The sequence below is a fragment of the Chelonoidis abingdonii genome, chromosome 3 (genome assembly GCF_003597395.2).
Source record: "Chelonoidis abingdonii isolate Lonesome George chromosome 3, CheloAbing_2.0, whole genome shotgun sequence".
NCBI lineage: Eukaryota > Metazoa > Chordata > Testudines > Testudinidae > Chelonoidis > Chelonoidis abingdonii.
Genome location: NC_133771.1, coordinates 101,122,343 through 101,266,521, shown reverse-complemented (window position 1 = coordinate 101,266,521; position 144,179 = coordinate 101,122,343). Strand labels below are relative to the sequence as shown.

Below are 144,179 nucleotides of genomic sequence, written 5' to 3'. Positions count from 1 at the left end.
GCCCCACTCAGCCCGCTGCTGACCTAGGTGAACAGAACCCCAGACCAGCAGTGGGCTGAGTGGGCTGGTGGCATAATATCAACATTTTAATTTAATTTTAAATGAAGCTTCTTAAAGATTTTGAAAATCTTGTTTATTTTACAATACAACACTAGTTTAGTTATATAATATATAGACTTATAGAGAAAGATCTTCTAAAAACCAATCAAATGTATTACCGGCATGCGAAACCTTAAATTAAAGTGAGAAATAAAGACTCTGCACACCACTTTTGAAAGGTTGCTGACCCCTGATCTATTTTGATCTGCTGCATAATACACAACATAGAATTTCACCCAGTAACTTATGCATCAGGCCTACAACTGGATGACACACATTGTAATTTGCTCCTAAAGTGGTGCTTTTTCTGACTCTGAAATAGTTGGATTTGCAACCAGAAGGCATTCTGTAATTTAAAATTCCTGTTTAAATGGATACATTTCATCACAGTTCCACTCTGCTTTTTAAAATATGGGAAACTGCTGCTAGAGTTGGGGGAAAAATGCAGACTGAATTCTTCTATAGTTTGCTGTACTTGTAATGAATGATTCAGCTGAGGATATCATTTCCAAGGGGAAGACAAGAAATAAAACAAGTCAACAAAAAACAAAGGGGTTGGTACCCATTAGATTACCTCTTACTGCTACAGTAAGTGGGCACTGATTTCTAAATTAAGTTGTGCAGTGGCTTTACTTGATTTTTTGGAATGTGGAGAGGTCCCAAGAAATTGTTAGGATATGTTGTTGATTTTAAACAAGCAAACAAAACAAAACGCTTCCTGTAGGTTTCCAATGTTGCCAAAACTTGTGGAGTTGAACTAGTATTCACAATAGTGGGGAAATTTTTTATTAAAAAGCCTTATTATAAACAACAGTTCTGTGTTTTGACATCATGGAATTTTCCATGCTACAATCCTTGTCTTCCTGGTCTTACTTGAGCAATCTCTTACACACTTGCAAGTGCATTGATATAGATTTTCAGGAAGTATGAAAGAATGTTAGCAGTCAAATTTATCCTGCTAGCTGTCTTTTAGGTTAGGATTATAATTTTAGTTCTTTGATTATAATCTTCTCAACATATTATTTCAGATGAATAAACTTAAAATATCTGTAATGACTGATCCAATCATACCCTGCAGCTTTCTGGTTCATCTGTCTAGCTTACCAAGAGAATTTTTGTTTTAGACTTTGAGTCTCTGATGACTGGACATTATAATATTTGCATTTCTGGCTGTTCACAAAAAATCTGAGAGGAAGTCTAACTAAAGGAATCATTATTGAAACTTAGGATGGAGAAGAAACTGTCACCTCTCTTTTAGGGAAAAGGTGCAAAGTGAGAGGGAGAGACTGAGTATGTGTGCAGAAGAATGCCTTTCTGAGTGAAACTGTCAACAACTCTCTTGACACTCAAAGAAGCAAAGGGATCATATAAAAGTAGGATTAGGGCATTTCTGAAGGAGAATATTCTCTGTCACATTTCTGTTCCTTGTATAGCCATAGCACAGCTCCCAAATTACTAGTATAGGTATTAGCATAACAATCTCTTGAGTCAGATTCCGAAACACATAATTATTTTAAGTGAAGAAATAAAGCTACAATCTTTAAAAATTTTGGATATGATACTGCTCTCTAACTAGTTTTACATCACGGTAACTCCATTGACTTCATTTGGCTTTCTCCTAACTGACGCTGGTACTAATGAGATGTGAATCAGGCTCTCTGATTCTTAAACATTAATAATAACTTTAAAAAGCAATATTTTGGTATCATCTGTCACAAACTATGAACAAAAAAAAAAAGATGATCTACCTCAAAATAAGCCTTCCATGCATCCATGACTTTTGGAATGTGGGAATGGCAGTCGGCAGTGCTGTAGCAGAAGTCTGCTCTTTGCTCTTCTGGTGGTAATATTTTTATCTCATGTTGCAACTGTCCAAAGAAACCAGCTTCCATGGCACCCAGAAATGGTATAATACTCAGATAGTAATTTACAGCTATAATAATGCGTTAAAATAAAAAGAGATGACAGTTGCAAGTGAATGAAACATGCCTACCTAGAGAAAACAGTGAGATTCTGCCTCTGCTAATGTTCAAAATCATCAGTCATTTACACATGAGAGTCTGATTGTTGTTAAGTCAATGGCAGTTGAAAGTGATCAGTACTTAGCAACTTGAAAAATTAGGCCCGTAAATATTACCATGTACAGGGCTTAAAAGTTTACCAGACACAAGCATGAGACTAAACTCATGAGTCATAAGTCGGTACGAAAATTAGCTCCATGGGCCTTATCCTGGTGAGAAGCCCAGTACCCACACTTAGCATCTAGGAAAGGAAAAGGTGCTGACATTCTTATCTGAGTGTTGTCTATGGGGCTCTTTGCTTTGTAACAGTATATAGATTGTGGATGCCTCCTGATTTTTAAGTCTCTGATCTCCATCTAGCTGCTGAAAGAAGGAGTTTTCTTTTTTTTCTCCTCACTCCCAGTCTCCTAGCATTCCTTTGCCCCCGCAAACTCATTGAATTTTAGGTGCACAAGAAATTCAGGAATGGCCTCAAAATATGGTTTTATCTATAAGAATATTGGTTGTCTTGGTGGCCCACTCGTGGCAGGCTTTCTGAAATAACAAACCAGTGATTGAAAATAGATAGTGGTTACAGTAATCGTATTTCTGACTGTTTAAGTAGGGGCTCATCAAACAGATCTGGAAGTCTGTGGTGTATTTGTACTGCATGCTTGGGGAAAAAGTGGCTGAAGATCATATAGCCTCTTTCTTTTCCTATGAAGACACATTTCCATGATATGAGAATGATGCTAGTTAAAATACAGTATGTAGTTGACTCTGCTCATGCCCTCAAGCTTTACACTCAATCAGAAGGATACCAAAGGTTTGACATTGTCTCCTATTAGTGTCAGCAGTACTCCTTGTTTGACAATGCTCTATTACTCAGAAAGTGGGACTTACCATGATGATGGGCATGCTATAAAAACCTGCATGGAAGGAAGGTATGCATTACATACCTCTAATTACACATTACAGCTCTTATTTTAAACTCATATTTACCTTCATACATTTATAAGCCTGATACATTTTTTTTCCTTTTACATAGCACTGAAAGTTTGCTTGGTGCTTCAGAAGTGTATTGAGATTGGAGCCCAGCACTGAAAAGTTTACAATCAAAGAAGGAGAAAAGGATGGGGATCGGGACAAATGCAACATATAAACAAAGTGATATAGCTGTTGTGTTTTACATGCATCTTGCTAGTTTACTCTTCAACACATGCCCATACTTGCACTGCTCCACCCCAGGAATGGGTTTATTTGATCATCTTTTCTGAAGATAGCAAAAAAAGTCATATACTGTGAGCTCTATGTAGCAAATGTGCTGTAATGTTGCTGAAGAGTGGTAGTGTAAGCACAGTTAAAAGTAAAGTGAAGTTTCTATTTCGCTAAGGTTACATGATGACATCGTGATACCCATTCAAACTGGTTATCCTAATGCAAGGTTTCTCACACCTTCCTCTGTAATGCTGGCCACTGTCGGAGATAGGCTGCTGGATTAGATGGTTTGATCCCGTCTGGCAATTCCTATGTTTGTTTGTAAGTTTGAGCACCCACTGGTCAAGTGATATATATTTTTAGAGACTGAATTGTTGCCAGACTCTTAATTACAGAAGTCTCCACTTCTGTGGAGTTTGCTAGGATGAAGTAGATTCAGGTAGCCTGCCAGCAGGTGGTGTGGAGCAGGAGGAGGGTCACATGACAGGAAAATATGAGCAGGGGAGATTCGAGAGTGAGGGGCAGAAGTGATGGAGGAGAAAGATTATTTTAAAGGGGAGAGACTATCGGTTGAACATTAAAAAAGGTTATAAAAACTTGAAGATTGAAGTTTTCTTTAGGAAAGCCTGCCCTATCTAAAAGAACGGTTTTTTTTAACAAACATTTATTCCATGTAAGTGTCTTTAAGCTCAAATAGTCATGTTAAGCTGTAAAGCATTATTCTCGTTTTTTTTTCTACCTGCCAGTTTCCTTTTTGAAAAAAGGCATAAGATAAAATTACAAAAGCACCTATGGCCCAGCTTTTTCGAAGGTATTCAGGAACTACTCCACTCAGCATTGCAAGGCTTAAGTGGCCTAAGAGTCTAAGTCTCATATCAAAAGCGCCAAGCCCAGATCCCATTGCCTTTCAATGAGGCCTTAGAATCTAAATCACTTAGATGCTTTTGAAAATCTTACCCAGGACATAAAATAGAAATTTCTTTAAAATCTCTGAACTAGATCATTCATTTTTGGATATGGAAACAGAGAAGAGTATACTTTTTATGGTTCACTTTAGAATAGGTAAAGTTTCTGAACTGGCATGTGGGTAGCTCTCAGTGACAAACAGGCCAGTAGGAAGTTAGTGATTTCTTTTTTTAAAAAAAATAATATTTTTTCTTTCTTTGAGGAATTAGGCTTCAGTAGAAAGACTAGAAATATGCCATGTAAGACCAACTCTGGGGGAAAAAATAGCTATATTGTTTCAATGTGTGTTTTTGGAGCTTATTTCCATATGTCTATGAATTAAAAAGAGAGTAGAATGGCGCTCCAATCCTCAGTTGGTAAAGAATTAAGACACTCCAATCCTCAGCTGGTAAAGAATGCATCTCTGTTGATCTGAAAACTCTGGCACAGTGTTTTTTGGAAAACGGAAGATTCTGCTACATAAGTTCCTGAAACTCATAAGCCTAAAGGAAAGGGCAATAAATCAACTGCCAGTATTGAGACTTAACAAGCCTGGATGTATGTAGAGCAGAGATTTTCAAACTGTGGGGTGCACCTTCCTGGGGGGCATGGAGGAAGGTGGGGGAGAGGTGCAAGTGGCGATGCCGGGCAGCTGGTGCCAACCTTGTACAGCGGAGCTTGAGGAGGGAGTGGAACCTCCTCCCCGACACCTTTTTGGGCCACTCAACGTGTGGGCCAGGGTTAACATCTGCGGTACCCGTGCCCATTTCCACTGCTGGCAGCCTCCATGCCCAGTGCTGGTTCCACCTCAGAGACCATCACATGCACCTTCCTCTGCCCTGAAATCCCAAAGTGGGAGGGGCTGGCGCAACCAATAATTGTAATTGAAAGGTGGGGAGGGTGACTCAGCTCAAAGTTTGAAAACTGCTGATGTAGGAGCAGTGTGTTTTCCCTTCCATACGAAAGTCTGGGCAGTGTTGTTCCTCTTACAGACCTGGTGGGTGAGCTGATGGCTTTACACTTTTATCTCAGAAAAGGATTCATGTACTCTGAGGGGAGGAGATGATGATAAGAGCACAGGCTTGCTTCCTGTGGGATTAGTCTACTCCTGTTCCTCCTGTCCAATTACCCCAGTGCAATAGTATTGACAACAGTGGAGTTGGGAAGGTGCAGCTGAGGATAGAGTTGCTCCACAGGATTTTTATTCTTCATGCTGGTGCATGAACCAGAAAGAACCTGGCTTGACTTTCACATCATTAACTAGCTGCGGTGCTGGCAGTTAAAATGAACAAATTGGATCTGGGGTCATTGATAGATACCAAATATGGAACCCCACACTGCTATTTTTACTCACTTTTCAGAATACAGTCACACTTTAAGGTTGAGAATTTAAGCATTCACAAGTTTCAGGGTTAAGAAGTTTTAATTTACTTGTGTTTAGATAGCATTCTGTGAACTTTCACTACACAGTCGTATAATGCTGAAATTACTTTAGTGGAGTTCAAGTGGATAGGAGACTCTGAATTACCTTCTAGGTCATTACTTGTTTTCCAAATAAGAGCAAACTAATAACATGTACTTACAGGCCCACCAGCTTCGTACAGAGATGCACAGATGCTGTCGAGCACCATGGCTGCAGGTGGTAACATTGGAAGGATCTGCTAGCCTGCCTGAATCAAAACAAAATAGAATGCCAGAAGCTGCTCACTTTATTCACAGGAGCAGTCCCATTGAAGCCTATGGGACTTCTTGCATAAGTAAAGCATGCAGGATTTGGCTCAGTGAAAGAAAATAGTTACTGTTCATATAGTGGTTTAATTTCACAGTTAATGCCTCCTATAGTGCATAAAAGATGCATTAATAAATTGGCTTTTGCTACTACTGGCTGTAAACTTATTTGAAGAACTGTAAATATAGAACTGTCTGAAAGCTGGAAAACATAAAAATCTGACATTTATAATTTATAAATGCACAGTTAATGCTAATTTGACAACAGAAGCAAAACCACTTATGTACTAGACACACCTAATGAACAGCACAGTATAAATATTTCACCCAGCTGCTCTGGGGAGGTTTGTACCCCTAAGTACAGAATGCCAGTGAACTGAGACTCCCAAACCCTGGCCTCAACTCAACAAAGCACAAAAGTGTGTACTCAATATTAAGCATCTGAGTAATCCCACTCCTGTTCAGCCAAACTCTTCAACACGTGCTTAATGTTAAACATGTTTACAGTCTCATGGTGATTCTCTGAAGGCATTTAAGGATGTAATATAAGTATCCTCTTCCTCTTCGGCAACACGTTTAAATCATGTGTTTAACATTAATTATATGAGTAACCTCATTGTAATTAAGCATTTCACTTTTACACCTATTAAAGCATGTGACATGAGTAGTCTCATGCTTATTAAACAAACTATTTACGCATGTGCTTTGGTGAATCAGGTCCTACAATACCTGCTATTTCAGAGGTTCCCAAATGCTGGACAGCAGCGCATTTGGTATGTGGAGAATGAGTTGGATATATTTCTGCCAGATAAATCACATTAAATGAAATCTAAAATACATTTAAATCCTTCTCGATTACTATTTTCTATATAAATAATGGCTGTACTTGCCTAAGGGAAGATGTGTAATCATGAATGGTGAGATGTCCACAAGATAATCCCTCTGGTAGGATGTGATCCATATTACGAAAAAGTTTGGAGATCCTTCTACTATTGTATTTCCATATATTGTGCAATCAGAATGAAACAACTAGGACCTAGGACTAGCAATTAATCGCAGTTAACTCACACGATTGACTCAAAAAAATTAATTGTGATTAAAAAAATTAATCACAATCACAGTTTTAATCTCACTGTTAAACAATAGAATACTCATTGAAATTTATTAAATATTTTTGGATGTTCTTCTACATTTTCAAATATATTGATTTCAATTACAACACAGAATACAAAGTGTACACTGCTCACTTTATATTATTATTTATGATTACAAATATTTGCACTGTAAAAATGATAAACAAAAGAAATAGTATTTTTCATTTCACCTCATACAAGTACTATAGTGCGATCTTTATCATGAAAATGCAATTTACAAATTTAGATTTTTTTTGTTACATAACTGCATTCAAAAACAAAAGAATGTAAAACTTCAGAGCGTACAAGTCCACTCAGTCCTACTTCTTGTTCACTAAGACAAACAAGTTTGTTTACATTTACGGAGATACTGCTGCCCACTTCTTATTTACAATGTCACCAGAAAGTGAGAACAGGCATTTGCATGGCATTTTTGTAGCCAGCATTGCAAGGTATTTATGTACCAGATATGCTAACCATTTGTATGCCCCTTCATGCTTCAGCTGCAATTCCAGCGGGCACACTTCCATGCTGATGACGCTTGTTAAAAAAAAATGCATTAAATAGATTTGTGACTGAACTTCTTGGGGGAGAATTGTATGTCTTCTGTTCTGTTTTACCCACATTCTGCCATATAGTTCATGTTATAGCAATCTCGGACTATGACTCAGCACGTCATTTTAAGAACACTTTTGCTGCAGATTTGACAAAATGCAAATCATAGAATATCAGGGTTGGAAGGGACCTCAGGAGGTCATCTAGTCCAACTCCCTGCTCAAAGCAGGATCAATTCCCAACTAAATCATCCCAGCCAGGGCTTTGTCAAGCCTGACTTTAAAAACCTCTAAGAAAGGAGATTCCAGCACCTTTCTAGGTAACCCATTCCAGTGCTTCACCACCCTCCTAGTGAAAAAGTTTTTCCTAATATCCAACCTAAACCTCCCCCACTGCAACTTGAGACCATTACTTCTTGTTCGGTCATCAGGTACCACTGAGAACATTCTAGATCCATCCTTTTTGGAACCCCCTTTCAGGTAGTTGAAAGCGCTATCAAATTAAATCCCCCCTCATTTGTTCTTCTTCAGACTAAACAATCCCAGTTTCCTCAGCCTCTCCTCATAGGTCATGTGCTCAGCCCCCTAATCATTTTTGTTGCCCTCCACTGGACTCTTTCCAATTTTTCCACATCCTTCTGTAGTGTGGGGCCCAAAACTGGACACACTACTCCAGATGAGGCCTCACCAGTGTTGAATAGAGGAGAATGATCACGTCTCTCGATCTGCTGCCAATACCCCTTACTTATACAGCCTAAAATGCTGTTAGCCTCTTGGCAACAAGGGCACACTGTTGACTCATATCCAGGTTCTTGTCCACTGTACCCTACTCTTTTTCTGCACACTGCTTCCTAGCCTTTGGTCCCTAGTCTGTAATTAGTGAATGGGATTCTTCCGTCCTAGTGCAGGACTCTGCACTTGTCCTTATTGAATCTCATCAGGTTTCTTTTGGCCCAGTCTTCTAATTTGTCTAGGTCCCTCTGTATCCTATCCCTACCCTCCAGTGTGTCTACCACTCCTCCCAGTTTAGTGTCATCTGCAAACTTGCTGAGAGTGCAGTCCATGCCATCCTCCAGATCATTAATGAAGATATTGAACAAAACCAGACATACCAATGTGAGATTTCTAAAGATAGCTACAGCACTTGATCCAAGATTTAAGAATCTGAAGTGCCTTCCAAAATCTGAGAGGGATAAGGTATGGAGCATGCTTTCAGAGGTCTTAAAAGAGCAACACTCTGATGCAGAAATTATAGAACCCGAACCACCAAAAAAGAAAATCAACCTTCTGCTGGTGGCATCTGACTCATGATGAAAAGGAACATGGATCGGTCTGCACTACTTTCGACTGTTATGGAGCAGAACCTGTCATCAGCATGGACGCATGTCCCCTAGAATGGTGGTTGAAGCATGAGGGGACATATGAATCTTTAGCACATCTGGCATGTAAGCATCTTGCAACACCGGCTATAATGGTGCTGTGAGAACACCTGTTCTCACTTTCAGGTGACATTGTGAACAAGAAGCGGGCCGCATTATCTCCTCCAAAGGCAGATAAACTTGTTTGTCTGAGTGAGTGGACTTGCAGGCTCTAAAGTTTTACATTGTTTTATTTTTGAAAGCAGTTATTTTTTGCACATAATTCTACATTTGTAAGTTCAACTTTCATGATAAAGAGATTGCACTACAGGACTTGTATTAGATGAATTGAAAAATACTATTTCTTTTGTTTTTTACAGTGCAAATATTTGTAATAAAAATAAATATAAAGTGAGCACTGCACACTTTGTACTGTGTTGTAATTGAAAGCAATATATTTGAAAACATAGAAAACATCAAAAAATATTTAACTAAATGGTATTCTATTATTGTTTAACAGTGCGATTAATTGTGATTCATTTTTTTAATTGTTTGACAGCCCTACTTGGAGCCTAATTTGAAACTGGTCGATGATATGGGTCAAATCTAAATCAAAATTGATAGTTGTTCAAAGTGAATTAAGTGCTTTAGAAAGATGATATAGTGACAGCCCTGGAGACTATTGCTCAACTACATTTAGCTACAGATTCATAGATTCACTAGTTACCAAAGCCTCCTTAATAGCACTGAAGATATTCATAACACATTACAAAACAAAGCGATTAAAGATAGTGTCCCTGCCCTGATGAAGTCATATTCTAAATTAAGACCAGAATAATGGGAGATTGCAGTGTCGATGTGTGGGAAGTGTGTTGGTAATTAAAATTTTACTCTAACTAGCTATTTCTGAGGAATTGCTGAATAACTTGTCAGAGAAGAAACCAGGAGACTACTAAGAGTGTTGTGTGCTGATACCTAGGGAGTTATACTACTGCCCAATGTGAGGAGTTGAGCTCTGGCACTGTCCCATTCTGGCTGACTGCATGAACCATCCTATAAGGGACGCTCTGGCTCCTATTCTCCATTGTGGTTTAGCAGTGTGGTGCTGATCCAGAGGACACTTGCAGGGAGAGACGTCCCATGAAAATCTGGGAGCAGAGCAGAACAGCTAGGCAGAATTTGTTACAACAGATAACTGATGCTATCCTGTTTAGCTAAAACTTTTTTCCAAATTCCCCAATAGCACTGGGAAGATGCAAAGGCATGGCATTGTTTGAGTTAGGACCTTCTCCCAACACCGTGCAATGGAAGGCAGGGGATTTCAAAACAGGGTGATTTTTAAACGTTTACTTGAAAATTTTACCAACAATTTTTTAGCTAGGAAATTGCCTAGGAAATGTAGCCTCCTGAATGGCAACACTGGTAAATTCAGTTGTTAACACATGAAATAGGGAGAATTAACACCACCTTTAAGTGGGAGGCTTCCCTTTATCCACAGAACAGTTATACTACAGTAAGTAGCAGGGCAAGATTCCTCATAAAATTCTTACTAATGTGCCTCATATCTGACCCAGAGAGACCTTTAGGGTATGTGTACACTGCAAAATGAAGATATGATTTTTAGCGTGGGTAGGCGTATCGATGCTAACTTTAAACTTGCTAGCATCAGTAACAACAGCACTGTAGACCTGGCAGCATGGGTTTCAGCATGAGCTAGCAACCCATGTATGTATCCAGGTTCCCCAGCAGGCGAGCTTTAATCTGGTTAGCATAAGTATGCCTCCCTGTATCACATATATACTTTCACTTTGCTGTCTATTAAGAATGACAACAAGAATGACAAATCACTGAAAATAGTGATGTTGCTTGGCTTTTGTGGACTGGGCCCTCAAGTACCAGGCCTCGCTGACCTACACAAACATATTCCTGAATTTTTTCACAAATCTTTTTGTCAAAACTTTGAAATTTCAAAAAATCTCTCACGCTTTTCAAGCTGGTAAAAAAGGAACAAGATTTGAAAATATTTTCAAAAACAAATTCATAAAAAATTAAAATTTTTCAACCCATTCAAGGAATTATGCTGAAGCTACCAATGAAGATCTCATAAGCTACCAAATTAAAACAACAGTAAAAACAGTCTGTTAATATTTTTAAATGAGAGTTGCAATATCCAGTATAAAATTAGATGACCAGGAAATGCTTTTTAAAGCAGTGAATTAAGACACTAATTTATTAATTTTCTACCTCTATTTTTGGCCTAGCAGGATTTTTAAAATCCATACTTGCTTTTGATTAACATTGTATGTGGCAATATCTTCCTATATCAGCCAGGCAACATCAAATCCCCATATCTGTTGCTCAACAGTGCAAGGACATTGCATTCATTTCAAAAGTTCCCTTCCAACCTAGCAACTTAACTCTCTTCTGGGTAAAGCAAAATTCCGAATGCATGGGACTGTACTGGTTGCAAGTAAGAGGCCATGAAAATAACTAACCTGCATTTATCTATTAAATATTTAGTTATTACAGCCCTTTTAAGGAGAAAGTTTGTACCTGTACGATATTGCCAGCCAAGCTGAAGAGGCAAGCCCCATAGGATATTTGATCCAGACATGGTGAAATATTTAGCTGAATAGTTGAGCAAGATCTTATACACTCCCAGTCTCTCTAGATAGTTCCAGGCACTGATGATGATTTTGTTGCCATGTACTGGGAAATCTTCTATGCTTCCTGGAGCCTGATGCCACAGAGGAGGATAGACACCCTTTTTGCAGACATCCTCTTGGGTTAGTGCTACTACAGTTGCTGAACTGAGAGCAATGGCGGTCAGTAGCACAAGGAGAAGAGAGTGCTGCCCCAGGAACACACGCATGTCAAGTAGGACCATCTTATACACACATCTGGGGCTTTCAGAGTAGGGATGAGCTTTCATCAGGGAAGGCAGGGGCAGGGATGATGGCTCAGGCTACCTATACAGTCAGTCAGCATGGATCACCCTGCCCCTTTTTCCATGAAGCTGACGTGGCTCTGTCAGACTGACACACCAAGAGTGATTCTCATACCTCTCCCATTCCAATGCTGCCTTTGAGGCAGGGATGGGGAGATGAGGGATCTCTGGTGCAGTATCAGCTCTGAGTAACTTGAACATGCTCAATAACAACAGAGGAAAGAAGCAGAAATAAATGAAGCTGCTGCCCTCTTACCATAACAATCTTCTCCTCCAACAAAATGGGGATAAAAATGGGAGGAGAAGGGATTTAAAAAATGGAGGTGAGGCCACAAAAGGGGAAAAACAAGGGGTGGGGATGGGAAGCTGAGAAACAATAACAAGAGCAGAGGGGCAAAAATGAGGGAGCAGTAGGGAGGGGACTTGTGCTCCTCCTTGGACAATGCAGTGCTGGGCTGTGGGTTAATGTGTATATGTAGCCCAATACCTAGACAACCTCTGTCAGGAAAACTGAAAGTAACTTCCTGCTACCAATGTTCCCTCTAAAAATTTGTTGTAGTGAGAGGGCTACAAACTCCACTGAGCAATACATTTTTGTCCTTGGGCAAGCTTATGCCTTTTTTTCAGTGAGGGGTGTTGTGTGGAGGGGAGGGGAGGGGGTAAGTGTGTGGTGGTGGTGATGGTGGGGGGTTGGTCCTGTCAGCAGCAGCTCTGGAGGTGTGGAGCTCTGTGTTGAAACCATAACAGTAGTTAATTGCGACAGGTAACTACTGTTTCTGCTGAGCTGCATGGAGGAGGCATAAGTGGCACGTTTCGGACCTGTGCAGTACATACAAGACTGCTGCCCAGCCAGACACTTTACAGGGAACATTAGTTGAAACTATTCTTTATTCGTGGTTCCAGCTATCTGTACATACAGGATCCCTAAACCTTGATTATTTTTAGAACTTGAGCTTCAATTATTTTTAATAGGGCTGGTATTTTCAAAGGAGGCTAAAGACGCTGGGGCCAAGAGCCTTAAAGGTATTTAAGTCCCTAACTCCTACTGATTTCAATGGGAGTTGGGTACCTAAATACCTTTGGGGATTCTGGCCAAAGTGCCAAAATATCACAAAACTCAATGCAATTTGGGTACCTTGCTCCCTTGGCCTTTTGAAAATCATAGCTTAAGTGTCCATTTTAACAACCACATAACTTCAGGATGAATGCAGCAGGCAATTAATCCTGACCTATTAGAGGGATATGGGGAAATAGGTATGGGGGCAGAGACAGCAGCTAGGCATGAGCTGAATCCCCTCCCAAAGGTCTGTATTTGGAGACTGTTGGTTGTAGTTCAAGATAAGAACGGCCATACTAGGTCAGACCAATTGTCCATCTAGACCAGTATCCTGTCGCTGGCAGTGGCCAATGTTTCAGAGGGAATGAACAGAACAGGGCAATTTTGGATGTTCCATCCCCTGTCATCTAGCGCCAGCTTCTGGCATTTTGACTTACCTTTGATTATAATGTGCCAGAGCCTCAGCTGTGTAATTCAATGTTGCTCAACTGACTTCAGTGGAACTATGCCAATTTGCATTAGCTTAGGATCTAAACAAAGAGCTTGGCTTGTTTAGCCTGGCCAAAAGAAGGCTGCGGGGGGATATGCTTGCTCTATATAAATATATCAGGGGGATTAACGTTAGGGAGGGAGAGGAATTATTTAAGCTTAGTACTAATGTAGGCACGAGGACGAATGGGTACAAACTGGATATTAGGAAGTTTAGACTTGAAATTAGACGAAGGTTTCTAACCATTAGGGGAGTGAAGTTCTGGAACAGCCTTCCGAGGGAAGTAGTGGGGGCAAAAGACTTATCTGGCTTTAAGACTAAGCTTGATAAGTATATGGAGGGGATGTTATGATGGGATAGTTTAATTTGGGCAATTGATCTTGGATTATCGGCAGATAAGTCTGCTCAATGGTCTGTGAGGGGATGTTGGATGGGATGGGAACTGAGTTACTGCAGAGAATTCTTTCTTGGGTGCTAGCTGGTGAGTCTTGCCCACATGCTCAGGGTTTAGCTGATCGCCATATTTGGGGTCGGGAAGGAATTTTCCTCCAGGGCGGATTGGCAGAGGCCCTGGAGGTTTTTCGCCTTCCTCTGCAGCGTGGGGCATGGGTCACTTGCTGGTGGATTCTCTGCAGCTTGAGGTCTTCAAACCACAATTTTGAGGACTTCAATAACTCAGTCATGTGTTAGGGGTTGTTATAAAAGTAGATGGGTAGGGTTCTGTGGCCTGCTTTGTGCAGGAGGTCAGACTAGATGATCATATTGGTCCCTTCTGACCTATGAGTCTATGAATCTATGAGTCTAACAGCTGCTGTGTCAAATCTCAAAGTTTTATCATGCATCTTGTGGTATTTTGTGTTTTTATTACAGCTCCAGCTGGAATGAGGTTATCATCTGAGAATGGCTTGTGGCTATGAAGAAAAGTTTAAACATGTAACTCTTAAAGATTCCAACATCAGAAAGCTAATAATAATAATAATAATAAACAACCCCAAAGTGTTATTTCTGGGATTGAGTCATGAGTTTAGTGCTGTTGGGGTTGGCAATACTGCAAAAATCATTACTCACTTTGAAAGCTCACGTATTTGTTAAGAGATGTAACAATCTGGAAAATCTGAGGAGTGTTATTCCATTATTAAGCTTATTTGAGCCATGAAAAGGTAAGATAATGACTGAATTTAAAAAAAAAATGTTATTGTGAAATCTATTCTGGAAAAGTAAAGTCTTTCATCCAGAAATTCTGCTACAAAACTGAATTGTCCTCTGAAGAGTAATTGTGCCAAATTTGAAAACTAAATTAAATAAACTGTGAAACAGTGGAATTTCAGTCCTGCTTTAAACTCGCCCTTAACTATGGAGTTGCTAAGAGCACCTCTATAATGATTTCTTCAGAGTTGCTAGTGACATTTTTATTTTCCCTTTGTTTCTTTTCTCTAATGATCCATTTTAATGTGACCTAACAAAGAGAGGGGCATAGAAGATGGTCATAATCAAGCAGTTTTTAATCACCATCTGCTCCAGTTGCTACTTTTAATTGATTTTGTTGCCTAGATTCAACCGTGAAGAAGCACTAGAAACATATTAGTTATATATTATTTCTGTTTGCCTAGGGGTCCGCTGAAGACCCTTACTGGGTCCATGCAGTCAAACTGCCAGAAACTTTTGCTCTTCTACCATTTAAAAGACACTAGAAAGTTACTTGATTTTTTTTGTATCTGTTAGTCTCTTGTGAAATGGGGTATGACCCATCTCCTTTACACCACCATCATAAAGGGACCAGGAGCCTGGTGAATCCTGTCTCCTGGGAATTCCCATAGCACAGGAAGTATTCTCTGTCATGCTATTCAGGGTGTCTCTTTAGAGAGCTGTGGGCAGCAGTCATAAATTGGGCAGTCCCTGCAGCTGCTCTCATTTTTAGGCCAGAGGTCATGCTGTCCTTCAGACCAGGCCAGAACTTTGGAAACATCAAAGAGATGCCCAGCCACCATTGCCTTCCCCACCTTCTAATTTATGCCCCTCACAAGGTGCAGCTCAGTACTGCTGGCTCAAAGTCTTGAGGGTCTGCTCCTCTGGATCCCTGCAGCATTAGGAGTGTTGACTGCATATTAGCATTGCTTGTCCTTTCTGTTTGCCCTGCCTTTTACAAACTGTTATCCTTCTCTTCGTCTGTCTTGTTTAATTGATTTCAGATTAAGATTGATGAGGCTGTTAGTGAGAAAGAAGGTCTGTGGAGGAGAGTGTGGTCATTGATAAAGAGTGTGCAGAGGATGGGATAGTGGTGACGATGAGCCAGATAGATGGAGCTGATAACTTTATTATTCTGCCTCAGCAGCAAGCCCAATTTGTGATACAGTGCTCTGGAGTATGTCCATCATTTATCAGTATTGAATTAGAGCCATTAAGGCTGCGTTTAATTTACATAGTTCTAAATAATTTAAAATGCCTTCCTTTCATTAACTTTTTTAAAATAGTTATTATTAATATCACTTGCTGGTAAAAAAATTGTCTCCTAAATTCCTTTGCTGACCTTGTGGAATCCAAATAAGAATAAGAGACACTTCTGTTTAACCTGATCTCTGCATATGTTATTCCTCAACAAAAAGAAAACTGTTACTATGGTACTTTGACCTTCTGATATTTTGGAATTTTGTAATCTTCAACTGCTTTTTCTCAGAAAAACAACCATTTCAAAAGAGCAGTATTTAAACAGGCGAATCCCCTTAAATCTACTTTTTTCACATGAGAAAAACTGCAAATGCTTATTTTCTTTGAAAAAACTCTGAACATAGTTTTGGTTTTGTATACATAAGGTAATATAAATCAGTCTCCTGGATTAGAGAATGACAGTGACATGAGCCTGGTGCTCCCCTATGAAAGAAATGGATGTGTAGCCCAAAATGTATTTATTGCATGCTGTAAGAAAAGTTTCCACCAGATTACACCGTTTGACAGTTATTTGCCACTTAGTATTTGTGGCTTTAGCCTTGCAAGTTATAGAAAAACAGTCCGTGTTCAACAAATAGAACATATCAGGGGCTAGACATAAGCATGTTTTGTCCATTCAAGGTGCACTGTAGTGGCCTCACATCATAGAACATGCCCCTAAATTAGTCTCTTATTTACTCTCCAAGAACAGTTCAGAAAATTTTTGAATAATATTTGTTTTCAGTGAAAGAAAATGACCTACAAAGGATAATCCTAGAAATAAATGTCATATCTATTGGGGTGTAACTGAGGTAATGTGAGGATTACAAGTCACCAAGGTAGAGTTAGAGGACAACTAAGATATTTCAGGAAAATAATGGATACAATGGACATGATCTGCAAAGGGCAGAACCCCAGCACCAGGAATAGAAGTATGTATGTGTGTATATATATGTATAATTTTCATACATAATTACCACATTTGTGCAGGCAGATCAGGTATTTGCACCTTATTCACCTTTTTCAAATTGTTATCTGAAATGGCAACAGCCCTTAAATTCTGCCCTTTAGAAAATAAGGCCCAGTGAATACCACAATGGGCTCTAGAAAGCAAGCATAAAAGTATGAAGGACAAGTCTGGATAGTAGAATAGTAGGCATATAGACTGCACTGCAGGGCATTGTTGCAGGCCTTTCAGTAGTAGTATTAAACTAGGAGGGTCAGCTGATGGAGGTAAACTTTCATTCTGCACTAGGTTCCACTTATGAGCCCTTGCAATCCTTCCTGGGCATCGGAATCTGCTAATTCAGCAATACAATTGCTGACAACCTCTGCAGAAGGCAGAACACTATCATACACTTATCACCATTAGCAAGTTCCTCTGTGTCTGCCCTAACTCCTGTCAGCCTACACACAAACATAAAATGTTAGCTGGTTTCCTGTAGGTCCTATGGCCAAATTGAATCTTGAGAACGTCTTGAGAGTTCTGAGAGGGTACTGAAATATTCTGTGGCAGCCTACTGGTTTAGGTATGAAGATAGCTTCTCATGAGAAAGGTGAAGATATATCTCACCGTGCCAGATAGTCAGCTCTATATTCAGAGTCTATTCCCCTAGGCCAGAACTTCCATTCTCTAGTTGAGACTAAGCCACTTTTACAGATCATCAGTTCCCTTTTTTGGAGCCTAATTCATCATGCCAGAAATTCATAGAATCATAGAATCAAAAGGTTGGAAGGGACCTCACGAGGTCATCTAGTCCAACCCCCTGCTAAAGGCAGGACCATTTTCCCTAAATAATCCCAGCCAGGGTGCGGTCTAGCCGGACTTTAAATAGCTCTAAAGATGGAGATTCTACCACCTCCCTAGGTAACCCATTCCAATACTTCACCACTCTCCTAGTCAGAAAGTTTTTTCTAATATCCAGCCTCGACTTCCGCAACTGCAACTTCAAACCATTGCTCCTTGTTCTGTCCTCCGTCACCACTGAGAACAGCCTAGCTCCCTCCTCCTTGGAGCATCCCTTCAAGTAGTTGAAGGTTGCTATCAAATCCCCCCTTAGTCTTCTCTTCTGCAGGCTAAATAAGCCCAGTTCCTTCAGTCTCTCTTCATAAGTCATGTGCTCCAGTCCTCTAATCATTTTTGTTGCCCTCCGCTGGACTCTCTCCAATTGTTCCACGTCCTTTTTGTAGTGTGGCGCCCAAAACTGGACACAATATTCCAGATGCGGCCTCACCAGTGCCGAATAGAGGGGAATAATCACATCCCTCGATCTGCTGGCAACACTCCTACTAATACAGCCCAGTATGCTATTAGCCTTTTTGGCTACAAGAGCACACTGTAGGCTCATGTTCAACTTTCCATCTACCGTAACCCCAAGATCCTTTTCTTCAGCACTGCTACTTAGCCAAACAGTCCCCAGCCTGTAGCAGTGCATGGGGTTTTTCTGTCCTAAGTGCAGGACTTTGCACTTGTCCTTGTTGAACTTCATGAGGTTTCTTGTGGCCCACTTCTCCAATTTGTCTAAGTCTCCCTGAATCCTATCCCTGCCCTCCAGCGTGTCCACCACTCCCCCCAACTTGGTGTCATCTGCAAATTTACTTAATGTGCAAGCTATCCCATCATCAAGATCATTAATGAAGACATTGAATAGAACGGGCCCTAAGACAGACCCCTGGGGCACACCACTTGTTACTGGTTGCCAACTAGAGAGTGTGCCATTGATACCTACCCGCTGAGCCCGTTGATTCAACCAATTTTCTATCCACTTCACAGTCCATTCCTCCAACCCATACTTCCTTAGTTTGCTGATGAGAATGCTGTGGGAAACCGTGTCAAAAGCCTTACTAAAGTCAAGGTATACAACATCAACAGCTTTGCCCCCATCCACAAGTCCAGTCATCTCATCGTAGAAAGCAATCAGGTTGGTCAGGCATGATTTACCCTTGGTGAATCCATGCTGACTGCTTCTGATCACCTTGTTTTCCTCTAAGTGTTTCAGGATGGATTCCTTCAGCACCTGCTCCATGATTTTTCCAGGGATTGAGGTGAGACTGATTGGTCTGTAGTTCCCTGGATCTTCCTTTTTCCCTTTCTTAAAGATAGGTACTATATTTGCTTTCTTCCAGTCCTCTGGGACCTCTCCTGTTCGCCATGAATTTTCAAAGATAATGGTCAACGGCTCTGCAATCACATCAGCTAACTCCCTCAGCACCCTCGGATGCAGTTCGTCCGGTCCCATAGACTTGTGCACGTCTAACGTCTTTAAGTAGTCCCTAACCTGATCCTCTATCACAGTGGGCTGCTCTCCTCCTCTCCTCTCTGCGTTCCCCAGTGTAGTAGTCTGGGAGTTGATCCTGCCCGTAAAGACTGAAGTGAAGAAGGAATTGAGTACTTCAGCCTTTTCCATATCTTCCACCACTAGGATACCTGCCTCATTGAGTAAGGGACCTACACCATCCCTAGTCCTCTAGTGTCCTTTAGCAATCGAATACTCTTTTCCAGATGTTCAGCCTTCCCAAATTGTGCCTAATCCATATTTCCATCTTTTCAGCTATCCACTGGGACACAAGCTCATCTTGTTAAATTTTCAGCTTCTCATTTGAAGCCAAACTCATATAGGCATGATGTTCAACTACCTACTGTTCAGGTCAGGTAACTTTTTACTGGGCCCATTGGGTAACTCAGCCAACCATCACCATTTTTCTGCAGCTAACTTGCAAGGTAAAAATGTATTGGTTGAAATAAATCAATGGTTGAGAGAGACTGGATTTATATATCAACACGTCCCTTTGGTAGGTTATTTGGTCCTGAAAGATTCTGTGCTTGTGTACTGGTTTGGGCATAAACCTAGACCTTCAGCTTCCAAATCAGAACCTAAGTTGGCATGCCAGCTCTTCAGCTTCACATTCAAAGCCTAATCCAAAAGATCACATCTTTAGCATCTCATTAGAAGCCTAATCCACACTTCTAGATCATCTACTTCACATTAAGAGCCTAGAATCTATCATACCAGATATTTACAGCACCAATAGGAGCCTTATCCATATTTACCAAACTTCAGCTCCTCATATGGATCCTAATCCAGATCTAGATCCTCAGCATTCTTGTTGGTGCCTAATTCACATTATTAGCTGTTCTGCTCCTTATTCAGTCTCATCCATATTTTTAGACTTTCTGTTCCCCATTGATAGCCTACTTCACCATGTCAGATCTTCAGCTCCACATTCTGAGCTGAATCAAAGGCTCCCTTTCAGAGCACAACTAATATCTCCAGCTCTTCAGACCCTTATTCAAAGCCTAATTCACCACCTCAGATCTTCAGCACTAGTAGGGACTAAATTCGTATTTGCAGAACTTCGGATCCCCATTCTGAGCCTAATCCTTATTTCCAAATCTTCAGTTTCCTATTTAGAGCCAGATATCTAGGCAAGATCTTGAAGTGCCCACTGGAAGACTAATCTACATTGCCAGATGTTCAGATCAAGTTACTTTTAACTGGAGCTGTTGTAACATCAATGTACTTCAATGAATAGTCACGATTATTGTCTAGCTAATTTATCATGTGCAGTTGTATTGGTTGTAATAAGTCAGTGGATCAAGTCCTAATTTTAATAGGGCCTGAAAGGTTCCATGACTGCATGTTAGCACTGATCTCAAGCTGCATCTTCAGAACCCTAATGACCCTACATCAACAGCATTGATCTTTGCTCCTTGTTCAGAGTCTAATTGATGTTTTCAGATCTTCACATGCATTATAACAGATCTTCGGCTCCCAATCTTAAGCCTAATCCGCATTTGTAGATCTTTATTTCTTCAGTGGGAACCTGATCAACAAAGCCATATTTTCCAGTCAGGTAACTCTTGACTATGGCCATTGTGATGCCAATCAAGTCCCTGATTCTACAGCTAATTTGCAAACAGCAGTTCAAATGGTTGTATGACTAGACTGACATGTTAAGACTTCTCACTGGTAGTTTACTTGTACCCAGGTCTCACAAGTGCTAAAAGATTCTGTGGTCAGATACTAGTCTGCACATTAAGCCAGATTTTCTGCTTCCTCATAGAGTCTACCTCAGCATGCCAGATCTTCTGCTCTACATTCAGAACCTATTTCCTCAGGTCAAATCTTCAGGTCCCCATTTGAAGACTAATTCATATTTCCAAATCTTCAGCCTCTCACTCTGAGCCTAACCCACTAGCCCAGATCATCAGCTCCCTAATAGGGCCTAAAGCCGTATTTCCAGATCTTCAGCTTCCCATTGGGTGATAAATCCATAGATAAAATCTTTAATTCTCTACTGGGAGCCTAAGCTACATTGCCATATGTTCAGGTTAAGTTACTTATAACTGGGCTCATTGTGACTACATTGTAATTCAATCATCTAGTGTTCTGCTTCTAATTTTCAAACTGACTTATTGCTTATAATTAATCTGTGGTTTGAGAAAGACTGGACTAATGTGTCAAAACTTCTTTTGGTAGGTTACTTCACCCCAATTTTCATAGTTCCTTAAAGCTTCTTTGGTCACATACTTTTTTGGGATCATCAACTGTTCATTTGAAGACTAATCCTCCATGCCAGATATTTAGGTTCCCATTAAGAATCAAAATCTCATCTCCTCACCTTCAACTCCCATTGGGATACCTAATCCAAAATGCCTGATCCTTACCTCTTATTGACAATCTTATCTGTATTTCCATATGTTCCACTGTCAATCTAGAGGTGATACACCAGGCCTGATCTTCAAATCCCCAGTAAAACCCTAATTTACCAGACCAGATCCTCAATTTCCAGCCTAAACAAAGCATAATCCAGTAGTGTATGTCTTTAGCCCTACTTGTTCCTTTCAGCCTGGAGATGCTTATTGCTTTGCCTGGTTATATGCAAATAGAGTATTAGGTATTTATTATGAAATATGTATCTGCATATTTAGACACTAGATTAAGAAATTAACATGAGATCACAAAATCTACAGGAAGGAACTCATAGCAGGAGAGTGTCTGGTTTCTGAATAAAGATCAAAGAACTTTTTTTATATATCTGGGGTTGCTAAGGGACACCCTGGATTCTTTCAACAAGGAAGTAAGCTGACAGTGGGGTTGTTTCATGAACAGCCAAGGCTGGCTATAATACACTGGAAGGATTTGGGGTGATATTTTGCTGTTATGACAATGTCCTATTAGTTAAGCTGAGGCTGTAGTATTTGTGCTATGATTTTATTTTTTGTTACCCTTTGTTTCTGATATTTCTTCTTGCTCTCATTTGAATCTCTGTTCTTTGATAAATAAACTTAGCTTTTTTATAGAGAAAGCAAGTGTAAGTGCTGTGTGCTAAGAGAAGCCGTGTTCTATGATGTAACTAGGAAGCTCTTGTGTACTGTTCCTTTGGGAACAGAGGATTTGGAATTCTGAGAATATCCAGTAGAGCAGGGGCTGGATGCTACAGGAAATACTTGTAGGGCTCAGGGTTGGAATGTGCCTATTGCTTACCTGCAGAGGGATGGCAGAGCCCACATGAGCTGAGAGAGGAGCGCTTGGGCTGCTGGTATTAGGGAGTTAACACACCAGGCACAGACATGGCTTCCTCACGCTAAGGACAGGTGGTAGCGAGCTGCCTCACAACCTTGGGTATACTGGGAAGCATTTCACCTACTTCCCAAAGTTAGATGAGCAGAAGGAGAATAAGAAGGGGCAGAAACTAGTACAGGAATGCAGGCCACGTGAGCCAGGTCAGAGTCCTCAGGTGGCAGTTGACATGGAGAGTGCTCCCTCCCTTCCCCTTCAGTCCCCACATCCTTTACCAAAGGACATAAGGCTTGAGCAACTTTGCCCTTGACCACCGCAGCTACCTCAGATGTTATAACCCTTTTCCTTTTTTTCATCCTTTGTCAACTGTGCCACCCTGACAGCTCTCCATTCCTATGTCAGGGTCAGCCTTCTGCCCTATCTTCCCCTCTTTCTGCTGTTGCGACACTTTCTGCAGCTTCCTGCACCTAATTCCTATCATCTTGGTCCATGCACCACTGATCACCTCTAGAATGGGAGCACCGTAGGCAAGTTCTTCCCCCTCTCCTCCAACAGCAAGAGGGGGTTGTACCATTGCAGAAACACTTATTCCCCTTCCCTTCTCCTCACTCTTGTTCTCAGATGCCATAATCTGGCCTTCTACTGATTTATGGAAGCAAACTGCCACCCATTTCTCTGCTTTCCTCTATCACCATCCTTCCCACCTCCATGTGCTCCCTTGGCATGGATCTCTTGCCCATGTACCTAGTTCCTCCATCATGCACATCTGGTGTAACATGGACACATTGCTGCTAAGTGCCCAGCTGCCTACAGCAGTACTGGATGGCATGACACCACAAAATGATCAGAAGCACCACATTTGTGACAGTTTCGGCGATGCCCCTCATAACTAACATACCAGCATTCTTCCGTTATCATGAAAGAGCTAGGTAAGTGTAAAATTCCCTCGTCTATATCCCCATTTGACTCAGGACTTTCTCTCTGGGAATACAGCAGAAAGGGATGTGGGGGTTATAGTAGACCACAAGCTAAATATGAGTCAACAGTGTGATGCCATTGCAAAAAAAGCAAACATGATTCTGGGATGCATTAACAGGTGTGTTGAAAGCAAGACATGAGAAGTCATTCTTCCGCTCTACTCTGCTCTAGTTAGGCCTCAACTGGAATATTGTGTCCAATTCTAGGCACCGCATTTCAAGGAAGATGTGGAGAAATTGGAGAGGGTCCAGAGAAGAGTAACAAGAATGATTAAAGGTCTTGAGAACATGACCTATGAAGGAAGTCTGAAAGAATTGGGTTTGTTTAGTTTGGAAAGGAGAAGACTGCGAGGGGACATGATAGCAGTTTTCAGGTATCTAAAAGGGTGTCATAAGGAGGAGGGAGAAAACTTGTTCATCTTAGCCTTTAAGGATAGAACAAGAAGCAAGGGGCTTAAACTGCAGCAAGGGAGGTTTAGGTAGGAGATTAGGAAAAAGTTCCTAACTGTCAGGGTGGTTAAACACTGGAATAAATTGCCTAGGGAGGTTGTGGAATCTAAGAGCAGGTTAGATAAATGTCTATCAAGGATGGTCTAGACAGTATTTGGTCCTGCCATGAGGGCAGGGACTGGACTCAATGACCTCTCGAAGTCCCTTCCAGTCCTAGAATCTATGAATCTATGACAGTACAGAGCACCAGGGGCATGAATGTGATGAGGTAGCTGCCAGCTGAGCTCAGCCAGGCTGAAGTTTTGATTTTGTACACATTTCTGTTGGACTTTAGTAAAGGACTCTGGCCACAGAAGGGGCAAGACTTTGCAAAGTGATCTGGCTGGAAGGCCAGGAAACACTTGTGGCTTGAGTTGGCCAAAGAAGAGCTGGGAAAACAATTCAGCATAACTGACACTAATTCATGAGATATTTTGGTGTTGCCAAATCTGTATATTTTACCATTTTTGTGGGGGGAGGAAAAAAGTTGCCTTGCTGTTGTCTGCAGGGCCGGCGCTTCCATTTAGGTGACTAAGGTCCTAGGATTTGGGGGGGGTGTGGCATTTTGCCACTCTCGGCGGTCGTTCCGCGCTCTGGGACCCGCCGCAGAGTTGCAACCGAAGACCCAGAGCACGGAAGGACTCCCCCCGCCGCAGAATTGCCGCCAATGACCGGGAGTGCGGAAGGACCCCCGCCTAGGGCGCCAAAAACCCTGGCGCCGCTCCTGGTTGTCCGGTGACATTAAGCCGAAAGGTGATGCTTGTGAGGCTAAATGTATTATGGATACGGCTGCTGAGCAGGTAATGCTAGTTTAATGTCTAGAGACCTGTGGTATGAATCACCACACCCTCAGTAACATTTACTGTCCAAGCTTTTCTGTCTCATTTTTCATGACATGCAGCATAGTTCATTTACACAGATCAGGCGAATCTGTGTAAAGAATTCCTGCGTGAGCCCTAAGTTTAAAAATAGAGAAACCATAATAGGCGAGGTCCTCATAGCATCTGGGTTGTGAAGAATGGTATCTGCTATAGCAACATGATAATGAAATTTAATATAGTGTCAACCTTAGCTCACAAATTTTGAGTCCAATATGAAACAAAACCAGGTTTTGAATTCAAAGACTATCTGTCCAGCATTCAGTTTGTTTTGTCCTTGATGCTGTATATGTAGTCAGGTTATGGGTTGACTTTATTTCAATTTTTTATTAATTATACGTTCTCTTTCTCTCTCTGACAAATGAAAATTCAGGTTTTAGTGAGGCATTTTAATTAGATGAAAAGATTCTGCTTCTTTTTGCCTACTTAATCAATGGTAATTATTTATTAAGAAGAAGGCACACACATGACTCAGAAAATCCAACAACTCCAGGTTAACTGGCCCAGATCACTAGATAAAGCATGGGTAAAATGATTGTAGCTGATTTAAACTCCTGCTGAAGTTACTTTGTGTCATTAAAGTAGCTGGTGGTCAGAAAAATATTCAAATAGCTGAAGCCAGCCAGTATTTTCACCTGGTCAAACTCGATGTGCAAATATTACTTTCATAGGATTAGGCCTATTGCCCTTCCTGCTTCAGCCATTTTCCATGATCCTCACAAAAATAAACATTTTCTTCTTGAAAGGAGAATAAAGTTGTCATAATGTAATGCAACCAAAGAAAACTGAGCAAAGACAACCCCTGAGATCTTTACTGAATATAGTAATGTATTGCAAATAAAAGAAGATGTGTATAAAGCCAGCTGTTAGCTTACTGGCTAATTCTAACAGCTGAGGAAAAGAGAATAACACTATTGTTATTTCTAGTTGGTATTCTGTGTTAAAACTGAAGCAGAACAGAATACCTTGATTCTGTTTCTTCCACAGTGGCAGAAAAGGGGAGGGTGACTTTTCAGGAAAGCAGATTTCAAGACAAGGGTGGCGGAGTCTTCTTAAAAGTGTGTGGGGGGGTGGCGGGGGCAGGGGCCTCCTGCAGCCCTACTCCCAGCCAAGCTGGAAACCAGAACCCAGGGTGGGGTGCGGCCTGAAAGCAGCCCCCTGCCTATGTTTCCACTCTCCTGGGCCCTCTGCCCAGGGCAGGTGGAGGGACCCAGGCTCCCCACAGTTGCCCGGGCAGCTCTCTCCAATCTGGCTCTGGCTGGGATGTGGGGGAAGGGGCCTCGGAGCTGCAACCTGGCCATAATAAGAGCCATGCAGGCCTGGTTTGACTGTTCTAACACCTTTTGTTGCATGGCTATGCAAGGACAGCTGTCACAATTCGGCATGTCCCGAGGCTTTCTGTTCTACCTCCTGGTTCCCCTTTTCTCAATTTCAGTTTCTCTTTTTGGGGCTCTGATCACATCTTTCTGTCCCTGCATGCCGTTTGTACAGAAAAACAAGCCTAGCTGAAGTTCTAAAATTTTATAGCTTTGCTCCAAGGCCTAAGGCCCAAGTGGGGGGTTAGCACTTTTCCCTGACGCTGTTTACAGCGGGTCTGAACTTAGGAAAGTCCCCTATGCTTCAACACATTCTTTATTTATCTATGTTAAAGGTCGCAGCCATATATGGACCTTATGCTTTAGCTCATCATTATCTATCTAGGTGAAAGGTCCCAGACATATGTATGCTAACTTTGCCTTAGCTCAACATACAGGATATGGCCTGTAAGTCCCTTGTGTTACAGCCAAACTACTTTAATATAAAACTCTTATAATAAAACAAATCAAAACCATAGGAAAAATAGAAACCTATAAGAAAAGATATAGGCAAGCAAGCAGGCTAGCCCTATAGGCTACAGTGGAGGGTCCGTGCTGCGGCTCCCCACAGCTTCCTGTGCAGCTCTTACCATGGCCAGACTGCAGCTCCAAGGCCCTCTCCCAGCTGAAGCTGGGTCAGGGAGAGCCACACTGGGCCAGGCGGAGATCAAGGGAGTGGGTACATGGGCCGGTGGCTGCTCTCAGCCCCCTCTGCACCATGGGCAGGTGGAGGGTTGGCATGGCTCCTACAATTGCCAGGGCTCCATGGCCTGGCCAGGGGATAGGGTTTTGGGGCCAGGGAAGAGGAAAGGAAGTGGGTGGGGTTCAAAAAGTGGGCGGGCCATAGCCCCCTGGTCCTCCAGTATTTTGTTCAGAGTAAATGCTTGAAAAAAATTAATGAACACTAAGAATTAAATCCAGATTCATACATATTGTGTGGTTCTCCTGCCATGTCGACTATGTTTTCTGGCCTCTGCCTGAAATGTCATTGTGCAGTCTTGGCACTGCAGACCAAGAGACTGTGTGTACAATGCAGAGATATATTCAGTGAGTGGGAGATGCCTGCCAAGTATGGCTGTTGAAAGAGACCCAGAGATGTCAAGGAACACAAAGTAGGTATGATCTTGAAGTATCAATTTGAGCAGCTTATGGAGAGACTTCATGTCACAGAGCAGAGAGGCAATAGTGCCTCGGTTTTTTAAACAAACTTGTGACACTTTTTTTGAAAAAGTGAGTCTGACAAATATTTCACACTGAGAAACAAAGTTGTTACCTTGTCCCAGCTTCCATTTTATTTCTTTTTAGAATCTTCCCTATTCCCCAGTATTCTCAGTGGCACTAGGAACTCTGGTCAGGAAGTTTCATATATGCTGTAATTTTACATGCTCCAACTCAAATTTAACAAAATCAATACTACATGCATAATGAGACAAGTGAGATACAGAGCCATATATTGGCATTGATTTGTACATGGCACTTCACCGCTCATATCTGTGGCATGGAGCAATGGCATGAAATCATCTAGAGTTGAAAGCTATTCAACTGCATCTAAGACTCCTTGTATTATTCAGCACATTAGGCCTAAATTGTGCAACAAAGTTCATTTATTTAGGGGCAGATCTGCATTGAATTGTGTAGATTATTTGCCAAGGTTCATTACTTATATAGTTTAACTGCTCTCCCAGCTTTGGGGCTGTGTAGTCTGGGTTGAGGCAGAAGGATGTCAAACTCTTTTTTAGGGGAGACCAGGGGCTCTTAGGAGGATGCAGCTGCTGTCCAAAGCTGGAGTAAAGCATTTTGACATGGGTTAGGAGCAGTGCAGCTAAGGAGGTCCACAGGGCACACATCTTCCTAACATCTACAGCGGCAGTACTCAGCTCCTATGCAGTTAAGGAACTTCAGGATGGTATCCATTTCCTTCCTCAGGTTCTTCTTGTTTCTTCACAAACTATACTTCTTCCCTTCGTGCTGCTGCATGCTTCCTGCTTGCCCACTACCTCAGCAAGCCACACAGACTCCTAAAAGAGAGAATGAACAGGCTCAGTAGCTGGGAGGTGGCAGGAAAATGGCAATTTTTGTGGATTTATGTAACATCCTAGAAAAATGGGAAATATATGGCCCCTTGTGTGCTCACCTAAGCAGAGCAATGAGAATCTTTCTTTACTTCAGTAAAAATCAAAGGGAGGTGGGAAAGTTAACATGACCACTAGACACACAAGGTCTCTGATGACAACTGTGCTTACCCAGAATCATGAAACTGCCAACAACAAGGGTAAATACTGTGGGGAACTAGCTTTATAATCCATTTGCCCATGTCTATGGAGTTCCCTGCCAGAAGAAATTAGGGCTGGGAGTTAGTTGCTCAATTTTCATTGACTTTCAATGGGATTCCCTTTGGATCAGCCTGGAATAACCACAAACCTTATTGATTACACATTAGAACATAAGATCCAGTTTTCTGACTATTTGGTAAGGATCTTCAAAAGGGCCATTTAGCTGAAGTGACTATGCTTCCTTCTAGTTCACATGTTAAGGAGTTAGTTGTTTTACCAAGAAGAGGAGGAGAACCTTTGCAGCCAAGAGGCATTTGTAAAAAGGCAGAGTGGCTGTCACCATATGACCTCCCTTCCACTTGTCTGCCCTGTTGGTCTGAGTTGTTAGCTGAGGTGGTCCCACTGCACATTTAGAGACATAATATGGCATCCATCAAGCCTGTTAAAATTAAATTCACTGTTAGGTGTAGCTGTATTAAATGATGGAGGAATAAGCTGGAGCAGATTGCTAGAAGGGTGATTGTGATATGTGGAGATCTAGGTCTGAGTCCCCCCTCCCCAGCATAAGTGCTGTCAAAGGAAAGAGGTGCATATGTACCTTGAGATTCCTGTCTGCATAATTTCAATACAGAATTGTGCCAGTTGTGACAGTAGCAGGGCACTGGGGTCTTCTTGCCATAGATATTGTCAGTAGTGATGTGGGATATGAGAGCAGTTTGTGGATATAATGATGGGTGAAGGAAAATATAAGTGTAGGTGTTGGTCTATGAGTGAGTGTGAAGGGGTTGTTAAATTTAACAAGTGTGATATTCTGTTGGGGAGTAGTCTCAGTGTTTGAGTGTAGGGCCAGGGTAGGTAGTGCTTGTCCATTACGGTGAAAAAGCACTGAAAGTGTGTGTGTTATGGTCAGGGGCGGCTCTAGGGATTTTGCCACCCCAAGCACTGCAGGCAGGCTGCCTCTGGTGGCTTGCCTGGAGGGTCCTCTGGTCCCGCGGCTTCGGTGGACCTTCCGCAGGGACCAGCAGACCCTCTGCAGGCAAGCCGCCAAGGGCAGCCTGCCTGCTGCCCTCGTGTCGCCTGTAGAGCACTCCCTGTGGCTTGCTGCCCCAAGCACGCGCTTGGCATGCTGGGGCCTGGAGCCGCCCCTGGTTATGGTTATGTTGGGGTAGAGTTAAGGTTGTGTGGGCATTTTATCTTAACTCTGTATTTCCTAGGTTTCACAAATATTGAGTGTCACTGAACTCAGCATTCTGGAAGGGCAGCAGCTGTCACTGGGCAATCTTGACTTCATTAATTAAGAGTTTTTTTGTCATTTAATTTTCTAGTTTTTTTTAAACAAAGAAAAATGTTGTTGTAGAAGTTAGTGATCAGTTAGACAGATGTAGTTCTCACCTAGGTTTGCATTTGATTTTTCTAGTGTGGCTAGGTAATAATCAACAGACCTAGATTTTATATACATGCTTTTCATTGGTAGATCTCAGGAGTATAGTATCCACCTCTCAAGTCAGTGTCAAAATGACCAAACCACATACAATATCAGAACTGGAGATGGCCCTTATCTTAATGCCTTACCCAGATCTGAACCCCTCAGGCTTAGAAGTACTTAAAATCCGGATCCAAATGTTGTGGCTTGAGCTCATCTGCAATCAAACTTTGTAGCAATAAATTTGATATTCTGTGCTGCGTTTTTGCATATAAACAGTGTGTGGGATGACACAGCTGCTAAATGAATAGTATGCGCCTTTCTTAAAGTCCACAAACACACAGCTAGAAATAATGAACTTTGTAACAAAATATATTTGCCTGAAATGCCAGCCTTGAAGTGAAATGTGACAGAACTGTAGGATGCTGTTGTTCTCAACAAGACCACTAGATGATGCCATATAATTATATTACAACCTCTATATTGTATTTATTTCAATAGTAACTAGCAAAAAAGATAGTAGACTAGAACCAAATTTTGTTTTAATATACTGACAAAACTGAAAATAAACGAAGTATTGTTAGTTGCTTGGGTTAAATGTACATTTTTATCACAGACCTCATCTCTATCATAACTGACATTTATTGGCAGACTAGAAGAGAGATCAAGGATTCAAATGAGCATGAAAACTGAATCACCCTCATCCTAAGGGAGCAATTACACTAGGAAATGGTAAGCTTTTAGAGCAGGATTAGATGATATAGTGGTAAAACTATAGTGGTTTACACTAGGGCTTATATTTTTGGAAGCATCAGTGCAACAAAACATATACACTTAAAAAAACAAAACCCACACAAAATGCCCTGGGGGCCTTGACTGCCACTGAACAGGGTTGAGGTATATTGGTGGGGCATTCTTCAGAAACTTGCATTGCCTCTGCCCATGCTGTGCCTGTTCTGTGGCTCAAGAGAAGACTTTGACAGGATTCTGATCTCACGCTGGTGATAGGAATAACTCCACTGATGTTAATGCAGTTACACGGGTATAAAACCAGTGTGAGTCCAGAATCAGGACTGTAAATCATAAGCACTAAGTTTATTTAAAAGTTCAAAGAGAAGGCATGTATGGATTTTAGTACAGCAGTGGCCGGGCTCCCATTACCATGCTGCTACTATTTTACATATCTTAATATATGATACTTCTGTACATTTTATATTTTCAAACCAGTTGCTTATTGGCTCAGCAGAACAGACAGTAGTCCTTATAGCTAAGTGAGACTTTGGGCCAGCTCCTAGATTAATTGGACTAGAATCAGTGTCTTTAACAGATCTCTGCTGATTTACACCAGCTGAGGATGTGGCCCATGGTTCTAAGTCATTTTGGCTGTTGTAGAAACATGATACTACATGATTTGACTTGAATATTGTAATTTTTATTAAGGCTACCCGCATAAGACAGACCTATATTGATTGTCAGGACTAGATACGGGCCAAGGAAGGCCACTGGCATTCTATGTGTTCCAGCTGATATCATCTCATTTACACATTCTTATGTGAGTTACTGCATTTTCATTACTTTAGCTTTTATAAGGACATGCTTAAGTGATTTTGTTATTGTCCTGGATATATTTGATGGCATAGAGAAAGGGGTTATTTGTCTGCAGGAGGCATCCACTAAGAAGAGAGGATTTGTGAGTGTTGCTAATCTATCTTTAAGTGGATTTGATATTGCTTTAAGAAAGCACTTATATGATCATCACAGATCAGTATCAAACCCCACCCCCATGCACAACACTGTTTTATACTTGGAATACAATTTACAAATTTGAAAAATTGTATGTTGTGCTCATCACCTTTCAAACTCTGCTTATTCTTCTCACTTTTGGATTCCCATGTTGTCTTTTCCCCTTCCCCACATTAGGCTAGAGAGAGGCTTCCTTCCTTGCCACACTCCTTCCTGCTATACTGGATCTTCCATGGCCTCCTGCTGCTCTGGAGGCCCCACTCTCTTCTCCTGGGAGTTATTTGCATAGATGAAAACTACAAAACAAAATGAGATAAAAAATTTCAGAGCAGGGAAGGGACAAAATTCTGCTGGGGTTTGTTATGTTTGAGAAAATACTTCTTTAAATATATCCCACACATGTCACAGTCAAAAAGATGATGTTATAGCAGTGCCACATGTGCCCATGTATCTCTCTAGTAAGATATCTGCCTCTATATTGATAGCTGTCACTCATTGCACCTGAAACTTATTTACCATCGGTGTCTAGGGAGAGGGAAAATGCATTTGAAAAGAAAATGTAAAGGGCTGGATTTAGCAGTCTTCCAGTCCCTAGATACTCCGAGCAGACTGTCATTGTGACAAATATGTATGGCAGAGAAGATGAACTATAATTGTGAGGAAATGCTTGTGGAGTAGCTGCTGTTGTTGTGGAAGCATGTGGAAGAGGGGAGGGAAGAGTCCGTGGAAGTAAAGGTCACCCTCGGTATTAGAATACTGGGCTCTGTAACTGCTCGGCAGAGCAGAGACCTGCAGCTAAGAGCTCGGTTTTCTGTGGTATTAAATGTATGTACAGTAAGAATATAAGAATTTTACTGGCGAATACAAAATTTCCATTCTTTAATAAGAACCCCAATGTACCCTCTTATAATGTTTTCATTTTCAGAGGTATTTCTCTATCTGATGTGTATTAAGTTCTTCCACAACATCCTTTTCCCCCCTCCCCAAGTTTTTTAAACTCTAAGCAGATGAACATCTACACATGCTTCATATGAGTGCCTTCAACTCCCATTAATGCAAGGGGAAATGGAGGGTGCTCAGCACCTTGCAGGGAGCACCTAGAAGTTCAGGCCCATGATATTCTATTCTGTCCACTAGCTAAGAGTTGCTGCACTGACTTTATTAGATTTATCCATTATGACCAACAAAATCTCTAACAATGTAATTCCCTATTTTACAAGGCTTTAAAGATGAGGCTGCTTAAATAAATTCTAGAGTTCCCACCTCTGAAAGCCCACAGCATTATTTCTGGTACATGCCTCAGCTGGATTGCATAGACCATACTGAATTAAGTCCCATCTATATCTATTAGCTGTTGCTTTATTACACTTCTAGAGATCTCAAATAAGGCTTAGAAAATACAGCATAAAGGCAATAAAAAAGAAACGTAATCAAAATCAGATTCACACATCAGTGCTCTTATCCCTAATAGCTCACAAAATATCTCTCAGTGAGGGAGACTTATATTAGGATTCATCACTGCAGCAGTGGATGACTAGGAGGGGGCTATTTATTCCTGTTAGAGAGCCTCTGAAGTCAACAGAAGTCTGTAAATATAATTTTGTGCGGGTTTTATTGGTGGTGAATCTTTCAACAGCTTTAGACATTGAAAGAAGCAACAGAACATGTTAAAAGTAGGGTAAATCAGCATAACTGGAAGAATGCATGACTTAATTAAATAATTTATGTAATGCACCATCAATTAGTGAAAGGTTCCGTACAACTACAAAGTATTATTTACTTTCATAGGACAAAATTCAGTCTCATATGTCTGCCCCATGCCAAGTCACTATATGACACCCACCACCTCCCTGCCCCAGATAGCTTCCTGTAAGAAGAAAAATGTCATGGTGTTGCTGACACAAAAACATAAGGCTATTTTGAAATGGAAAACTGCAATTCATACATTCGCATCTATGGCAAGCAAGGGGCTGGGAATCAGGAGACCTGGGGTCTATCACCATTTGCCCATGTGTTGTGGACTTGGGGCACATCATTTAATCTTTTTCTGTTCTTCAGTTAAAAAAAAAAAGAGTAATACGGTTGTTTAAAGTGCTAAGTTCAGTTTCTAGTGGATAGGTGTCCATGTCATCACAGAGACCACAACTGATACCCTTGTTGACTGTCTTCAGAGAGAGGCCAAGACTGAATTAACCTGGAGACTGAACTCACTCCATTTCTACAGGTGTCCATCAGGTCAGATTGGAGGCACATTATCAAGACAGTGGAGGTGAACCTGAACGGCCACCACCTGTCCAGTATCAGTTCTCTGTATAAGCAGGGGTATTCACCATCCAAAACTGTCAAAAAAAAATTTAAAAAATCTATCAGACAATAGACTTTATGCATATCGAGACTATAGACTCACAGATGTTAAGGCCAGAAGGGACCATTATATCATTTAGTTGTGATGGAATGCACCCCTGTATTCACACCCTACATACTAGTGTAATAATCTTTGTACAAGGCATGCCTTGTGGAGGTATCATTTGAAAACTCATAACATGTTGATCAGGAATATCATGGTAAAATGCAAGTAGCAAAATTATATGTAAAGTTATGAACTTAAGCTGAAATCGTGACAGAAGTATGCTTCCCAGATAAGTCTGGGGAGTGGCTAAACTAGTTTGTCAAAGATAAACGGCAAGTTGACACTACAGCTAGGTGTCAACAAAACTGAGGATCCATCACCTAAAAAGTAGCCATTATTTGGCAAAAAAAGGCTATGAGGACAAAGACCAGAGTCTTAGCTAAGAAGTAGCATGAGGTCTCCTTCCTCCACCAGACCCTTGACTCTTAGTTCTCAGCTGGAAATGCTTTTCAAAGAGGGACTTAAATGATAAAATGGAGGGGCAAACACCCCAAGACACTCCTCTCTCTCTCCCCTTACCATTCACTTCACCTGAAAAGGCAAAGGAATAAGGAAATAGCTGTTGGACTGCAGGGTGAGGGGCAGCCTGTCTTGAAGAGTTTGGTCTGAGTGCTGTTAGAAGCATGTATATTTTGTTAAGCTAGGCACTAGAAAGCATTTTATCTTTTATTTTCTTATAACCATTTCTGACTTCTGTGCCTCATTGCTTGTGCTCATTCAAAATCTCTCTTTGTAGTTAATAAACTTATTTTATTATTTTATCTAATCCAGTGTGTTTGTTAAAGTATCTGGATAACTCCATTTAAGATGAGAAGCTTGTGTATATTATTCTCTTAAATGGAATAATGGACTTAATATATTTGTACTGTCCAGGAAGGGGCTGCACAGTACAAGACATACATTTTGGGGGGGGGAAACCGAGACTAGGAGTATGTTGAGGTCACCCTGCAGTATAAGGCTGGTGCGGGCCGGAGTGTAACCCAAGCGTGGCTGGCAGACTGCAGTTACATACAGACATTCAAGGTGTGACATGCATGCTGGAAGGCTGTTTGTGAGCAGCCCAGGTGGGAGCTACTTTAGGAAGGCATTGTAAGGCACCCTATATAATCTATTGTAATTAATTGTTCTCCAGGATCTCTGAGCCTGATAAGCAAAGTCACACTCCGCCAGCGCTGTGCTTAGTAAACTCCTGTGCTTGACTCTACACGATGTGGATTACTGTTCCTTCAATATCCACTTGTTATTGTGCTGACTTTGTGTCATAAACAGATAAGAAAAGTTAATAGCACAGAAATACTTTATATCTCTTTGACTATAAAGGGTTAACAAGTTCAGTAAGCCTGGCTGTCACCTGACCAGAGGACCAATCAGGAGACAGGATACTTTCAAATCTTGAGGGAGGGAAGTTTTTGTGTGTTGCTGTTAGTTTTTGGTTGTTGTTCACTCTGGGGCTCAGAGGGACCAGACGTGCAACCAGTTTCTCTCCAATCTCCCTCATACAGGCTCTTCTAAATTCAAAATAGTGAGTACTTGACAGATAAGCGAGTTAGGCTTATTTGTTTTCTTTATTTGCAAATGTGCAGTGGCGAAGTAGTTTAATGTGCATTGGCTGGAGGAGTTTAAATGTGTATTTGGCTGGAGGATTCAAATTGGCATTTTGCTAGAAGATTTTAATTTGTACTTGTATACTTAAGCTGGGAGGTATCCCAGTGTCTATAGCTGAAAACTATAATTTTACTGTTTTCTCTCTTTAAATTGAAAGTTTTTCTTGTTTAAGAACTTGATTGTTTTGTATTCGGTGGTGACCCCCAAGGGACTGGGTCTGAATCACCAGGGAATTGGTGGGGAGAAAAGGAGGAAGGGGGAGAGAGAGGCTATCTCTCTCTGTGTTAGATTACTTTCTCTCTCAGGAAGAGTCTGGGAGGGGGAAAGAGAAGGAGGGAGGAAGGTGAATTGTCCCTCTGTTTGCGATTCAAGGAGTTTGAATCACAGTGATCTTCCAGGGTACAGGAGGGAAGGCTGGAAGAGCAACGGTGGGGAAAGGGTTTACTTTCCTTGGGTAAAGATCCAGAGGGTCTGGGTCTTGGGGTCCCCAGGCAAGGTTTTGGGGGGACCGGAGTGTACCAGGCACTGGAATTCCTGGTTGGTGGCAGCGCTACAGGTTCTAAGCTGGTAATTGAGCTTAGAGGAATTCATGCTGGTACCCCATCTTTTGAACGCTAAGGTTCAGAGTGGGGAATTGTACCATGACACCTTGTCTCTTAACTCCAATAACTCTTCTTCCTCGCTCTAATGTATTTATAGAGAGCAATCCTATCTCCCCTCAGCATTCATTATCTTAGGCTAAACAAGCCAAACTCCTTCAGTATCCTCTCATAAGTAGGCGCTCCATTCCTCTGATCCTCCTTATAGCCCTTCTCTGTACCTGTTCCAATTTGAATGCACCTTTCTTAAACATGGGAGACCAGAACTGCACACAGTATTCCAGATGAAGTCTTGCCAGTGCCTTGTATAATAGTAATAACACTTCCCTATCTCTACTGGAAATACCTCGCCTGATGCATTCTAGGATGGCATTAGCCTTTTTTCACAGCTGCATCATATTGGTGGCTCATAGTCTCTCTGTGGTTGACTAATACATGCAGGTCTTTCTCCTCCTCTGTCTCTTCCAACTGATATGTCCCCAGCTTATAGCAAAAATTATTGTGTTAGTCCCTAAGTGCATGAACTTGCACTTTGTACTATTAAATTTCATTCATCCATTCTATTCTATTTCTATACTTCCACAGTGTCTAAAGTTGTAGTAAAGGCCCCTTGTATTCTGCAGTGACCTAAATTATGTATTGATTCCTGAATCCTGTGGCTGCTAGTGGAGCAAAAATGGAAATGACATGGCATCTTCATATAGACTTTTAAAATTTATGAAATTTGAATAAGACAATAAATCCAGTCACCTTCATTTATTACGGTTAAATTAAATTTAATATTTTCCACATATTTTCAGTTTCCTTTCCATTTGAATGACCCATTGCTATTAATGAGAAAATTTACCTTTTGGAGCTATTGAAAACTCAGGAAGATAATACTAGTTTTCTTCACAACCAGAAGGGCTAGAAACATATTTTAAAAGGCTAAGATTCTGGGGTACCATTCTGTGCTAAGGGCCATTCTAGTGCCACAGAACCACAAAATGCACAGGATCCCGGTTGTAATATTTATGCTATACGTTTATATACCCTTGATGGTAATAGTAAATATGGACAGGACAAATTTAAGGTTGGTATGGGAACCTGGACTTCAAATGACTTTATTTTTTAATATTAAGTGGAATTTATTTAAAGCTCTGCGCCCAGTTTTTAAAGATATTTAGTATTTCAGTGCTCAGCATTGTAACATCTAACTTATTTAGGAGTCCACATCTCATTTTAAAAAGTGATTTAGGTATTTGAGCCTATTTCTCATAGATTTGCAATGGGATTTTTGGCTCCAAAATTCCTAAATCCCTTTAAAAAATGATATTGATGCACCTAAATCAGTTAGGTATTGTAAAGCTGAATGCAGCAATACCTAAATCCCTTTAAAAATCTTGACTAAATCTATTAAAATTTCTTTATTGGAACAGTATTCTCCCCTTTAACAGAGTCCATTGTTAACAGCTGTTTTTTGCTTGGGGATTATGAATGAACATAGTTTTACAAGCTACACGGTGCATTGATAAATGGAATTTTTTTTATATATCATGCACAAATAGTATTGATTAGAAAAGTGTGTTGAATTTTATATTGTTTCTGAAGATTTATTTAGTAATTATATTAAAATACATCAGTAATAAAATAATTTGTGAATAATCCTGGGCCACATGAAAGCACTGATTCAAGGAAAATAACTAAAGTACCTTAGAAATCAGGGATGAAATATTGCCTCACTGAAGTCAATGGCAAAACTCCTTAAATTTCCAGAAGGTCATGAAAAGGGAGAATCAAGTAATATCAGTCTTCAGTACTTCCCACAAAGTAGGATTTGAACAAGGCGTATGAGGGAGTCTCTGGAAAAAATGGATCATGGTTTAGGGCAAATGGAGTTGGAGGGCCGGGGGCAAGCACATGTGGACCTTTCTGAGATCTTGGACATTTTGTAACAGCTCCCTCTGTCAGTGCTGGGTGGAAACAGTTTGAAGTCCTTTGAGAGATATACATCCTATTAATATATAACCAGTTATCCAGACGGAATTAGAAATATTTTGACTGACTCTTGCCAGGCCAGGTACCAAGTTAACCCAACACTTCAGGTTCCAAAGAGAGAACTGGAGGGTATTTGCTCAGTAGACTCCTCCTTCTCTGTCAGCCAAATGTATTATCTTAAGCCCTGGTCTTTGAGAGTATCCTTGAATCAATACCCTATTCTAATTGAAAAAGGAGCATTTCAAGTCTACCATGTGATGCTTTGGTCCCTCACTAGTAACAGCATCTGCTTTCCATGACTCAAACTCCTGTATCTGCTCAGGATCAGCTAGAGACAGAATCTGTGGGTCAGATTCTGATTTTAGTTAAACTGGTATAAATCCAACATTACTCCTTTGGACCTGGTTCTAATCCCACTCACAACAGCATTACACAAGAGTAAATATATTGTGTTCAATAGAATTACTCCAGATTTACACTGACTAGAATAATATTTGACTTGTGTCTGATCTCTAGTGTAATCCTATTAGATTCTGGGCAGTGCATAGGGGAGTCCTGCTGGGGAGGGGAAGGGGGCACAGTTTCCATGGAGAACCTGCCCTGAAAGAGTTATGCTTGTACTCTTTTTGTTTATTACAGTCTTCAAATGTGAATGAATGCTTTAAAAAAGGTAAAATATTTTGGTCCTCTAATTTCCCACACTCCTCCTTAAAAATGTCACTTCCCTCTTCCTAGCTCTCCCCCTCCCCCATGAGGTAATTAAATTGGAAGCAAGCTAACCACTATGTGGAAGAGAGGTTGGAACGGTTTGATGAGGTGACGTTTGGTTGATGTATCCATAGAAACCAGGACTCCGGCCTCATTCACACAAAAAACCCTTCTGAGACAGTCCAGAGAGAGAACAGAAGCCATCGTAGATGCAATAACAGATTCCATCAAAATTGCCTATAATTCAAAACCTTTTAAAGCAATGTCAATGTAAGAAGGGAGAAATATTTGGGGAAAACCAGTTTCTGAAGGTGCTGATCTCATATACAGCGGCTGAATCAGATAGTAGGCAAGTATTCTTAACCCTGAAAAATACCTACTCAGCTTGAAATGACCTAGTCACAAACCAGCTCTCTTTATTTTATTATTTTGACATGTACCCAAACTTTTTAAACTGCACAACAGCTGCAGGAGCTGTGTATTAGATAACATGCCTAGATACAATGCAACGCCTAGATAGCACAATGAATTATATGCGCATTAGGAATATCAGCCTGATTCACCATTGCATGATTCCAATTTTTATATCAGTGTAAGTCCAGTGATTTCTAAGTACTGTACAAACACTAATAGATAAAACCTCAAGCTCTTGCTGTGGGAATGAAGAAATGCTGGGTATATGTATCTATATAGACACTGGCTACAATTTTCAAAAGCATCTAAATGACTTAAGGCCCTAATTTTTGAAAAAGACATGGCTAGATTTGTAAAGGCATTTAGGAGTCTAAAGATGTAGATAGTCACTAATTCAAAAGTACTTAAAAGCATAAATAATTTTTGCAAATGATAGTTCCCCTCCTAAATCACATAGGTTAAATTCACAAAAGGGGACTTAGGCATTGAAATGCTGACCCTAACTTTAGGCACTCTGCCTCCCCCAACCCCCCCCCGGAAGCCACTTTAAATGCCCTGACTCCTTATACAACACACAAGTAAAACTAGGCCTGGTCTACACTTAAAAATTAGCTCGACCTAGCAGGTCTGAAAAATTTCACCCTCTGGGTTCCATAGTTAGGTTGATCTAACCCTGACTTGTGGCTAGGCCAACAGAAAAATTCTTCTGCTGACCTAGGTACTGCCTTGCGGAAAAGTAGATTAGCTACATTAACAGAAAATAACTCTTCCGTTGATGTGGGAACCATCTACACTGTGACATTGCAGCACCATAGCTGTGCCACTGTAGCAGCTGTAGTGCAGACATAGACTTAGGTACCCTCAGAATAGGATTCACAGAAGCCAGCATGCTAAAGAGATCCACCTAAGCTATCCAGTAGGACACATCAAGAGGGATGTGGCCTAATCCCTGCCCATCAACGGGATTGAGACACCTATTTCTATTTAGGATTCACAACTGTGAAACCTTTCTGGAGTTAAGCACCGAAGCCAAGTCAGCCCTTTATTGCAAAAAATGGTGGTGATGGGGCTGTTGCTGCTATACCCTCTAGCACAGTGGCATTCTGGGACAGACCCTGATTAGGCCATTTACACAAGATAGGCAGAGGGATTTCTAGTTTTATCAGTTTGCTGGGGCCTGGGCACTGAGTAACAGTGACAAGACTTAGGTGGCTTTGAGCATGCTCACCAGCAGAAAAGTACCATGGGGACTTTACCAGCAGAAACTTTGGTGCCAAGGAATGTAGACACCAAAAGCATTTTGAACTTCTAAATTTTGGACTTCAGTGCCTAATGGGGCAGTTAGATGCCTAAATCCCTTTGTGGATATAGCCCTTAGGTACTTCTGAAGATTTTGTTCATTGATCTTGAAATACCAGTTGAACTGCATAAATTATTGTTACAGAGGATAATGTTAGAAAGACTCAGGCAACCATGGAGAAGATCAAGCATCACAAAGAGGATGACCATTCAGAAGGAATTAATGAAAAACAAATGTGATATAGTTCCTGTCTGATCAATTAGGTGCATCCAATTATTAACAAAACAAGTGTCCCAAATTAGTATAGTGGAAACTAAAATTAAATTAATATTAATGAAAAATAAATTAGAGATTAAAAAGCAAAAACAAGTCTTCCAGTCAGAGATGTAGAATATTTTATCAGCTGTTTAGTCACTTCCTTCTTTTAAATTTGATTGATAGAGTGGGCACACTCTGAGTACATCATTCCTGCTATCACCCAGGCTCTTCCACACCACCTTTGAGGTTGATTGCACTCTAGGGGTGCATGAAGGGAGAACTCCTTAGTTTAGACTACATTAGAGTGCAAGTCACGGGAGGCGATAGTACCATTCTAGCTGGTGCTTGTTTGACCTCAGATGGAGTACTGTGTCCGATTTTGGTTGCCAATGTATGGAAAGGATCCAGAAGTGAGTGACAAAGATGATCAAAGGGATCGAATGCCAGCCATATGAGCAAAAGTTGAAGGCACTGGGTATGTTGAGTTTGGAAAAGAGGAGATTAAGGGGGGGACATGATAGCGGTCTTTGGATACTTGAAAGGCTGCCATAAAAAAGATGGAGAAAAGTTGTTCTCTTTTGCCACAAAGAACAGGACAAGAGGTAGTGGGTTCAAACTACAGCAGAGCAGATTTAGATTAAATCTCAGGAAAAACTTCCTGACTGTAAGAACAATAGGACAATGGAACAGACTGCCTAGGGAGTTTGTGGAAGCTTCTTAACTGGAGGCTTTCAAAAGGAGGCTGGATAGAGCCATCTGTCTTGGATAGTTTAGACACAACAAATCCTGCATCTTGGCAGGGGTTGATGGCTAGATGATCCTTGCAGTTCCTTCTAACCCTATGATTCTCCCTGAGTGCGGGGACCACAACTGTCCCTAGGCCTTGCCTAGAGAACACAGTGAATTGAAATGCTCTTTACAGCCTTCTTTTTTCTGCATGCAACTTTGCTAGGGGCAGGCACAATCTGGCCCTTAGTCTTCGGGGGCAAACCAGCACCCACAAGAGTAGACCCATTGACTACTGCTGAAATGAATGGACTACTTGGGTAAGACAGAACTGCTACTCAAATAAGGGGTTTCACGATTGGACATCACCTTTATTGTTATACATTGGATTTATAATCTCTTCCTGGAGTCAGCTATTTCAACATACGGGTAACATTTTTATGTCCATTTAACTACCAGGGACACTGTTTCCATCAGCTTTCAGTCAACATACTATATAAATGTGAGGATCTAATGTGCACTCTTCTCGTCGGGCTGGTTTATCCACAGAAACCTCACATTTTGGTCTTGTCATCCACAGAATTACTTACATCCCTATATTACCATTAGCTTTCTCATGTAATCAATGTGCCATAGGCACAAATACAACATCAAGACCAGTGGTTTTTGCAGAAATTTATGTATGATCGGATTTCGGTAGGTTTGTAAAGGTGCTCTGTGGCATAATTCCAATTTCTGAGACCCAAATGTGGAACAAAGAATCAGAAGAAGAGCCACAATGTCTACAATGGTACAGAAAGATTTAAACAATGTGGGATTCATTTCCTCAGTGTAAATAACATTTTTAATTTCCCAATCATGAATAATTTATAAATAGTTTTCGATAACAAAAGAGGGAATAGCAAGCCTGCAAGGGACAGAGATGAATGTGTGGATGACTTAGCTTGTTTTAAGGCCTGCTCAGTACGAGCAACATTTTTAAAACAATGGATACATTTGATCACGGAGGAAGAAAGGGATAGCAAACTTTCTGCAGTCCTTGGAATGAATGAAATGTCTAATAGCCAGAGTAGTGTAACAGTATACTGTATTTTACAAACTTTGTTAATTATTAGAAATAAATTCTGGTCAACAAAGTAAAATATTAAATAATCTTCAATCATCTAATTTTATTCTCCACTGCCAGAGACAAAGATTTTCTGTTTTTAAAGATATTTTTAATTTATAGATCACATTATTTCTTGTGAGGCTGGAAACACACACTAGATATTGGAATAAAAGGATTAGGCTTTACTTGACTAAGGGGATTACATGTAATATGCTGTAATACCTTCAATTCAAGCAGCAAGAAATAGCAAGACTTTCATTATCTCTGGGCTGGAGCCACTGGGCTAGATCCTGGCCCATGCAGACCCTTTACCTCACACCAGGAAGCAGCTCTTAACTAGCCAGCTGGTGATTCCCTGTACTTGGAAGAATTCCCAATGGTATAAGCCTGGCATAGTGGATCCCAAGCCGTCACCACCCCCTGGACAGGGCTGGTTGAAGACATTGGCAAATGAGTCACATGACTCAGGCCCAAGCGTGTGTGTGTGGGTAGGTGCATGGGTGGATGGGTGGGGGGACGGACAGGAGGGTAAAGTCATAGGCCACGGAAATGCGGGGGGTGGGGGCAACCACTAGAAAAAAACTTCAGTGGCTCTGCAACCCCTGTGCTGGGTTGCAATGCAATACACTCAAATTTGGCCAGAAAGAGCAAATTTGAGTGAGTGGTGGTATGATCCGGCATGCTGGGGGTTGCAGCACCACTCAGGTTTGGTCCAGATGCTAGGGTTGCAACCTGGTCAGCTTTTCTACTAGGTTGTTGGCAGCCAGTTTTGTAACAGTGTTGGTGGACGTGCAGCAATCAACGCATGGTGCTTGGGCCTGCTGTCACATGCTAGGCCCTCAACGTGCTGATGTGGTGACTGAGGCTCCTGCTCCTCTCAGCGCTGGAGGCTGGAAGCGGGATCAGTGGACCTGAGGATCCCTAGCAGGAAAGTTAAGGAGTCAGGGAGCCAGGGAGGGAGGAGGCAGGGGCTCCTGGGAGTGAGGAGGTATGGGGCTCATAGACCAGTGAGGTTTGGCTGCTGGGGGGCATAGACTCATGCCCCCTGTCCATGAGTGCAGCCAGGGCTCGACCCTCTCTGAGGGGAGGAGGGGAACCACGCTGGCTCACTACAAACTGGTGGGTCCGGGAAAATAGCCCCACAGTCCGTGCGGCAATCGCCTGCCTGGTGGGGGCAAGGGAGGGCTCAGGCCCTTCGGCAGGGCTGAACCGTAACAACTGCTATGAGCCTGGCCCTCGGTCAGGGCGGGGCAGCAAACGCTGAGTCAGTAGGCTCAGGCTTTGGCCTCCTCAGGCCAGGGAGAGGGGGAATCTGCCACCTCGGGGTGGGGGGCCAGGGGGGATGCAGGCCCTCCCACTCCACTGCATCTGAGCCCGGGGCCCTAGCAGCGGCTGAGGATCCGCTGCTTAGTCAGTGGGGATCCTGGCCGCAACACACTGACATAGGCTCTGGTAAGGCTGCAGCCAGACTGGGGTCAGCTGCCCCCGGGCCACTTCCATACTCCCCCTCAGGGCCTACCTGGGTCCTAACGTTGGCCTCTGCAGGGTCCAGGAGCATGGGCTCGTCGCAGCCGGGGCTTGGTGGTAGGTCCAGCAACTCCTCCGGAAAGTCGGCCCAGGGTAGCTCTGGTGGCTCCTCCGGGTAGCAGGCGCGGGGAAGCTCAGGCCAGTCTGGCAGCTGCCCTGGGTCGCGGGAGGTTCCCAGTCTCAAGCTTTCTGAGAAACGTCTGCTCGCTCCGGCTGCTGGGTCCTGACAGAGCTCTGAGGGCCGGCCTTTATAGTTCTAGGTCAGCGCTTGATGCTTTGAGGGGTGGGCTCAGAGCTCTTTAGCTCCGCCCGCTCTGGCCTCCGACTGGGCTCTTCCTCCTCTGGGCTGGAGGGAAGCCACACCGGCTCACTACACCTCCCAATAGTGTGTATGGGGGACAATCTAAAGGTGATGACACATAACTGCCCCACATGTCTCTGTCCATAGGCTGCCGTGCTCTGCCCAACCCCCCAGAGTTACCTGTGGGAGGGGAGGGGCTGGGGGGTGTCTCTGTCCTTCTCCTGCTATGCCTCATTCCCACCCCTCCCGCATGTTTGGCTGCTCTTCCTGGCTCTCCCTGGGATCAGGCTGCGAGCAGAGGTAGTGGGACAGAGCCACTTCTCACAGTGGCTGCCCAGTAGCTACCTGAGAGGGAGTCTAGCTACCGCCTTCCCAGTTTGGTTCTCACAGGCAGCCACTGTGCTGCACAGAGCACTGACTTGGAGCGGCTGTCATGAGAAGTGTCTGGTCCTACCCACTCTGCTCCCCACCTGGACCCAGCGGCCGGGGACAGGGGCCGAGCATGCCAGGGGGCAGGCACAGCAGGAGAAAGACAGAGCCCCTCTCCTTGTGCTGACAGGTCAAGCAGAAATCTGGGGGGAACTTGACCCCATATGCGTCGCCTATGTGGTAGAGGGATGCCTGAGGGGGAGAAGAGGAAGGTCAAGCTGGTGGGGGGGAGAGGCCATAGCCAGTGGCCATTTTTTCTGTGCCCATTGATGGGGCTCAGTGTATGTTTGCCTATGGTCTAGGGAGAGATTAATCCAGTCCTGTTCCTGGACACATCTAGAAGGATGCAAGGGAATGTCAGTGTGTGGGTGAGGGGGAAGCGTAGCTGAGATGTGCTGTTCTCTGGCCAGTTAATGGCCCCCTGGGAGAGGCATCACAGCAACTCTCTAATACTGTAGATAATAATGTGGTCAAATGGGTGTGTGAAACTGTGACTATGAACTAATCAGCAGTTTAGTGCTTCCAATACAAGTTTCTGCTTCACAACTCCTATGGGCCTAAAATGGTATATTACTTAATTGGAGGAACTGAGGTATTCCTATTGTTGCTCCATTTGACCTGAGTGGATAGTCAAAGTTTGGGGCCCTGTGTTTGTTCCAGCTGGGAGTAGAAACTGCTGATAGTCCTGTATTATTTTGATACATTTTGTTTATTTACAGAGAATGTACAAAGCCCTGAATTCAGAATGAATCAAATGGCAGGAAACAGCTTCTTTTGCTCTCAGCTCCAATAGCACTCTTTTCAGCCTGCACTTCTGACCCAAAAACCTCTCCCCAGGTTTCTTCCAGGAACAGCCACCTGTTCAGCTGCTCCTTTAGGCTGTCTCCCTGCATGGTCTACCTCCCCACAACACACACCTACCACAATATTCAGCAAAAGCTCCTGAGCAGGTTCACATACTCATTTTCCCTTAAGTAGGGCTTATATTGACAGTTATGTTAACTGAAAGATGAGCTCACACCTATCAACCTGGATTCCATAACAAGGTTTCACCCAACTCATAACACATTTTTCCAAACTCTTATTATCCACAAAGGGCTCTTCTGTTTTACTTACTATGATTTGCTGCTGTATAGTTCTCTTATGTGCATAAAACAAACAGAAAAAGATTTTTGTTTTCTTAGTTTAAATGAAAAAGGAGAACAATTAAGGAATTCACGTTTTCTTCACTTTTTTTCCAAATTACTGTCAGCCTTATAGGAGGGTTTAGAAATATATTGGAAACTGCTTCAACTGGTGAGTTAAAGTCCTTAGAGTTGAATTTGCAGGGATTAGAGGAAGAGGACAAGATTTTTCTGGTGTACTAGAACTGTGCTTTGTGCAGTTGACTGCAGGGAGAGGAGGAGAACTGGCTTTTGATTCTGGAGGCCTCAGGGCTTCTCTAACTTGTACCAGCTGGAGCAACCCTATAGAAATTGCTGGAATTGCCAGTGCAACACAGTATGCTCCAGCAACTCCTCCTCCTGACCTCAGCATGCCTGAACATGGGGAATCCCTAGCTGCCTTTTTAAAATCAACTTTCAGTCCCATTTGGGCCTCCAGAACTGTACAGAGGAAATGGACCAGAGTCCTACATCAGGCCCAGAGTATTCTTGATTGAAAGTCCTCAACTCTAGAAGTTGCTTTTCCTGATGGTTTAATCTGGATGGTCTTTTCCTGATGGCCTGATTTGGTTGATGTTTAGGGCATAGTGTGAGATGACTCATACTTTTGCCCAAGAGAAAGTGACTGTAGTAGGAACTGAGACACTCTGGTGGAGAAATGTGACACTTTTCTTATTTTTCATTCCTTTAAGATCATCCCCTGTGTAAATAAAATTCAAACTTACAGAAGAAGCAAATTGGCTGTTTGCATACTGTCTGGTGGACGTTCCCCAGGTTAAAACACAGTTGTAATGATTACATAGTCAGTATGTCTAACTTCAGATACAGAAATGATACATGCATACAAATAGGATAATCATAGTCAGTACATCATAACCTTTCCAATGATACCTCACATGACCCATCTTGCACAAAAATATCTTAGTTATGCCATATTCATATCATAAGCATATCTCTGAAGAATATGGGGCATAGGGTCACATCTATGATAAAAGTTAATCAAAAAGAGCTTTTATTAACATTTCTGGCACCTCCTTGTACTGGGAGAACAAGTCAAGTTGTCTCTTCTAGACAGGGTGATTTTTTTTTTCTCCATTAGTGGAGTAGAAGCTAAATCTGATTTCCACTCTGAAGATGGTGTCTGAAGGGGATGGGGAACATTCCAATGTCTCAGTGAGACTAATTACAAAAGATGAGTAACAGCTATTAGGACACGTTTTAGAGATAAATATGGGATCATCCTCATCAAAGCCAAGAATGCAGAGTCTAACAGAAAGGATGATATGGCAGCTTAGTTCTTCTACATGAAGGCCAAGACTGTTAATCTTAGTGCTAGCCAGAAACCAGACTTTCCGTTCTATGGTAAATGCTGAAATTTTGAAAAAAAATCCAAATATGAACAAAGAGTGGAAATTTTAAAATTTACCGTGGAATAAAAATTCTAAAAAAATTCAGTTTAGAACTATTGAAATATTTTTTTCAACAATGTTGACTTTTTTTATTTTATCTTGTCAAACCAAATCAATTCAACATCATTGAAACAACTTTTATATAAAAGTGTTAACTATAAAGTATATAATATATAAATAAAATATAATACTTAATATTTTAATTTGCAATCAATTCAAAACTATAAGGTAAAAATGAAATGTTATTACCTTATCAAAATGAAATGTTTCTACATTTTTTAACTGAAATGAGAAAGTTGAAATGAGAGAGACAACGTGGGTGAAGTAATATCTTTTATTGGGCCAACTTCTGTTGGTGAGAGAGATACAAGCTTCAAGCTTACACAGAACAGAATTTTGTCCAACAGAAGTTGGTCCAATAAAAGATAAGATCTCTCTAATATCCTGGGACCAATATGGCTACAACAACAACGCTGAAATGATTCATTGAAAATGTTGTTGAAATATACCTGTTCCCATGACCTGTTCTGATTTCAACGAAAGTGCATTTATCTGGTGCAAAATTGTTCTGTTGAACACTTTTCAATTAGCTCTAGTCGGCCCTCAAGGGTGGATATAAAGTGGCAGGACCAGACAATGTGTGATAGTGAATGATATGAATGACTATCACTTTGTAGATTCAACAAGGTTTATAATCTAATTTTTCTCTGTCAGAATCTGTTCAGTATTTTGTTAGGTGCTAGAAGTGAGTTTAACAAGTTCATTTTATATTGTGCTGGATTTATTTCCAAACTTCATCTCCCAGAAATATTTCATGTTCATCATTCCACATTGTTTAAGCTGTTATTTTGTTGTTTGTTTTTTGCCAACAAATTTGGTGCCGGTTAAATGTTTAAAGACCTAAATTAAGTTATTAAATATAATAAATTCAAAAGGCAGTATTTCATCTTTCTCTATATTTTTATGGAAAATCTGGCCAAATTCCTATTTTCTGGAAGTTCTGTAGTAAACAGTTTTGTCTCTTATTTATATAGTTATTTGATCCAAATGGAACTCGCTAATTATTCTGGGGAATGTGTAGTAGTAATATGGGTTTATCTTTGCATCTTCATTGGCTCTGCCTGACAACCAGGCTAGTCAGAAAAGCAAATACACATTTCATTGTTTAGGGTAGATTAGGCTAATGCACTGCTTGCCAAACACATTTTTAAGAACATAATTCTAGTATGTATCAATTATTCTTTATATGCACCCTGTATATACTGTGACAAAGTTCCTCCTCTACCTTGGTGGGTCCTGCGCTTATTGGCGGCTTTGCTCACCTCAGTGATCTTCCCCTCTTGTGGAACCCACAGTCTGGGTCAGCTCCTCCTGTGTCTGATCAGGAGTTGGGAGGTTTGGGGGGGAACCTGGGCCCGCCCTCTACTCCAGGTTCCAGCCCAGGGCCCTGTGGATCACAGCTGTCTATAGTGCCTCCTGTAACAGCTGCATGACAGCTACAACTCCCTGGGCTACTTCCCCATGGCCTCCTCCAAACACCTTCTTTATCCTCACCACAGGACCTTCCTCCTGGTGTCTGATAACGCTTGTCCTCCTCAATCCTCCAGCAGTACACTCTCTCACTCTCAGCTCCTTGCCTTCTTGCTCCCAGCTCCTCACACACACTCCTTCTCCTCTGGCTCCTCCCTGCCTGACTGGAGTGAGCTCCTTTTTAAACCCAGGTGCCCTGATTAGCCTGCCTTGATTGGCTGCAGGTGTTCTAATTAAAGTAGCTATCTCTACTGCCTTCTAGAAAGATCTTAATTGGCCCCAGGTGCCTTGATTAACCTGGAGCAACTGCCATTTGCTTACCAGGGTACTAGGGATTTGTTTAGCCTGGGGCTAACATACCTGTTTCTCAGTACTTTACTGTAGCCATCTGGCCTTGTCCCATCACAATACATCATGCAAGAATATTAACGATCAATGCATTATTAGTTTTCCAGTATTGTGTGCCACCTTTTGGATATATATCATGACAACGGTGTATTAGATGTAGTGACTATGTCAGGCCTGACAGGAGTTGCTGAAATAGAATAATGAACCACCTGTGGGTCTCTGTGTGACACCCATCTTCTAGTAATTTCATCTAGACACATGTCCCTAGTTTTCATATGAGAATGTCATATGGGACTGTTAAAAGTCTTATTAAAATCAAGATATATCACATTTACAGCTTGTCCCCTATCCCTGGGTAAATACTCCTGTCGAAGAAGGAAATAAAGTTGGTTTGGTATGGTTTGTTCTTGACAAATCCATATTAGCTATTCCTAATTACATTGGAGGATAATAATGTCCTACAAATTGGTTGAAACCTGAAAAGATATTGGAACAAATTGTTAAACAAAGTTAGGCTGACTGGCCTATAAGGCCCCTGATCCTCTTTGTTCCACTTTTTAAAGATAGATGCTGAGTTTGCCCATCCCTCAACTCCTGGAGTTCTCAAAGATGAGTCCTAGCAGTTCCAAGATTTGCTTTGATAGCAGTACAAAGATTGCTTTGAATTATATGTGAAAGAAAATGTAGAATCAAATGAAGTAAAAATCTTAAATGAATCCACATGTTCCACAGAATCTCTATGGATAGTAATTTCATACTCTAATAAGAATGTAACAGTAGGGATCTATTATTGACCACCTGCCCAGGACAGTGATAGTGACGATGAAATGCTAAGGTTGATTAGAGAGGCTATGAAAATAAAGACCTCAATAATAGTGGGGGATTTCAATTATCCCCATAATGACTGGGTACATGTCACCTCAGGACGAAATTCACATACAAAATTTCTTGATACTTTAAATGACTCCTTCTGGAGCAGCTGGTACAGGAACCCACAAGGGGAGAGGCAATTTGTGATTTAGTCCTGAGTGGAGCACAGGATCTGGTCCAAAAGGTAACTATAACAGGACCTCTTGGAAATATAATAACATTTAACATTCCTGTGGTGGGAAGAACACCTCACCAGCCCAACACTGTGACGTTTAATTTCAGAAATGGGAACTATGCAAAAATGAAGAGGTTACTTAAAAAGAAATTAAAAGGTACAGTGACTAGAGTGAAATCCCTGCAAGCTGCATGGACACTTTTCAAAGACACCATAATAGAGGCCCAACTTCAATGTATACCCCAAATTAAGAAACATGGTAAAAGAACTAAAAAAGAGCCACTGTGGCTTAACAACCATGTAAAAGAAGCAGTGAGAGATAAAAAGGCATCTTTTAAAAAGTGGAAGTCAAATCCTAGTGAGGTAAATAGAAAGGAGCATAAACACTGCCAAATTAAGTGTAAAAATGTAATAAGAAAAGCCAAAAAGGAGTTTGAAGAACAGCTAGCCAAAAAACTCAAAAGGTAATAACAAAATGTTTTTTAAGTACATCAGAAGCAGGAAGCCTGCTAAACAACAGTGGGGCCCCTGGATGATCGAGATACAAAAGGAGCACTTAAAGATGATAAAGTCATTGCAGAGAAACTAAATGAATTCTTTGCTTCAGTCTTCACGGCTGAGGATGTTAGGGAGATTCCCAAACCTGAGCCATCCTTTGTAGGTGACAAATCTGAGGAATTGTCACAGATTGAAGTGTCATAGAGGAGGTTTTGGAATTAATTGATAAACTTAACAGTAACAAGTCACCGGACCAGATGGCATTCACCCAAGAGTTCTGAAAGAACTCAAATGTGAAATTGCGGAACTATTAACTATGGTTTGTAACCTGTCCTTTAAATCAGCTTCTGTACCCAATGACTGGAAGATAGCTAATGTAACGCCAATATTTAAAAAGGGCTCTAGAGGTGATCCTGGCAATTACAGACCGGTAAGTCTAACATCAGTACCGGGCAAATTAGTTGAAACAATAGTAAAGAATAAAATTGTCAGACACATAGAAGAACATAAATTGTTGGGCAAAAGTCAACATGGTTTCTGTAAAGGGAAATCATGTCTTACTAATCTATTAGAGTTCTTTGAAGGGGTCAACAAACATGTGGACAAGGGGGATCCAGTGGACATAGTGTACTTAGATTTCCAGAAAGCCTTTGACAAGGTCCCTCACCAAAGGCTCTTACGTAAATTAAGTTGTCATGGGATAAGAGGGAAGATCCTTTCATGGATTGAGAACTGGTTAAAAGACAGGGAACAAAGGGTAGGAAATAAATGGTAAATTTTCAGAATGGAGAGGGGTAACTAGTGGTGTTCCCCAAGGGTCAGTCCTAGGACCAATCCTATTCAACTTATTCATAAATGATCTGGAGAAAGGGGTAAACAGTGAGGTGGCAAAGTTTGCAGATACTACTAAACTGCTCAAGATAGTTAAGACCAAAGCAGACTGTGAAGAACTTCAAAAAGATCTCACAAAACTAAGTGATTGGGCAACAAAATGGCAAATGAAATTTAATGTGGATAAATGTAAAGTAATGCACATTGGAAAAAATAACCCCAACTATACATACAATATGATGGGGGCTAATTTAGCTACAACTAATCAGGAAAGAGATCTTGGAGTCATCGTGGATAGTTCTCTGAAGACATCCCACGCAGTGTGCAGTGGCAGTCAAAAAAGCAAACAGGATGTTAGGAATCATTAAAAAAAGGGATAGAGAATAAGACAGAGAATATCTTATTGCCCTTATATAAGGCTCCCCGCGTGGCGCAGCTGCTGGTTGAATACTGGGAATTAGCTATTCCAGCTGAGAGCCTCCTGGACCCAACCTTTATAGGCTGGCATCTAGAAAAGGTTCAGAGTAAGGGCACAATCTGGGTCTCCCACACAGAGTCCCCCGGGCTCTATCCCCACCTTGCATCAAAACAAGGCTACTGGCAGTATCAAAAGTCCCAGTCAGACTGGGGCAGATGGCAGTCTCCCTGTAAACCACTCTTCATCAGCAAGAAGGGTTGGACCAGCTGTCTCTCCTCTGCCTATTCCTGGCTAAGCCCCTCTACAGCCCTTCCCTTTTGACGAGGGCCCTTAACTCGGCCTTGCAGCCTGGTCTTTGCAAAACTAAGGCTGGAGCTTCCCAGCTCCAAATGACTCTTAGCACTGATCCACCCTAGGTAAAATGCCTGCAGCTTCCAGGCAGCCAAACAGCTTCTCTGGTCTCAATAAGGACAGAGAGGTCTTTTCTGACCTACTCACAGGCCTCTTGGGGTCAGGGCCAGCTGGGCCCTGAACAAGACGTCCAACAGCTGTGGCTTTTCCCAATCAGCCTAGCTTTCCCCGCTGCCAGGATGTTCAGGGCCTCATTCCTAGGGCAGGTCGAAATTTCCCAGGCTAGGAGGTTAGGGTGACCTTAACTTTGTTTCTCTACACCCTTTATATTAAATCCATGGTACGCTCACATCTTGAATACTGCGTACAGATGTGGTCTTCTCATCTCAAAAAAGATATACTGGCATTAGAAAAGGTTCAGAAAGGCAACTAAAATGATTAGGGGTTTGGAACGGGTCCCATATGAGGAGAGATTAAAGAGGCTAGGACTTTTCAGCTTGGAAAAGAGGAGACTAAGGGGGATATGATAGAGGTATATAAAATCATGAGTGGTGTGGAGAAAGTGAATAAGGAAAAGTTATTTACTTGTTCCCATAATATAAGAACTAGGGGCCACCAAATGAAATTAATGGGCAGCAGGTTTAAAACAAATAAAAGGAAGTTCTTCACACAGCGCAGGGTCAGCCTGTGGAACTCCTTGCCTGAGGAGGTTGTGAAGGCTAGGACTATAACAGAGCGTAAAAGAGAACTAAATACTAAAAGAGAACTAAATACTATTAGCCAAGATGGGTAAGGAATGGTATCCCTAGTCTCTGTTTGCCAGAGGGTGGAGATGGATGGCAGAAGAGAGATCACTTGATCATTACCTGTTAGGTTCACTCCCTCTGGGACACCTGGCATGGGACACTGTCGGTAGACAGTATACTGGACTGGATGGACCTTTGGTCTGACCCAGTATGCCATTATAAATATTCTAGGATGAATTCCATGAGGTCCTGCTAAATTGAATACATCTAACTTATCTAAATATTCTTTAACCTGTTCTTTCCCTATTTTGACTTGCATTCTTTCCTCCATGCTGTTAATATTAACTGTATTGAGTATTTGTTCACCAGTAACCTTTTAATGAAGACTGAAGAGAAACAGGCATTCTTGAAGCTTTCTTGAAGTCATCAGTTATGAACTCTCCTTCCAAACTAAGTAGAGGACCTACACTTTTGTTTCAGAAGGGTAGCCATGTTAGTCTGTATCCACACAAACAACGAGGAGTCCAGTGGCACCTTACAGACTAACAGATTTATTTGGGCATAAGCTTTCATGGGTAAAAACCCCACTTCTTCAGATGCATGGAGTGAAAATTTGTTTGTTTGTCTGTCTCTTGCTCCTAATATCTTTAAAAAACCTCTTCTTATTGCCCTTGATGTCCCTTGCTAAGTATAATTCATTTTATGCCTTAGCCTTTCTGATTTTGTCCCTACATACTTATGCTATTCTTTCATACTCCTTCTTTGCAATTTGTCCATGTTTCTACTTTTGTAGGATTCCTCTTTGATTTTCAGGTCATGAAACAGCTCCTAATGGAACCATATTGGCCTCCTACTATTCTTCCTATCTTGCCTTCACACTGGGATAGTTTGCAGTTGTGTCTTTAATAGTATCTCCTTGATAAACTGCCAACTCTCCTGAACTCCTTTTCCCCTTAGATTTTCTTCTCATGAGACCTTACCTACCAGTTCTCTTGTAAGGTCTGAGGCCTTTTTCTAAAGCCGTATTTGGAGAGCAGCAACCATGCGCCAAGAAGTAGAAAATCACATCCTCACATTCCATCTAAATTACATTAAAATAACGTAATATCAGGCTGTTAAGAAGATGATCAGGTGATAATAGTACCCACTGTCACCAGATAAAGAAACAGATCTTAAGATGTTTAAAGAAAACTTTGATTGCAATTATCAACAGTTGTAATTGTGAAATCTATACTTTATTGTTTTACCTTTATGGTCCCTGCTTCTCTATTGTTTATCTGTATGGTTTCTGTCTGATTCTTTAATTGTTTCTGTCTCTTGCATAACTAATTTTTTAAATCAAGTAAGTTGGTGGGATATGATCAGTTAAAGAATTATTTTGCAATACGTTGGAATTGGTCAAAAATATGTTGTAATATTTTAATAAAATAATTTATTGATTAAGGTATAGTTAAGCAGGACTCAAGTTTCACTATATAAACAGGAACCAACTAGAGGACACACCCCAAGATCAGAGCTGACAGACCTCAATACCCTGCCAACTATGTTGTTCAGAAGCTGGAGGCTTCAGATGACCTGATCCTGACTGGCCAGAAGGAAAAGTTCATTTTCCTTATTTGGAGTGGTGAGCATTGTATGCTTAGCTTGTGGATTCTGTTTTGGTGATTGTTAGTAAACAGAGATTAGAATATTACTGTGTAAGGCTCTTTCACCGAACTCAGGACGGGAAAGGTAGGTGCCTAAATTAACAGGGTTATGCCTTGAGACCATGGAAGAGTAAAGGTGAATGGCTAGAGTGTGTGGGTAGAGTTTAAGTCTGATTTTTTTGAAGTCCATTGTCCTTATTCTGCTGCTCTCATTCTTTCCTTTCCTTAGAATCATGAAATGTATCATGTCGTGATCACTTTCACCCAAATTGCCTTCCACCTTCAGATTTGCTACCAATTCCTCCCTCCCTGTATATCAGAATCAAGTCTAAAATGGCTGTTCCCCTGCTAACTTTCTCCGCTTTCTGGAACAAAAAGTTGTCCCCACTACATTCCAATACCTTATTGGAAATTTTGTGTTTTGCTGTATTACTTTTCCAACAGATGTCTGGATAGTTAAAGTCCCCCATTACAACCAGGTCTTGTATTTTGGATGTTTCTGTTATGTATTCTAGAAATGCCTCCTCTACCTCCTCTTTCTGATTTGGTGGTCTATAGCAGACCCCTACCATGACATTACTCCTATTTTCCCTCTTTTGTCTTTACTCAGAGACTCTCAGCTGGTCTACCTCCCACTTCCTTCTACATCTCAGAACAAGTGTATGTTTTCTTGATGTATAATGCAACACCTCCTCCCTTGTTACCTTGCCTGTCCTTCCTGAACAAGCTATATCCCTCTATACCAGTATTCCAGTCCTGAGACTTATCCCACCAAGTCCTACCCATTGCAGAGAAACTAAATGAATTCTTTGCATTGGTCTTCACTGTTGAGGATCATAGAATCATAGAATATAAGGGTTGGAAAGGACCTCAGAAGGTCATCTAGTCCAACCCTCTGCTCAAAGCAGGACCAATTCCCAACTAAATCATCCCAGCCAGGGCTTTGTCGAGCCTGAACTTAAAAACCTCTAAGGAAGGATATTCCACCACCTCCCTAGGTAACCCATTCCAGTACTTCACCGCCCTCCTAGTGAAAAAGTTTTTTCCTATATATCCCACCTAAAACCTCCACCCACTGAAACTTTGAGACCATTACTTCCTCGTTCTGTACATTTCAGGTACCACTGAGAACAGTCTATATCCTCCCTCTTTGGGAACCCCCTTTCAGGTAGCTGAAAGCAGCTATCAAATCCCCCTCATTCTTCTCTTCTTCAGACTAAATAATCCCAGTTCCCTCAGCCTCTCCTCAGAAGTCATGATTGCTCCAGCCAGCTAATCATTTTTGTTGCCTTCCACTGACTCTTTGCAATTTTCCACATCCTCCTGCTAGTGTGGGACCCAAATTGGACACAGTACTCCAGATGAGACCTCATCAATGTCAAATTAGAATGATCACCCTGTCCCCTCGATCTGCTGGCAATGCCACTTCTATTACAGCCCAAAATGCCGTAGCCTTCTTTGGCAACAAGGGCACACTGTTGACTCAATATCCAGATTCTCATCCCACTGTAACCCCTAGGTCCTTTTCTGAAGAAAAACTGCTTGCCTAGCCATTCGTCCTAGTCTGTAACAGTGGAATGCGGATTCTTTCAATTTTCGAAGTGCAGGACTCTGCACTTGTTCCTTGTTGAACCTTATCAGATTTCTTTTGGCCCAATCTCTAATTTGTCTAGGTTCCCACGTGTATCCTATACCTTACCCTTTCAGTGTATCTACCACTCCTCCAGTAGTGTCATCTGCAAATTGCTGCAGGGCGGCAATTCCATCCATCCTCCAATCATTAATGAAGATATATTGAGCAAAATGGCCCCAAGACTGACCCCTGGATACATCCGCTTGATCCTGGCTACCAACTAGATATTGGAGCCATTGATCCATATCCCATTGAGCCCAATGATCAGCCACTTGGTCTATCACCATTACAGTCCATTCATCCAGCCCATACTTCTTTAACTTGCTGGCAAGAAACTGTGGAGGACCATATCAAAAAGCTTTGCTGAAAGTCAAGGAATAAACACATCCACCGCTTTCCACTCATCCAACAGTCCAGTTTTTCATCGTGGAAGGCAATAGGTTAGTCAGGCTATGACTTGTGCCCTGTGATCCATGCTGACTGTTCTCTTATCACTTTCCTCTCCTCTAAGTGCTTCAGGAATTGTTTCCTTGAGGACCGGCTCCATGATTTTCCCAGGGACTGGCATGGTGAAGTCTGGACTGCCTGAGTTCCCTGGCATCCTCTTTCTTCCCTTTTTTAATAGATGGGCACTTACATTAGCCTTTTCCAGTCATCCGAGACCTCCCTCGCTATCACCATGAGTTCTTCAAAGAATATTGCCAATGGCTCTGCAATCACATCTGCCAACTTTCTTTAGCCCCTTTCAGATGCAGTGCATCTGGTCCCATGGACTTGCTGCTCATCCAGCTTTCTAAATAGTCCTGGACCACTTCGTTTCTCCACAGAGCTGGTCACCTTCCTCCCCATGCTGTGCTGCCCAGCGGAGTAGTCTGGGAGCTGACCTTGTTAGTGAAGACAGAGGCCAAAAAAAAACAACATAGAGTACATTAGCTTTTTCCACATCCTCTGGTCACTAGGTTGCATCCTTTCAATCAGTAAGGGAACCCACACTTTCTTTGACGTTCTTCTTAGTCTGCTAATATACCTGAAGAAACCTTTCTTGTTACTCTTTACATCTCTTGTAAGATGCGAATTCCAAGTGTGATTTGGACCTGTCCTGATTTCATCCTTGCATCCTGAGCAATATTTTATACTCCTTCCCTTGGTCATTTGTTCCAGTTCTTACACTTCTTAAATCTTTTGTTCTGTTTAAAGATTCAGCAAGGATTTCACTGTTAAGCCAAGTGGTCACCTGCCATATTACTTATTCTTTCTACACATTGGGAATGGTTTGGTTCTTCACCCTCAAGAGGATTTCTTTAAATACAGCCCAAGCTCTCCTAGACTCTTTCCCCTCTCATTGTTAGTGCTCCAGGGGATCCTTTTTTTTTTTTGGGCCCATTCAGTTTCTTAAGGGAGTCAAAGTCTGCTTTTCGCAAGGCCAGGATCTGTATTCGGTTGCTGCTCTCCTTTCTTCCTTGTGTCAGGATCTTGAACTCAACCATCTCATGGTCACTGCCTCCCAGGTTCCCATCCATTTTTGCTTCCCCTACTAATTCTTCCCTGTTTGTGAGCAGCAGGTCAAGAAGAACCCTAGCTGGTTCCTTCAGCACTTGCACCAGGAAATTGTCCCCTACACTTGCCAAAAACTTCTTGAATTGTCTGTGCACCACAGTATTGCTCTCCCAGCAGATATCAGGGCTATGATCTAGTAACTTCTGTTGCCAGAAGAAAGCCTCGTCCACCTCATCCCCCTGGTCTGGTGGTCTATAGCATACTCCCACCACAACAGCACACTTTTTGCTCAGACTTCTAAACTTAATTCAAAGGCTCTCAGATTTTTCTGCAGTTTTATACTGGAGCTCTGAGCAGTCATACTACTCTCTTACATACAATGCAACTTCCCCACCTTTTCTGCCCTGCCTGTTCTTCCTGAAGAATTTATATCTATCCATGACAGTAGTCCAGTCATGTGAGTTATCCCACCAAGTCTCTGTTATTCCAATCACTTCATAATTTCTTAACTGTGCCAGGACTTCCAGTTCTCCCTGCTTGTTTCCCAGGCTTCTTGCATTCGTGTATAGGCACTTAAGGTAATTCACTGATTTCCTGCTTTCTCAGTATGAGCAGGGCTGGCTCTGGCGTTTTTGCCACCCCAAGTGCAAAAAAAAAAAAAAAAATCACAATCGGCAGCAATTCGGCGGCAGGTCCTTCGCTCTGAGAGGGAGTGATGGTCCCACTGCCAAATTGCTGCCAAATGGCTGGATGTGCTGCCCTCCTCTTTATTGGCTGCCCCAGGCACCTGCTTGCTATACTGGTGCCTGGGGCCAGCCCTGAGTATGAAGCAGGAGTCCTCCCCTTTTGCACTCTCCTGCTCGTGCTTCCTCCGGGTATCCCACTTCCCCACTTACCTCAGGGCTTTGGTCTCCTTCCCCTGGTGAACCTAGTTTAAAGCTCTCCTCACTAGGTTAGCCAGCCTGTTTGCAAAGATGCTCTTCCCTCTCTTCGTTAGGTGGAGCCCGTCTCTGCCTAGCACTCCTTCTTCTTGGAACACCATCCCATGGGCAAAGAATCCAAAGCCTTCCCTCTGACGCCGCCTGCGTAGCCATTCGTTGACTTCCATGATTCGACAGTCTCTATCCGGGCCTTTTCCTTCCACAGGGCAGATGGATGAGAACACCACTTGTGCCTTAAATGCCTTTATCCTTCTTCCCAGAGCCACGTAGTCTGCAGTGATCCGCTCAAGGTCATTTTTGGCAGTATCATTGGTGCCCACGTGGGGAAGAAGGAAGGAGTAGCGATCCGAGGGCTTGATGAGTCTTGGCAGTCTCTCCATCACATCATGAATCCTAGCTCCTGGCAAGCAGCAAACTTCTCGGTTTTCCCGGTCAGGACGGCAGATAGAGGACTCAGTCCCCCTGAGGAGGGAGTCCCTGACCACCACCACCCGCCTCCTTCTCTTGGGAGCAGTGATCATGTGAGGAAGATTCCCAAACCTGAGCCCTTTTTTTTCGGTGACAGATCTGAGGAATTGTCCCAAATTGAGGTGTCATTAGAGGAGGTTTTGGAACAAATTGATAAACTTAACAATAATAAGTCTCCAGGACCTGATGGTATTCACCTAAGAGTTCTGAAGGAAATCAAATGTGAAATTGCAGGATACTAACTGTCATCTATAACCTATCATTTAAATCAGCTTCTGTACTAAATGACTGGAGGATAGCTAATGTGACACCAATTTTTAAAAAGGGTCCAGCTGTGACCCCTGGCAATTACAGGCCAGTAAGCCTAATTCAGTACCGGGCAAATTGGTTGCAAATATTATAAAGAACAAAATTGGTCAGACATCATAGATGAATTATTGTTGGGGCAATAATTAACATGGTTTTTGTAAAGGGAAATCATGACACCTCACCAATCTTCTAGAATTCTTGGAGGGGTCACCAAAAGCATGTGCATCAAAGGAGATCCAAAAATATCAATAAAAGCTATTTGTTTTTCTACCTCTTGTACTCACAATTTTGAAACTGAAGATTAGAAGCTTGAAGATAGAAGATCCCTCTTCATAGCTGGAGAGCCAGACAAACAGACAACAGACACAAACATTCCCCTCCCTGAGCCTTTGAAAAATCCGGTTTCCTGCATGGTCCTCTGGTCAGGTGTGTGGTTCCCTTTGTTAACCTTTACAGTAAAAGAAACCTCCAACCTTTAGCTATCTGTTTATGACGGGGGTCACCAAACATGTGGAACAAAGGAGAATATCCAGTGGATAAGTTGTATTTAGATTTTTCAGAAAGCCTTTGACGTGTCTCACAAAGGTTCTTAAGCAAAATAAAGGCAGTCATGGGATAAGAGGGAAGGTTCTCTCTCTCTCATGGATTGGTAACTGGTTAAAAAAAGATAGGAAACAAAGGTTTGCCAGAGGGTGTTGTGAAGGCCAATACTGTAACAGTGTTCAAAGGGAGGTAGATAGATTCATGGAAAATAGGTCCATCAATGGCTATTTGCCAGGATGGGCAGGAATAGTGTCCCCTAGCCTCTGTTTGCCAGAAGCTGGAATTGAGTGACAGGGCATGGATCACTTTATGATAACCTGTCTGTTCATTCCCTTTGGGATACCTGCCATTAGCCACTGTCAGAGGACAGGATACTGGGGTTGATGGACCTTTGGTTTGACCCAGTGTGGCCGTTCTTATGTTCTCTGATGGCAATTAAATCATAATTTAGCTCATGTACTAATGTTTCCAGTTCTTCCTGTGTATTCCCCATACTCCCTGCATTTGTGTATAGACATCTAAAGTGTTGAGCGGATTCCCCCATTGATTTCCCTCTTGTTGCTCCTATGGCCCCATTGTAATCAAACTCAGAAGGAAGAAAAAGAAGTATTGTTATTGTTGTTTTTATTTATATCTACTTGAGAGATACTCAGATACAAAGTGATACAGGCCACATAATGCTTGGATATGTAGACAAATCTACTTAATATTCACAAGAATAAATAAATATTTGAATCATCTTTAGTTCATTAAAATGGCACTGTTTCTATTTTTACCAAATATGTTAGGACTTTGTCAATTAAATACTTGCTTTTTTATTCAAAGCATACATTAATTAATATACGTATGGAATTATCTCTAGCAAAGGAGAACAGTTTGGCAGTGTCTCTCTGCCTTTACCAATTGCATTAGGAGTTTGCTAATTATGATTTTGCTGTACTTGAAATGCAAATCAAGGAAATGAACAAAGGAAAATCCAGTTGTTGTCATCCTGCTGCTGCATCAGAAGGCGACTGGCATCACTGTCTCCTCACGCTAGTCTTCCTTAAAAAGAAGAATAAATAATTGATCAGAATCTATTGTTTCCCTGGAATGAATTTTGAACGAAAATTGTCCACATCTACTGCAACCTAATCCTCCTGTTTGCCCTGCAATCCGATATTGCCATGTGCAGCTAAAGAGAACTGCAATTGAGCCTCAAGGCCTGGGCGTGGTTCTTGTTGTTTAATCTTCTTTTCTTTTCTCTTCCCTTTGCTGCTTCCTCCCTCCCCCGCCCTCTCTCTCCGAGGCCCAGTGAGGTCAGCTCTGGAATATTGCTGCATTTCTCTGAGATACTCTGGCACAGCTTGGTACCTCGTGTGTGTATGCATTTTACCAGCCCAGCAGCAGACAAAGTGGTGGTGAGTAATGAGACTGCCTTACAGTAGAGCCATTGTTGGCGTTGGGGTTTTTTTGTTTGTTTGTTTTTTCTTTTTTTTAAAGTAATGTTGAATACGATTAAAACTCAACACATTGTAAATCATTTAGGGTAACCCTGCGAAAACTCCTTCTTCCTTCTGCATCCTAAAATCGGGACAAAAGCCAGAAGCACCCGCAAGCTTTAATAAACACTTGCAATGTGTGCAGCACATTGAAACCTACTAGAATAAGAAGGACGTGATTTGTGCTGGGAGAGTGAACAAATTAAATGGAAGCTCCTTCTGAATTCTTGGCTGCTTCTGTCTCGGGGGATTTAGTTCCACACTGGCGGGTGAAAACTGTGAACCTCTCTCTGGTTTACTGTTGGGGGTTGATTGTTTTTTTTGTTTGTTTGTTTTTCCATCTTGGCAGCTGTTTCCAGCAGGAAAACCTGCAGAGACGCAACCGCGTCCTGTCACCTCTTTTGACGCCACGCGATTTTGTCTCTAGCGAGCTGATTCTATTGCAGAGTTTGTGCAGATGGGGAATTCTTATTTGGAAATGGGTTTCGGTTGCGTTAAAAAGATTCTCTAATTTGTATAGAAGCCTGCCGGTGCTGGAATTTGGGACACGAAGGATTCAAGTTATATTCCTGGCAGATCTTTGCTGAGCCTGATGACTTTGCTGCAGTGAAACTTCAGGAAGAAATCCAGGTAGCATGTAGGGTTACAGATTTGTTGGTTTAATTTTTAGCAACACTTAAAAGTCATAGCAATGAATAAGATACTGAAATCAAGTTGATTCCACCCGTTTTCAGCTTCTCTATATGCAGTTTTTGACTGCAAGAAAAAAGAGGCATTTTCAATAAGAGAATTCTGAAAAAGAGCAGCTTAAAATTCTGTTTGTAATAGGCAACGGAAATCTAAAGAAACATATTTCATAAATTGTTTTTATAAAGTAATAGATTATAGCCCCACTTCTGACAATTAATATATTGGAACTTTCTGCCCAGTTATGTATTTCTGAACATTAATTTTCAATACTGCAACTAAAATCATTATTGTAGATGTCAATGCATGTAACAGTAATCCCTGCATCCCTGGCAATAAGCAGTGTCATAGCCTAGAGTATGTTCCAGAGTTATCTAATTGGCACAGAATATAGAATAACCTTGCCAAACTCAGGTTTCCCTCTTTACTGTTTAATGCTTCAGCTAATTTTAGATAATTAGAAATTTACTGGGGCCCTTAAGGTTTTTACTTTTGCATAAATTATCAATATAAATAAAAGTTGAATAAAAGCTATTAAATACATTTTGTTGATCACAGTGATCATTTTCAGATTATACCAAGAAGTATCTTTGTAAGGTTGCACCCAATAAATACCCTTTTTGGAATCGATTGTGACCATGGAAACTATCACTTTTCTAATATGGAAAAAAAGTTGCCAGCTGAGCGTAATTTGGTAACCACAGCAACAGTCTGGAGTAGTCTAAGTGTGTTCTCTGCTTCCTAGCCTTTTAAATAGAAAGATGGGTAAAACTGGCCAGATAGACTTCCCATAATTAATAAATGTAATAATCACTGAGAAATCGGAGGGAAAAGTAAACTTTCACATATGAATCTTAAGAACTAGTGATATAGTGCCAACGGACAACAAATTAATTACAAATCTGGGTTCAGAAGTTAATTTAGTAATATGAATAACAATAACCTACACCATTGTTTAAGGGCGGGGCTAGTAACGACACCTCTGTTTAGGTGGTCCAATCCTTCGTACTACTGGGAGATCCCCCTTAGAGCTAAAGGAACTTCTGGTTTTATTTTCACGTGTGCAACCCCAAGAGCATAAAATACTCCCTTCCCCTCCCCTCTTGCAAATACCCTTTTTGACAGCTTGGTGGGTGCTTTCTAGCACGATAGAGAGCTACATTAGCATCTCTAGCTAGACACACGGAACAACGGTGGATAAAGCAAGAAAGATGTGTGTGTACGAGACAAGGAGCACTTGCCATTCTTTATTGAATGGAACCAGGAGTTCAGACATCAGCAGAAAAAAATCTCTCCTAGAGACACAAAGCAGCCAGGGTCTGATCTCAGCTACACCAAAGTTACTGAAATGATTTCAACAAAGTTACTCCGAATTTACATGGGTATAAACCGACCAGACTTTGGCTGGCCATCCCAGACTGCAAAGAACAGCAGTTTTGAACTTGCCAGGGATTGAAATGAGGTGCCCGAGTTCATAGCTGTGTGGAGTTGGCTTGGAACAAAGCGCTCAGCCTCTGGCCTCCAGGCGCCTTCCCTCTTCGCAGCAACGCGGCCCCTAGAGAATAGCTTGGAGGGAGCGGGCAGTATTTACATACACCCCGCGGGCTGAGTCCCCCTCCGTAGCGCTGGGGCTGGGCGCATGCCGCCCCGCGGGCCTCGGTGCCTGGTTTCCCTGCTAGCAAGCCCAGCTGCGGGTGTGCTGCGCTCAGTCCGGTGCAAGCACTGAGCGTGTGCGCCTCTCTCTGCCCCCCTCCCCGCCCCGTTCCCTTCTCTGTGCAGCTCTTTCCCCAGCTCCCAGGGAGGCGGTGGAGGAGGATGCCCCGGCTGCCTGCCGCCAGCAAGGCTCCCCGGCGCTAGCAAGCCGCGATGAACCAGCCGCCTGCCGGGGGCGCTGCAGCTGCTTCCGAGCCTCGCCAGCATCCGGAGGGGAGCAGCGGCAGAAAGCAGCAGCAAGCGAGGTCATCTCGGCAGCCGCGCCGCCGCGCACCTCTCGGGCCGCCGGGCGATGCAAAGGAGCTGGTCGCGCACGGCGCGAGAGAGGGGCCAGAGCCGCGGAAGCAGCCGCCCGCTACTGCGGGCGCGGGCGCTGGGGGAGTGTCCACCGGCGCGGTGTGAAGGGCAGCGACGGCGGGGCAGCGAGCTCCGGGCCCGGAGCCTTCCGCAGAGCCACCGGCGAGGAGGCGCGCGGAGGAGGGGCGGAGGAGCGGGAGCGCGGGGGCAACGGCTGCAGCCGCCGCCCAGGAACTGGAGGGGCAAAGCGGGGCGGGCTCCGCAGAGGGGAGGCGGGGAGGCGGCCCCGGCCCCTCCGTCGTCGTGTGGCGCAGGCAGGGGCCGGGCGGCAGGCGGGTGCTGGCGGGAGGGATGCCTGCAGACTGAGCTCATCCAGTTCCACCTGCGCCGGGGGCTGGCGGCCGCGGCCCAGATGCAAACCAAGGGCGATAACCACAGCAGCGCCGCCGCCCCGGCCGAGGCGCCCCTGGCCTCCTCCTCCCCCTCGCCCATGGCGGCGGCCGGGCCCGAGGGGCTGCAGCAGGGCGCTGGGGGCGGCGGGAGCCCGAGCCCGCCCCAGCAAGAGGAGCTGCAGGAGGCGATGGAGAGACTGCGGGAGGAGAACGAGACCCTCAAGGTGAGCGGGGGATGGGGGATGGGCGCGAGATCCCCTATTTATTTCCCCGAGGAGGAAGATGGGGTGGAACCCTACCTCTGGGCAGGTGGGGGTGGAAATAGGCAATGTCTGGTTCTTTCATCTCCTGTCAGATGAGGAGCTAGAAAGGGGCCTAGCACATAGCATCCACCCCGGGCAGAGGTGGAGAGTGGGGCTGGGAAGATTCCTCTGGGGAGATATGTGATCTGAGCTGGAAAGGGGCAAGGCCTGTCACCCACATCCTTCCTGGGGAGTGACAGGGAGAGTAGAAGGGCACAGTAGAAGGGGAGAAAGTGGGTTAGCCAACCCCTTCTGCTGCTCCACATCTGTGGGTGGGCAGGATGCTGCACAGCAGATACAAAGCATCATGGGCTAGATCTCTACTTGTTGCGTATTTCTTCTGCTAGCTCATGCGAAGGAGGATTTATAATAATATCAGCATAATCCTATACAAGGGCAATAATGTGTTTTAGTTCACAGTATCTCTTTTACTGCCCTCCATTTCTCCCATTTGTCTTATTTTTTAATGGGCATGGAGGGAGAAGACCTGTTTTCCAGCTGCATTTTAGCCACATTTCCCTATGTTTTATCTGTGTATCTCTGATATTTATTTTCTTGGTCCATCTGTGTGCCTGACTGGGTGTCAGAATGAGATAGATGAGTTGAGAACTGAGATGGATGAGATGAGGGACAGTTTCTTCGAGGAGGATGCTTGTCAGCTGCAGGAAATGCGTCATGAATTGGAGAGAGCCAACAAGAATTGCCGAATCCTACAGTACCGGCTCCGCAAGGCTGAGCGCAAGAGGCTGCGCTATGCACAGACTGGGGAGATCGATGGAGAGCTCCTGCGCAGCATGGAGCAGGACCTCAAGGTACAGAAGCACCTAGTCTCAGTGTGTGGGTGGGTAGCTGAAGAAGGAGAGAACTGAGTGCTGAGGCAAAGTGGTGCTCCCGTATCCTAGTCTCTGACTCACACATTGTGCTCCATACCAGTTTGAAACACACATCTTCTAGACTATGCAGGGAGCACAGGGTATAGGAGGCCAGACTTACCCTTTGATTTGGGGGGCAGAATTTTATGGGTCATGTTTTGGGCTTCAGATGTGTCTTTTATTCAGTCTTTACTGAAACCAATTCTTGGTGAAGTCATCAGGAGTTTAAGTCATTTCCCTGAGTGATTACACTCGGATCTTTTTAGGTCATTACAAACAAAACAGCTTACACCCTATGGGCCAATTTTTGTAACCCAACTGAATAGTCCCATTGACTCCAGTGGGACCATTAGAGTATTTACTCAGGCTTCAGTGAGATTATTTGTATGAAGAAGTTATTCATAGGGTGAAATCATGCCTCCACTGAAGTCAATGGAAAAACTCCCATTGACTTCAGTGGGAGACAGGATTTCAGCCATCGATCTTAAGGCCAGAAGGGACCAGTACGATCATCTTATCTGACCTCTTGCATAATACAAGCCATAGAGTTTCACCAAGGGATTCCTGCCTCAAGTCCATAACTTCTGGCTGAGCTACAGCAAATATTTTAGAAAGAAAACCAATCACTTCAAGTGATGGAGGATCCACTGGATTCATAGGTAAGTTGTTCCAATGGTTAATTGCCCTCATTGTTAAATATTCATTGGGCCAAATTTGTGCCTTATTTCTCGTCTCTGTGCTTTATTTCTAGTCTGAATTTTTCTACCTTTAGTTTCTTTTCACCATATCTTGTTATGTGTTTAACTGTTGAATTATATACCTCTACTGTTTGAAATCTTGTCACTGTACTTATCAGCTGTGATCAAATCACCTATTAACCTTCTTTTTAAACTAGATACATGCTTTAGTCACTGTCAGGCAAGTTTTACATAATTCAGATAATTCTTGTAGCTCTTTTCTGAATCCTTTTCAATGTGTCAACATCCTTTTAAAAGTGTGGATGCTGGAACAGCACATGGTATTCCAATAGTGATGTTGGTAATGCCATATACAATGATAAAAACATCTTATTTCTACTATCACTCAATATTCCCCTGCATAAACATTAAAGGATCGCATTTGCTGTCTTAGCCAGTGCATTGCAGCTGATTATCCACCATGCCCCCTAAGTCCTGTTCTGAGTTACTTCTTTCTAAAATAAAGTTCCTCATCCTACAAAGGTGATTTATAGTCCAAATATATGATCTTGGATTTAGCTATATTAAAATGCTTGTTGGTCAAGTGAGCATAGTTTACCATGTGATCCAGATTGCTCCATAGAACTGACTTGCCCTTATTATTGTATCATCTACAACCTTTACTAGCAATTGATTTTATGCTTTCTGCAGGATGTGTGATAAAGACGTAGAATAGCACTGGGACAAAAACAGCTCCCTGGAGGATCCCACTAGAAATGACGCCATTGGATGATGATTTTTAATCAGAATATTTTGCATGACTACGTCCAAATCCTTACAGAAGTCTAAATACATTATGTCAGTATAGTTACCTTTGTCAACCAAATAGGTAGTCTTGTCAAAAAAGGATATGAAGTGCTATTCAGCCTCAGGGTTGCAGAATCTAGGCCATATATCTGACTTTCCTGCCATGCCAGGGCTTAGAGGGAGGGTAACAGATGCTACTTGTGGAATCCCCTATGTTGGAGGACTACCCAACTGATCAATTAAGCACAAAAGTGGGGGAAAGGAGGTCAGGATCTAGTCCTCTGACTTGATGTGATTTTTCACCCTATCCTGCAGTCCCTTAGCCTAGGAATTCAGCAAAGATGGCCCCTCCCCCTCCAAGGTCTGTGTGCATATGTATGTGTGTAAGGGGTGGGGCGTAGGGATGGGGAAGTCATTGAATCAATGCTGCAGCCTATTGTATCAGTACTTCACACACAATTGTGATTCCTGTCATGAAAGAGTGAGGTACTAGCTGCAAGTGTTTTTTGATAGATAAAATTCTTCTGCATTGCTTTCTATGCAATATTTTTTTCTTTAGAATTCTGTGTATGGGCGTGTACATGAAATATAACAGAGTATTAAAAATATGTAACAAATATTGTATTGGCCATAAAAAGATAGAACTCTGAGCTCAGACTTGGGTAATGCAAACACCAAAGAAGGATTAACTGTGTCTTCAATTTTTAAAGAAACTAACACGGAAGATCTTTCAAAATGAAGTTATCATAGCTGTTGTTGTTTACTTAAATATTTGATATATGTTATTACTGTTTTAAAAGTGCCAAAAAATAATAATATGATGTTCTGAATGGCATAATTGTCATTTACGTAAATGAAAAAAGGGATTAGGTAATGGTACATTTCCTTAAACTTTCCCCCTGTGTCTGTACATTTCAAAATTGAAAACAAAAACCATGAATGCTTCCATGCACTTTAAAAACGTGATACTGAATTTTAGTGTTAGACACAGGTGACTGGTCACAAAATCTAAGGCTTATCTTATTTTTAAAATTAAAGTAATTAGCAATAATAAAGACTAGATTGTGACCAACCTTGCATGCCTAAACAGGGGGGAGGAAGTGAGGAGCTGTCCCCTCGTTTGTGCTTCATATGGCTGGAGAAGGTAGACCTTGCTGTTAGTCAGTGCTTCCATGGGCATTAACTGTCTGAAAGAGACATGCCTGGGTGCAGTAGGAAAGGAAGCAGTGAGTGAAGGAGTTGGGAGAACTGTCAATGCAGAATTCAGTCCCTTTCAAGTACAGTTTCCAAGCATGGTGGAGTTACTGCTTCATTGTGCACACCTGGGAGTCCAGAGATGGAGTATTTGTTTAGGGCCTAGACCAACTCCCACTGAAATCAATGGAAAGAATCTTCTTTCCTAACTTTAATGAAAGTTAGGCTGAATTCTTAGGAAGCCAGAATCCCACTGGTTGACTCTGGCTTCCGCACATCTCTTCCACACCCTTCTACTGAAAAAAGTCATAAGTGGTAATTCAGACAGTACTGCAGAAATACATATTTTTCATGTATTTAATTATTTATTCTTGCAAACACCATTTCATTTAGGTTGCAAAAGATGTCTCAGTAAGACTTCATCATGAGTTAGAAAATGTGGAAGAAAAACGAGCTACAACAGAAGATGAAAATGAAAAGCTAAGACAGCAGCTTATAGAAGTTGAGATTACTAAACAGGCTCTACAGAATGAACTGGAAAAAGTGAAGGAGGTTAGTGTTATTTACTGGTGCTACTTCAAAATATGTGAACTGTTTTTATTTCATCCTGAATTTCTGAAATTACCATTGCTGAAATAAATAATATTTCATATACTTGTTGCAGTTATATGAGAGTTCTGATGGTGCAGAACCAAAGGTGGCAAATGGTCAGGTTGAATAGCGTGATTACTGAGAAGTTGTAAACAAATTGGAGAAATTAAATGGGCTGTAAATATCATTTCAAAGACATACATAACCAAACTGTTGTCTTGCTTTTTTCTGAAACTGTGATATTGTGGAGCTGTCATAGCTAAGCTGTGGGGCTCTGAGACATTCTGCCTATGTAAGGTAGATGCTTGAGGAATGCTATAAATGTGCTGAATGGTGTCCTGCACACCTGCTTTTGTAAACTGCAGTTTGTGCTCCTCCAGCAACTCCTGTTAAATGCTAGCAGGCATGCAGAGGAGCTAGGTCCTGGCCATGTTCCCATCCTAGCTACATTCCCTTTGAGTTTTGGAATATTAATGGGTGCACTAGCTGTCATTTCAGCCTAGTGCTCAATGAAATGTTAGATCTGTATTGTACCTGACTTGTTCACATGTGCTAGGCTGAAAAAAATGCTCTTTATCCTCTTCCCCAGCACCTAGGTTCAAGAGCACCCAGATTTTTCTTAATAAAAGAAAAGTCTGCAACAGCAGTACACAACGCAGCAGATTGAAAGGTAACAAAGCAAGCATTAGCAAGAAACAGTGTGTGGATTAAAAATGAATATTCCAAACAGATTTAAGAAATGACTCACCATTTCAGTATATTCATTCAGTGAATGCCACTGGCTGCCATTTTAGTGAGACTTCCCAACAGTCCAGTTGCTAGTCTGATCTTGTTAGAGAGTGAAGAAATGTATTTAAGTAGTTAAGTAAGGCAGGAGATTTTCAGCGTTGTAGAGTAAGTTCTATTATTTTTAGAATTTGTTTTGTTTAATTTAACAGTGGTTTCATGTATACAATACCTGTGTTTTCTTTGCAGGTGTTGATACTCACACTTGTCAGTAGAGGATAAAGTGGTATCCATTTCCACACCCCCACAAACTTCCTTCCATTGCTTTTCCAGCTAGTAACTGGTTTGCCAAGAACATGAAAATTAGAGCCTGCTCCATCTTCCATGCTTGAGACTCTCTTCCTCTTCTGGTTTTGTTCTGGTCTTCACTGTAAAACACCACTTCTCTCAGCTGCCAGACCCATCTGCTCTATGAGACTGTGGTACTTCTCTAGTTACCCTTAGTACTTGTTTCTAGACTCAGCCTTGCTCCAAAACTTCCCCAGTTTCAGTCCATTCAGACTCTCTGGGTTGCTGTTCAGGGTTCAGCCCTACTTCTGACTCTTTTGCCCTAGTCCGCTGCTGAAGGTTATGCCATGGTTAGCTTCTACCTCACAACCTGCTTCATCTTGGTCTTTGAATTAAGATCAAATGTGGTATCAGTTTAATATCTCATACATCATCTATTAGGGAGCTACATCTTGTACATGCAGGGGAATGAACTTGATAATGGGCCTTTGTCATCATTAGCTTCTATGATCTCCTCCTAACTCCTGGATCTGTTCTGTATACACTTCTATCCCATGACACTGAACCATGGATTTGCTCCTCATACATTCCACTTCTCCCCCTGTCTTGAGTATCTGTTGCTTTCCTTCTCTGGTCCAGCAAGAAGAATCCTTGGAACTCTGGGACGAAGGAGAAAGCCAAGCTGGATTAGGGGCTGGTGCTATTCTCCTTGGTAATAGCTTCAGGAAGTCAGAGCTCACTAATGATCTCTGTTATCACAGAATGGGGACACTGGGCCAGAGAGGAGAAATGGGACACCGTTTGGAGACGGGCACCATAAATCAGGGCCCTGGGTACAGACACTGGTCATGAGAGGCAAAGTTGTATCTCTGTACTGAGTTGGAGTGAAGAGCTGCATCCTAAGGATGGGGTAGGTTAATATTATCAGGCTTGACCAGAAAAGTCAGGAGAGAAACTTGTACCTCATCCATTTGGAGAAGGAACCTGGAGTAGAGGATGCTGACCTTGGCTAGGATTTTCAGCACAGGATGGGGGATATAGAAGGATGGTTGAGGAGAAGCAGTTCAGACAGAGGAGAGGGATATTGAAGAAAAGTCTAATATTATGCATGTTGCAAGCCTTTTGCCAGCTGGAAGAGCAAAGAAGGAAGCTAGAGACAGAATACTGATTTCCCGTCTTGCAAACTTGAAGTTCAGCGTCTGTGAAGAAACTGTGGAAGTAATGTTAACATGAAACCACCATTAGAACAACCCAAATAATTCTGAAGGATAATAGAATATACCTACACCAAATTTCTATGTCTGCTGCCTCTCATATCTTCAGATGCTGATCTACATTTCTTGTGTCTTCAGTGACGTCATCAGACTGCCACAATGGTGGCTTCCTATTTTCTTGTGAATTATTTCTCTTTGGAACTCTAGTTCCACAATCTCTTCTCATCCTGAGCGGCATTTACTCATTTGAGTAATCCCATCAAAATCAGTTGAACTTCTTTTCTGAATAAGTTCTACTCAATGTGAGGAGGAGGCCAGATTCTGATCTCAGTTATTCCAGTGTTATTCACTGAATTATTCACTGAAGTCAGTGGAGTTACTCTTGATTTACAACAGAGCAACTGTGATCTGAATGTGTCTCAGTAATTTGAATATCTTTTATATTGCATGTCACCAAATTTGCTGGAGAAATGCAAAATCCTAAATTCATGTATTGGAAAAGTATTAAGCCTCTCTGTTCTTTAAAATGCATTGAAGTGTAACTTCTGTTAGGAGTTTGCTCTTTTTCTATTACAAACAGTGTGGAGACAGCAGAGATATGTGAAATGAGACACAAGAAAGTGTTGTGGAAGCCTCTTGTGCTAAGTAGCATGCCTCAGCTCACCAAGCAGAGAGTGACCAGAGCCAAACATTCATAGTAAAGATGTCAGGCCTTTAAGGCTGCTATTAAAGAAGATGGATTGGCCATATTGCAAGCATGTGGCATTAAAGATACATAGGTTGTGCTCAGATTGATCCAGAGATCTTCCCCGGACATTTTTACGCACATACAGACATACACACATACATGTGCACACACATGCACTTACACATTTGGTATCAGATTCCTCTCTGCATTTGGAACAGTTGAAAATTGAAGGAACCATGGCGTGTTGCCTCATGAGTGGACATTAATGTTGCTCATGGCTGCAACAGCTTGCAATCAATTTGACATCAGAATTTAGGGAGCTGTTTTGGGGTAGCATGTGATAGAATTGTGTTTTCCACTGTCTGCTCCCACCTGCAGCCCGTTGATGCTCTATTTAATACACTGTGCAGATTCTTTGCTTAGCAACCTTACCACTGCATATCTCCAGATGGAAGCAGGCCAGTTAAGCTGCAGTGCAGAATGCAGGTGTATCATGTGCACAGTGGGGCTTCAGCCTTTCTTTGTAGCAAATTACTACTAACTGCTTATATCTGTGCCCCATTATTAATAATTATCCTGAATAGTAATATTTTTATTGCAGGTAGCATATGATGCTAGGTATACAAGTTCTGTAATTCATTTGGGTTCTCTAGCATATTTGTTAGATTTTTAAGCACTTCAGTTCATCATTAGATATGCAACTTAATATTAAATATTTAGTAGAGGTAGGACAGTTATCAAGGTCAGCAAATATACCATATTATTATTGAAAGCTGACAAAGGCATAATAATGAGTAATTAATTTCTTAGGGCTACATTTTTGTAGCTTTTATGTAGTTTCTCAGAGGTGTAGTAGAAAGTAAGGATTCACCCATCTCATGCATCCACATTAATGCCAAATTCAGTTGCAGCCAAGCACTTAGATATATAGGTGTTGTGCACTAGATGCTTCCTGTTGGGCAAAATAGAGTAGGTATGGAGTAGGCTGGTGGATGGGGGAGAATGCTAAATCCCATAAATGGGTTTCAGAAATCACTTCTCCAGTGCAAAGGTAAAGCCCTGGGAGGCCTTGACCCTTTCTGAGATGGCTGAGGGATGTGCCTTTGCCGTCCCCTTGAAAATCCATCCAAATTTGGCCGAGGTATAAGCCACTGAAAAATTTTAGCTCACACATGCTCGGTAAAGATTTGTTAGAGTTTGGCAGCTAAATTCTCAGATGTTTCAACTCACAGTGAGTATGCTCCAATCCCTCACAGATCCTTTATGTCAACTGGATTGTGCATACATCATCCCCACAGAGTGACTGAATGTGGTCCAGCCCAGAGTTCTAGGACTGAGCAGAACTTTTCCTGTAATTATTCCTCTTGGCTGCTGGGGCTACTGTGGCACCAGAACTGGGAGCTGGGAGATTGTGCTTTCCGTGTCTCCCCCTCTCCCCCACTGGAGACAGGGGAATGGTGAGGCAGATTCAGACAGGGACAGGCTGATCCAGTTGTAGTCTCCATGCCCAGCAGTCCTAATCTCCTCCTTGGCGTTCTGCATCCGAGTCCCAGTTTCCCCTCCCTCTCCCCCAGTGTCTCCCTGGCCACTCCCAATCTTCTTGACAGATAGTATCTGTCTCCCTCCACAACTCCTTGTTCACAGTCTCCTTGCCCAACCAGTTCCAGATCTCCCCTCCTGACTCCTCATTTGATCTATTTCTTTCCTGTCTTCAAGTCCCCAGTTGTCTCCCTGTTCCTCCCTGTCCTTGTTCTGCTCCCCCTGTCGTGCCAACTCTGTCTAGGGTGACCAGACAGCAAGTCTGAAAATTTGGGATGGGGGTGGGGGGTAATAGGAGCCTATATAAGAAAAAGATTCAAAAATTGGGATTGTCCCTATAAAATCAGGACATCTGGTCACCCTAGCTCCGTCTCCCTCCCTGGACTCCTCATCCAGTCTGTCTCCCTGGCTTCTTGTCCCAGTCTCCACCCTCCTTCCTTGCCCCATTGTACTGGTTCCTTTGCCCAGCCAGTCACAGTTCTACCCTGCATCTGGGGTCTTTGTCAGATTCACCTCCCTTGCCCCCATTTCCTCCTATTGGTCGCTAGTCTCAGTCTCCCCCGTTCCCTGCAGCTCCTAGTCTGACTTCAGTGTTTTCCACCCCCAGCTGGCTCCCAGTCTCCTCTGTTCCCTGTTTATCTCACTAGCACCCAATCCCAGCTTCCCCTTTCCCCAGGTCACAGTCTCCTTGCTTAGTCAATGCCAGTCTCCCAGTCTGTCCCCCAACCTCGCCTCTCTTGGGTCCCAGCCCCAGGTTCCTTGCCCAACATGTCCCAGTCTCCATCCCGGCTCCTAGTCCCTGTCCTTCTTGCAACTCCCAGTCACAGTTTCTTTTCCCTGCCCTTGCCACCAAGTCCCAGTCTCACCAGGCTCCTTTTCCCAGTCTACTTCCTTCCTTCCTATCTACTCCAGCTCTTGTTCCCTCTGCATTCAAGTCAGATGGCTTTCTCCCCCATGCTGCCTGTGTACTGAGAGCACAGGGGAGAAATGTTCCCTGTTCTCAGTTCTAGTGCCCAGCCCATTTTGATCTGGACCAGCCAACAACAGCAAATACAGGGAAACTCAGGCTTTGTCCCTGTAACCGTGCTGTGGGGATGGCTTATGTACAATCTGGTCAGCATTAGGAGCTATGAGGCGATGGCACATGCTCAGCACACATGGAATCTTCAAAGATTTTAGCTGCTAAACTCTAAGAAGTTTCTACTGAGCATGTGAGAACTACAGCTTTGAGAGAATTATTAGAATTTGGCCAAATTTGGGCAGATTTCCACAGGAACAGCTAAAAGACATATTCCTGACACAAAGGCCACTCCCTGCATTATTTCAAGTCCTTGTTCCCAAGCGTGAATTAGATAAGTTCATGGATGATAGGTCCATCAATGTCATCCCTAGTCTCTGTGTGCCAGAAGTTGGGAATGAGCAACAGGGAATGGATCACTTGATTACCTGTTCTGTTAATTCCCTCTGGGGCACCTGGCATTGGCCACTGTCGGAAGACAGGCTACTGGGCTAGATGGACCTGTGGTCTGACTCAGTATAGCCGTTCTTATGTTCTTATGAGTGTGCTGGACCTTCTCAAAGAAAAGGTTGCCAGAATTCTTTTATATTGGCAAGACAATGTATTTTTCCCAGCGTTATTATCAGAAATGGCTGAACCATTTCGGCTGAAACATTCAAAAAAAAAATCAGCCTAAAGCACACCACACATCATGGAAAACGTCAGCATAAATAGTTTGTTTGGCAAAGATATAAGCAACTAAAACTAAGATCTAATCATTAGAGGTGTTGGTCAGTCTCCTGTTGACTTCAGTGCACAAGGAATGCAACATCAGGCCTCTGGTGGCCATGCAGTGACCAGTGTAATTGATGGAGTGCAGGGCTTATGAGAGGGGGAAAAGAGAGGACAGTTGTACAAGGGCCCTGAGCTCGGGGGGGCCCCAACACATCTCTAACTGGGGTGAAATGGGAGTAGGTCCCCAGCAAACAAATTTTTCTCGATGGGCCTGGGTGGAGCTGATGTGGAGAATTTTGTAATCTGCTCTGTGGTTACGTTCATTTTATTTTGTTTTAGAACTGTACTTCTCACAGTTGTCTTTGGGAATATAGTCAATTTTTATAAACTGACCAGTGTATGTGGAATATGTTCAAATGTGTAAATACTAACAACTTCCGGTCTGGTTCTGCCACTTTCTGCTCATACTGAGCAGTATTTCTAACACTGCAGATAGTCCCGCTGCAATGAACAGGAGTATGTGCATAGTAAAGTACTGTTTAATGTGAGCCCAGCTGGCAGGCTTGAACCAATAGTTAACCATTGTTAACTAAATACAACAGACCACGCTCAAACAATAAACATTATGGGTTAGATTATGCCCTTGTTTGGCCTACCTGGATTTTGGGTCTAAGTCTTTTGTGGAGTGCAGCCTCCGCTCTCTAGCTTTTTACCACCCTGCAAGCAGTTGGGCAGGGAAGGGGAAAAGAGGGGCGGGGAATGGATGGGGACTTGGCCGTGCTCCTCTACTCACTGGCTAGAGTAGTTGGCCAGGCCCATGTTGGAACAAATAATCTGCACCCTTTCTGGAGTTCTAATAACTTACTTGTTCCTGGCACAAGATGGCAGCAGGGGAGGATTTGTGATTCTTTCAATCACAGTTTCTTCCTGGATCTGCTCCAGGGACAGAGGGCTCAGTCTGTCTCTATAGCAAAACATCTACCAGTGATATCCCTACCTAGAGGATTTCAGTTATTGGGGCTCTCAGTCTGTCGCCTTTTATGAAAGCTTAATTAAAAATCATAATTAAGATATTTTATTTCCAAAAGGTCTGAGAAGCAAAATCAAATCCAGGATTTATTTAGCAAAATATTTCCAAAATGCTCCCCAAACCTAGTGTTTTATAAGCACTGTATATACAGACTGACAGACCCCCTCCCCCCCCAACTGACTTCCACTGGAGTCCTATATGTGCAGGGCTCACATGACTGCCCCCCCCCAAATATTTTTCTTTTGAAAACAATGCTGAATATGGATGTTGCTCAAAGTCTGTGGGTGTGATTCTGACACCCTTGGTCACCGTAACTAATACCTTATTCTGTGAATATTCCCAATGATTTCACTAGGATCTAGGTTATCAGAATTTGGCCCCATATAGGTGCTTTAAAAATGAGGAAACTGTGGTGTTGAAAAACAAGGTAATCCCCACAACAAAATATATTGTAGCTGTTCCCTTTAAGTCTTTTGAAAATGATGTTAATGATGTGTCACAAGCAGAAAAAAAATGGTTGAGAAGTATATACCAGTGTGATGCAAACTGAGTTTATCCAAGTGGAAACTGAACAGCCTGATGGTCATTAAAAATATGGTCTCCAAACCACTTGTAAAATAGTACTGGAATATTTTTTCAGGCTCAAGATATGCCTTCCTACCAGGAGATTTTCTTCCGAAAAATGGCTAACAAGACCTTTTCAGGGTGACAGTGCTACCCAAGTGCTGCTTGGTGTATTGTCATCAAATTGTCCCCAAATTTACAAAGAATTTATATTAGCAGTTTTGCCTGTTTAGCAGAAAATAATACAAATTGGCAAATATAATGAAGATAATATAAGTAGGATACTTTTAAAACTGAGGGAAATGATATACTTTAAAAGTAATTTTATCGTCACCTGTGATCACCAGAATAAAATTGCCCCAGTGCATTGCCTTATTAAAGGCTGCTAGCTGTTTGAACTTGAAGACATAGTAATACTGTACTGGCTTGCCTTTCTTTCCTTCCTAATGCCAGGATAATGTTGTTCTGATTTTCTTTTTTTCTTTACTTGATATGGGCAGTCCCAAGTTTCCATATGTAGTGGTGGTGGTTGTGGTTATTTATTTATTTATTTATTTATTTATTTAAAGATAGTGGAGAGAAGTCCCAACTGAGTTCATGGCCTCTTTATATTAGGCAGTGTACAAAAGAAAGAGACAATAGCTGTCCCAGAGAGCTTACAATCGAAATAGATAAAGCAGACAAAGAGTGAAAAAAGGAAGTATTATCATCCCCATTTTACAGATGGGGAACTGAGGCACAGAGAGAGTAAGTGATTTGCGCAGAGGGATGCTGAAAATATGTAGCAGAACAAGGCACTGAACACATATGTCCTGCTTCCCAATTCAGTGCATTAAGCAGAAGACCAACTTTCTTTTGAATCACTGTTCTCATCACTAGAGTTTCTGATGTCCACTAGAATCTTTGACTCAGTGATGAATTATACTGACCCCAGTGAGGTGGCAGAGTAGTAAATCTAATCCATTTCCTTTGTGCAGGAGTAGAGGCAGCAAAACTGGTATACACAGCTGTTTATATGGGTCATGAATGGTGCAGTGGTCTTTAGTGCAGTTTGACCCTGAGCATTGAGGGCTTCAAAGATTAAGACAAGGGGCTTTGAAATGACCCCAGAAGTTAAGTGGGAGCCAGTGAAGGATGAGGAGCATTGATGTCATATGTTTTCAGCAATTTTTTCTACTAGAGAGCTGGTCTTCTGTTTTCAGCACAAATTGGAGCTGTCATGTTGCCACTACCTTCAGGTCCAGGTACTGTGAGTCACAGTAGTCAAGTGTGGAGGCAATGAATGCATGAATCTTTGTTGCTAGGGCCTCCTCTTAAAGGAAGGATATGATTTCCTAGAAATCTGGAGGAAAAAAAGGATAGTTTCTGCTGTGGTTGCCACTTGAATATCTAGTAGTGAAATCCAGTATTAGTGATGACTCCATTAAGGCCCTGAGGCACTGTACTAGCTTAGCAAACAGAGGGAAATATATCTAGCTCCTTAAAGTGTATCCTTATTCCCACCAGCGTCACTGCAGTCTTGCTTGGCTTCAGTTTAAACCAACTACCATGTGCTAATCTCTTGTAGGCATTGTGATAGCTTGTGACAGAGCTGAGCACATCTCCGCAGAAGGAGGTATAGAGCTATATAGGAGTCTCAGTTGCCCTTCTTGGATTAATTGGGGACCAGTTTTCAATCTTTCACTCCCAGTTCCATATTTGGGCACTCAAACTTTAGTCTTCTAGTTGCCAACTTGGCTGTTCAAATGAGAAATGTGGTGCTCTAATTTAGAAGCCCAGGTCAGAAAATGGGGCTACCCAGTTTAGCTAGCTCTACACCAGTTGTGTTACCTTTCTCATAGCTCATCTGATTTGAGTGATTTTTCTCTGCTTAACTCTCCTCAGATAATATGACCTGAATTTTTCATCTCATCTCTGTTATCGCTGTCATTTTTGTTGTCATATTGATTGATTCAATTTATTACATACCTTTGTGGCCATTCTCTATGGGATTATATAGAACCGTCTCAGAGAACATTTATTTGGCACATTTCTATAGAACTGGTCTAGATCCTCAAAGAAACAACACAGAGAGGGCCAGATCCATCCCCTTCATGCTGCGTCAATGATGCAAAGGGGCAGAGGGCTGCTGTAAGAAGGCCACCAGGGATTCCTTTGACATAAGGGGGAATCTCTGCATGGCATACATTACACCACGGCTCCCCCCAACCCCAAGCATAGTGGTGTGTTGAGGGCCTGATGGTGGGTTGATCAGATGTCCTGATTTTATAGGGACAGTCCCGATATTTGGGGATTTGTCCTATATAGGTGCCTATTACCCCTCACACCCTATCCCAATTTCTCATACTTACTGTCTGGTCACCCAACCTGATGGGGGCATAATAGAAGTGGAGTCAGAGCACATTCTCTGTACATTTACCTTGCCTATTTAGACTGTAAACCCTTTACCCTTTTTGTCATATGTCTGTATAGCGTGGGAGCTCTAGGTACTTCTGCAATATAAATGAATACTATTAGTAATAACCTTCCAGTCATTCTGAACTAATGGAGCAGGCCCTGTATGGATTCCAGGGCACTCACTGGAGGATTATAGATCCTTTAAAAATGTTTCGGTATTCTGGAAAAGTTAAATTCTGCACCAGTATAATTTTTTTCCCAAATGTATCAAAAATTGCTCTTCAACACGAAGACATTGTTTTATAGAAAGAGTACACATTTCAAAATAGACTTTATTTTACTGAAAATCTCTTCAAGGCCATGAAAAATAATAGTTAAAAAATGTTTACCCCTCAACCCGCTGTGTTCAGCTTACTCCCTCACTGCCCCCTGCCCCCTGAAGAAAAGCCTGGGAAAATAGATAGGGTTTGCAACCTGCCGCTGACAGTCAAAAAACTCAGGCTCTGTCAGATCAAAGGAGGAGTTGTCATGGCTTTCATGTCATTTATTGTATCCATGGCCACTGCTATCTTTAGGACTTCTTTCTCCTGGTCTCAAGTTTAACTCTTCAGTGAACACACATTGCTAGGCCAGATTCTCCAATGCTTCTAGTAAGCATAGAGTGGCACAGAACAAGGGGCTAATAAATGAGGTGCTCAGGTCCCAGGTAAGAAGCCTTCAAGCTCCCTTTGTTTTGCACATGGAATTTGACAGTGTATTTTTCAGGTATCCTTTTGAGTGGGGTGTGGGGGTGTCAAAGCTACCAGCATTCCTAGTCATACTCCTGCAAAGTACCACAACACTAGGTTGCTTGCCATTGCCCCATGCTGGAAAATAGGATATACTGTTATAGAGGTAAGCTTTGTCCTGTGTTTCAGCAGTATCCTGCTAACAGTGCTAGGAATAAGAAGCATATCGCAATACAGATGTGTGCTGTGAGGCATGTCTCAGTCCTGGTAGTATGTCTGTGCAATTTCAAATGCAAAATCAGGTGAAAGAAATTGGCAGGACCTCATTCAGTAATGCAGATGAGCAGCAGGCAGCTAATCCAAGTTCTGACCATTACTATATAAAGGAATTATTATGTTAACTGTACGATAGATCAACAACTTGCTCATCTGTAACTTCCTCAAAATGACCCTTTTTTAGGTTGCTAGCCTCCATTAGTAAGTTACACAGTGCTTGCAAAATGAGGTAAGCTGACTGAACCTAACACAGCTGTACATACTCGTTCTCAATAAGCTACAGCCAAATGACACAGAACACTAATGACATGGTGGAATGTGCTAATCTAGCAAGGGTCTCCGCCTTTATGATCACAGTTTGAGTCTTTGGCTGGTGCAGAAATCGTAGTCCTTTCTTTTGTAGTTGCTGAAAAAAAATCTCCCTTTCAAAGGTGAATTGACACAGGTTATAGGTTCTGTTGCACGACTGATAATGTAATTTGCATTAATTTCCAATGCACTCAGTTAAAACAAGAGTTTGTGAAGTATGATAAGGACATTGGTTGTAATATTGGGGCTCTTTAGTTGGGATGTACTTTGTGATCCACAATGTCAATGACTCATTTTGCACCTGTCAGAAGGTAGGCCTCTGTTCTGGATGGGGAGCAGGTTATATCTGTTAGACAGAGATACTGCAGAGGTCATTATGGGCACATTATCCAAGCCAACCTTCATCACAGCCAACATGTAGAGGCGAGTAGAAGTTGGTATCATCCTACCATTATGGCATTTTTCCTAATGCACTAAGCTTTTTGTAAAGTGGTCTGCAACCACAGTAACTGTTTTGTGTGAAGTAGCTATTTATGTGTGAATGTGCTAGGAATTAAAAATAAGCTTAAGCAAATATCTTACATGTAGCCTGACTGGCTTTCTTTCTTTCTTTCTTTCTTTCTTTCATGAGGTATAAAGAGAATGGATAATACATGTGTCAATGGTGAATACTGCATGCAAAACAGCTTCTCTGGTTACGCTGTTGTGCAATATTGAATATAAATAATTATACAGAATTATGCATACACCTCTGTAGTGATTCTGCGTTAATTACTAGCATGATATCTGTACCTTCTAAGCAATTTGCCATTCACTTCTGATTTTATTTGTAAACTGTACTTGTGATACTGACTGCGGAACTATATGACACAGCCCACCTTTCTTCTTTTAGGGCATTGTGATTGAGTATGTGCAGTTGAATTATGTATTTGTAGTGTATGTCATTGAACATTACATAGAGTCACTGGGGTAATGTCTACACAGCAAAGAAAAACCCGTGGCTTGCCCATGTCAGCTAACTCAGGCTCACAGGGATCAGGCTGCATGGCTGTTTCATTGCGGTGTAGAACTTTGGGCTGGATCCTGAACTCTGGGACCCTTCCATCCTGCAGAATTCCAGGCTCCAGCCCAAGCCCAGAAGTCTACACAACGATGAAGCAGTCCCGCAGCCGCAGCCCCGTGAGTCTAAGTCAGCTGGCAAGGGCCAGACGTGGATTTTTCTTTGCTGTGGGTTTGCATCAGTAATTGGTCAGACATCTACTCTGAATTGAGTGGAATCAACACTAGTTGGGGGTATGAAGCTGCAGGCAGGATTTTTGGTGTTTGTCCATTGCCAGCTGGAGGCTTGTTTTCCACTTGTCACAGTATTCACTGCCTCAATAGCCAGAAAATGCTGACATTTTCAGTGTCTTAGTAGATCCAGGTAATCAGAGTGCCAAACACTGCATCCATTGTTAAGAAGTAACAAAGTAAGTTTAGCCTATTGGACCAATTAAAAAAAAAAAGTCTTTAGTTCTATGGAGATGCTTTTATATATTATGTGAAAATTCAGTAGTGATGGCAGCACATATGGAGGTATGTTAGAGAAACTTGTGGCTAACCTTTCCATATTGCCTTATTTGATCATAATTGTATCGTATTAATGAATTTAGCTATTTCAACATTAAACCCAGTTTAGGATGATAAATACATGTTATGGATGCTTGTTTAGATCATAGATGAATGCTTTCATTCGCTGTGCACCTGCTCCCATCACTGTTGCCTGTAACAGGGACAGGTGTGCATACATCTAGAGTGTGACTGATGATGACCATCATGGCAACCTGATTACCAGAAGCATATGGTGTTACAGGCTTGGCTAAACCTTTTTAATTTTGACTGGTACTAGCAGTGTGGATTTCCAGTTAAATGATTTATTAGAGACAGCGCACTTGTGGCAATGTGCTAGGCTCTGTTTTGAATTTCTTCTTTCGTATGGCTTGGGTAGATGGCAGCAACTACAAATTTATATCTAAGTTTGATAGCCAGCACATTGCCTTCAGGCCCTCAGCAAAAGAATGAAGGGGACATTCAGATGTGATGTGCTCTATGGTTTGTGCCTGGTGACCACAGTCACATACAGGGGTTTGCCTCATTTTCCATTTGAAGAGGGTTTGTTCACATCTCCCATGAGATGTCCTAATGCGATTCAATCTGCGCCTGTCTTTCTGACATAAAACCTGTTGGTTCCTCAACAGGATCAACGACGAGTTGTTTGTTTTGAGTGGTCAAAGTGTTCCATGTGACTTTGCATTGAGCCTCAGCACCAAAGCTGGGTGCAAGGATCTTGATACAGTTCCATAGAGGGTTGCGGGATTTTCCCTGAGAGGTGGGAAACCCAGGTCCAATGATGTGACAGGTACAGACCATTCATCAGACCATGTTGGTTGACCACTAATGGGTTTCCCGTATAGTGCACCAGCTACAGTGAGAAGTAGCAGTTGTATGGTGACCACATTAGGAGTGAAGTGACCAGAGATGACTCATACGTTTTGTGCTAAGCTCTTTCTCTGATTGTCTTGGTACATCTGCTATCGTCTAGGCCAGCCATTGCATATCTGTGTACTTTTTTTACGCAGAAGAGGGAATTATTTAGTGCAGGCAAGTTAACGTGATGTACTTTGTATCAGTATGCACAGGCATGTGCTTTCACAGTGATCTGTAATTTATGTTGTGGTCAGAGTACTTGAGTATTGTATGCATGCTGTGCTGCAGTCTCTACTGGAATGGAATAAACAAAGTTGCATGAACACAAGCTGGTTCTCATCAGCAGGTAATGAGCATTCAAACCTGGTCTATTGATGATTTTTGAAAAAACTGAGTATACAAAAAAAGAATTTAAAAGAAGAGCCTGTGGAAAGAGTACAGATGGCATGCATTTTCTCAGACCTGACCACCTCTTGCTGCAAACAGCTCCACTATGGAACTTCTTCAGCCCAACAAGTAAAATAACATGAGTGCTATTTAGTGCACAGTACAGTATGGAGGATGCGATGCTTTGGTAGCAGCACAATTCTGAATCTTGTCTATTGTTGGTTTCAGTTCTTAAAATTACTGGCTCAGTTACGCTGTCTGTTTGATGTTTCCCTAAGTTGGTCCCCAACCTGTCAGTGTCGTAGTGATACCGGTCTAGCTATGATACAGCTATGTCACATGTGCAGTAGCTATGTTGTTGAGAGAGAACCTGGGATCCCTCTCTCATTAGAATGGCTAGTCATAACTGTATACTGAACTGTAGAGCATCCGGACACTTGGGATACAAGGTCAGGCATCAAACATGCCTTTGCATCCTGGCCAGTAACTGTAAATAAACCTAGAAAGCAATGATATGCCCTACAAGAACACTCCTACTAGTCCACAAAGTCTCCACAGTGAATTCCATTTTAGGAGTGACTACTTTCTCTACACGGTATACATGGCAGTGCTACATAATCAGGAACTCTCTGTGTAGATTTGATGGAAATGGTGAGTTGGCAACGTAGTCTGATATCAGACCCATCCTTTTGTTTCGAGTTTGAACACACTGCATTCCAAAGCCCCCCTCCCACCTTTTTCTGCAATATTCTGGTTCTGCCAGGTGCCCTATTACATGTCTCTGTTCCTAATTCCACATTATAATAGTGTACTGTATATATACTTAGCCTGTACCATGTGTCTGCCTTTTCATACATTGTATCACTCTAAGGCAGATCACCGGTAATGTGGAGAGAGATATTTTGATGAGTGCTCCTGCACTATTTTGCAAGTGATTTGCTTTTTCAGTGACCTTTGTGGTAATAGGTGAGAAGCCAGATGATTGCTTAGGGTATCTAGGTTTGTAGTGCATTACCAGTAAGGAAGATCTCTACACTGAGGCCTTGTCTACGCGACAGAAGTAAATCGAAGTTATCTAAATCGATTTTATAAAACCGAATTTATAAAATCGATTTAGAGCGTCCATACCAAGACTCTAAAATCGAATTTGTGCGTCCATGGCCCACGTCTTGTGTCGATTGCAGGAGCGGTGCACTGTGGGTAGCTGTGACACAGCTATCCCATAGTTCCCACTTCCTGGTTGACAGCCCAGTGCCTGCTGGGACCAAAAACTTTGTCCCGGGTGGTGCTGGGTACAGCCTCACCCCTCCCTTTGTGAAAGCAGCAGCCAACCATTTCGCGCCTTTTTTCCTGGGTGAAGAGAGCAAACGCCATAGCACAGCAAGCATGGACCCTGCTGAGACCATGGACCCTGCTGAGATCAGTAACGCAATCGTGCAAGTTGTAAACACCACGCGCACTCTCGTGCTGTCTATGCTGAGCCATGAACTGCAAATTCAGGAGGAGAGGGGTAGGAGGAGGAGGAGGAGGAGGAGGAGGAGGCGGCAGCTATGGCAGCGCACCGACAAGAGCGATGATGATGATGACGACATGGAGACTGATTTCTCCCTAACCGTGGGACCCAGCATTTTGGAGCTACTGCTGGTAATGGGGCAGCTTCTACCCATTGAACGCCGATTTTGGGCACGGGAAACAAGCACAGACTGGTGGGACCGCATAGTTTTGCAGGTGTGGGACGATTCCCAGTGGCTGCAAAACTTTCGCATGCGTAAGAGCACTTTCTTTGAACTTTGTGACATGCTTTCCCCTGCCCTGAAATGCCATAATACTAAGATGAGAGCAGCCCTCACAGTGGAGAAGCGAGTGGCAATAGCCCTCTGGAAGCTTGCAACTCCAGACAGCTACCGGTCAGTCAGGAATCAATTTGGAGTGGGAAAATCTACTGTGGGGGCTGCTGTGATGCAAGTAGCCAAAGCAATCGTTAAGCTGCTGCTACGAAAGGTTGTGACTCTGGGAAACGTGCAGGTCATAGTGGATGGCTTTGCTGCAATGGGATTCCCTAACTGTGGAGGGGCCATAGATGGAACCCATATCCCTATCTTGGCCCCAGAGCACCAGGGCGCCGAGTACGTGAACCGCAAGGGGTACTTTTCCATGGTGCTGCAAGCACTGGTGGATCACAAGGGACGTTTCACCAGCATCCACGTGGGATGGCCAGGAAGGGTTCATGACGCGCGCGTCTTCAGAAACAGTACTCTCTTTAAACGACTGCATCAAGGAAATTACTTCCCAGACCAGAAAATAACAGTGGGCGATGTTGAGATGCCTGTCGTTATCCTGGGTGACCCAGCCTACCCCTTGATGCCGTGGCTCATGAAGCCATACACAGGCAGCCTGGACAGTGCTCAGGAGCTGTTCAACTACAGGCTGAGCAAGTGCAGGATGGTGGTAGAGTGTGCATTTGGGCGTTTAAAGGGGCGCTTTCGATCATTACTCACTCGCTCAGACCTCAGCCCAAAGAATGTCCCCGTAGCTATTGCTGCTTGCTGTGTGCTCCACAATCTCTGTGAGAGTAAGGGGGATACCTTTATGGCGGGGTGGGAGGCTGAGGCTAATCGCCTGGCCGCTGACTACGAGCAGCCAGACACCAGGGCGATTAGAAGAGCACACCAGGAGGCGGTGCGCATCAGAGAAGCCCTGAAAATGTGTTTTGTCGCGGGCCAGGGTATGGTGTGATTGCAGTGCTTCTTTGCCCTTGATGAACACTCCCGCCTCTATTGACTCCCTGTAAGCAACCCACCGTCCCCCTTTACTTACAGCTTGCTGCAGGACTTTCAAAATCAACCCCCCACCCTTTCATTACATGTGGCTGAAGGAAAGAAAGCCAGTATGTTTTAAAAATCATTTAATCTTTATTAAAACTCATTTGTTATTGCTTTAAAAACATGCGTTCATTTTTAAAGGATCATTCCCTGTAATAAAAGCACCCTCCCCCCTTTGGATGTATGTCTGATTAGAAAGGAACTATATTCAGAGGCACAGATTTATCTAGGTATCCCTGAAAGCTGTGCTTTGGGAGGAGGATCACAGGTAAGGAAAAGCCCATGAAATACATTTCAGCTTCATTACAGCCTTTTGGTTGGGCTCTCCATGGGGGTGGAGTGTGCTGGTGCAGGAAGCCTTCCCCCACGCGTTCTAACACGTCTGCGTGAGGGAGATATGGAACCTGGGGAGCTTGGAGGGTGATTAAACATGGACTGCAGTGGCACTCTGTAACCCCGCTGCTGTTCCTGAACAATCAACATGCGTCTGAGGATATCAGTGTGATCACGCAGCAGCTCCAGCGTTCCATCACGCCAGCGCCTATCTTCCTCCCTGCACCTCTGATCTTCCTGCCTGTCTTCCTTGCGCCACCTCTCTTCTACCTGCCGGTCTTCCTCTCGCCACCTCTCATCTCGAGCGTCTCTCCTGTCCTCCCGGTCACTGGCATCTTTCTTGTATTTTGCTATCAGTTCCTTCAAATCACTATGATGAGCTGTGTTACTGTGGCTGACTTCCATGACTTCGGAAAACATTTCGTCTCTCGTTCTCTTTTTCCTCTGTCTCTTGGGTAGCCTGGCAGATGGGGTAGTGAGTAAAGAACACTGCACAGCTGTATGGTGGAGGTAAGAGAGAGAAGTATGTAAAAAGATACATTTCTTAGAACAATGATTCCACTCACTCACACAGCACAAAACTATGCACCTTACGCAGGACATGTGATTTCACTGCAAGGTCACATTTTTCATCTTTTAATACTGGGAGACTCTGTCCCTGGGCTCAGAGCACAGTACAGATGCAGCTTGCTGGTACTACCATTATAAATTTGCTTCCAAGCAGCCATGGTAAGTCTTTATGTTGTCTCACCCCTTCCTGCTAAAGCATCATCGCAGCACAAGTCCCCTCCCCCCAGCTACATCGAGTGGCATTACAGGAGCATAATGGCCATGTTTTCTCTCCTAATGACAAAGCAATTACTTATTTAAACCAGGTCACAATGAACGACAGAACTCTGGTGAGAGTTACAGCACAAGAGGCAGAGTGAATGTTTCATGCCTGTGATCAGAGTCCTGGCGCTTATGCATCTATGCTTTGTGAAGCAATGATTCCAAATTCAGGCATGCATGCCTGGAGGGGCAAAGCATCTTTCATTGGAGGACCGGCTAAGGCAGCATTGCCCCAAAATTTACTGAAAAGGCACTTTGATTTCCTGCAATATCAATTCATGGAGATTTCTTGGGAGGATTTTCATTGCATCCCCAGACATGTTAAGGAACTTTTCATGTAACTGTAATGGCTAAAAAGAAATGACAACGCATGCTTAAAAATTGATAATTAAAAAACGCTAGTTTTTAAATATGACTGATTTAAACATTTACTCACCGCTGGTCCCTTCCATGGCTTCACTTTCTGTGATAGTGGCTTGATTAGCCTGCTGCAAGGTTAAATCTTGGGTCAGAAACAACTCCTGGCTGCTGTTGGTAATTGAGAGCTGTGTGGTATCAGCAATGTCTCCCTCATGTACCTCTTCCTGATCTTCCCCCTCTGCAGAATCCTCAGCCACAGTTGAAACTGAAATCAGGTCATCTGAATCCACGATCAAGGATGGGCGACTGGTAGCCAAGCCCCCAAAAATTGCATGTAGCTCTGCATAGAACCTGCATGTTTTAGGAGCAACTCCAGATCTCCCGTTTCCCTCTCTGGTTTTCTGGTATGCCTGTCTCAGTTCTTTCACTTTAATCCTGCATTGCAAAGAGTCCCTGCTGTATCCTTTTGCAATCATAGACTTTGAAATTCTTTCAAATACTTTCTCATTCCGTTTTGACGAACGGAGTTCTGTTAGCACTGAATCCTCACCCCAGATAGCAATGAGATCCAAAAGCTCTTCTGTGGTCCATGCTGGAGCTCTTTTTCTATTCTCAGGAGACTGCATTTTTAAAGGTGCAGCGTGATTAACTGCTGCTCAGAGCCCCATGGTGGACAAACAGGAAACTGATTCAAACCTCCACGGGTCTTTTCCTGTTTACCTGGCCAGTGCATAGGAGTTTTGAGTGCTGTCCAGAGTGGTCAGTGGTGATCTGTGGGATAGCTCCTGGAGGCCATTAACTTCGATTTCCGTCCACACAGCACTAAATTCGAATTAGTAAAATCGATTTTAGGGTTACTCCTGTGGTTTAGAAGGAGTACTAAAATCGATTTAAATAGCCCTTTAATTCGAATTAGAGGGCTGCATCGTGTGGACGGGTGCACCATAAATTCGAATTAACGCCGTTTAATTCGAATTTAAGGCGTCGTGTAGACATGGCCTGAGCTGCCTATTGTCAAAATGAGCTTTTCACATTCATAGCTAGGGGAGCCTTTTACATGGTATCTTAGATTATCTTTAAGGCTGAAAGTACCACTGCTAATACGCATCTGTTTTGCACTAGGCAGGAAGGTGAGGATCAGTGTGACATCTTTTTGCACCTGACAGTACTTTGTTTTCCTGTATTATGCCCCCTGAACTCACTGTACCAGCAGCTGCCAACCTCTGTTTTCCACTGCAATGACTTTATTGGATAGTAGCAGGATTACACTGATGCAGCAGGACAAACTGCCTACTATGCTCTGGAGAGTCTGACGCACTGTCTTGATTAGCTTAAACGTGGGGAAATTGCACGTTACAAAACCAGCTTGTTTTATTCCCTTTTGTTTTATGATGGAAAATATTCCTAGCTGTTCATTTTGCCAGCTCAATGCCCCCAAAACCAAACACGGACAGCAGAGAAGACAGGAAGAAAAAGAAACAGCCAGCCCCTCCTTAGGATCAGGCAACAGGTGGGTGGTGATTGTTGTCAATTCAGGAGAGAGATGACTCTTTTCATAGGCAAGCAGTGTCCCCTTGTAGTCCCTCTGTGCACAGTCTGGAAGGTTAAATCAAGAGGTGAGGCCCACTTCTTTCCAATTCCCACATAAGGAGTTCCCCTCTGTCCAGCTGTCAGGACTAGCAGGGACAGGATCTGGTGAGCAGGCAAGGATTCATATCCAGGCCTATCTAGGAGGTGTTGTTAGGCCTGAGACGTACTGTGGCTTGAAGCTCAACAGACTATGCCTTCATTAGACTCCCAATTTGGAACAGAAAATAAAGAGAAGCAAATAAAGGGAGCAAACAACACTGATGAAAAGTCCCTCCTTCAAAGTATCTATATATTTCATATTTTTTCGGTTTGTGGAAAATTATCTAGATCCAATTGCCAGCATTGGAGGATTCAGCTCTACTGGCCTTCTTGTGCAGAGGTCTGCAGACAACTGTAAGATCTATCTACAGATCTGCCTGATCTCCCATTGGCCCTGAACATGGTGGATCTCAGGCAGTTTTACTGTGTGTGTCTGGGTGTGTTGTAGGAAGCCATGGAACACAGCTTCTTGTTCTATTCTATTATTAATTATTTATTAATATATGTGTTATTTTATTTTATTTATTATTTTATTATGTATGTACTTGTGTCATGGTAGTGTCCAAAGGCCCCAATGTGGGCTGAGGCTTCTTAGTGCTGTACACATATAGTGCAGATGGTTCTTTTTGAGTTGCTGCAAGGTCAGTGGATCTATAACTACATAAATTCACCAACCAGCCACCTTGCGTAGTTTTGACAAAGCAGCATTATGCATCTCTGAGGCTGTATTCATCCTGCACAGTGGGTTTGACAGGCAGTATACAAACACAGGATAAAAAGACAGTCTCTGTCTCACAGATCTTATGCTTTAAGACAAGAGACAACAGGTAGATACAACAGACAGACTGGGAGAGCACAAGGAAACAAGTTTACTGTAGTCTCTGTTCTACCAAGTGCCCTGAGCCAGGCATTTCATTTCACAGGAGTCACTGCACTCTGAAATTCGGCTGTGCACTCCAGGATTAGAGGACTGTGTGTGGTGACCTTCAACCTTAATCTGGTTCAGTTGGGTATGGTTAGATGTATCTTTGAATTTAATCACCAGTTCTTTGTCAGTTGAAAGGTTTGGTGGTCAGTTACAAGGGGTTTAGCCTCTCAAAGGAAAAAATACTTCGCTTTCACTACCGTGCTGAAATCTGCTTGATTAGAAAGTACATAGTCACAAGCAACAGAAATCAGAATTGGGTACGCTGCATGGCCAGCACATGTACAGAGGTTGGTAAAGCTGACTTTCATGTCTCATTTCTCTGAGTTTTTGCATCAGTTTGTGAAAAAGCAGATAAAAATGCAAATGAGAGTATGCTAGGTGTTGGTGTACTATTTCATTTCACACTAACAATAGAATTTTTTTGCGTGTCTACTATCTTTACTTATTTTATGAGCAATGCTTTAGCTGTTTGTGTGACTGGCCCAAAATGTTCTGAGGGCTTTGTCAGATAGATTGTAAATTTTGCCGTATATTTTCTCCTTTTGAAATTTTCTCAATTTAATCAACAGGTGACTATGATATTCAGATATGAATGAATCTGAAAATGATAAATAAAATAATTTAAAACAAAGCACATGTAAAATATAAATAGCTGAAGAAATCCCATGCCCCCTTCTTCTGAAGTGGGATATTGGCTTCAACTAGTTTAAATGACTACATTGAGCTACTTATCTTTTCCTGGTGAAGGATGCCTGCATTCTATATCCTTCTCCAGTAATGAGTGTAACCTATGCCATTTTTAATATTAAGAGGACACTGATAGGGCTGTTAGGGCTATAACCAGACCTAGCAACTTTCTGTTCAGTTTCTGGGTGTGAATATTCCCTTGCATTTCTTAATATCCCTCTGTGCTACCTCCCTGCTTCATTCTTATGAGCAGGCAAGGTACTGAAATACACAGGACATTGCCCTTGGAGTAGGCTGGGCAGAACACTGGATTGGTAGGATATGTATGCTTGTGCCTATCAGAGACAAATCAAGTGCCCTGGGTGTGTTGCTGGCAGGTTGCCCAGCATGGTGATTGAGTAGTTTATTAGGAGTGTAGCCCTTGTCTTGGAAGGCTGATAAACTTTAGGAATGAAATGGATATTTTAAAACATATTATTTTGAGGGTAGAATGTATTTTCAGTCACCAGCCTGGAGAGGATCCATTCAGTTTCTAATACCTGTTCATTTAATTTTTTTAATAGGTGATAGTAAAGTGATTATTTCAATTCTCGTGTCTATTCAGGGTCAGATCCTAGGGTCTGGCAAGAAGTGCTCAAAGCAAGTCAGGAGTTGGGGGAAGGGTGCAAAGGTGACTTTAACCAGCTTTGCATTTCCCTGAACTTGGGGCAACTCTGTGTGAGGCTGGTCAGTAAGTGCAAATTAGAGCAGCCTAGAGACCAGCATGGTACACAGATGCACCAATATCGGGGAGCACAAAGATGGCTTAATGCCAGCTCTAACTTGCAGTGACTCCAAGAAGTTATTACAACAGCTGCGTTCCTTTTTCCCTGGCCATGACATCTGTGCTGGCTGAAGATGGGGGCAGGGGTAAAGATCCCTCTTTGTTATGATGGTTTCTCATGTGGTTGGCTTCAGATGCTCAGCCCTGGTAAAGTGGTGAAGTTTTACCTCCATGTCTTCTAGACTTGCTCTGAGCAAGGTTACTCAACAGCCTGTAGAAATGCTGACAGCCAGTTTAGTGCTCCCACTGTTGCTAATTCTGGTGGAGTTGATAATCACTAGTGGGAGAGTTCCCTAAAATCCTCGGTGTAGTCACCATTTGGTAGACCATATCTCAGTCTTTTCCATTTCAGATACATAATTTGTTTCATCAGGTATTCCGGAAATATCCTTAATCAATTTTCATTGTAAACCTGTCTGACAAACACATTTAAAAAATCAAAGTATACTGAATTGATCTTCAAACTAAATGAATTATTTATGTAGTTTGTCATCTTTTTGGATCGTAATGGTTAAATACAATGGTAGATTTTTAAAAATGATTTTAGTTTTGTGTAACAGTCCCTGACTACGTTTTAGCTAAAGTATGCTTGAAAAATCTTGAGGGATATGTTAAAAAAAAGTTCAACTGGTTTAATATTTTCGTTAGAAATAAACGTATTGTTAATTCCCTATAAACAATAATATTTGTTGTTTTAGGGAAATGTTTTGTTCTTGCTATAAGAATGCACAAAAATATTGAGTAGTTTTCAAATTATTGAGGAAAAAATACTTTTGGGCAAAAAAATTACATTTTAGACCAATCATGTTCAAAACCAGCTTTGAAATATTGGTGCTAGGTCTGTTGCTGCAGTTGAGAAGCCGTTGGGGGTGTGATTTGGATGCTGCTGCATTGCATCTTGTGGTGATGTAATCAAGCCAAAAGAAAAGAATGGAGACAACTAGAGAAATATATCCTAAAGGAATTCATGTGCATAACTATTGTGGACAAATAGATTTTGCACATAAAAATTCTGCACATGGAAGTGACAGAATCTATAATCTATCTTGTCAGGTGTTAGTGCACCAAAAGTGCATACGTAGTTGTCATAAGTAGATAGGTAAGGTAAGGATTAATTTTCTTTTTCCTGTAAAGGGGGAACAAAGAGAACCAAACACCTGACCAGAGGACCAATCAGAGAACTGGATTGTTTAAAGTCAGGGGCGGCAATTTGTATACTCGGGGTCTTTGTTGTTTCCTCGGCTATAGGTAAACAAGTTTTCTTCTAACTCCATCTTATCTCAAAGTTTCTCCTAAACATCTGTGAGTACAAAGGAAAGCAAAGTAATTTGGCTATGATGAGCTTTGTGTTGTATTTACATGTATGTTGATTTGCGCGATGACTGGTTTAATCGGGCTGTCTTTTAAATCGATGTTTATCTTATTCTTATAAGCAAAGACCTGCATTGGTTCTTATGCAAGATTATTGTTTTGTATTTTCTTTCTTTATATAAAGTTCTTTTGAAAACTGGTGGAGTTTCTTTTCCTAGTGAGGCAAAGGGAAGGAAAAGCCAGGCTGTGGCTATTTTCCTATTGTTTCCAGGGAGAGTAAGCTACGGGAAAGAGAAAAGAATCATCTCTGTTCTCATTGTGTTTGAAGTTTTTCTCTAGTTACTGCTACGAGACCAGGGAGGGGAATCTCCTGTGTGTAAGCTGTGATTAGCTGTGAATGCATAGCCTCGGGGACGCTAGATTGCCTCTCCGGTTGTATTCAAAGAGTGAAGTCTAGTCTCGCACCGGCTAACCCAGGGAAGGGGGGGAAGCTGGGAGAGAAGAGAGGGAGACCCAGGGCTCTGGGTCTTGGGGGTCCCCTAGGGGAAGGTTGGGGTGACTCGGGGGGGGTACTAGGAACCCCAATAGTCCTAGTTGGTGGCAGCGAGAAAATATCCAAGCAGGTAGTGAGCTTGGGGTAGTTTCAGGTAAGCACCCAGATTTTGGACGCTAAAGTCCAGATCTGGGTCAGGAGGCTTTACCACAGTAGTGTATATTCATAAAATCTTATATGTGCCAAATGGAGGTCATAGTTTGTTATTTTTTATTTGCCTTGCTCTGAAATGTATTTTTCCTTTTTTTGTTTTGCCCTTCTGTATTTTCTCTCACTTCTTTCAAACCCAGCCTATCTCCTCTTTTACCCAAAGCACTCTCTCTGCTTCCTGACCCTAAATCACGACTCTTTGTCACCATGAGGTGCTTCCCCCAACGTCTTTTTCTCCTTCCATTTGGGGCCCAAAGAAAGATAATGTGAGGAATCTGATTCCATGGAGAGCGAGGACATTTTTAGTTTGTCCAGTGGTTTTTATTCAGTCCCTAAACATTTTATGTTCAGTTTCCATTAATTAAAATATCTGTTAGCAGCAGTAGATAATTTCACACATTGAAAATAGGATCTGTGTTTTTTAAAAGTATGAAATATGAAGATAAAATGATGGCAGGTATGCATAAACATTCTAAATTGCTATCTATACCACTGAAAAATCCTGTTGAGTTTATTATTCAGGGACTGCAGGATATAGTGTTTGATAGTCACTAGATGACATTCTCTCTTCAGCATCCATATTGGATCAATGCTCTGACATGTTATTAGGGCGCACTATGTTTTTTGAAGAGGTCAGCTTTGGATCACGCGATGATTACCTGTTCTGTTCAGTCTCTCTGGGGCACCTGGCAGTGGCCACTGTTGGGAGACAGGATAGTGGGCTAGATGGACCTTTGGTCTGACCCAGTATGGCCGTTCTTGTGTTCAGAGGAGATATAAAACTGAGGTTTTGACCTCCTGTGGTCATTAAGTTCCCTATGGTACTTTTCACAGGAGAATGGGTGTTAACCCCAGTGTCCCACCCAAATTCCAATTGGGCACAATCTAACTGCTCAAATCACTCCTCTAATTTTAATTGTATATGTGGTATTCTGTGTTGCTTTCTGCTATAAAATTATATCGCGTTGCTGTGTGCTATTAAACAGCTGCTTCATTTCAGTAGAGGACAATGTGAGCATTGGGTATAGTTAAAATGTGAGAAGAGCAGAATGAAAGGCAATATATAAAGGCAAGTTGTTGTTGTTCAAATGTTAGTATCCTGGCTACCAAAAATAACTTCAATGTTTGTTAAAAATTTGAGGCAAGAGTAAACATGTTTATAGCTTTTCTCATACCTAGAAAAATTGGATGAGGGTTTTTTTGGCCAGTTTTATTTGTTGTGAGAATATTGTCAGACAGCCCTTGTCTTTAATTAGGAGCTGGAAGGCCTAGTGGAGAAGTTGGAGCTCAGCATTTCAGAACTTCTGTATATCTGGAGAGGTGCTGAGCTCTGGGAGATGGAAAAGATGAGAATAGGTGATGAAAAAGAACTGTATTTTTAGTACCTCTAATATTTTATCAGTGGGCAGCATCTGTTATGTGAAGTTTTTAGTACTAATGCAATCTGTTTGTTTGGGGACTTTCCTTTGATAAAACTTAATGTGAAGCTGAACCTCTCAAGGTCCATCTCTTTATCCATCCTTGAATCCACTAATCTGAACATTTGCCTTAGTTTTTCTGCAAGAGGGAGTTCCAAAGTGTAAGTGTAATGCCAGGTCTTAGCCTGCCCACTCTCCACTCTGAATTTTGGCCATATATATTGATCTGGACTTTGTGACACACGCCTGATTCTGTAATGGGCTCAAACTGGACCCCTGAACCTGAGCACCCTTGGGCTTGTTTCTAGTTACTGTTGGCACTTACATGTCATTGTCTTTTGTTTTGCTACACTGCACTGTGTGGATCTTATTTTTTATGGGACTGCTGTGGTGGTGGGGAATGAATGGGACCCGTAGATAGAGTCATGCACAGGGTTTCTGCATGCAACATACCGATCCATTGTTTCCTGATCCGTTATGTGGTACGGACTTCAAACAGAACAAAGCTAGCTTTGACTTTGGGTGGTGTCTGGATTCTCCACCCAGTGGTGTAGGCAAGGTCGACTCTAGGGTTTTTGCCGCCCCAAGCAGCAAAAAGAAAAAGAAAAAAGCTGCAATTGCGATCTGCCGCTCTACTGCCACTTCTTCAGTCTTCGGCAGCAATTCGGCGACTGGTTCTGCGCTCCAAGAGGAACTGAGGGACCTGCCACCGAATTGCCGCCAAAGACCCAGATGTTCTGCCCCTCACCGTTGGCCGCTCCAAGCAGCTGTTTGATGGGCTGGTGCCTGGAGCCAGCCTTCGGTGTAGGGAAGTGCACATTTCTTGTCTCTCTGCCACTGAGGCCCTTTGTGCCAGAGAGGAAAATGTTCTCAGAGGGAGGGCAGGCATAGTCAGAGAGTAGTGATCAATGGTTCACACTCAAGCTGGAAAGGCATATTGAGTGGGGTTCCGCAGGGATATGTCCTGTGTCTGGTTCTATTCAAGATCTTCATAAATGATTTAGATAATGGTATAGAGAGTATGCTTATAGAGTTTGTGGATGATACCAAACTGGGAGGGATTGCAAGCATTTTGGAGGACAGGTTTAGAATTCTTAACAAATTGGAGAAATGATCTGAAATAAACAGAATGAAATTCAATAAGGACAAATGCAAAATACACAACTTAAGAAAGAACAATCAGTTGCACACATACAAAATGGGAAATGACTGCCCAGGAAGGAGTACTGCAGAAAAGGATCTGTGGGTATAGTGGATCACAAACTAAATATGTGTCAATGTAACACTGTTGCAGAAAAAGCAAACATCATTCTGGGATGTATTAGCTGGAGTGTTGTCAGCAAGACATGAGAAGTAATTCTTCCACTCTACTCAGCATTTAAAAGGCTCATTTGGAGTACTGTGTCCAGTTCTGGGCACTACACTTTGCTAAAGATGTGGACAGAGGAGAGCAACAAAAATGATTAAAGGTCTAGCAAATATGTCTTACAAGGAAAGACTGAAAAAATTGGTTTTGTTTAGTATGGAGGAGAGAAGGCTGAAAGGAGACATGATAACAGTCTTCAAACATGTAAAAGGCTGATTTAAAGATAAGTGTGATAAATTGTGCTCCTTAACCACTGAGGACAGGACAAAATGTAATGACCTTAAATTGTAGAAAGGGAGATATAGGTTAGACATTAGCAAAAACTTCCTAACTGTAAAGATAATTAAGCACTAGAACAAATTGCCTAGTGAGATTGTGGAATCTCCATCATTGGAGGTTTTTAAGAACAGGTTAGACAAATACCTGTCAGGTATGGTCTAGATCAGTGATTCTCAACCAGGGGCCCCCTAGTGGGCTGCAGGCAGGTTTCAGGGGGTCTGCCAAAGAGAGCCAGAATTAGACTTACTGTGGCCCAGGGCCGAAAGTCAAAGCCCTACCACCTGGGGCTGAAGCCCAGGGCCCTGAGCCCTACCCCCCAGGTCTGAAGCTGAAGCAGTGTAGCTCTGTGGGGGCCCCTGTGGCATGGAGCGCCAGGCAACTGCTTTGCTTGCTATCCACTAATGCTGGCCCTGGCTTTTATATGCAGAAAAGCAGTTGTGGCACTGGTGGGCCATGGTGTTTTTATTGAATGCTGCTGGTGTGGGGAATGGGCTCAGAAAGAAAAAGGTTGAGAACCCCTGGTCTAGATAATACTTAGGCCATGTCTGTACTTCAGAATTAAGTTGACTTATCTTGGCATACAGCTGCTGCAGTAATTACATCACTAGTGCATGTCTACTTTGCTCCTTGTGTCAGTGGTGTGCGTCCTCACCAGGAGTGCTTGTATGTATTGTACTGTCAGTGTGGGGCATTGTGGATGCCAGTAACTGTTGACATAAGCGATGCAGTGTCTACACTGATACTGCATCAATCTAATTACATCAGCCTTGACTTTGCGTCACTCATGGAAGTGGAGTTATTAAGTTCGCGTAGTGGGGCAGTTACATTGGTGGGAGCAAAATTTAAGTGTGAAAACTTCCATAGTTAGGTTGACGTAAGCTGCCTTGCATCGACCTAACTCTGTAGTGTAGACCAGACCTTAGTTCTGCCTCAGTACAGGGACTGGACTAGATGACCTATTGAGGTTCCTTCCAGGCCTACATTTCTATGATTCTTGTATTTAAAAGCTTCCAGTTATCTAATCTGCCAGAAGAAAACAATATCATGTGACTTTGGTGACCCATCCTACTCTGTGAATAGTGAACTATTTGCAAACACTGCTACTTGAAAATTGGCCAGCTAGACAATTTGGTTAATCCCTGTGACTAATTGATACTTTCACAGACATCAGGATTGGTTTGCAAACAAGCAGTGAACAGAAAAGAGGACTAAGCCCATCAGATAACTGATTCATAACAAATTATTTCACCAGCTCTAGTGTTAAATTTTTTTTTTTTTAATGAAAGCAGGGAGGCCTAATTTCCTGATCACTGGGGACTGCCTGTTTCTGATTCCTTCTTTGGCCTTGGGCAGAAGTCACTTAAACTCCCTGGGTGAAATCCTAGTCCTATCGACGTTAATGGCAAAACTTCATTGACTTCAATGAAGCCAGGATGTCACTCCTTACCTCAGTTTACCTATTTGTACAATATGAGTTATAATAAGTTTTTTACCTGCCTCATGGGGATGTTCTAAGCATTTATTATTTGATGTCTGAATATTGAAAATTCAACCAAGAGTGGTTACTATTTTCCGATGCCTTATATAGCATTTCTGTTGTGTTATTTTAAGATAGAATTATTTCCCTTGTTTGTGATATTACAGGAATTAGAAGAAGCAGTCCAAATAATTGTATGTGATTTGGTATGTATTAGAAAAGGGGATTGAATTAGATACATGGTTAGTGACATGTTCAATGTATCTCACTCTTTTGTAGCTGTCATTGAAAAGAAGAGGGAGCAAAGACTTGCAAAAATCAGAAAAAAAGTCACAGCAGACACCCACTGAGGTATGTTGAAGTAATAACAGCCCAGATCCTCAGCTTGAGGCTTCAGTGGAGCTACACCAATTTACATGAACTGAAGATCTGGCCCTTTGTTTTTGTTGTTAGTTTTGATGTTTAGTATTATATCATACTGCTGTATGGGATATAGGAATCTTGGGCCCAAACCTGTAGTCTTGACAACTGACCCAATCCTGCACTGAGAACAGTGCAAGTGTACCTGTGCATTGACTGCAGTAGGATGCTGCATGGGCTCAGAAGTCCAATTTGTAGGATCCGGATGAAAGGCAAAACTCCCATTGAAGTCAACAAGACTTTTATCTGATCAGGACTCTGGGACTTGGCCCTTTGGTTGCGGACTTTGAGACTCTTTTCTATATGTGTTGCCTTATTTAACTGACTTTCAATTTTGGTTTTTCAGCCTTTTGGGTATAAAGCTTAGAAAGTATCCTCTCACTCTCTTTTCACTTTCCACACATCAAGAGCCAATAAAATCTTCATCTTTCATGAAAGGATGCTGGAAACACATGTTTTCTGGGAGCAGTTCAGGCTTTCATAGCAAAGAAAGAAGGCTTTTTTGTCTTAATCTCATCTTCAGAAGTAGAAAAATAATTGTTATAATCACATTTTAACTTCTGATGGTATATTGCTTTTATTGTTAATCTTTTGATTTAAAGCTGTGTTTGATTTCAAGTGGTGCTCTCTTTATTGACATAAAATTATTTTCATTTTTTTTTAAGGAGGACAATGAAGATCTGAAATGCCAGTTGCAGTTTGTTAAAGAAGAAGCTGCCCTTATGAGAAAAAAAATGGCTAAAACTGATAAGGAGAAAGACAGATTTGAACATGAGCTTCAAAAATATAGATCATTTTATGGGGATCTAGACAGTCCCTTACCGAAAGGTGAAGCTGGAGGACCACCTACCACGAGGGAGGCAGAACTCAAGCTTAGATTGAGATTAGTAGAGGAAGAAGCCAACATCCTTGGAAGGAAAATAGTAGAACTAGAAGTAGAAAATAGAGGACTGAAAGCAGAACTTGACGATTTAAGAGGAGATGATTTCTCAGGAACAGCAAATCCCCTCATGGGGGAACAGAGCGAATCTCTCTCTGAGTTACGGCAGCATTTGCAGCTAGTTGAAGATGAGACAGAATTGCTGAGGAGAAACTTGGCTGACCTGGAGGAACAAAACAAGCGCATCACAACAGAGCTAAACAAATACAAATACAAGTCTGGCACCCATGAGAGCTCGAGGCACCATGATAATGCCAAGACAGAAGCACTGCAAGAAGAGCTAAAAGCTGCCCGAATGCAAATCAATGAGCTCAGTGGCAAAGTCATGCAACTTCAGTATGAAAACAGAGTGTTAATGTCCAACATGCAGCGCTATGACTTGGCCTCTCACCTCGGGATCCGGGGCAGCCCCAGAGACAGTGATGCTGAAAGTGATGCAGGGAAAAAAGAAAGTGATGATGATTCCCGCCCTCCCCACCGCAAAAGGGAAGGTCCCATTGGAGGGGAAAGCGACTCTGAGGAGGTACGCAATATCCGGTGCCTGACTCCCACTAGGTCTTTTTATCCTACATCGACTGGGTGGCAGAAGAGCTTCACAGATCGGCAGCAGATGAAAGACATCCGCTCTGAAGCCGAGCGACTGGGCAAAACAATAGATCGCCTGATTTCTGATACGAGTACCATCATAACGGAGGCAAGAATTTATGTGGCCAATGGGGATCTGTTTGGACTCATGGATGAAGAAGATGATGGCAGTAGGATTCGGGAGCATGAGCTTCTTTATCGAATCAATGCACAGATGAAGGCATTTAGGAAAGAACTCCAGACTTTCATCGACAGACTAGAAGTTCCAAAGTCATCAGAGGACCGAAGTGCAGATGAACCTTTGTCAGTGAGTCAGGTAGTTTTTTACTTATTACAGCCTCGAGGTAAAAAGACACTGCCAAATAGTTTAAGACTTTAATTTTTTCTACAATGCATTAAAATTATTATAATCTGATGAGCAAAGTTTCTGGTTAGAAAATATCTGTGATTTAATTTTAAATCCCCCAGTCCATCACATGGGATTTGATCCTCCTAATGGAGTCAGTGGGGCTACTCATGTGAGTAATGACTATTCACATAAGGAAAAGTTTGTAGAACCAGGCCTCTCAGCATTAAAAAATAAATAAACAAAATACTGTAGATACTATTATTGTGGGAGACAGAACATTCTAGCTTTGCGGCAGTGTTTGCCAGAGTTCTTCTGACATCACCAATAATGTCAGTGCACAAATGTTTTTTGGCCTGAGGGAGTGAAATGGAAGTGTAATCTAGGTGAAGGCCAAAAACAAACTGTATAATAGAGTATAGCAAGTGTTTGGACAGATCAGATGGTTAATGAAGTATGGTATATTGCATATATCATAAAGTGACTCAAGCCTATGCTGCAGTGCAAGGAAAAGAAACAAAAAACAACAAAACTCCATACTACATGCAGTGTTGTGCCATGCTGAATTCAGGGAGATAATGCCTTCCCGACCCCTGTGAATATCATCTTATGCCCTAAAGAATAATATTTAATTACGCTTATCTTAACATGAGTAACTTCAAATGTTGCTATTGGTCCTAAACTTCTCCAGACTTCGTAGTAAGTCTTATATTAGGTTATATTAACGTTGTAAGTACTTCTAGCCCTACAATAAGAATTGTTGCCAGGTGAAGCTGAAAGCTATTATTTCTTACTTATATGTTGATTAATTTGATTGTTTGTTCTCTTGTATCAGAAAATCACAGACACAGGCGATTGCTATAAGTGCACTGTATAAAATCAAAGTGTGTCAGAGTGCATTGCATCTTTTAACAAAAGGAAAAGACATTATACCATATTTTCATGCAGATTATGGGCCCGATCTGGCATTTATAATCATAGAATCATAAAATTGTAGGGCTGGAAGGGACTTCAAAGAGTTAAATCCAACCCCCTGCACTAAGGCAGGACCAAGTAAACCTAGACCATTGCTGACAGGTGTTTGTCCAACCTGTTCTTTAAAACATTCAATAATGGGGATCCCACAGCCTCCCTTGGATGCCTATTCCAGAGCTTAACTACCCTTATAGATAGAATTTTTTTTCCTGATATCTAACCTAAATCTCCCTTGCTGCAGATTAAGCCTATTACTTCTCATTCTACCATCAATGGATGTGGAGAATAATTGATCACGGTCCCCTTTATAACAGCCCTTAACATATTTAAAGGATGTTATCAGGTCCCTCCTCCCCCCAGTCTTCTTTTCTCAAGACGAAACATGCCCTGTTTTTTTTTATCCTTTCCTCATAGGTCAGTTTCTAAACCTTTTATTGTTTATGTTGTTCTCCTCTGGACACTCTCCAGTTTGTCCACATCTTTCTGAAAGTGTGGTGCCAAGAACTGGTCACAGTACTCCAGCTGAAGCCTCACCAGTGCCGAGTAGAGTGAGACTAGTACTTCCCATGACTTACATCCAGCACTCCTGTTAATACACCCAGGAATGTTGTTAGCTTTATTTACAGCGGCATCACACTGTTGACTCATATTCAATTTGTGATCCACTATAAATAGGGTGACCAGATGTCCCGATTTTATAGGCACAGTCCCAATTTTTGGGTCTTTTTCTTATATAGACTTCTGTTACCCACCCCCCCCCCCCCCCCAAACTCCTTGTCCCGATTTTTTCACACTTGCTTTCTGGTCACCTTAACTATAAACCCCAGATCCTTTTCAAAAGTTCTGCTGCCTAGCCAATTGCTCTGCACAGTAGAAACTCCCATTAATTTTAAAGGAGACCTGTGCATGGAGCATTTGAAGGATAGGCTCACACTGTGTAAGTGTCATTGATAACTTTAGTATTTTCTAAACAAACAAACAAATATGGTATTTAAATCAGTAATTTGGGGGCATAGCCCTGCAGGCATTCTGCATGCAGACCTCCCACTGAAGCCAGTGGGAGTTCAGCACATAGCACGTTTACAGGATTAGACCCTGCTTCATTGCTTATTCTGTGGAAATGTTGAGCTTTCCTTTTTATTAATTAACCGTTCTCTGTGTCTTTGTATTTACTTTCCCAGATGTTCCAGCCTATCATTTTACTTATTCTCATCCTTGTGTTGTTTTCATCCCTTTCTTACACAACAATATTTAAACTTGTCTTCCTTTTTACACTATTTTTTGTATTATAAACCTTTAATCATTTACTGGTCATTGTAGTATTATTTTCAGTTTGTTCATTTTGTCCACCCTCCAAGATAAGAAGTACAAAGGATATAGTTTCTGTAGTAGCCACTGCTGTAAAAACACTGAAGACTACTTGTTTGCACAAAAGAACAAAACAAAGTGAAACAAAAACAAAAAGCAAAACAAAACCTAAAAAAGCCACCCTGTTGCATAAGAATTCTCCTCACCAAGGTATTCCAGGTAAGCTAACAGAAAATAGTTTTTTTTAAATTTTGTCTTAAGAAAATTGTTTTATACTTTTATAATAAAAATGTTTTGAGAAAATTGAGCCAATTTAGCTAGTATTCATTCATTTTTATGTATTTGAATTGATAGGGTCATTTTGTTTTATTTCAAAATATTTGTATTGCAATTCCAAGTGAACAGTCAAATCACCTCTAGTGTGTATGTTACAATTGTTTTTCACTGCTTTTGTACATTTTGTGTGATGGTGGTCTCATTTAACAGTGGTGTTTTTCACCACTGTGTGGTGTGGATTTGACACTCAAATCCAAGTGATAAGAGCAGGAAGTTTGCATTTAGTCTGCCTCACATGTGTGGCCTTCTCTAGGGCAGGAATGGACATCCACAGCTTCTGTTGACATTGCTGAGAGCTGTGGATGCTCAACACCTTTGAGGATCAGGCCTATAGAGTGGACATTATGTCCTATCCTGTTTGAGGTCCTTATCCCTTCAGTGGTGAATGGTAGGGAGGAGATGTCAAAGTTAGAATGGTGTGTAATAAGACAGTTTTGTGTGAAAACACAGATTGAGAGGAGGCACAGGGATAGAAAAACTGTGCAGTGTTCACCTGGTCTATCCCTCTGACCCCATACTAATCAGCTCACCAGCCTTATCCTGTCTGTCCATCCCTCTTGGCCACTGCCCCTAATTTGCCTCCCTTCTTTATGGTAAGATTTTCTGGCTCACTCCACCCTGGCCTGACTTTTCACCTCCCCACATCTGGTTCCTGGCTCAAAGAGGAAGTCAGGAACTGGCAGCCAGTGGAATTGAGTCAGACATGGAGAGCGAGCACATCTGGCAGGAGTAGAGCCCTCACTTGAAGAGTCCCATAAAGCTCAGTCCTCTCCCCTGTATTATTCAACCTCAGACACGGGGACAGCTGGTGGGGACAATATGGTCTGAAGTGACACCAGTACTCAGATGACACCAGTCTCTACATCTCCTTTGTGTCAGATCTAAACAAAACCATCTTCCAGCTTGCTTTGTGCTTAGCTCAATCAGCCCTTAGATAAACAACAACTAATTAAAACTGAGTAAGATGGAGCTGATGCTACTGGAAAGAGGGACATGCCTTGAAGAATTGGCCTTCTCTGTAATGTACCCCTCACTGAGGCATGTGCCCTCAGTTTGTTAAATCAGTCTTCAACCCTGGAGTCTTTTGGACTCCTCACTGCTCATAGTGGCAAGAAGGCTACTTCTATCTGTGACCAGCCTAAAGGCTGCAGCCCACTCTTTTGGCCATGGTGGTCCATGCATTTCTGATTTTTAAGAGTGATCATAACAACTAAGTATTATCTAGGAATGAAGCCACACATCCTGAAAAAGTGTCAACTAGTATAAAATGCAGCTGCCTTTCTGCTTAGCAACATAGGCTGCCATGGACCTATCACACCAGTGCTCTGCTATCTGCAGTTGCTACTAAATAAATAAAGTTCAGGTCAGTGTTTCTGTCCTAGTATTCAAAACCCTCCTGGGGACTGGCCCCAGCTAATTGAAGGAATGTCTTTCAGTGCTAGAGACTCAGCTTTCATAGGAGCTTGGACCTAACTTATGGAATTTATTCCACAAGAGCTAAGAAAGTAGTAACTTCACAGAATTAAATGCAAACCTCATTTCTTTGATTGAGCTTTCTCTCAAAAAGCTCTTCTCCCATAACAACATAAATAAAACAAAACAAACAATCAAAACCCCCAACTCTAATCAAGAAATTTAATCCTGTCTTTTATGAAGAAAGCAAAAGAAACTGTGTTTGTTATTTCATTTTAAATTATTGAGAGGTATGCAGATGCAGTGGTGACGAGTATCACATAAGGAGTAGACCCAGGTTCTCAGCCCTTGGAGGACCTGCCAGTGTGTTGCTAGAAAAAGTGACCTTAACCCATCTTTATATTTCTCATATTCTGGGGAAGGATAGGACCTGGCCTGGTCCCTGGACTAAGTCAGAGGACCGTGAAGACTTCTCTAATTCATGCCCAGTTGCTCAAGGGACCATTCCATCAATTAGAGATTAGTGGGGCTAGGGATGCTACGGTGAGATATCTTCCCCCCAAGGAACACTCATAGTCTCCAAAGGGACATTCACTTATTGCTTGGTGACTGTCCTTATCCATAGCAAGATCACTGAAGAAGAAAACCCTTGCCATCTCCCCTTTCCACATCCCCAATCATCAGGATTTCTCAGCACTTCCTGAGAAACTTCTGTTGCCAGAGAGTTGCAATGCTGCAATTATAAAAAAATATTTCTCCAAGCTAAAGCTTGTCATATAAAAATTTTAGCACAAACGGATTTTTGTTTGTTTGTTTTTAAATCTCCCTTGAGGGAAAGATCAGTCTGGCATTTTTAAATGTTACCAACTCAATCAATAAAAGAGAAACATTCAGATCTGAGCCTAGAATGCTGGATGTGGATTTTAACTCATACTTTTCTATCTTCTATTTAATAAGATCCTGATTTTAAATTCCCTCACAGCAGTTTAAATCCAGAGTGAGTCTTTTGAATTCAGCTTGCCATGGTGTGAGATCAGAATCTGGGTTAACTCTCAATTATCTTGATTTGTGTGTATAAATGTTCCTGTAAAGTTATACCCTGGTGCAATATGTTTATTAATTTATAGTGGTCCAAAATTTTTTCTGTAAACAATATGACTGGATGTCTATAGGGATTTTATGCTTTACAAAAACTAATTTTTTAGTAGCCCTACTACAACAGATCATTCACACAGAACAGCTTTAATCCATCTGTAAAGATGTTTGCAGGGATTTGTTTCTGTCTCGGAATTCAGCAGCAGCGATGGGTCCAATAATACCCTGAAACTGTGACATCTGAGTCAAGAAGTGAGAATACCTGTGCATAGGACAGCGAATTTATAACCTCATCAATTTCTCAAGATGCCTTCCCTTGCCTGACAATGTCACATCCATTTTTTCTGAACTGAGTTTAACTCTTTCAGTGCTCTAAGTTAGGCATTGGGAAAGCAGACCAGGTTCCATGGACTTCAGTGGAACTGTGCTGATTTACATCAGCTGAGTATCTGCCCCAAACAGCTGAATATCAGCAGCATAGCATATAGTACTGCAACCCAAATCAACTCTCAATCTCCAGATGCCTTGTGTCGATTTTGAACAAGAGGGTTGACAGAATGAAACTGTGGAGAGTAGGGCCTGGTCTACAATAGGAATTTAGATCGGTGTGACTACATCTCTCGGGGAGAGGGGGGGAAGGAGGGGCTGAAATATCCACACTGCTGAGAGACGTAGTTATACAGTACACTCTCGCTATAATGAACCCATTGGGATCCAAGCCATTTGTTCGTTATAGCCATGGGTTTGTTATAGCAAAAGAGCCCTGCTGCTAGGGTGAGAGGGTGGCTGAAAGCTGCTCCAGCCAGAGGTGGATTAAGGTTTTGCCAGAGCAAATGTGGGGCCCCCCTTCTGCCTCCAGTGTTGCCCCTGTTCTGACCCTTCTGTCTGCAGCCTCGCACACAGCGCCCATCCCATCCCATTCTGTCCCTTTCCCCCCACTGTCCTGCCCAGTCCCACACATGGTCAGCCCCATTCTGCCCCCGCACTGTGGCCCCACAATCTTACTCCTTTCTCCTCCCCTCCCATGGCCCCAAGACTGGAGAAGTTCTGTCTCCTCCCACCCACCATGGCCCTGGGCCACAGCGAGGAGTGAGAGTTCTTCCAGTCCTGGGGCTATAGGCATAGTTTGACTGCTGTATTTGGGGGGACAAAGGATGCCCATGCACACACACACGCATGCTGAAGTCAGTCCCCTTGGTTCACTGTCTCTCTTCCTCTGCCTACAGTGGTACTTGGGCTGCAAGTGCTGGAGGGGGACAGGACGGCATAATGGGGGAGCCCCAGCTGCTGCTGGCAACCACTCTGGCACCGGCTGCTGCAGTGATGTCACTGTTCTGGCGCTGCTGCTGTTGCCTCCCTGCTGGGGCTGCTGCTGCTCAGAGTATGCTACATGCTGGGCTCCTGCTTCCCCCTAACCATTCCCGTATCCCCTTCTCTTCCTCGTCCCATCCCCATTCCTCTCCCCTTCTCTTCTCCCTCCCTCTCCATTGCTTTGCCCCCCCCCCCCATGGTTGTAGAGGAAACAGGTGGGCTCTAGAACCCAGGAGGCTGTGTCCAGCTGCTGAGTGAGGCAGGACCCAGAGCGCAGAGGAAAAGCTGGTTCGTCCTGCTCTATCCACATCGCACAAGCCAAAACATGCAGGGGGCGGGATTTAGTATGGGAATGACAAAGCCCCTCCCACCCCAGATGAGCAGAGCCACGGAGCAGGGTTCGGTATGGGGGTGCCAATTTTTCCAGAGCCCCCAATTAGGGTTACCAGGCATTTGTTTTTTGACCGGAATGCCCAGTCGAAAAGGGACCCTTGCAAGTCAGCACAGATGACCAAAGTCCAATTTGCAGAGGGCTGGCAGGCTCCCTACCTGGCTCTGTGTGGCTCCCAGAAGTGGCAATATGCCCCTCGGCTCCTAGGCGGAGGCGCAGCCAGGGGGGCTCTGTGCGCTGCCCCTGCCCTGAGTGCTGGCTCCACAGCTCCCATTGGCCGTGAACTGTGGCCAATGGGAGCTGCAGGAGCAGTTCCTGTGGGTGGAAAGAATGCACACAGACTCCTGGCCATTCCTCTGCCTAGGAGCCAAGGGACATGTTGCCACTTGCAGAAGCCCCCTGAGGTAAGTCACCCAGAGCCTGCACCCTGAACCCTCTCCTGTGCCCCAAACCCCTTCCCCAGCCCTGAGACCCCTCCTGCACCCAAACTCCCTCCCAGAGCCCACACCCAACCCCCCTGCCCCTGCCTGGAGGCCCCTCCCACAGCCAGAGCCCCTCATTTCTGGCCTCACCCCAGAGCCTGCACCCCCAGCCCAGAGCCCATACCCCCTCCAACATCCCAACTCCCTGCCTCAGCCCAGAGCCACCTCCTACTCTTGAAACCCCTCGGCTCCACCCCCCCAGCTCAGAGCCACTTACTGCACCACAAACCCTTCATCCCTGCCCCACTCCAGAGCCCACACCCCTGCCCCAGCTGGAGCCTCTTCCTACACTCTGAACCCCTCATTTCTGTCTCCACCCCAGAGCCCGCACCCCCAGATGGAGCCCTCACCCCCTCCTGCACCTCAACCCCCTGCCCCAACCCGGTGAAAATGAGTGAGTGAGTGAGGGTGGGGGAGAGCGAGCGACAGAGGGAGGGGGATGGAGAGAGTGGGTGTGGGGCCTCAGAGAAGAGGCAGGGCCTAAGGGCAGAGGGAGAGGCAAGAGTGTTAAGCTTTGTGTGGTTAGAAAGTTGGCAACCCTACCCCCAACTGGCCACGGCTCCTTGGCACGGGCCCCGTCAGCCCAGTTGCTAATTCTCCACTGCCTCTGCTGTAGTGGTGGTGCTGGAAGAACTGGGTTAATTATAGGTCTGTTGTCATGAAGAGTGTTATAGTGAGGGTGTACTTTACCTACCGCATCCTCAGTGTAGACAGTGGTAGACCTCCCAGGCAGATGGATTACCAGTGCTGATGGGAGAATCTCTCATGTGGGCGTAGGTTGTGCCTACGCTGAAGTACTGCAGAGGCACAGCTGTGCCACTGTAACCTTTTAAGTACAGATACCCTAAGGAAATGTTTATTGCTCACTAAATGCCGTACTGGTGGAGGTTGAGTTAGCCCTAGCTGAATGAAAATGGAGTGTAGCTTCCATTTTGTTCAAATGAGTCATGACGTGGAAGAGAACCTGTTTTATTAAAATAAGTATTAATATTAGTCAACGTGATTGTATAACATATGCTTAGATTTGATTACAAATCTGGGTTTCATGTTAAAGATGGCTGCAACATCATCAGCATCATCATAATAACCTACCTCTATGTACTAAATTTCACCTCAGAGGAAACCAATTCACTTTACAAATTTGCATAGGAATCACTTCGCCAACCGTTGAAATGCAGGCACAGGTATGGTAGAATGTTACAACTGTTTTAGCACCAAAATACTTACAAACACTACCACACATAGTGCTCACTGTCGTGAGTAGTCCCATCCAAGTAAATGAGACTATTTATGGTAGAAAGTGATATACCCAATAGTAATCATTTGAAGGACTGGTTCTTAAAAAGTGCACAGAAATGCTACATTACAGTTAAGGCAGGAAATGAAAAGTAACATCTATTTGAAGCTGCAGAAGGAATTTTGGTAGGTAGAATGTAATTAACAAAAATTTGAATTTGGGCAGAATGGTGGGATTAACATTCTGCTTTTGCAAAAAATGCCTTGGGATTTGACCACAAGGACCTCCTGTGCTTTATATCTGTCTGAAAGACAGCTCCTCCTGCAGCACAGTGCCTCTGGGGCATTCATTCAATATTGCCTCAGAGGGAGGAGTCCCACTTACATAGGCCTAATTCTGATCTTACTTACTTATTTGTAAATCAAATAGTGTAACGCCAATGAATTCATTTTGAGAATTGAATCAGGTCCTGAATCATTAATGCTACTCCTGAAGCACTCTTGAGTTTTTCTCAAATGTCGCCTATTCTAGCACTCAGCAGATCTTACCCTACTTAACTAACTTGTGAAATAACAACAAGATTACTAGGGCTGTCAATTAATCACCGTTAACACAAGCGATTAACACAAAAAAATTAACTAGATTTTTTAAAAGTTGTGATTAATCGTAGTTTTAATCATACTGTTAAACAATAATAGAGTACCAATTAAAAGATATTATAAATCATTTTGGATGTTTTTCTACATTTTCAAATATTGATTTCAGTTAAAAAAGAATACAAAGGCTACAGTGCTCACTTTATTATTTTTGATTATATATATTTACACTGTAAAAAAGATAAACAAAAGAAATAGTATTTTTCAATTCACCTAATACAAGTCTGTAATACAGTCTTATTATCATGAAATTGCAACTTACAAATGTAGAATTCTTATTTTTTTACATAACTGCATTCAAAAATAAAACAATGTAAAACTTCAGTGCCTAAAAGTCCACTCAGTCCTACTTCTTGTTCAGCCAATCACTAAAATAAATAAATTTGTTTACTTTTACAGGAGATAATGCTGCCAGCTTCTTAGTTACAATGCCACGTGTAAGTGAGAACAGGCATTCACATGGCACTATTGTAGATGGCGTTGCAAGGTATTTGCATGCCAGATATGCTGAATATTCATACGCTACTTCCTGCTTTGACCACCATTCTAGAGGGTATGCTTCCATGCTGATGATGGGCTCTGCTAGATAACGATCTATTACCCACACAAAATTCTCTGTTACTTGCACACTCTAGGGGCACCCAGCTTTACCCTGTTCCTAGGGCTCAGGCGTAACCTTACACTCTAGGGCATCCACCCTTACCCTAGGGCTCAGGCATAACCCTGTTAATTTAGGCACCCACTCTTACCCTTCTGTGGGCTCAGGTCATAACCTTATACTCTGCGGGTTTGTGGGGTCTTACCAGTGAAAGAGCCTTACGCAGTAATGTCCTACTTAACCTCTATTTATTAACAATCACCAAAACAGAATGTACATGCTAAGCATGCAGTGCTCACCACTCACAATGAGGCAGATGAACTTTCCCCTGATGGCCAGTCAGGATCAGATCATTGAGGGGACTCCAGCTTCTGCACGATGTGGATGGCAGGGTGTTGAGGTCTGGCAGCTCTGATCTTGGGTCTGTGTCCTGGAGTTTGTTCCCAAGAACTTCCTTTTGGACCCCGGTTTATATATTGAAACTTGAGTCCTGCTTAGCTATACCTTAACCAATCATTTTACTAGAATATTACTAATCAATTCTCAAACCAGTCCTAATATACTGTAAAATAATTCTTTAACCAGTAATACCCCATCACCTTAATTGATTTACATCCAGCAAAATTAATTATGTAACAAACAGAACAATCAAAGAACCAGAGACCCTACAGACAAACAATAGAGAAGTGAGGACCATAAAGACAAAACAATAAAGAAATGGGGATTTTACAACCACAGCTGTTGATAAGTGAATTGCCAGACATAATGCTGTCAAGTTTTCTTTAACCACCTTAAGATGTGTTTCTTTATCTTGTGATGCTGGGTGCTATTAGGACAGGATTGCCTTCTTAACAGCCCAATATTACATTGTTTTAAGGTAATTTAGATGGAATGTGAGGATGTGACTTTCTGCTTCTTGACTAATGGCTGCTACTCTCCTAATATGGCTGCAGACAAAGGCCTTAGGCCTTACAGTATGTCAACAGGAAAAAGCCTTATCCTTACAGATCCAAAGCAGTGTGGACTGTTGCACGTTCATTTTCATCGTTTGAGGTAGGTGCCACCAACAGAAGGGTGGTATTTGGTGGTTTGGGTTCTGTAGTTTCCACATCAGAGTGTCGCTCTTCTAAGACGTCTGACAGCATGTTCTACACCTCGTTGTCCCTCTCAGATTTTGGAAGGCACTTCAGATTCTTAAACTTTGGGTCTAATGCTGTAGCTATCGTTAGAAATCTCACATTGGTACCTTCTTTGCCTGAACAACAAGTACGACTGAGTGACCTGTAGGCACTAAAGATTTACATTGTTTTGTTTTTGAATACGGTTATGTTAAAAATAATTCTACATTTGTAAGTTGCACTTTCACGATAAAGAGCTTGTACTTGTATGAGGTGAATTGAAAAATACTATTTCTTTTATCTTTTTTACAGTGCAAATATTTGTAATAAAAATAATAATATAAAGTGAGCAGTGTACACTTTGTATTCTATGTTTTAATTGAAATCAATATATTTGAAAATGTAGAAAAACATCCAAAAATATTTCTAAAAAATTTCAATTGGTATTCTATTATTGTCTAACTGCGCCATTAAAACTGCGATTAATCACAACTTTTTTTTTTAATCTTGTGGTTAATTGCAATTATTTTTTTAATCGTTTGACAGCCCTAAAGACTACTGCCATGCGTGCAACATTATGGTAGCACTGTAAAAAATGAACATTTAAGGTCATTCTTTGACCTTCACAGATTTCCCACCAGGACAGATTCTGAATGTATTTTTTCTTTGAATACAACCAGAGAAATGTAGTCAAGTCTTTTAAGATCCAGATGTACATTCTTTTAAATAATAAATGCCTCTAAAACATTTTCTAAGTTGTTACTGCAAAGTAACTTACACATATGAAAATAAATGGTAGTTTGAAAGATCTAGTTCAGGGACAAAGGTATTTCTTTCGTCTGAACATATGTTTACCTGAAGCTCCAGATTACAGATATAATAAGACATGGGTCTGCTGACATCTGTCACCAATGCTTTAGAATCAGAACTGGAAGAGAGCAGGTGCCTATATGAAGCAAAAATATACCCAGCAGTTGAATAACAGAAAATTGCCAAAACCATAACTGTCTAAATATGCATGATAAAACAAATGAACTGCACATGAACTTCAAGCAGAGCCTTTGAATATAACATGTCATTTCTTCTAATCAGTCCATAATATAATGGGCTAAGAGGGTGATTTTCAAAGGCAGAAATGTCAGGTAGGCACCTAACCCCTACTGACTAAAATTTCTGACACTCTTATTTTCTTTTAGGGGAAACAATATGCAAGACCAGGTTCTGCCATTAGATATGCAGTGCTTATTGGTAAACTATGCTGTAATGTAGGAGAGTAAACAAGTTGTAAATGTCTACCATAGATTTCCAAGTTGCATGATGTAACTGTGACTCTGTTCCTCCAACTGTAAATTGTGGATAATATTTCCCTCCCTCACAGAGGTGTCCGTGAAACCAGAGGGGTTGCACAGAGTTTGTATTTTCCACCAAACCCGTTTTGCAGATGGCTTTTAGTTACCAAGACTGCTGATGTATAAAAAGTAATAGAATACAGGAATCTCTTTTGTAGCCATGTTGACTCTCGTGCTTACAATAGTAAATCTTTATTCTTGTTACTAAGGGCTAGATCATGCCCAGAATAGGGGACAGTGTGGAGTAGGGTTGCCAACCTTCCAGGATTGGCCGGGAGTCTCCACGAATTAAAGATGAATCTTTAATAAAAGATAGTCATGTGATTAAATCTCCAGGACTATGTCCAACCGAAATTGGCAACCCTAGTGCAGAGCTGCATGCCTCACTAAGAGTTTGAGGAGGCACATAGCAGATAATAGCAGAAAACTTCTCTGAGCCTGCTATTACATCCCTTTCTTGGGTGCAGTCTGCTAGCTGGGTGTCCTCATTCTGCTTTGCAGGCTGGTTGGGAGGAAGGCCATGGTGCTGTCTCTGCTTACCCGCCAGGGGCATGTTGTATGCCCCCAAGAGAATGGGAATTGAGGAGTCCCTGCACTCCCCCAGCACAGGGGCTGCAATTTTGCGTGGCCTTTAAACAGGTTGCAGATGAGGTAAGGTATCTCATGCCCTCCCAATCACAGCATGTCCATGTTAGAGCCAGATAGACTCTGCCAGCAGGTGCCAGTCACACGGGGATCTTGTCTATCGAATAAGAAGATGACATTTGAAAACAGTCATTTTCAAGTAGAACCATACTTTAGAAATAAAATGTAGGGCTCAAATTCTGCCCTCACTCAGGCAAATACCCCACTTGACATCAAGGGTAGCTGCATATGGTCCTTGCAGACAGGGCCGGCTCCAGGGTTTTTTCCGCCCCAAGCAGCAAAAAGAAAAAAAAAAAAAGCTGCAATCGCAATCTGCAGCTCTGCCGCTGCCACTTCAGTCTTCGGCAGCAATTCGGCAGCTGGTCCTTCGTTCCGAGAGGGAGTGAGGGACCCGCCGCCAAATTGCTGCCGAAGACCCGGATGTGCCGCCCCTTACTGTTGGCAGCCCCAAGCAGCTGCTTGCTGGGCTGGTGCCTGGAGCTGGCCCTGATTGCAGAGGTGGGCTAGAAACATCTCCTTTACAGTCCCATAAATTTTCATTCAAATCTTCTAACGCTCTTAACTGAATCCAAAGCAGCTGCAATCCTTATACACCTCTTTCTGTGGCGCTCACAAGGCCTGGTTATGATCCAGTGCCCATTGAAGTAATTTGAAAGATTCCCAGTGACCTCAGTGGGCCTGGATCTGGACTCCTACTGAGTAGCATCATATTGTTCACAGGACTACCTCAGAATCTCTTGCTCTGCTTTTAGTCAATCCTCACTCAGACTGAGGCAAATCTCAAGTTAATTAAAACTAATTAATTAAAACTCAGTAAAAACTGAGTTCAGGATTTGGCTCAGTCTGTGTTTTAATATTTTGTTTCACAGCACTTGGATGACAACAGGCACTAATTTAGTAAAATTTAATTAAATACATTAGAATTATAGTCTATATTTAAGGAACTATAGGAGCAAAAACTCATAAGATCATATTCTGCCCTCATTTGCCCAGGTGCAACCTTGTTGACTCCATTGAAGTTGCAGTGTTGTGAGAGGAGAGTCTGATCCATAATCCCCTGTTAAGGGCTCAGTCCTGCTCTGCTTTACATAGGCACAGCTATTGAGGACAGTTGGGTTGCCTGAGTGTAACTGAGGGCAGAAAGTAGCTCTGGCGTTTTTACAAAAGAAGGATTTCTAAATGAATGGGCTGAGGATTTTCCTCAGGGACTCTCTGTCCTTCAGTCATCTTTGTTTTTTTTTTTAAATGGCTTTTGAAACAGTCCAAGTCCCATTACTTATCTTTTACAGGGGCAGAATAAGCACCCAAATAATGTCTTCACTGGGACTTACTCCCTGACCGTATAAGGAGAAAAAATGTATTTTCCTTGCAACCTACTTGGGTGTTTACTGTAGAATGCACCCTGAGTTGAAACCTTTCTATTGTACGTATGTTTTAAGATAGAAACATCTTGTCGTTCCAAAGGAGGGAAGTGCTGAGTAAGCGAAGCAGCACCTAGGGAGACTATGTTCTTGATCCTACAAGCAACTCCTATTGTCTAGAAGATGGTCAAATTCTACTCTTGAGGGCATGAACATTGTTTCCATTCAAGGAAATGGGAATTGCACTCACATGCCTGATAGCAAATGCTCATCTGTTTTCTGTTCAGGACAGACAGAAGCTACCGCACACAACTGGAGATTGGCCATCCACAGTGTGAGTCAGTGCAGGTTTGCAAATGGGTGAGGGCACAAAGAGTCTTAGCCCCCAACCTCAATCCTGAAGCAGGGGCCGATCTCAGTTGCAGTCCCTCAGCACAACTAAGCTACAGAACTACTACTGGCTAAAGAGGGAAATGGAGGCAGGAAAGAGACATGGCTCCATTCTCCTGGTGCTTTTCCTGATGGCAAAGTTGTATGCATGCCCACCCCTTTCTTCCCCCCCGCACACCTCGGTGCTCCTTGGGATAGACGCCTGCCAGAGTTCCCCCTGAGGTGATGTAGCTCCACACTATATCCAGCACAGACCAATATCAAGTGAGCATGGAATTTATAACCTACAGTGCAGTGCATGTCCAATTAGACATGCAAGTAAAAGGATTTGTCACAATGGGGTAGACACTCTACCCTGCTCCACTCAGACCCCGTGGAGAGGAGGGGCACAGTGGTTGTTCATTGGTTGTAGTTCCTTGATTCTCTGCTGTCTAGCTCCAGTCTAAGCATTGCAGGGTAGCAGCTCAGACTTACTGTAGTGGTGTAAGGTCCTTCACTGATGTTATACCTGTGGAGGATTTTTTGTAGCAGAACTCAACTTAGTCACACCCCTTCTTTGCCCCAAGCCAATCTTGTATATATCCTCCATCCCCTTGTGCCAGGGTTGAGGGGTGCATTTGTAAAAGGGGACTTCTCCACCATCTCTGCCAGATTTCTGCCAGTGAAAAGTTCCCCTTTGCAGGGAGAGTCTGCTGGCTACTTCTCGCCAGTTTCTGTGCTTCTAAGTGGTCCAAAAGTAGACTTAACAGACCAATATCCTTATAAAGTAGCAAAAATGTTAGTGTATATTCTGAACAAGCCATTGTCAGCATTCCTAGAATACAAATAAAATAAGATTACACAATGACTAGTAATGTCTTATTACAGAAGTGATAATATAATTGAATGCAAAAAGTAAAGATTTTAGTATGGGGGGAGAGGGGGTGTTTTAGGGCAGTTGTGGATCATGAAAAGTTGCCCTGATAAACAAATGTACCCCTCAAAATTGGGCATGGAATGTAGAAAAGAATCCTTCTTTAAAACAGAGAGTTGCCTTTAACTAATAAAAGAAATCTAAAACTGTCCATTGTCATAGCTTTAACTTTAACATTGGTTGCTTTGGCAAGCTTTAAATACTAGCTGCACTATAAAACCTAAAAATGTCCTGGACTTGAAGTTGTTTACACAAAATGTGAGCAGATATAAAGTTACAGAGCTGGGGGCTGGAAGAGGTGGCTTTAAAACCATCCTCCATGTACTGACGTCACATGGAACCCAGCTGCCGGGATGATGCCAGACAGAACTGTTTTTCAGTTTCCGAAACTGAAGTTGTGAAGTTAATCGAAGAGAGTTGCAAGCGCTGCTCTAATTGAAAAATTATCTCTTTCTTGGTTTCTTGTTCTCTTTAAGGATCAGGATTCACAGAACTGGAACTCTTTATCCCAGCTAGCTATGCATTTCACTGCTTTCACTACTACACTGAAAAATGGACTGAAAAATGTCTGAAGGATTGTTTACTCCAAAAAGGTAAGTTCTTTTCTTTTCTTTTTTTCTTTTAAAAATCACAGTGGTTTTTGAAGTGTTGTGGCCTTATTTATGAAATAGAAAAGAAAGTTAATCATACACATTATTAAGGCTGTAAACAGTTTGACTAATGGATCTTGTAAACATCTGCCTCATTTTGATATTTGTATCTAGACCAATAACAGTTTTAAAGTGTGATGGTGGTTGTTTATTCTCAAGGAAAGGCTGTTCAGTGGTTCAGTCAGTGTTTCCAAACTATGGAATGATTTATTAACAAGACAGAGATGACAGCCCATTTTTGCACATTCAATCTTTTGTTTTTTATATAGTAGAGTGAGACTCTGAGAGTTTCTTATAGGTTTAATATACAGTTTACAAAATCTATGATGCCAGCCACTTCTTTAAAAAAATAGAAATAGACCCATCCCGAAGCCAGCACCTTATCTTACTGTGAATTAATCACTTGTAAAACAGAGGAAGATCAGTTTACCTGAATAGCTGTGCACATCCACTCTAGGTAATCTCTGCTGAAAAATAACACCTCCTCCTCTGATTTCACAGCAGATTATTTTTAGAAGTTGTCATACTCCAGCAGAGATTTAGTTCAAATTATTTTGCGTTGTTTCATGTGAACATAGAGGGGAGGTAGAGGGAAGAAAGAGTAACATTAGAGACCAGGACCAGGATAAGACCTTTTTATTTGAGAGGAAAGAAGGGTACAGTGAAAGGAGAAATACAGCTGATGTCGACAAAATTGATTATTTGTTTAAAGTTGATTGCTGTAATGAGCTTTTGACCTTGTCTAGGGCATGTGGAAAGTGCCAGTATAGCCAGATTTCAGACACTGTACTACTCCACAAGGCAAAGTAAAATCGTGGCTGTGTTGGGGTGATAAGACTTCACATATGAAAGAAAAATGTGTTTTAATAAAAAGGAAGCAGTGGCTTTTTACATTTGTTTGTTATGCTCAAGCCATGTGGAATACCTGTGGGAACAGCCCAGTGTTCTATCCGAACAGTGAGTATACCAGCAGTATTAGAGATTGGGATCTTATTCCTGGCTTCCATGGAGAAACAAGCTTAGAAAGAGACAAAGATAGAGATAGGAGTCAAAATCCTCTAAGGAATTTAGCCACTATAGCAACAGCAGTAGCAGCATATGGTCACCCAGCCATCTGAGCAAACATCGGCAATCGTGACCTTCGCTATGGGTATGTCTACACTTACATTTTATAGTGCTCTAACTTGCTGTCACAGGGATGTGAAAAACCATTCCCCTGAGCGCAGTAAGTCTGAGTGCTTTAAAGCACCAGTGTAGACCAGCTCTAAGCACTGGGAGAGCTCTCTCCCAGCGCTCGCGCGCGACCACACTCACACTTCAAAGCGCTGCTGCAGGAGTGTTCCCGTGGAAGTGCTTTTAATTTTTCAATGTAGACATACCCTATAACTATTTGCATCTTAAGAGGAAATTTGAAGGGCGTAAGAAGTGATATGAACAGGAAAAGAAATCATAAATGAAAGAGAGAAGCACTTTTGAGGGATGTTACAGTTACAAGTAAATAGCTGCAACCTAACTTTTTCCAGGACTTGATTGCATTTTGATGGTCTCCATTCTATTTTCATAAATGGAATCTTGTCTGAGGCAGATGTACATTTTGAAGATGGATGTAAGCAAGGGAGTAATACCTGATAAGTAATCACTCTAAAAGAACATCAAGTGTCTTTCGAGATGCTAAACTGCTTTGCAAATGTGTGCATGACAGGAGCACATTCAGTAAATATTAAGCTGCAATGTAGGTTTTCAGATTGGTTCCAGTAAGATTTACCATTTGCTTCTGATTGAATCACAGTTGTTATTCCTAATGTTGCACTGACAGAGGCTTGTGCAAACAGTAGGCAAAATGTATCTCAATCTGTCTCTAGTTTATGCCTTCACATTGTTCTTTGCTACGTGCATTTGAATCATTCCAGAGAAGTCAAATGAGTAAATAGATCAGTTTGGTTAATTCCATTGAAGTTTCTTGAATAAGTTAAAAAAAAGTCTATTAAAAGAGTAAGTATAGCAAAAGAGTGAATTACTGCTGTACCTCCCTCCCTTCATAAAAATACAACCTTTGTAGTAGTGAAGTGAAAAAAATATTGATATGGCTGTAGATGTTCCATGAATAGACATTTCAAATGCAACAGATCTTCAGTGCATGGAATTCTTATATAAGAAGTTGTTTTTCATCAATGTTTACTGCAATCCCTGGTACTGAGCTAGAACTTTGGCCCTGGAGAGGGGCCCGCTCCATAGACTGGCGGGCTTCAACATGAACCCATGAGCCTATCGGAAACAACAAACTAATAGCAGACTTATTTCATATTAAGAATGCTGAGTTGTCTTGGAGCAGTTCTGTTAGCATCAGAGATCTTTATTTGTAAAGCTACCCTGAATGTTTCTAGATAGATGAAAACAGAAGTGTTTTGCTAGATCTGAAGTCTGTTTTGGAAGTGGTTCAAGCCATAGGTGCTGACTTTCGGTTTTCCCCAGGAGTGCGCCATCCCCACTCCGCCCCGAGGCCCTGCCCCCCCACCGCCCTTTCCCCCAAGGCCCCACCCTTGCTCCACCTCTTCCTGCCCCCACTCGAGCCCCTTGAGGCCCTGCTCCTGCTCCACCCACTTCCTGAGCCAATCAGCTGTTTGTCAGAGCCCCAATTAGCTGATCGGGGGAGCACCAAATAGCTGATCGGCAGTGCCACTGAACAACTGTGGCTGGTGGGTGCTGAGCTCCCACTATCTTTTTCCTGTGGGTGCTCCTGCTCCGGAGCACCCAGGGAGTTGGCACCTATGGCTCAGGCATAGCTAAAGAAGGAAGAAAAAAGAAGCAGCTTTTGGCAGTCTCAATGTTCCAATGACAGGTCTGAGTGGGAGCTTGAAAGAGCTGAGCTTAAATGCCGCATTGCACAGGTAAATAACTCTGTTTTATTACTGTGATCTTGACAGGGAGCGACAGGGAGGTTCAGTGAAGGGAGTTCCTGCCCTCTTAGGCCCCAATCCAGCTTGCACTGAGTCAGAGGCATGACTGCCATTGGCTGTGGTGCAGTTGAATCAAGCCCTAAGTGCTTGCCAGTTGAGATGTACCATATCAGGACTTCGTCTAATACACTGATGCAAGTAACCTGTTGGTCCTCAGCTGAGCTCACAGCTCACTTGTTAATGAAAGAAGCTGAATCTGAATTAGATGTCAATTCGTCAGCTGGCTAAAAAAAAAAACAGACGGTAAGCAGTGATCATGTAGCAGCCACAGCTGAATCAATCTGCTTTGCCCAGTAAAGGGGTGAGGAGAGCTTTGTATGTGGCACAAAAACGTAATTACAAAATTAGATGTAAACTAGTAATCACTAACATGTTCAATAAAGGGAGTAGTTTTTGTGACCTGACAAATAACATTGACACAGCCTCTGATCACAAAACAATGCAATCTGCAAGCTTATTGTGAATGGTTATGAATATCTACGTTCACCAGATTAACACAACAAATTTAAGGAACTCACACAGCTGTGCATACAGTACATCATACCATATCAGGCTGCCAAACTCTTGCTCCCAAGAATGAATTAATGGGTGTTTTTCTGACCACATGTGGTATAAATCACCAGCAAATCTGCTGATTATTAGTGAGCCACTGGTGTAAAAATTGAATGAGTGAGAATCGGGTCTGTAAAATCTATCACCATTGCTCTGCTGACAGCACTCGGCTTTTTTTTTTCTCCCCGATATTTTCTTCATCTCATCTGGTCACCCTCGTCAGAGTTGGGGTTAGAGCCCTGTTCTACTGTCTTCCAGACCCATGCCATGGGACTAATATATTTATTTAGATTTGTAAAACCAAAATACATTAAGCTTTTATGTTGTGTCTGATGTATATGTATGTGCATAAACGATTTATGGTTTCCCCTCATAACTGCATGTTTTCTTTTGTGTAATTAAAAGTATACTTATAACACTAATGTTTTTAAACGTTCCAGTGTAAAGTCTCAATTGTTCTGAGCAAACTTCCTATCTTTAGATTTCTAGTTGTCTTGTGAACAGTTCAAATATAGCACACAGACAGAATTCTTGGCCATTCTGCCTAAAGGTCAGATCTTGGAAGGTTCCAAGGCCTTGAACTGCCATTCACTACAACGGGAATTGAGGGTGCTCAGCATCTTGCAAGAGGCTCTCAGTATCTTGCAGGATCAAGTGCTGTTATAGCACTTCTGCTTCATCTAAAGGAGAGCACATTTGAATATTACCCATTTGTAGGACTATTCCCTATGTGTATGCTATTCAGGTACAGCATGTAGAATGACAGACTAAATTTGTTATCAGATACCACTTTTGGGGGGGCGGAGGGGAGAAGGGGTTGGAACTCCTTTTTCTGTTGTGTATTCCAGTTCGTCCATACTTCTATTGTAGTGTATACGTTTATCATTATAATCCTGATACAGATAGCAAACTCTGATACAATTGAAATTAATAGAATGTGCTGTCTGTTATATATTTTTTTGCTCTTCATTTGAAGCTAGAATCAAAGACAAGAAAGACTTATTCTGATAAAATCTATCCCAGCTTCCAGGAAACATTCAGGAAGGAAGAGGAGCAGAAACACCTTTTAGTTGATACTCATAGTGCAGCAATGGACCTGCATAAACAACTGGAGAATACAGAGAGGAACTGGACCAAAGAGAAGATGGAACTGTTGGAGAGATTTGACAGTGAAAGGAAGGAGTGGGAAAGTCAGTGGAAGGTCATGCAGAAGAAAATAGAAGAGGTACTTTGGATTTTTGAGTGTAAACAACACTGTAAAAATGAACATTTTTCTTAAGTCTTATCTGGTGGCCCAAGGCCACCTCATGGTTTTTCTCTCTGAACCATTTTCCATTTCCGTGTCTGCCACTGTTTAATGGTTGATGGCAAGATTCAAGGTCTGAGCTGTGGGAGTGTTTGAGATATTGTTAATTTTATAACCATGGATAGAGAGTCAAAACTTGAGATGTGACTTTGAAGCATTGGTCTTAGGTCAAATTTGCTGGCAGCATTTACCATAGCCAGAGATTCTGGGCACAGTGTGCATCGTACATGCATTTTAAAAAGTAGCAGACATGTCTGTATGGGGCTTAGGTCATTGCTCTCAACCTTTCCAGACTACTGTATCCCTTGCAGGAGTCTGATTTGTCTTGTGTACCCCAACTTGCACCTCACTTAAAAACCACTTGCTTACAAAATCAACAAAAATAGAAAAAAGTGTCACAGCACGCTGTTACTGAAAAATTGCGTATGTTCTCATTTTATCATATAATTATAAAATAAATCAATTGGAATATAAATATTGTACTTACCTTTCAGTGTACAGTATTTAGAGCAGTATTAACAAGTCATTGTATGAGATTTGAGTTCGTACTGACTTTGCTAGTGCTTTTTATGTAGTCTGTTGTAAAACTAGGCAAATATCTAGATGAATGGATGTACCCCTTGGAAGACCTCTGCGTGCTCCCATGGGTATGCGTACCCCTTGTGAGAACCGCTGGCTTACGTGAATGCATGTTTATCAACAAAATTCTAATACAGGCATTACAAAATATACCTCTCTGGCTGGGATAAATTATGCACTACTTTATTCGTTGACATCAAAGGGAATTCCATGAATCAAAGAATGAGTTGCTCAGGAAATGAGAAATTTATTCCTGCAAGGACCTGCTATATTTACTGACGACATTTATTAGAAAAAAGGATTACAGTAAACAAAGGCTAGACACAAAGAATGTTTACACATGTTAGCGATCATTTACTTCCTATCAATTCTAATTCACTTCCTTTCAAGGATAGCGTAAGTAATTTATTTATTATTCTTTTACACCAAAGTTGTCATCTGAACAAAATCCTCTGCCACTTGCTAATGCACAAATTTATTCAAATATACACATGAAAATATTCTTGCTTGCTTTCTGCAACCACTAGGAATGTAAGGAAGAGATTGTTCGCATGAAAGGAAAATAATAAAATGGAAAAGGAAAGTGGAGCCAAATGACTCACAGACATATGCAGCTCTCAGGCTCCAATGTACCTCTGTGATGTCTGCCTCTTATGTTTCAGCTGTGATTTCTATTGGATTTGAATATGATATTCTTCTCTACTTCGTGCCTTAAATGTGGTGATGTTGCTGTGATTTGTTAACTAGTTGCCTTGTTTTGCCACAGAAGTGACTACATTTCAGTGGTTAGTAACATGAGCCCTGTAAGTATATATATGCTGTTTGGGGCAGGAATCAGATTTCCTTTCTGTCATTTACAGCATCAAGATCAATGGAGCCCCAGCCTGATTGGGACCTTTATATGCTACTGTAATATAAATAATAAATTATTATTACAGTTAATAATCATCTGCTATTTTGTTAGTTGGCTCTTTGGTGTTGGAGATGATGGGCCTAATTCTTAATTACACTAAAGCCCTTTGACAAAGCTCTTGCAGCGTAAAGGGACTTCAGAGTGAATGTAATTGTAATTTACACATACTGTAATGCTCTTTTATGCTGCCAGAGCAGTGTAAAGCAGCCTTAGTGGGAGAATCAGGCCTGATAGCTTTTGAGTGAGATGTAATGACCGCTTGTGGTCATTAACAAGTCCACCTCGCTTTTCAACTGAAAATAGGAATGTGTAAACCTCAGTGACCTAGCCAAATTCCCAACTCTAGTAATTGCATTCTACCTACCCATATCTGCTATGCACTTTCAAGCAGATGCAGTATTTTTCTTTTCTGTCTGTCCTAAATTGTGTTACAGACTGTGCTGTGCACTGTTAAAGAGCAGGTGTGTTTCAGCTCAGAAATGGCCATATCCCTTGTCTACCTCACATGGGTGTTGTGAGAATTAATTAATGTTGGTAAGGAGCTTTGGGATCTTTGCATGCAAGGGACTGTAAACGGAAGCCTTTGTATTATAATTCCCCAAATTAGGATATGCCAGGACACCTGAGTTAACAATGCCTTTGCTTTTACTAGTGGAGGCAGAGGACCTCAGGACCTCATCAAAAAGACACAAGCACATTGCCATCCAACAACATCCTGGAATTTTGATTCAGTATTGATTCATAGAGAGAGAGTTTCACTTGTTTAAGACCAGCAGAATGTGCTGGAGTACATTGGTGTTTCCTGGCAGTTTACCACCTAATTACTGACCCAGCTTAGAGGTGCTTAACTGGTGAGATCTTCTGGAACCCCATTCCATAGCTCTAAGCCATAGATTAAAATATAGCAAAGATTTGGGGAATTGTAACAAACCTTCTTCACACCTTGTGATAATAGAATGACCCATTGGCTATTCCACTTAGGACTCAGCATCTCTTAGCTAAAAATACATATCAAGTCTTTCAGCCCACAAGCGATTTTACTGAATGAATGCTTAGGAGCTTTGTAACACAGTTTGAAATAGACGATAAATATGGTCCTTTATCCTACAAGCTCATAACTCTACTTTGATTAAATAGGGTGTTTTATTGCCTTTTCAGCTTTACCAGGAGGTAAAACTAAGGAGGGAGAGCAATATGAATGGCCGGGATAATAAGGCCATTCAAAACAAGATGCTGCAGCTATCTGTATATTCCCCTACTTCAGAACGGAGTGACACAGCAGAACTGAACTGTCGACACAACTTGACAAATGACTGGATGGAAGAAAAGGGTTTGCTCAGTAAATCAGAACATGAATGTAAAGAAACTAGAACTCAGAGGAAAAATAGTGTTTTATTAAGGAACAGTCTGGCCTTTGACAATCAGGAGAAATATGAAGACCTCCTCAGCTTGAAAACTCCTAAGAAAGATACCAGTAGTTATGCTGGTGATCTCAATGCAGTAAGTACGAGAGTAACAGTCTTTCAGCAAATGTGGGGAACATGATGAAATCCTTCTCTCTCTACCCAAAGTATATGTCCTCTGAGTCTCAAGATGTAACAACTTCCCAGCCAGGGAATGTTTCCCCTTCCCCTTCAGTTTGTTACTGTTGAGTATATAAACTTTTGTTAAATATACTAGTGCCATGCTATTTACCTTGGTCCATAACTTGGAGACCTTTCTGTGCTACTCCCTTCTGCACAGGACTCTCCTGTGTAAATCATCATTGGATGTAAAACAATTCTGGAGATTATTGTTCATACTAAGGTAACATTATTTATATTTGTAAAGGCTCTTAAAGAACTGGCGAAAGTTAGTGAAGAGTTATGCAGCTATCAAGAGGAAATTCGAAAGAAGCCCAACCACAGAAGGTAAAAACACATCTGGCCTATTTATGTTAGGGGAAGAATGGCAACAATGGGCCTATTGCTGAGCCCATTCAAGTTAAAGGGAAATTTGTGATTGAATTGGTCAGGAGCTGGATAGGGCCCAGTGCTCAGTTTCTCAGTGTAAGGAATCCCAGTGAAAACCAAAATATGTTTCAAACTCATATTTTAGTTGCAAAAAATGCAGTGTGCGTTCAAACTATATAAACTGATGTCTGTACTTACATAGGGCTAGATTGTGCCTAGCCCTAACACAGTAGTGGAGTAGACAGGACGAAAGATTTTTGTTCCCACTCTGTGTCGTGTTAGGGTTACCTAGATCTCAGCACTGGATGCTGCAGGGACTGCAGGGGAGTTGCATCAGATACTCCCTACAGGGAGCAAGGGGGCAGGGAGTGACTTCCCTCCCCCTCCACCCCACTTTGCGCTCACACACACGCACACACACACACACTAGAGGAGATGGCTGGCCACATCAGGGAGAAGTAAGCTGCATGCTGAAAAGAACAGTAGCAAATGATTTTTCCCCTCCACCAACACCCGATCCACTGCAAACATAGTGCCCTTGGGTTCCTTATGGGGAAATACTGCTAGGGACCGTTCCTTACACAGGGATGTACATAAAATGCACAGAGGGCTAGTTTGTGCCCCTGATGTGACAGGCTGTCTGGCAGGGGTTCGGTGGGGACACATAGCAGCCGAGTACCCAGAAGGTTTTTTGGCTGATTCTGGCAGAATTCCTCCTTGGGACTCCTGGGAAGCCCACACTTGTATGGCAGCTACACCACTCTTGGAGAGGATGCTTTGTGTTTCCCTCTCCATGCTCAGCAAACTCTGATGAGCACAGACCCGACCTCTCACCCTGTCATTTTCTAGGCAGCTAACACCTGTCGCCTTGTAGATGCATACACCTATTGTGCCAGGCTCTTGCTGAGAGGTTCAAGAGGTACAGAGGGGTTCCTTGGAGTCTTCCCCCAGCACAACTATGCATGGGCAGACCACAGTCTTTTCCACAGTGTATGATTACTTTAACATCAATATCTGTGAAGGAAATGGTGTACACTTTGTGAATGTGTGCTGGAAAATGTGATTATTGCATGAACATAAATGACACATTTGTGCTCTCACCATGAATATTAAGACATTTGCACAAGCCAATGACTACATGCAGAGGCTCTCCTCACTCAAATAGTCATGTCAACTCCCACTGAACTCAGTACAAATTAGAGGGCCCATCCTCCTTCCTACAGTAAAAGCTGTTAGAGGGCACCTAGGTGGGGGGATGGAGGAGAGAAATACACTGCAAGATTCCCTTTGCTGAGGTTCCTTCAAACTCTTCCATCATAGGGTGGGACTTCTTCCCTGTGTACATAGCAGTAGAATTGCCCCAAAATCTTTTCAAACATCCAATCTTAAAGACCTTCTTCTGGGCACCTGTGTACTGGGAGTGGGAAGATGTGCTGGGGTTAACCCTTTGTTCTGCTTAGAGGTCAGGCAGTGCCCTTGTGCTCTGTCACATGCCTATGGGTTAAGCCTTCCCTTCCTTTTCCCCAGATGACTTCTTAGGATGAACATCCTCATCACTTATCACTAAAAACGCCTCTTCTTTTATGTACAGAATGAAGTCACTTCCTTTTCTGGATGAATTTGAAGAAACCCAAAACACAGTTATTATGCCTGAGATGAACCGCGTGTCCAGCAATGAACCACGAACTACTTCCCTCACCTTTGAAACAGAAGGACAAAATAACAGGAAGAACTTGATGAGTGCCAACAGGGGTTTGAAAGATTTACCTTGTAGCTCTCTTACTGGTGATAGAGGAAGCGACTTCTTGCCCTGGCCAAAAAAAGAAGCCCCCCCAGTTCCTCCACGGAGCACTTCTCGACATCTGACAAGCTCACTTTCTGCAGCTGTACATGTCTCTGAAGTACCCATAAAAGATTCAGGCAGCAGAAGCAACTGTAAGGTTCAGGAGGGTTGGAATGGAAGGAAATGTATTAATACTTCTCTTGCAAAACAAAGTGAAGCTCCTGTGGCACATGTAAATGAAGGGAAGTCTGTGAAAGGTGGTACAGTGGTAACTGCTTCAGTACCTATAGCCAAAAAAGAAAGAGTCTCTGAGTGCAGTGTAGCGGCAGGTTTTTGTCACAACACATGGTCATGTGATGTGGGCAAGCTGGGAAAAGGTACTCAGAGTGGATCTTCCCCATTGTCTGCCCAGAAAAGCTGTTCAGATGGAAATATGGTGCAAACAGAGAATGTGCACAGGAGACATTGCCCTAAATCTCCTAATGTTCTACATTATGGTAATGACTCCTATGACCCTGCAATGCTGCCAAAGGCCCAAAGAAATGAAACATTGGCAGCAAAGATTGATGAATTTAACAGGACTGTATTTCATACAGATAAATGCAACAAATCTTTGCAAGAAAATCAGAAGCTTCAAGCACCAACTGGAGATCATAAACACTGTGGCCCAGGCTGTGACTGTATGGTTAACAGAACAGAAACTGTAAACGCATCTTTTATTTCAAATCCCAGACTCTCTGCAGCAAAGAAACAGGATCCCTGCAGTCCAACCAAAACTGCCAGAACAACAGGGCAACAAAAGCAAATAAATGGACTTCTAAGCACCAGTGGCTACCGGCATATGCTTCACGAGCATGATTGGAAACCAATTAATTTATCTGGTCGCCCACGTTCAGCTGACTCAAGGTCAAACTATGGAGTTGTTGAAAAACTTTTGAAAAACTATGAAAAATCAACAGTTACTTCTTTGTATAATTCTAAATGCTGCAAAGATAAGTGGACACAGTCAGATTCTGAGTTCACAGATGGGAGTTGTGAGACATTGAGTCAGTATTTCGAAATGCTCCAGGGAGAGCAAGGAAAGCAAGAGTTTCAGAGAAATTCAGCCAGGTGTGTTGGGAAGCAAGTCAAACAAGGCAAAGAGAGACAGAAGTTACCAGAGGTAAGATTTATACCCAACTTCAGAAACAAGCCACTTAAATGGGACAGTCCAAAATATCTGTTTATGTAATGTTAGACACTTTGGGTGTGATCCTTATCTCATTTACACCCATGTGAATCAGGAGTGATTCCATGGAAGGTAATGGGCTATATCAGTGTAATACAGGAGTCCTATGGGACCAGATTCTGATCTCAGCTACACTGGTGTAAATCTAGAGTTTAACCTCAGTGTAGTTACTTGAGATTTGCACTGCTATAACTAACATCAGAATCTGGCCCATTTCCCCAGCACCACCCCCATGAGACTTTTCAAAAACCTATTCAAAGGACTTTAACACAGCCACCCATGGCAAAACCTACAGAGAGAACAATCTCCAGAATGATTGCTGTTGCTTGTCCCCTGAAGGTACCATGCCGGGGCTTCTATAAGTTTCCAGTAATGGAGCATTCTCACACATTCTTCCAGCAGATTACTGGCTGGAAGCCCACAAAGGAAAGGATGTAGAGAAACTGGAAAGAATCCAGAGGTGAGCGACAAAGATGATCAAAGGGATGGAATGCCAATCATATGAGCAAAGGCTGAAGGAACTGGGTATGCTGAGTTTGGAAAAGAGGAGATTAAGGGGGATGTGATAGCAGTCTTCAGCTACTTTTGAAAAGCTGCCATAAAAAAAGTAGAGAAAAGTTGTTCTCTCTTGCCACAGAGGATAGGACAAGAGGCAATGGGTTCAAACTGCAGCACAGAAGATTTAGATTAAATTTCAGGAAAAGCTTCCTAACTGTAAGAACAGTAAGACAGTTCTTACTGTCTAGGGAGGTCGTGGAAGTTCCTTCACTGGTGGTTTTCAAAAGGAGGCTGGGTAGAGCCATCTGGCTTGGATGGGTTAGTCATGACAAATCCTGCATCTTGTCAGGGGGTTAGACTAGATGACCCTTGCTGTCCCTAGTAACTTCTGTGATTCTATGATACTTTCATTAGCTCCTCACAGAAATGGGGTAGACTCACTTGGAGCTGTGAAACCCCATAGGGAAAAAAAGGTATGTCAGATCGTCAACTGGTATAATTCAAACTGGCACAATTCCATTGACTTCAGTGGAGCCACATTGATTTTAACAGCTGAGAATTTGATCCTATAGATTTTCTTCTGACCAAGGTTTGAGCCTAACATAAGGGTGTTTTGTTGGTTTGGTGTTTTTTGGGTCAGCTTCACCAGTGTGCAGCAGTGGCATTGGAACACATTTCTAATAGTGGGGTGCTGAAACTCAGCCCCTTGCCTCTGTCCATGTCTCCCCTAGAGCTGGGACTGGGAGCAGGGCTGTGTCTCCTGGAGTGGGGGAGTGGGTAAAGGGGCTTAGGCTGGGGCCACAGCTGGGGGTGGGAGTGGGACCAGGAGCAGACCCCCATGCATGAGGCTGGCAGCCTGGACCCCAGGGGTGGGGGCAGTAGAGCCCGGGGCACAGGGCTGGTAGCTGGGACCCCAGAGTGGGGGAGGCAGCTGGAACCCCACATAAAACCTGGGGGTGCTTCAACACCCCGTGCACCTCTAGTTCCCGCACCTATGGTATGCAGCTAGTTTTCCATAGAAACAACTTAGTTCTACCATAGCCAACAAAATTTAAAAAAAAAAAAGAGAGAAGTTTCTGATTTTTTTGCTCTGTGCAAATCTGATAGGAAATTTCCTCAGTGAATATTTGGAGCAAGAACAATGAGCCAGAGTTTGATTTTATTTTTACTAGCATAAATCCAGAGTAACTCTACTAAAGCCATTGGCCCTGACTCTCCGCTGTCTTAGTCCTAGTGTAGTCATTTATGCCTATGTAAAGTGAGTGTAAAATACTAACTAATCAGACGGGCAGCATTTTAAACTCACCTGCACTCACTTTGCAAAGGTATAAAGAACTACACATGGCACAGTGCCCTGAAGAATCACATATATGGTAACTACTCCGTATTTACACTACTGAAACAAAGAACAGAATCTGGACTGTTGTCTTTCATGTGTTTGTGAAGCTCTGCATGCAGCTATGACACTATATGCATAAATAATCATTATTAACAATTTATGAAGTACAAACATCTACATGTAACAGTAATGGAAACACAGTCCTGTATAATGCGCCTTGGCTGTTACAACAGGATCCATCAAACGATATCTGAAAGGTACATGGAATCCTGTTTCAGTGTATTGTTGCATACTGAGTTATGTTTATAAACCAGCACAAGAGTTCATCCACATAAGTTCCAAAAATGAAAAAGTGCCTGCAGGCTCAATTAATTTATGCTTTGCATATGGGTTAAAATCTTATATCTTCCCTTGTATCTAGCATCCATGTCAACATATCTCATGCTGCAACTAATGTAAAAATTCCTATATATAGAAGTGTCTGTTCCTTTGCATTCTATACATTGCTATGTAAATACATTCTCAGGTCCTTTTAATAGCCCAAGACCACCTGTTCTGAGGTATGCCGCTTCATTCCTTTTACATTCCATGAACGACTGTTATAACTTGTTAAGGCACGTAAGGCAAGTAGTTTCATTTGTGTTCTAGATATCTGTGCCAGCTAAATGTTCAACTGGGAAAGGCTTCTCCCGGCCAGCGCGACCAGCAAATCGACGCTTACCTTCCAGGTGGGCATCCAGATCACCTTCAGCACCACCTGCTGTGAGAATGACCGCACACAGTTATTCTCTCTCACTTCAGTCAAAGACGGCAGTTGTCTGAACTCAAGGATGAATTTGATGATGTTGTGAAATGTGAAAACTCTGCTCCTCTTTATACCTGTGTGTTTTGTGGTTGTGAGAGCAACCAGTTCTACACTGTTGTATATCGTCCAAGAGTAATCCTGTCACTTGACTTACTGGGCAAAGCATTTTCAATCTTAGATCATCATCGCAGTCTTCAGTGTTTTTATTGATGAAATAATTATACCCCTCGTTCGTTCGTTCATTCGTTCGTTCTTTCTATCTTTCTTAAATGGCTCACAAAGAATTCCTTTTGAATGACATCCTCCTTGGTTTGTCAGTCTTTTGAGTTGATACAATGTATAGTTGTATATATTCTGACTTTGCTGCAAACAGCAGAAAGTAAAGCTGTATGCATGATCATGTGTTTGTAGGTGCATGTGTTGGAATAGGAAGTATACAGGTCTGTATTTAGAAGAGACAAACTCTGTGCTAGTGTTGACAGTGAAATGACAACATATATGCCTATATATACTTTGTGTTTATTTAAAAATTTTGAAAATATAAAGTCCTAATGACATTTATATTTTGTACATCTTTTATATAAGTTCACAGGTGTAGTGATTGCACCATAATTGCAGCGACAAGGGCTTGCACAATATGTATCAGAAGCAGACTAGCTTAGTGGATTCCTCAGACATGCTTGATGGCATAACTGTTTGGTTTTTCAACCTTTACGATGCTAGGGTCAAGGTAGATGGGCGTATTTTTTCTGAATTAAAATACTATATGATTAGTACTATGTTAGCTTTTTTCATCACCTGAGATATTCCTAAAACTTTCCACTGCCTTAAAATGCTTTATATGTGCCATTTAATATAACCTACTGTAGGGAATTAACTCCTATAGTTTCAGCTATATTGTAATATACAGTTTATGGAGGAATGAAAAGGATGGTAAGCATGGCATCCAATTTCAAATTTGTTTTCTTTAAACAGTGTATTTAAAAGTATAGCTACATCAGAGAAATTTAACCTGTTTACTTTCAGTGACAGCAGGAGAATAAGGAATGCTATGATTACCAAATGCTGTAGTTATGCTTTCTTACTTTGATACTGGACTTCATAGAGTGTAAGCCAACAGCTAACTTACTGCTCCCATGAATGGTATAAGTGGCAGTCAGTTATGAAGTTTACTTGCATTCTGGCAACAGCCAACGTACAGTACATAAATATTGCCTCAAGAGCTGAAGGAGGTATGATCATTGTGTGCCAGGAGTCCTAGACTGATGGCATTAGAAGTATGTTTTTGCTCTCATCTGTTTGTATATTATTGGCCGCTAGAATGCTTTGTGTGTAGGCTGGCTTATTCCCTTTCCACCGTTTGAATGAAATATTGACACTATTCAGCATTTTTGTTCAACTTTCATAATGACAGTGTTCTCCATTCCAGAAATTTTGTACCCACCATAAAGTTGCCAGATGCATAGTGTAGCAGGGTGATGATAATTTTCCTTGAACAACCAGTTAAGATATTTCTTCAGTTTACTGATATTTACTGCCTACTTTTGATCATCAACTTGCTGAATAACATAGAAAGGAACAAAACCTGCTGTATTCCTTGGTGCATGTAACTTTAATTAACAGAAAGTTATGGAGGTAAACTAATACGTCAAGGACAAGTCCATTTTGTCAAGATCTTCTGAGTTCCTCTAGTGCATATACTTTGGTTTTGACAACTAGAGATCTCAGTAATTTGTGCACTGTAAATACCCTAGAAGGCTGTCTGGACATACTGATTTTAGAAATATACAACTACGGCTGTTTAAAAATGAAGTTGTCTTTGCAGGAGTAAGCACGGCAGAGCCAGTCCCCAGCATTGTAGCCTTAAGTAGCCTTAGTGATATGACATATGCTCTTACTTGCTGTAGAAGGAAGGGGTACTAGTTGGCTTTCCAGTTTCCCCAACATGAGCTAAGACTGAGAAGAGCTGCCATGCTGGAGCTTCTGAAGGGACAGAGCCTCCAGAACAAAGAAATTATAAATCTTCAGAGTGGGACATAACTTTTCTCCCACACCTGATTTCACGAAATGAAGGGCTCCACTGCTTTTGTTTTGTGAGTCTATTGTCAAAATGACAAGTTGAATGATATGTGTTGGTTAAAGTCTCTGTGAAGATGTTCACTCTTTTTATTTACTCTCTGGACCACTGTGAGATTCTTCATACTACTCAGACTAGGAACATGACTGTATTTTACTTTGGCCCTGAAATAAATCCAGTAGAGAGTCTGCAGAGTTCTAAAAGCCTAACCGGCAACAGTTAAATAGAAACCCCTCAGGCACAGTGGAGTTCGCTGCCAGCCCAAACACTTACCAGGTATTGAAAATATGTGAATGTCACTATGAATCCATTGCCTCCCCACTTTGATGCTCAGTTATTTGTATTGAACACAATCACAAAGGAATTGTGGCTTTGTCTACACATAAAAGTTGTATGAGCTTAACAAAATCAGTTTGTACGCCAATTTGGTTAAATCATTGTAAAACCTATGTATAGACCAGGCCTTCGAAATAAGAGAGAGACACCACCCCAGCCAACTTCCCTTGGCTGAAAGGACTGGTTGGCCTGATACAGAGCCCTTGGGCAGGGGGAGATGGAATAAAAAGGTAAATCTCCGAAGAAATGCTTATATATCCTTTTGCCTCTAGCTCATCATTCACTGTCTAGTTCTACTTAATGCTTTATCTTTGCTCTATAGTCTTAGTTATAGTCTTCCTACAAAGAGTACATTTTAAACGATGATAAAGGAATGAAACCAATACTTTGCTTGTTCTCTGTGAGCCACGGAATTAGTGTATTGACCTTTACACATACGGTAGGGGGTGAACTGGCCATTATCAGAATAAATTGCCAAGCTGTGTAATCTAATTTTTCAATGTTCTTTTGAGCACCAGTTCTACTGCCCTTTGATTCTGTTCAGTATGTACACAGTTGTCTATTTAAGAATATGTTTCTGCTGAAACTGTAAATAGGGATCTTGTATCGAAGTGGCCTCAGTATTATTTTTGCAAAGTTCCACAGCATCCCAGCAGGCTGGCTACCTACATCCCAATTTTAAATTATGGACTAAGTATAAATTCCTTAGCATGCAAAAAGTATGCAGTTTTCACAGTGTTGCTATGAAAATAATTTCTTTGGCGTTGAGGCCTGCAATATACAATTCTATCTAGTATACTATCATTATTCTTGGAGCAATCTGTAATATTCTCTTTGACTGTGTACGTCCTCTTTAAAATGAAAGACAGAAGACATTTACTTTTATCTGCTAAATCTGAAAACCTTTTTTGCATCTGGCCTTTCTACCACTTCTTGATTCCCAGTGGATGTATGTTTTCTGTGTGGTTCCTTGCCAATGGTCCGTACGTATTTGACATACAGTAGGATTTTCTGTTTGTACTGCACTCAAGATTTTTTCCTCAACACATCTTGTTCTTAAAACTGTTGATACTGTTGCCATCCATAAATATATTATATCTCAATTTATTGTTTTGCGTCATTTGAAATGCACTTTCTTCATCAACTGTTAATGTCATATACTATGTAAAACTTGTTAGTCTTATAGTTTAAGGATGGTTAATCTGTTTCTGAGGTTCCTTTTTTTTCTTTTCTATTTATAAAGCATTTACATTAGCAGGAACATGTTCCTAATGTGCATTGTACAATCAGCAGCTATGTGGCTATGACATTTAGTGCTTATAATGCCTTGATAGGATGTTACTCTGAAAAGTATTGTACTGGAACTTCCTTAGAGTATCACAGACTGAACCCACAGTATGAACAACGTCAAGTGTATGAATGAAAATCAGGAACATAACAGAAGAATCAAATATCAAGGCGCTACACTTGGAGTAAATGTGTGGCTAGTTCTTTGTTTCTAAGGAAACATCCCATTGTACTGCCTGTAGCATATCCTTTGAAATTTCCAGTAATGTATTTTTTTTCACCTGTGCTTTGTGGATACCAAATTCCAGTTTTTCTGCTTTATGTGCTTTATAACAGCAGTTGATGTTGGCGATTTCAAATTCTCACCCATTAATGTTAAAAAATATGCATTTTTGCTGAGTGTTTATCAGCAACTGTATGGTTTCACATGTTAATCCTTCTAGGGTCATTATTGTTTTACCAGCAGATATGCTATAGCACTCATGATTTGGACATTATGAAATTTATGACCTGTAGTCTCAGGTCATCAAAGGTGTTTAAGTGCCTAACTCCCAATGACATCAGTGGCAGTTATATACTTAAATACTTTGGAGGATACGGGCCAAACATCTTTCATTCACACACAAATCCCAACACTTGCAGAGAGAGGAGCCCTGATGAAGTGTGGCTATCCTTGTAAGGTGGAATATGACTGGTATTTCCTTCCAGCACACAGTGGGCTATGATGTAACCCCCCCCCCCCATCTCTCCCCCGTTGATCATGCAAGTTGTGGGGGCTGTCTTCAGGCAACCTCACTCTCAATCCAGCATGTCTTTTTCCTTACAGGGACAAAATTGCAGCTCCTGTGCTCTGTTCTGTTAAGGACCTGCTCTCCGTTAATACTCCCAGGGACATGGGACCCCCTATTGGGACTGGGAGGAGGCAGGGCCTGTCATGAGAGGCAAAGCTGGCTTGCTGTGCAGGGGGTACATGCTTTACTTTGTAAGGGCCCATGTAGGGTGTGCTCTCCCCTTAAGTGCCTCCCAGAGGCCATGGTGCTGGAACAATTTTTATAGTGGGGATGCTGACAGCAGAAACCCTGTATTTGGGTTGTTATTACTACTGCAAGTCAGGGGGTGTGGCAGCACCCCAGCACTTGTAGTTCCAGCACCTATGCCAGGAGGTGCTGACGCCCCACCTTCTCTAACTTGTGTCTATACCTTCATGGGGTAATCTGACCCCACATAAGAGTAAGGGTGGGAAGAATCTAATAAAGGTTTTTCTTATGTAGTTGAAATGATAGAAAAATTACACAGGCCCGAATCAGTGGCCTTTAAAGGAATTCAGCCAAGATGCAGTGTGTGTGCAGGGGTGGAAACTCCTGCACTTCCAGTAAGGTACCATGGGACTGAATGGTTTGCAGAGGGGAAATCATCACATTCAAATGGCAGCATCTGCCAGGGTGACAGGCCATATTTTAACATGATTTGGATAGGTATGTTGCAAGTACGTTGCAGCTTGCACTGGTGTTAAATTCCCTGCTATTTGCTAGGGAAAGGGAGAGTAAAAAGACAACTGTATAATGGTAACATGGTGGCTTAATGCATGTTACTAGGACTTCACTTGTGGCTGAATTTTTGCAGCTTTTCTCCCCCACCACTCATCCTGCATTCTCCTCAGTTCAAAGTGGGTCTTGCTCTGTAGGTACTTAAACCTCTCTTTCTTTGAGATGGAAGTGAGATCATTCTGCTTGTCACTTTGGAGTTTGGAAATGTCCTCATTGTTCTCGTTGAACCAATCCTGGTGTACACTTTTCTTTGGCCCCAGCACTGATTTAACTATCAAGAATCACACCTTTGTAGTTCCATTTTTCTGTTGGTTTTCCAGAGATTGGTGGCCCATGAAGAAAGCTTGTCAAGTGACTGCTGAAACTGCACATGATGGCTGATGTGTTTGAGGTAGGGCTGACAATTAATCACAGCTGACTCATGCATTTAACTCAAAAAATTAATCGCGAGTAAAAAAATTAATTGCGCTGTTAAACAATAAAAGACAAATTGAAATTTATTAAATATTTTTAGATGTTTGTCTATATTTTCAAATATATCAATTTCAGTTACAACGCTGAATACAAAGTGTACAGTAATCATTTTATATTATTTTATTACAAATATTTGCACTGTAAAAATGATAAAAGAAATAGTATTTTTCAGTTCACCTCATACAAGTACTGTAGTGCAATCTCTTTATCATGAAAGCACAGCTTACAAATGTAGCTTTTTTGTTACATAACTGCACTCAAAAACAAAACAATGTAAAACTTTAGAGCCTACAAGTCCACTCTGTCCTACTTCTTCTTCAGCCAATCGCTAAGAGAAACAAGTTTATTTACATTTACCGGAGATAATGCTGCCCACTTCTTAATTAAACTGTCACCTGAAAGTGAGAACAGGTATTCACATGGCACTGGTATAGCTGGCGATGCAAGATATTTATGTGCCAGATGTTCTAAAGAGTCATATGTCTTTTCTTGCTTTGACCATCATTCAGAGTACATGCTGATGATGCTCGTTAAAAAAAATGCATTAATTAAATTTGTGACTGAATGCCTTGGGGAAGAATTGTATGTCTCTTGCTCTGTTGTGCCTGCATTCTGCCATATATTTCATGTTATAGCAGTCTTGGATGATGACCCAGCACATGTTGTTTGTTTTAAGAACACTTTCACTACAAATTTGATAAAATGCAAAGAAGAGTCCAATGTGAAATTTCTAAAGATAGCTACAGCACTCGACCCAAGGTTTAAGAATTTGAAGTGCCTTCCAAAACCTGAGAGGGACGAGGGGTGGAGCATACTTTCAGAAGTCTTAAAAGAGCAACACTGTGATGAGGAAACTACAGAACTCAAACAGCCAACAAAGAAAATCAACCTGCTGCTGGTGGCATCTGACTCAGATGATGAAAATGAACAAGTGTTGGTCCGCCTTGCTTTGGAGAGTTATCAAGCAGAACCCATCATCAGCATGGACGCACGTCTCCTGGAATGGCGGTTGAAGCATCAAGGGACATATGAATCTTTAGCGCATCTGGCGCATAAATATCTTGCTTTGCCAGCTAAACCAGTGCCATGTGAATGCCTGTTCTCATTTTTAGGTGACATTGTACACAAGAAGCAGGCAGCATTGTCTTCTGCAAATGCAAACAAACTTGTTTGTCAGAGTGATTGGCTGAACAAGAAGTAGAACTGAGTGGATTTGTAGGTGCTAAAGTTTTACATTGTTTTGTTTTTGAATGCAGTTATATTTTGAACATAATTCTACATTTATAAGTTCAGCTTCCATGATAAAGAGATTGTACTGCAGTACTTGTATTAGATGAATTGAAAAATACTATTTCTTTTATTTTTATAGTGCAAATATTTGTAATAAAAATAAATATAAAGTGAGCACTGTACACTTTGTATTCTGTGTTGTAATTGAAATCTATATATTTGAAAATGTAGAAAACATCCAAAGATATTTAAATAAATGGTATTCTATTAATGTTTAACAGTGCGATTAATTTTTTTAATCGCTCGACAGCCCTAGTTTGAGCTTTGCTATGTTGAAGGCTGTTCAGGTAATCCTGGGGCGCTTGCGTTGTGAGGGGCTACGTGCAGGTTGAGCATTGCTCTTACCAGTATAGTCTGTCCAGCATTCTGTGTCATGCATGGCTCTGTTAATTCTGACATCATGGATGTCTCACTGGCGAGTGATAACAGTCAATCAGGTGCCATTGTTTGGACCATGGGTGCATCCATGTCGTTTTATATTTATCATTTTGCCTAAAGACAGTGTTAGTGATGAGCAGACAGTTCTGCACATTTACCCAAGAGGAGTCCATTGCTGTTCATCTTTCCTACTCCATGTCATCCTATCACACCTCTCCAGTCACTGCTTTCTCTACCAACTATAGCATTGAAGTCTCCCAGCAGGAGTTATCATATTCAGGGGTGATCTGATGATGGATTCCAGGTCAGAGTAGAACTGCTCCTTCCTTTCCTCTGTGCTGGTCAGTGTAGGCACATAGGCACTGATGAAGTGACGTGCCGCAAAGGATTCACGGGGAGTCAAAGTTTCATTCAGAACAACGGGGAGATGAGGAAGTTGTTTCAGGATAGATGTCCTAATTGCAAATCCAACTCCATGGATCCTGTCTTCATCCTCTGCTTTTTGTTTCCAAAAGAAAGTAGTAGCCTCCTAGATCACTGATGGAACCTTCTCCTGCCAGTCTAGTCTTACTCAGTGCTAAAATATCAATATTATAGTGGGCGAGTTCTCTGGAGACAAGAGCTATTCTTCTCTCAGGCTTTTCTGCATTGCCTCTATCCATAAGGGTGCAGACGTTCCATGCTTCTAGAATGTTTATTGGTTTTTGACCCACTGTAGGATGATCTGTCAGCCATGGTGGTCTGACCAAATATTATGGGGCAGGCAATGTTTAGGGCATCTTTTCTAGCCCCTCCCTTTAAAAGGGTGAACACAACCAGCATGGAGGAAATGCTATTGAGAGCACAACTTAGGTGGACGCAACATGTCATCAGAGTGGAAGACCGCTGTCTCCCAAAATAGATCTTGTATAAGGAGCTGAGTCAGGGCAAAAGAAAGAAGAGTCATCCATCTAAGCACTTTAAAGACTACCTGAAGAGCAGTGTCCAGTGGTCTGGTATTAATCTCAAAGAATTTAAGCAAATGGCTCAGAACTGTACTCACTGGCGATCTTTGACAAGATCAGCATATAACAGACTTGAGTGGGGTCCACAAAATCATCTCCAGGCTGCATCATCAAATATCATAGATATGGACTTCCCATGACCTCAGTGCAGCCAACTCTGTGCATCAGGGTTCAGACTTCAGAGTCATATGCTTAACCAGAGATGAGAATTGTGAAAATATCATTGTCATCATCAGCAATGGGCTACCAACATTAGGATTCCTCCCAGTGGCTAACCACGGGTTACTATTTTCTTTTTTAGCTCAAGTGGTAGAAGCCCATATTTTTTGTGCTGAAGACCCCAGAGTTAAATCTCGGCTTACGACTGATTCGTGTGTCAGTGTGCATACATGTGCACACGCAGCCATGACTTGTTACTAAACAGCACTCCAGGTGGGACATGAAATGCTGTGCACTTCATAACAATGATCTCATGGTTTAGAGCAGGGGTCAGCAACCTTTCAGGAGTGGTGTGCCGAGTCCTCATTTATTCACTCTAATTTAAGGCTTTGCGTGCTTGTAATACATTTTAACGTTTTTTAGAAGGTCTCTCTATAAGTCTATAATATATAACCAAACTACAGTTATATGTAAAGTAAACAAGGTTTTCAAAATGTTTCGGAAGCTTTATTTAAAATTAAGTCAAAATTGAGATCTTATCAGTTTACTGTGATCCTTGCCCTTGCTTTTCCGTGCTGAGTTTTCCAATGTCTGGTGGCATGTATTTGGATACTTTAAGCTGCACACAGGCTTCTGAGTGATCAGTTGTTAACTGGCTCCGAGAGGGACAGAGGACAGATTTCATGTGTGAAAATACCTGTTCACACAGGTGTGTGGATCCAAATGCTGAAAGCATTGCAAATGCAATTTTCTTCACACAGTTACATTTCACTGACAGGGACATCCAGCAGGTCAGAATTGAGACCCCATGATCTCTCTCGAAAGCTTTAAGTGCGCTCTGCACATCTACAAACGTTGATGCCCACAATTCTGAGCTTTTTAACTGAATGAGCTGCATTTCAAAATCTTCAACACCCATCCACTGAAATACAGACAAATCCAAGTCATTTTTGTTGAACTTTTCAGGTATAATTAGAAAAAAAAGCATTGGGCCAAGTCGCTGGAAATCTTGAAATCTGTCAGAAAATTCTGATTCTAATTCTTGCATGTACGTTCCAATTTCATCGACACTGACAGTGCAACGTGTCGATAGCTCTTTTAATTGTTGGAAGTAGTGGAAAGTAGAAGATTGAATAGCCCTGGAAAAAACTGCTAGTTTCACAACAAATTCTTTCCAGGCTTCATAAAGATCCAGAACTGTTTGCCCTGCACCCTGGAGACAGAGGTTGAGTTCGTTTAGGTAAGTGGCGATATCAGTTAGAAACATGAGCTTACACAGCCATTTGTCATCATCCAGTTCAGGGTAGTTTTGTTCTTTTTCTGACAAAAAGGCCTTGATTGCCTCAAAACAGTTTACAAAGTGCACCAAAACCTTGCCACGACTTAGCCACCGAATGTTGCTGTGAAGTGGGATGTCGTTATAAGCACTGTCCATCTCTTCTGGCAGTGCTTGAAATTGTCTGTGAATCAAAGCAGATCGAGCAACAAGGAAATTCACAATTGACACCACTGTATTCATCACATTATTAAGCTCTGAATTAGCACACAGGTTTTCTTGATGGATGATACAGTGAAATTTGACTGTCGGATGGCCAATTTGATCTTCAAGTAACTTTACAAATCTCTTCTGTTTTCTGACAATGGCAGGAGCACCATCTGTTGTCACACACAATATTTTTCTGATGTCAACTCATTCTTCAAAATGGTTTACAAAACTTTCCAGTATATCTTCCCCCTTTGTTGTGCCATGCAGGGGTTTTAGGCAACAAAGTTTCTCTTGGATTTCATTGGAAGCACAATAACTTGCAACAATTGCCAAATGTGGAATGTCGTTTATATCCACGGTCTCATCAACTGCAACACTAAGCACTGCTGTGTCTTTCAGTGCAGTCATTTGTTTTCCTTAATGCTTTCTGCCATTTCACTTATGCTTCTCTCAACTGTTCTGGCAGAGATGGGCAGTTCTTTTATTCTACATATGATTGTATCTTTATTTGGCAAATCATTGAATAAAATCTCCAAACTGCTGAGAAAAACTTTTTATATATTTCCCGTCTGTAAACGGCTTTCTGTTTTTTGCAATGCACTGTGCAATCTTGTAACTTCCTTCTGTAGCTTGATTTTTACTTACACTTAACCTTTTAAAAACACTGCTTTGCTTCTCATAGGCTGCTACTGCCTTTTTGATTTATTCAGTCTTGTCTGCTTTGTCAAGAAAGGTTTTCTCGGGCTTTGTTTCAAAATGTCGTTGAACATTTGATGTGCGACAAACAACACTTTCATAGCAGAAAGCACAAATAGCACGGTCCTTCTTTTCAATAAATCCAAATGCATCTGTCCAAGCAGACTGAAATGATCCGATATCTAGCTTCGCTTTCTTAGGAGCTGCCATTTTGTCAAATGTTCCTTCAACTCTCAGTGGGAAAACAAATGGCGATAGAAGGCAGGCACGAGGTCAAATGCAGTGTGGTCTGAGATAAGCAATTTTAAGATGGAGGTGCTGAGCTGCACCCCCTCTTGCCTGGTGTGCAGCCATCACTGTCCCAGGCTGGGAACAGTGGACCACAGCGAGGAGGCTGCAGAGCAGTGATCCAAGGCCAGGAGCAGAGCCCAGGGTGGTCTGCTGGGACTCCAGGCCAGAAAGCAGGCTGAGCAAGGCTGGAGATCCAGACCCCGGCTGCAGGAGGTCAACGGCTAGAACCCAGGATTGGCAGCTGAGGTGAGTGGAGCTGGCAGCTGATAGGTAGGTTGCCAACCCCTGTTTTAGAAAAAGTTACATTGGTCCTATGAACAGTTAAAAGCCAGATATTCTTTTCCAAGAGATGCCATTCAGTATTAGCACATCTTTTTTTGTCTAGACTGTCCTATTTAAATAGGAGAAATATTCTAGTAAGCCCTGGAGATGTAATGCTGGAGGCAGCACATTGATGCCGCATGATATATGAGAAAAGAATAGTTCAGTAATCCAATGTGCTGCCCCCCCCAAGTATACATACACACACACACACACACACACACACACAGATTTTTTCTACCCTTCCCCCTAGCATTTCCACTTTTAGTCAGTTGTGTGGGAACTCTAATTAGAGTCAGAATGTTTTCATCCACAGAGGGGCCTGAGTGGTTTGAATTACCAAGCAGCAGTCCGAGAGAGTCTAAATGTCAGTAATACACAACGGAGCCTGACAGGGCCAAGGCGATCATGGCTGGGTCACAACAGAAGGTGAATTGCTGTGTTCCCTGAATGTATTGACATCTGCCTCATCTGTTTCATAACCTGGCTGTGAACAGAAGAAGCTGGCTGTGCTCCTGTTGATCAAACAGCTTGACAGTTAACAAGAAGAGAAGGGGAAAAAATCTCTATTTTTTTTTTAAACAGGTTGTAATGTGACAAACTTTAAAATGATTCCATGATATGAATGTGGTAAAAACTGTAAATCCTGCAGGTCTGAATGCTGCACTGAACTGCCTATGGATAAATGCCTGTGCTGAGCTCTGCATTGACTTTTATTGGGATTCCACTCAGGCATATGGGGATTCCACTCTGCCCATGCAGAGCTCAGTGCTGGATTGAGGCCTTACTGTCTCACAAGATCTGTTGGGACATGCTGTCAAGAACCACAGACTGGGGCCTGCAAATGTGTTTCAGAAGCATTTTCCTAAACTATATGTTGCACTCAGAGCTGGCCATGTCCTTTGTCATGAAAATATGTTCATTTAGGGATATTTGCTTACACTGACAATCAAAGACAATGTATTCTAAAATAAAAATGACAACTCACAATCGCAAAACAGACTCATAGGAGTCCAGAGTTGGTTTTACAAAAAAGAAGAAAAATGAACTTAGAGCCTGATCCAAAGGCCATTGAAGTCAGTGGGTTTCAATTAATTCACTCAGGAGCTTTGGATCAGGTCCTTAGTGCTGTCGAAAGGAGACCCAATGACCTCTTTGGGGGCTGAACCCCACTATTTAGCCACAGTATGTGTTTGTACCACATGGCAGCAGCAGCACTAGCTTCTTTGCCTTGCTGTGCCCTACATGCGCCCCAGTGTATCTCCACTAGGAATGCTGGGAAACTTTGTGGTTTTCCTTCACAGCAGTGGTTCTCAACCTTTGCAGGCTACTGTACCCCTTTCAGGCGTCTGATTTGTCTTGTGTACCCACAAGTTTCACCTCACTTAAGACCTACTTGCTTAAAAAATCAGACATAAAAATACAAAATTGTCACAGCACAGCATTACTGAAAAAGTGCTTACTTTCTCATGTTTACCGTATTATTATGAAATAAATCAATTTGAATATATTGTACTTACATTCAGTGTATATTGTATAGAGCAGTATAAACGAGTCATTATCTATATGAAATTTTAGTTTGTACCTACTTCACTAGTGCTTTTTATGTAGACTGTGGTAAAATTAGGCAAATATCTAGATGTGTTGATGTACCACCAGGAAGATCTCTGTGTACCCCCAGGGGTACGCATACCCTGGCTGAGAAACACTGTTTCACAGGGTTTC

General features: G+C 42.2%; 2 protein-coding genes across 7 annotated transcripts in view; one reads left to right on the top strand and one right to left on the bottom strand.

Annotated features, from left to right (window-relative positions):
* C3H6orf58 (chromosome 3 C6orf58 homolog) overlaps positions 1-11,967 on the bottom strand; it is a 23,151-nt gene extending 11,184 nt beyond the window's left edge. Inside the window, exons 1-3 of the mRNA XM_032777659.1 lie at positions 11,589-11,967; positions 5,846-5,932; positions 1,848-2,032 (exon numbers count right to left, since the gene is read on the bottom strand). Of these exons, the coding sequence (XP_032633550.1) occupies positions 1,848-2,032; positions 5,846-5,932; positions 11,589-11,967 (651 nt within the window). The remainder of the gene's footprint in view (positions 1-1,847; positions 2,033-5,845; positions 5,933-11,588) is intronic.
* Positions 11,968-65,034: 53,067 nt separating this feature from the next.
* MTCL3 (MTCL family member 3) lies at positions 65,035-131,342 on the top strand. Of its 6 annotated transcripts, none has more exons than XM_032777650.2 (8): positions 65,035-65,147; positions 65,813-66,037; positions 69,169-69,327; positions 98,957-99,028; positions 99,763-100,929; positions 103,125-103,470; positions 117,023-117,139; positions 121,682-121,786. In XM_032777650.2, the coding sequence occupies exons 1-6, from the start codon at positions 65,112-65,114 to the stop codon at positions 103,233-103,235; spliced, it is 1,770 nt and encodes a 589-aa protein (XP_032633541.1). In that variant the 5' UTR covers positions 65,035-65,111; the 3' UTR covers positions 103,236-103,470; positions 117,023-117,139; positions 121,682-121,786. The 6 variants fall into 6 exon arrangements, with proteins under 6 accessions (XP_032633541.1, XP_032633540.1, XP_032633539.1 ...); XM_032777649.2 differs by having other exon boundaries at positions 99,763-100,938; XM_032777648.2 differs by lacking the exons at positions 65,035-65,147; positions 65,813-66,037; positions 69,169-69,327; positions 98,957-99,028; positions 99,763-100,929 and adding exons at positions 124,662-125,003; positions 125,334-125,413; positions 127,047-128,400; positions 130,952-131,342 and having other exon boundaries at positions 103,239-103,470; positions 117,029-117,139; positions 121,686-121,930.
* The last annotated feature ends 12,837 nt before the right edge of the window (positions 131,343-144,179 follow it).

Excerpts from the sequence above, each read along its gene's own strand:
- MTCL3 (XM_032777648.2), top strand. The coding sequence starts at position 121,796 with ATGGACCTGCATAAACAACTGGAGAATACAGAGAGGAACTGGACCAAA. Across the intron at positions 125,004-125,333 it reads ATGCTGGTGATCTCAATGCA|GCTCTTAAAGAACTGGCGAA; the intron begins GTAAGTACGAGA and ends ATATTTGTAAAG. Across the intron at positions 125,414-127,046 it reads AAGAAGCCCAACCACAGAAG|AATGAAGTCACTTCCTTTTC; the intron begins GTAAAAACACAT and ends TTTTATGTACAG.